General features: G+C 28.4%; 1 protein-coding gene across 2 annotated transcripts; it reads right to left on the bottom strand.

Moving 5' to 3' along the window:
* Window positions 1-24,000: 24,000 nt before the first annotated feature.
* Window positions 24,001-84,651, bottom strand: LOC135951923 (ras-related and estrogen-regulated growth inhibitor-like protein). 2 transcript variants are annotated; one of them, XM_065501671.1, is made up of 6 exons: window positions 83,974-84,651; window positions 71,716-71,762; window positions 51,743-51,829; window positions 37,175-37,350; window positions 34,212-34,367; window positions 24,001-26,040 (listed from the first exon to the last, which is right to left on the bottom strand). In XM_065501671.1, exons 3-6 carry the CDS (start codon window positions 51,816-51,818, stop codon window positions 25,726-25,728), a joined length of 723 nt encoding a protein of 240 aa, XP_065357743.1. In that variant the 5' UTR covers window positions 51,819-51,829; window positions 71,716-71,762; window positions 83,974-84,651; the 3' UTR covers window positions 24,001-25,725. The 2 variants fall into 2 exon arrangements, with proteins under 2 accessions (XP_065357743.1, XP_065357742.1); XM_065501670.1 differs by lacking the exon at window positions 71,716-71,762 and having other exon boundaries at window positions 83,974-84,649.
* Window positions 84,652-144,179: the final 59,528 nt, after the last annotated feature.

Raw genomic sequence — 144,179 nt, 5'->3', positions numbered from 1 at the left:
AACTTTTCGTACCAAATAGTCCGAGCACTGAGCTAACCGGGCTGCTTTCCTACCGGATGTGTTGGGAGCTCTTTTGAAAATGCGTTCTATTTTTTTGGCTTTAGAAACATCATGTGGACCATTCCTTCTACCTGAACCAGGTTTTCTATCAACTGACAAGTTCTCCCGGTACTGTTTAATAACATTGGAAACAGTTTGACGGCAGACCTTTGTATGCTTGGCCAACTTTTTGTAAGACCAAGTTGGGTTTTGTTGAAAATATTTAATAATTTCAGTACGCACTTTTTTCTGGTCACTCATTTTAATCAGATTAACAAAAAAATTAATATAATTGACATTACACATAATAACTGACATGTTTTTCAAAGGTAACTTGATCAAAAAAAAATTCAAATAATACTTGGGTTAAAAAATGTAATGAAAAACGTGTGTTAAGAATTTTTCGATCTCACTCCTTATGTTCCGAATTGCAATAAAATCGGTACAAACAAACAATCTTACAAATACATTTATAATATTCTCATATATATGAATTAATTATATATTTATGTTAAATATTTATTTTTATTTACTTAACTGTATTTTTGTTTTCAACAAAATTTCCAAATTTGAATTCTGACTGGACATAATTAGCCACAGAATTCTTTTTATTAAACCTAAATAATTTCATTGAACTTTATTTACAAAGCAAAAATATACGAATTTTGTAAAATAAAAATTTCGCAAAAGACCTGCCACAAAATTTAATTTAATTTGCTACACAACTATTTCCAATTATTTCATGTTAAATTGTATGAATTAACACAAATTTCTGTTTGAATTTCTGCCAGTCTTAAACACATTTAACTTTTAGACGGAAAATTTGTATTAACAGGAAAATAATTTGTTGGCAAATGACAGTTAATACGCAATAATAAGCATTTTGTCTGGAAACAAATTTTAATTTGTTGCACGTACAAACTGTTTTAGTTTCTTGTCATTAGTGCTTAACAATATAGCAAAACTTAATGAGTTTTTTCTATTTTTAAATTTATAGGAAAAGGGGTTTTTTAAGGAAATTTTCATAACTTGTGTCATTTTTCAAAAAAAAAATGGTTCAATGCAGTTATTAGACTTTGGAATTATTAAACAAACAAAAAAAGCCTTATTCATAATTTTTAAATTTAAACATAGAGTTGCAACGTTTTGAAATCAAGTATTTTTTGCTTTAATTTTGTTAAAAGTTTGGTAATAAATCTAAATCTTCTAAACTATTGGTCCGATTGCACAATGACCCTTCACAATAAATCAGGCTGTATTTCGGCAATAACGCTTCGTATATTCGCTTCCAAGTGGTGATCGTTTCTGGTTTATCTGCATAGTCCTGGGACATTACATATCCCCTGAAGAACTGCTACTTAAGTTCTGGAGTTGGCAACTTGTGGTCCACAGTTCGGTCTCTCTCCAACCCGACAATGATGGATGATAGGGTCGCGATTAAGTTTGCAGATACCACCATATCTGAACCTAAAGGGAGCGCGCGAGCTTTTTGCCGACAATTTATTGGGCACCCCAAGAGTGAGAAGAGGAGAAGAGTGGAGAAGACGTTGCAGAAGCCATCAACACAGCTAAGTCTTCAAAGGCAAAAGGACCTGACGGCATATCCATACTGATGCTAAAACACCTAGGCGAGCGGGAAGTCGAGTACCTGACATTTTTTTTAACCTGTCAGTAAGGAGCTTAACAATACCCGATGTCTGGAAAATGGGTCGAGTGATTTCATTGCTAAAAGCTGGGAAAATCGTACAGACCGATTTTCCTCCTGTCACCTGGAGCGAAGACACTCGAAGCTCTTCTCCTCGCCCAGTTGACCCGTCAACTACCAGCAGCTGGTCACCAGCATGGATTCTGTAAGATGCACAGTACCACCACAGCATTATCCGCCATAGTCACTCAGATCTCACAGGGATTAAATCTGCAGAAGCCTTGTGAACGGACTATCCTAGTGCCACGTGACTTGTCGAAAGCCTTCGACACAGTCAGTCACACTCTTCCAGGACATCCTGCAGTCCACAATGGCCAACAACACGAAAAGATGGATAGTGAAATATCTGAGTGGGAGGCAGTCGTTCGTGAAGTTTAGAGAAAATGCTCAAAACCCGTAGAGTTACACAGAGAGTCCCTCAGGGCGGGGTCCTGTCGTCGTTCCTGTTTAACTTCTACATCTATAAACTACTAGTGCCCCCACAGGACGTGGAGGTAATCTCATATGCGGACGACTGTAATATATTGGCAACAGGCCACAACGTTGATGAGTTTTGCGGTATGGTAAATGGTTATTTCAATGAAATCCACAATTTCTTCACAACCTTGTCGTCCTTAACTTATGCCCAGCATGTGGTAAGGGTCCTCATTACACCCTCCACATATTTAACTGTTCAGCCAACCATACTTTACTTATTCCTATGGTTTTATGGACGCATTCTGATGAAGTAGCACAATTTCTTGGACTTGGAAAAACATGCTGAACTTCCAGAACATCCAAATTGATTATTGTATTACATGTCCCCAGAGAAAATAATCTAATGGTGTCAAATCACATGAACGAGGTGGCCAGTTAACAGATCCATTTCTAGAAATTAATTGCTTTATTGTTTAATTGCACAGAGAAAAGACCAAAGCTTTCTTTTGAGGAAAAAAAATGTTTAAAAAAGGCCCATTTTGGAAAAAAAGTTAGACTTTGCAAACCAAAAAATTAAAAATTGTATGTCTTGAGTTACAAAATATTTATTTTGATAGATATCCCACTTGCATCCCACTAAGCAACCAAAAAGGTCTTCAAGGAAAAGACCGTAGTTTTTTTTGAGCAAAAAATTAAAAAAGTTTCCATTTTGAAAAAAAGTCAACAAAAATTTTATGTTTTGAGTTACAAAACATTTATTTTGATAGATATCCAATTCTCATCCCACTAAGCGACCAAATAGGTCTTCAAGGAAAATATCTAAGCTTTCTTAAAAAAAAGGAAAAAGGACCCATTATAAAAAAAAACTTCAAAAAAGTTTTTGATTTCGGAAAAAAATTTCAAACATTTTTTTTTCGAAAAATTGAAGAAATAGCTATCTAAACTATTTGGGACACATTTTGCTAAGAACAATAGGTAATAAGTTACATGGATGCGAAAAAAACCTGTATGGGCAAAATGTCAAATTTTGACCCCCCCTTGTTGGAAATTTAATATCCAAGACGTCTAACCTTGGTGCAAATTTCATGCCGATCGGAAAGTGAAAAGTTAGTTCACTTGACATGAAATTCCCCATATATAAAATTTAATAACGTTGAAACGTCGAACAGTGACGCCATTTGAGTTTTATCGTTGCAAAAATCATAACTTTTGAACCAAATGAGATAATCCAAAAATTTAAAAGGCATATGATAGATAATTGATCAGCCTATGAAATGGGTGTTTGAAAATGGTTCTACGCCTTTCAGGTGCCTACTGCTGGGTAGAGATGAGCGATCCCGTGATTTTTGAAGAACGTCGTTCTCAGTGAATGTGATTTATAAATCACTGTTCTTTTAAACAGTGACTGTGATCACGTTTTGTCTATGTTAAGCAAAATAACAATTATGTTAAGAAGAATACATTATGTATTATTTTCATTCTTAAATCTGTTCTTATGTTAACTAATATTTGCTGATTTAAAAACGTCTGTTAAAAAAAAAACAAGAAAATAACAGAATTAAGCAAATGCAACACAATTTTATGAGAACATTTTATTTTATACACTGTGTTGGGGATATATAAAATTATGCGCCTAAAAATATGCAGTAACTGTTGTTACAAGTGAATGTTACAAAAGAACGACATTTAACAGTTTGTAGAAATACGTAAAAGAACGACATTAAAAGTACCTGTTACTTTTGTTACCAGTGAATGTTGAATAATATAAAAGAACGACATTTAACAGTATGTTGAAAATGTGAAAGAACGATACTACAAGCAGTGTTTAAAAAGCTACGATAACTAACAAATTTTTAACTGTTGCTACAACTACTGCTTCAAAAAAGTGTATGTAGCGGTAGCGGTAGCGGTAGCAGTAGCATTTGTCTTTTTTCTTTTTCTCGTTTTTTTTAAAACTACTGCTACCTTCAAAATATAAAACTCTTAACAGAGCAGTAGTAATAAAACATGAATTGTAAATGGAGTAGTAGCATAAAAATACATATCATTGCTACTGCTCTATATCGAGTTTTAATTTTTAAGGTAGCAGTAAAGTAGCAGTTGATGCAGCAGTTAAGGTAGCAATAAAAGTAGTCAAAAAAGAAAATCTTCAGTCATAACACCAAAATTGTCAGAATTAAACACTGTGTGTTGTTTTTGTTTTGAGAGAGTTTGAAAGAATTATTCATTTTTATTCGTCTCAGATGTTCGTGTTACTAACAGAAAGATCGTGTGTATAACAAAAAAGCCGAACTTTTGTTTACAACACGACCAACTTACACAAATATACATTCACAACAACAACACATAATTTACTTTTTTGGCTGAAGATTTCTATTTATGACTTATTTTATTGCTACCTCAACTGCTACTTAACTGCTACTTCTTCTACTACCTCAACTGCTACTTCTATTACTACTAAATTTTAAAAGTAGCAGAATTAATTAAAAAATTATTGACTGCTACATCAAAACTTTTTCTTTTTTAAGGTAGCAATAGAAAATAAATTACTACTACAACTACTGCTACCAAAATGTGAAGGTAGCAGTAGTAGTAGTAATTATTGACTCCGAGTTTTTATTAATTTTTTAACTAGACTACTTGTGTTTTTTCATTGCTACTGCTACTTGTAGTCTAGTTTTTTAAACACTGACTACAAGTACCTGTTACTACAGTTGTTCCAGTGATTTTTAAAAACGTTACCCTTGAATGTTGAAAAATATGAAAGAACGACTTAAATATACCTGTTACTTGCTATATTCAGTAACTGTTGTTACCAATGATTTTTAAATCACAGTGATTAAATCACAGGTATGGAAATATCGCTCATCTCTACTGCTGGGTTAGCAAAGTTGAAATTTGTGGAAAAATAAATTTTATGGGAAATAAAATAAAATATTTTTTTAAAGTTTTTGATTTTTTATATTTCTTTTAAAAGGATTTTATGATTTAAAATTATTTCAGAAAAGATGGTGTTTTTTCATGGTTATATGTAATTTTTGGAACCATATCTTTTTTCAGCTGAGAATTTTTGCATTAGGTAAAGAAATAATCAAATAACTTATTTTGAAAATATGGCAAATATAGAAATTGATTGGTTTTTTTTATTTTCCATCAAAGTTGAGAAATATTTAAAAAATGGATATTTGGTAAATATCGATTTACCTGGACAAATATAAAGCAAACAGTAGGTACAATTTTTTTTATTATTTTCTTAATAAATATATCTATCAATAGAATCAAAAGTAATGACGATCCGTTATATAGTTTTCGATATACTGTAAAATAGGTGTATTAAATTTTTGGGCACATGAAATTTTAGATTTTAATAAACTTAATTATAAAGAACAAGTAAGAGAGCTATATTCGGCTGTGCCGAATCTTATATACCCTTCACCAAATTATACTTCAAAATACAAACTTTAAATATTTTTAGGTAAACAAAATTAAATTTTTTTCTAGTTTTTTTCATTTTTTGAAAAAAAATTTTGGAATTGTTATTTAAATTTTTTTTTTAAACTTTTTTAAATTAAAAAAAAAAAATTTTTGGTGAAAAAAAAATTCGGGTTAAAAAATATTTTTTCCGATTTTGACCCATTGTAGGTCCTACTATGGTCTTATATACGTCGTTGCAAAGGTCTTTGAAATATCTATCATTAGATTTCCATATTGTCTATATTAATGACTTAGTAATCCAGATGTATGTAGGTCAAAAATAAGTCAAAAATCGAGGTTGTCCAGGTTTTCTCCTTATATCTCAGCCATTTGTGGACCGATTTTGCTGATTTTAAATAGGAAACTTCTCGAAAACATGTCTGACAGAATTATTGAAGATTTGGATCCCAAAGATATCTGAGGTTTTCAGAAAATTGATTTCAACAGACTTAATCGCTTAATCGACTCCGCTATCTATAAGGATCCAGAATATATATACTTTATAGGGTCGAAAATTATATTGTGGAAATTACCAACGAAATGACAAACTTATATATACCCTTCCCACGAAGGTGAAGGGTATGAAACCAGATTTGGTGTACTATTAATTACTGTTACGTCTAGATTCCTTATTTTTTGTCAGAATATAATCACATATACTTCTTTTGAAAGGTTTTGAAATTATCTATTTTGTCTGTTTCACCAATTATTGTAAAAATTGGCCGAAAGGTGGTGGTAATGACATGTTTCTTAAAAATTTGAGAAAATACCTCTTATTTGGATTGTTTTCGGTGTTGATACATTCAGAAAAAATATTGACCTAATACTCCTGGATAACGTTGCGGAACATTGTCAAGCCAAGTTTTTTGTTTTAAGGGTCAAAAAGGCGATTTTCTGGGGTGACATAAAAATAGAGATATCTTTTAAAAAAAATGAGAAATAAAAAAGTCGTAGAACAAACGTTGTTTCTGTTACCGCATAGATTAATTTTCTACAAAAGTGGATTTTGAGATATTGCCAAATATATTTTCGAAATAACACTCTTTTTCCACTTACTGTACAAATATCAACAGCGCAATCAACTCATCATAGATATTAACTTGTCCTGTATAACAACTAGGTCTATTTTGACAATAGTCTCTCTCATTCATGATAAATATTAATAAGGCACAGCATTCAATAGAAATTGTTGTTAAAAACATAATTTAAAGTCTTCTTTTAATTCTTATTTTATTTGAAAAATATTTAAGACATTTCTTTTAAAATGACGACGTAAAATGTCCAAAAAGTCTATAGATTAAACCACTCAACCATACAATGTATTTTAGAGAACTCATATTTAATATTTTTCTTTTAAATAATATTATTTTGCTGCACAAAAAAAATATGTGTCTAATAACTGTAAGCCAAGGGAGTGAGTTGTTGTCAAAATATAAGCTTTATCTTTTAAATAACAACAACATTTTTATTTAGAATTTTAAGAAAATAAATGTTATTTTTTGTTGTTAATGTTCAAAACATATATTTTTCTTATCCTATACCTAGACATTGCGCAATTTCGCACCTCAGTGCGTATACTTACTCGTACTTGTCTTGTTAAAATTGTGGTTGTTAATATCATTCATACGTCATGTAGGTAAATTGATTTTTTCATTCATAAAACAGACAGTCTATTTATTATTTCCAGTATAAAAAATATGTTTTAAACTTTTAATAAAATAACATGTTGATTTAATAATATGCATAAATGCAAATTTCCATTTAATGTAACACCTACTTGATCGAGTGAATGCAAAAGTTTGTTTTTAATCAGAGTGTGTAAACAAATTAGGAAGAAAAAAATATAAAAAAAAAATTCTTTTAACACGTCACTTCCTTATGAATTATCATAAGTATTTAAGTAAATTCAGTTGTTTGTTTGTTTATTGATGGGAAAAAATGTTATTGTTTTTCAAAAATAATCACGTTTTTATGCAAAGTGTTGTTATTATTAAATTCATTATACTTAATTACCATTTACTTATTTATTTTTTCATTTATTTATTGGTTGTACTCTATTTATTTTTTAATTAAATTCGTTGGTTTTTTCCCCTGTTGCATTTAAGTATTAATACATTTTAATCATTAATATTAGATTTTTTTTGTTTGCTGATTGGTTTTATTTCGTTTTTTTCTCTCTCTCTTTAAATTTAATATTATTGAGCTTAAGTTTATGTATATTGTTGGTTGGTTGAAAAAGTTTTGGACGAAAGTGGTTTCAATGATGTTCCAAAATGAACACACCGTTTCCAATTCTTGGTCATCAAACTTTTTTTGCTGGACTGGGTGATCTTTGTCTTCCGTGCCAAAATCACCACTTATGAACCGAAAAACCCATCTCTCGCACTGAAACTGATGTAACACATTCACCATAAGCTTTGGTGAGAAATCGGTTGCTTCAGCTGCATTTTTTCAAATTAAAGAAGTAAAGCAAAACTTCCTGCATATGACGCTTCGTTGGCACAAAATTGGTCATTTTCGAGGCAGAAAAAACTTTGTTGTTTACAGTGTAATATTCAATAACTAAGTGAGAATAAATGACAGATATGTACCCTTCCAAATGACATATAATTTATTAAAAACAAAAATCGCGTTCAAAAAATGTGCCATCTATTGTAAATCCTGCATTTTTAAGACTAATACTATTATCAAAAAAGTATAATTTTTGAATAAAGTACAATTTTGAATAAAGTACCAATTTTTAATAAAGTACAATTTTGAATAGAGTACAGTTTTGAATAAGTGCAATTTTGAATAAAGTACCATTTTGAATAAAGTACCATTTTGAATAAAGTACCATTTTGAATAAAATACCATTTAGAATAAAGTACCATTTTGAATAAAGTACCATTTTGAATAAAGTACCATTTTGAATAAAATACGACTTTGAATAATGTATAATTTTCAATAAAGTACCATTTTGAATAAATTACCATTTTGAATAAAGTATCATTTTGAATAAAGTACCATTTTGAATAAATTACCATTTTGAATAAATAAATTTATAATAAAGTACTATTTTGAATAAAGTACAATTCTGAATATGGTACCATTTTAAATAAAGTACCATTTTGAAAAAAATACCATTTAGAATAAAGTACCATTTTGAATAAAGTACCATTTTGAATAAAGTTCCATTTTGAATAAAGTACCATTTTGAATAAAGTACCATTTTGAATAAAGTACCATTTTTAATAAAGTACCATTTTGAATAAAGTACCATTTTGAATAAAATACGACTTTGAATAATGTATAATTTTCAATAAAGTACCATTTTGAATAAATTACCATTTTGAATAAAGTATCATTTTGAATAAAGTACCATTTTGAATAAATTACCATTTTGAATAAATAAATTTATAATAAAGTACTATTTTGAATAAAGTACAATTCTGAATATGGTACCATTTTAAATAAAGTACCATTTTGAAAAAAATACCATTTAGAATAAAGTACCATTTTGAATAAAGTTCCATTTTGAATAAAGTACCATTTTGAATAAAGTACCATTTTGAATAAAGTACCATTTTGAATAAAGTTCCATTTTGAATAAAGTACCATTTTGAATAAAGTACCATTTTGAATAATGTACCATTTTGAATAAAGTACCATTTTGAATAAAGTACCAATTTTTAATAAAGTACAATTTTGAATAGAGTACCAATTTTTAATAAAGTACAATTTTGAATAGAGTACCATTTTGAATAAAGTTCCATTTTGAATAAAGTACCATTTTGAATAAAGTACCATTTTGAATAATGTACCATTTTGAATAATGTACCATTTTGAATAAAGTACCATTTTGAATAAAGTACCATTTTGAATAAAGTACCATTTTGAATAAAATACCATTTAGAATAAAGTACCATTTTGAATAAAGTACCATTTTGAATAAAGTACCATTTTGAATAAAGTACCATTTTGAATAAAGTACCATTTTGAATAAAGTACCATTTTGAATAAAGTACCATTTTGAATAAAGTACCAATTTTTAATAAAGTACAATTTTGAATAGAGTACCAATTTTTAATAAAGTACAATTTTGAATAGAGTACCATTTTGAATAAAGTTCCATTTTGAATAAAGTACCATTTTGAATAAAGTACCAATTTTTAATAAAGTACAATTTTGAATAGAGTACCAATTTTTAATAAAGTACAATTTTGAATAGAGTACCATTTTGAATAAAGTTCCATTTTGAATAAAGTACCATTTTGAATAAAGTACCATTTTGAATAATGTACCATTTTGAATAAAGTACCATTTTGAATAAAGTACCATTTTGAATAAAGTACCATTTTGAAAAAAATACCATTTAGAATAAAGTACCATTTTGAATAAAGTACCATTTTGAATAAATTACCATTTTGAATAAAGTTCCATTTTGAATAAAGTACCATTTTGACTAAAGTACCATTTTGAATAAAGTTCCATTTTGAATAAAGTACCATTTTGAATAAAGTACCATTTTGAATAAAGTACCAATTTTTAATAAAGTACAATTTTGAATAGAGTACCAATTTTTAATAAAGTACAATTTTGAATAGAGTACCATTTTGAATAAAGTTCCATTTTGAATAATGTACCATTTTGAATAAAGTACCATTTTGAATAATGTACCATTTTGAATAAAGTACCATTTTTAATAAAGTACCATTTTGAATAAAGTACCATTTTGAAAAAAAATACCATTTAGAATAAAGTACCATTTTGAATAAAGTACCATTTTGAATAAAGTATAATTTTGAATAAAGTGCCATTTTGAATAAAGTACCATTTTGAATTAAGTACCATTTTGAATAAAGTACCATTTTGAATAAAATACCTTTTAGAATAAAGTACCATTTTGAATAAAGTGCGATTTTGAATAAAGTACCATTTTGAATAAAGTACCATTTAGAATTAAGTACCATTTTGAATAAAATACCATTTAGAATAAAGTACCATTTTGAATAAAGTACCATTTTGAATAAAGTACCATTTTGAATAAAGTACCATTTTGAATAAAGTACCATTTTGAATAAAGTACCATTTTGAATAAAGTACCATTTTGAATAAAGTACCACTTTGAATAAAGTACCATTTTGAATAAAGTTCCATTTTGAATAAAGTACCATTTTGAATAAAGTACCATTTTGAATAAAGTACCAATTTTTAATAAAGTACAATTTTGAATAGAGTACCAATTTTTAATAAAGTACAATTTTGAATAGAGTACCATTTTGAATAAAATACCTTTTAGAATAAAGTACCATTTTGAATAAAGTGCGATTTTGAATAAAGTACCATTTTGAATAAAGTACCATTTAGAATTAAGTACCAATTTGAATAAAATACCATTTAGAATAAAGTACCATTTTGAATAAAGTACCATTTTGAATAAAGTACCATTTTGAATAAAGTACCATTTTGAATAAAGTACCATTTTGAATAAAGTACCATTTTGAATAAAGTACCATTTTGAATAAAGTACCATTTTGAATAAAATACGACTTTGAATAATGTATAATTTTCAATAAAGTACCATTTTGAATAAATTACCATTTTGAATAAAGTATCATTTTGAATAAAGTACCATTTTGAATAAATTACCATTTTGAATAAATAAATTTATAATAAAGTACTATTTTGAATAAAGTACAATTCTGAATATGGTACCATTTTAAATAAAGTACCATTTTGAAAAAAATACCATTTAGAATAAAGTACCATTTTGAATAAAGTACCATTTTGAATAAAGTTCCATTTTGAATAAAGTACCATTTTGAATAAAGTACCATTTTGAATAAAGTACCATTTTGAATAAAGTACCATTTTGAATAAAGTACCATTTTGAATAAAATACGACTTTGAATAATGTATAATTTTCAATAAAGTACCATTTTGAATAAATTACCATTTTGAATAAAGTATCATTTTGAATAAAGTACCATTTTGAATAAATTACCATTTTGAATAAATAAATTTATAATAAAGTACTATTTTGAATAAAGTACAATTCTGAATATGGTACCATTTTAAATAAAGTACCATTTTGAAAAAAATACCATTTAGAATAAAGTACCATTTTGAATAAAGTACCATTTTGAATAAAGTTCCATTTTGAATAAAGTACCATTTTGAATAAAGTACCATTTTGAATAAAGTACCATTTTGAATAAAGTTCCATTTTGAATAAAGTACCATTTTGAATAAAGTACCATTTTGAATAATGTACCATTTTGAATAAAGTACCATTTTGAATAAAGTACCAATTTTTAATAAAGTACAATTTTGAATAGAGTACCAATTTTTAATAAAGTACAATTTTGAATAGAGTACCATTTTGAATAAAGTTCCATTTTGAATAAAGTACCATTTTGAATAAAGTACCATTTTGAATAATGTACCATTTTGAATAATGTACCATTTTGAATAAAGTACCATTTTGAATAAAGTACCATTTTGAATAAAGTACCATTTTGAAAAAAATACCATTTAGAATAAAGTACCATTTTGAATAAAGTACCATTTTGAATAAAGTATAATTTTGAATAAAGTGCAATTTTGAATAAAGTACCATTTGGAATTAAGTACCATTTTGAATAAAGTACCATTTTGAATAAAATACCTTTTAGAATAAAGTACCATTTTGAATAAAGTGAGATTTTGAATAAAGTACCATTTTGAATAAAGTACCATTTAGAATTAAGTACCATTTTGAATAAAATACCATTTAGAATAAATTACCATTTTGAATAAAGTACCATTTTGAATAAAGTACCATTTTGAATAAAGTACCATTTTGAATAAAGTACCATTTTGAATAAAATACGACTTTGAATAATGTATAATTTTCAATAAAGTACCATTTTGAATAAATTACAATTTTGAATAAAGTATCATTTTGAATAAAGTACCATTTTGAATAAATTACCATTTTGAATAAATAAATTTGTAATAAAGTACTATTTTGAATAAAGTACAATTCTGAATATGGTACCATTTTAAATAAAGTACCATTTTGAATAGAGTACTTTTTTGAATAAAGTACCATTTTGAATAAAGTATCATTTTGAATAAAGTACTATTTTGAAAAAAGTACAATTTTGAAAAAAGTACCATTTTGAATAAAGTACTATTTTGAATAATGAAATATTTTGAATAAAGTACCATGTTAAATAAAGTACCATTTTGAATAATGAAACATTTTCAATAAAGTACCATTTTAAATAAAGTACCATTTTAAAAAGAGTACTATTTTGAATAGAGTACCATTATGAATAAAGTACAAGTTTAAATAAAACACTATTATAGTACAAATTTTAATAAAGTAGCATTTTGAATAAAGTACCATTTTGAATGAAGTACCTTTTTGAATAAAGTACCATTTTAAAAAGAGTACTATTTTGAAAAAAGTACCATTTTGAATAAATTACCATTTTGAATAATGTGCCATTTTGCATAAAGTACAATTTTGAATAAAGTACCATTTTGAATACAGTATCATTTTGAATAATGTACCATTTTGAAATGTGTACCACTGAAGTACCATTTTCAAGGACTATTTTGAATAATGTACCATGCTGCAAGTACGATCGGTGATAAAAATACAATCGGTGATAAAAATTTGTATCAAAATGTTAATCGCTGGTAAAAATTGGGATGGAAATTGTTATCGATGATAAAAATTGCGACAAATATTTTAAAAAATGTTATGAAAATTGTTATCGATTATTAAGAGAAGAAAATTTCTAGAGAAGTTCTTAGTGTTGACAAAAATTTGTGTAGAATTTATTAGCGATAACAAAAATGTCTATAATAATTGTTAGCGATGATAAGAATTTCTTTAGAAATTTTTAGCGTTAACATAAATTTCTATATAAATCGTTAACGATATTAAAGAATTCGTTAGAAATTGTAAGCGAAATTTAAAAATTCTATAGAAATTTTCATCGACGATTAAAAGAGGAAAATTTCTATAGAAATTCTTAGTGGTGACAAATTTTTTTAGAGAATTTATTAACGATTTCAAAAATTTCTATGAAAATTATAAGCGATGATAGAAATTCTATAGAAATTGTTAGCGATATTAAAAATTTCTAAAGAAATCCTTAGCGATATTAATGAATTCTTTAGATATTGTAAGCGATATTAAAAATTTCTATGGAAATTATTATCGATTATGACGTAAATATAACGAATTGTTCATTTAATTTACAGTTTTTACTGTTTTTTAAAAAAAATACTATTGGTTTTTCTCTCTCTCTCTTTTGTAATTAATTCCTTTAATCCGGTATTAGTCTCATGTTTAAACATTTTTTTCCATTCGTTCGTTTCGTTGATAACTATCACGTTTGGCAGTCGTTGGGAAAAACAAATGCAAGTTTTTAAGTACTTAATTTCCATTGTGGTGCAATTATGAAACATATCTTTCAGTACATTTACCAAGAAGTTCAAATAATAATGAAAATAAACATTTTACTGATGTACAAGTACGAGTGTTTATTGGCAAATAATTGAACAATTGGCAAAACCATTTTAAATCTATTGCTTGTGGGGGTTGATAAAAAGAGATAGAAATGCCATTTAAACATGACATTTGTAAAACAAACAATAGCGTAGGACATTTTGGTATTAATAATTTATTGTTTAAAGCTATTGTTTTTCTGAAATTGCTCCCCACAAGAAATGCATAAATTCCAAACTCAAATTATGTAATGATGGTGCATTGATGCGTGGTCACATTTTCAAATGTTGAGTCGTGCGAAATTGTTCATACAATTTGAAATTATAAGCCATGATATGATGTTCACGTTTTTTAAAAGTTTCTGGTTTTTTCTTTAGTTAATTCGCTAACATACTCGTATGTAGGTATGCAAATATACAAATTTATTGCAGAGAGATTTAAAAAATAATTGTTTTGTGTTGTATAATATTGTCAATATTTGCGAAACACTTTTACAATTTTCAGTTTCATGAAATGCATAAATCATTGGGAAAAATGCAACAAGTAGAAAAAATACTAAATGTAAATGACTACGATTAAAATTAAAAATAAATGGTTATAATTTTGTCAGTAAATGTTGTTTTAGATGGTAAATTTTTGCGTTACAAAATGTTTAAAATTGATAGTTGTGAAATGTTATGTTTTACATTAGGACAATAGGTAATCGTTCATAAGATTTTCTTTAGGCAATATTATCAATTATAATTGCATTTATCGATCTGAAGAGTCCACTGTGGGATATCGATTTGGACATTGAGCACACGGAACAAGCTATAGATAAGTACATAACCACGGGAAGCTCACTTGTGATATTAGCTTGCATTCAATTACTTTTGAATAAAAAGTACCATTTTGAATAAAGTACTATTTTGAATAAAGTACTATTTTGAGTAAAGTACCATTTTGAATAAAGTACCATTTTGAATAAACTACCATTTTGAATAAACTACCATTTTGAATAAAGTGCAATACTTAATAAAGAACCATTTTGAATAAACTACCATTTTGAATAAACTACTATTTTGAATAAAGTATCATTATGAATAAAGTACCATTTTTATTAAAGTACCATTTTGAGTAAAGTACCATTTCGACTAATGTTATATTTTGAATAAAGTGCAATTTTAAATAAACAACCATTTTGAATAGAGTACCATTTTGAATAAAGTATAGTTTTGAATTAAGTACCATTATGAATAAAGTACCATTTTGAATAAAGTACCATTTTGAATAAAGTACAGTTTTGAATTAAGTACCATTATGAATCAAGTACCATTTTGAATAATGTACCATTTTGAATAAAGTACCATTTTGAATAAACTACCATTTTGAATAAAGTACAGTTTTGAATTAAGTACCATTATGAATAAAGTACCATTTTGAATAAAGAACCATTTTGAATAAAGTTCCATTTTGAATAAAGTACCATTTTGAATAAAGTACCATTATGAATAAAGTACCATTTTGAATAAAGTACCATTTTGAATAAAGTAACATTTTGAATTAAGTACCATTATGAATAAAGTACCATTTTGAATAAAGTACCATTTTGAATTAAGTACAGTTTTGAATTAAGTACCATTATGAATAAAGTACTATTTTGAATAAAGTACCATTTTGAATTAAGCACCATTATGAATTAAGTACCATTTTGAATAATGTACCATTTTGAATTAAGTACAGTTTTGAATTAAGTACCATTATGAATAAAGTACCATTTTGAATAAAGTACCATTTTGAATAAAGTTCCATTTTGAATAAAGTACCATTTTGAATAAAGTACCATTTTGAATAAAGTACAATTTTAAATAAAGTACCATTTTGAATAAAGTACCATTTTGAATTAAGTACCATTTTGAATAAAATACCATTTTGAATTAAGCACAGTTTTGAATTAAGTACCATTATCAATAAAGTACCATTTTGAATAAAGTACCATTTTGAATAAAGTTCCATTTTGAATAAAGTACCATTTTGAATAAAGTATCATTTTGAATAAAGTACAATTTTAAATAAAGTACCATTTTGAATAATGTACCATTTTGAATTAAGTACCATTTTGAATAAAGTACCATTTTGAATAAAATACCATTTTGAATTAAGTACAGTTTTGAATTAAGTACCATTATCAATAAAGTACCATTTTGAATAAAGTACCATTTTGAATAAAGTTCCATTTTGAATAAAGTACCATTTTGAATAAAGTATCATTTTGAATAAAGTACAATTTTAAATAAAGTACCATTATGAATAAAGTACCATTTTGAATAAAGTACCATTTTGAATTAAGTACAGTTTTGAATTAAGTACCATTATGAATAAAGTACTATTTTGAATAAAGTACCATTTTGAATTAAGCACCATTATGAATTAAGTACCATTTTGAATAATGTACCATTTTGAATTAAGTACAGTTTTGAATTAAGTACCATTATGAATAAAGTACCATTTTGAATAAAGTACCATTTTGAATAAAGTTCCATTTTGAATAAAGTACCATTTTGAATAAAGTACCATTTTGAATAAAGTACAATTTTAAATAAAGTACCATTTTGAATAAAGTACCATTTTGAATTAAGTACCACTTTGAATAAAATACCATTTTGAATTAAGTACAGTTTTGAATTAAGTACCATTATCAATAAAGTACCATTTTGAATTAAGTACCACTTTGAATAAAATACCATTTTGAATTAAGTACAGTTTTGAATTAAGTACCATTATGAATAAAGTACCATTTTGAATAAAGTTCCATTTTGAATAAAGTACCATTATGAATAAAGTACCATTTTGAATAAAGTACCATTTTGAATAAAGTACAATTTTAAATAAAGTACCATTTTGAATAAAGTACCATGTTGAATTAAGTACCATTTTGAATAAAGTACCATTTTGAATAAAGTACTATTTTAAATAAAGTACCACTTTGAATTAAGTACCATTTTGAATAAAGTACCATTTTGAGTAAAGTATCATTTTGAATAAAGTATCACTTTGAATTATTTACCATTTTTAATAAAGGTCCATTTTGAATAATGGTACTTTATTTGAATAAGGTACCACTTTGGAAAAAGGTCCACTTTAAATAATGAACCATTTTGAATAGAGAATAGAGTGAAAAAAGTACCATTTTGAAAAAAATACTATTTTGAATAAAGTAACATTTCGAATAAACTAAAATTTTAAATAAAGTATCATTTCGAATAAAGTACCATTTTGAAAAAATACTATTTTGAATAAAGTACTACTCTAAATAAAGTACCATTTTGAATTTATGGCGCATAAATCAGTCTGACTTTAACCGATGGCATTGCTTTGAGAGCCGCTGTGGTTTGAGGCTTATTCGCATAGAGGTGCGACTTAAGAAAACCCCACAAGAAAAGTCTAACTGGGTCAAATCGCACGATATCGGTGGCCAATTCACATTACATCCACGTGAGATGACCATGCCCTCAAATCGCTATTGTAGAACGTCTAATGTTGGTTTCCACATCATCCAATTCAGGCCAAAAGAAGTTTTGTTTTCCGACGTAGCCATTCATCCAGAAATAGGCCTCACCATAGTTAGGCTAACAGGTAGCCGTCCAAAGATTTCCGTCTTATATACAGCTCACGTAGGTCCATTTGATTGTTCCCTTAGTGTTACCTGAAAATAGAGGAAAATAAAGAAGCGAAGAGAGCGAGAAGTAAAAGAAGAGGGAAGGCGATAAGTTAAATAAGAAGAGAATTTACATATATAATAAATTATAGGTAGAAGTTAAGGTTTCAGAGATACTAGATGAGATAATGAATTGGATGAGCGAAAACCATCATGCGACGGATTTAGGGCCACTCTGAGGTGCTATTTGCATGTTTGGTCTTAATTCATCCCAAGATAATTCGGAGAGGTTGCTAAGGGAGCGTTTCCCTAAAAACCTGGCACGCAGATCACCTAGTGCTGGACAATCACAAAAGAAGTGTAAAATGGTTTCTTCATTTTGGCAACTCCTACAGAAATTATAGTGAGGCAGCCCAAGTCTTGCAGCCAAAAGTGCAATGAAGAATACTACATCCATTTTAAAGCATATCTACATTAATTAAGATCTTTAAGACCAAAACTCCTGGAAATCTTTTTAAATTTATCTTTTATTTTATTACTTAAACATCATTTATTATAATTTAAATTGATTAGTGTTTACAAAATCAATAACAATCTTCCAAACTAATCTATGTATATTTTAATACAGAAAATAAACATTCATAATACTGCAGCAAACGAGTACATATTTACAAAACGCCATTAAAAACTATTTATAAATCATTTTTTCATTCAAAAACAAACTGCAAATAAACCATAAGCTAGAAAAAAAACGAATAATAAACAAAATAAGGGACAATAAAAATAGATGCTAAATTTAATAAATTCAAATTGTTTATTCAAATTATTATTTAAGCAAATGAAATGTATAAATAATGATAATAAAATCTTGTTTAAATTTAATTTAATTTTAAATTGTAAGCTAAACAAATCAATTTATGGTGGCTGCGTTGATAGCTGTTGAATAGTTTGTTATAAAATTTTGCAAAATGATCAATGCTTATCAAAATTAAGTACAAAACATCATATATTTTCTACAATTTGCAATATCCTGTCATCAAAATATATTTCAAAATCATAATCAATGGCATTAAGTGGATACAAATACGATTAGCCTATTACTGCAAAAGAGCAATTGGCTATTATCCAACATATGTGAAAGTCTACATAAATGAAGATTCCTAAGATTAACAACCAAATCATTTAAATGCAGCATAATTAAGAGATAGATCCTTTAGATACAACATGCAATACTGTAAAGGATCATTCAAATTGGAATACAAAGGAATACAAAAACCGACATTGAAAATTTTAAGTTTCGATACAATGATCAATACTTTGAAATGCTCTAGAAAGAAGTGATTCCAACAGATTATTTCTTCCCTGATCCACAACCGAAAGAGTCGTAGACACCTATCTCTATTTATATTTACTATTACAAATCAAATTTCTTATCTCCAGATATTCCAAAATTTCAGTCTTAATCTAGCGTTGAACAATCTTGAAAATTAAAAGAAGTGTAGTAAGAGGCAGTAAATTTCTCATAGACTATCCTTGATCAGTTTAGGGTATCGGAACAACCCTAGAGAGCTTCCAAGATGTTGGATAAACGGCTGTAAAACTGGATACAATAATCTCACAAATCTTAATGGGATTCCATCAATGCCAACCACATTAGATCTTAATTTATTAATAGCATCCAAAGTTAAAAGCCTCAGAAACTTTATCGAACAAGAAGCATGGTCCTTCAAACAAATAATTTCTGAACATCTTTTCTCTCACTGTCTCACAGTGGGATGGGAAACAAATGGCACGTGTTTAAAAATTGTACTTGTCGAAGGTACCCTACTTTGAGCCCCCATAGCGCCGCCCCTGGATTATTTGTAGGGCCCATTTTAATAACTTAAACTCGAATACTCCTTGGCTACACCCAACTCAAATTTTATCCCGATCGGAACAGCCGTTTAGAAATGCCAGATTTATTTCCAAAAAATTTCGATTCTGCCCCACTGTGTGTCTGACATTTGGGAATCTGGACGTACAATCCATTTTAAACAAATATTTATTGAAAAATCCTGTCTATCCAGAGGTCATTTAGGAAAGATCCACACCTTCATCAAAAGACACGAGGTATCAAAACGGAACTCATTATTTTGCAATGAAGAGAAAGACCATTACGGCCACAAAAACATTCGCCGAAATCAACCATTGCTGAATCAGCATATATATTGATTCCAATGGTTTCAAGGTGGAACCAAGGGCCACAACAAAGTTTATCCATTGTGATCTATACCGAGCTATCAGCTTCACTTCGGCCCAGGATTTTCCAGTTGAGTTTGTTTCAGTCTCGATTTGTCTCCTCCATGTGTTAGCGGGTTTGCATCTTCTTCTACTACCTTGGGCGTTCCATTCAATTGCCATCTTGGCTACGTTATCTTTGGTGCGTCTGAGAACATGGCCAATCCAACTCCATTTACGATTGATTATCTGGTTACGTATTGCTGTTTCACCTGCTGATTCTCTGTTTGAATCAGCATGGTTCCAATTAAAATCAAACCAAATCATTACGTCATCCTCAAATCTGTTCTTTATTATTCAGTGACTGATGTCAAATCACCATGACAAGTTATACGATTGTGCAGCACGTCCAAATGATAAATCTTTACTATCAGATTAAGTGTTCCTTTGTGCAAACGTCGTCATCTTTATCATTTAAACGAAGAGGCACATTTTTGAATGAATGAATATGTTAACAGGCTAAATTGCAATACATATGGAACTATGCCAACCTACACGATGTTCACCAACTGGCAATGTACTCACTAGTGATTGCATTCAATCGCATTATTTTAATCACGATTATCTTTTAATCGCAGTTATATTTTTCTCAAAAATAATTCATCGATTGTTTCAATCTTTTCAAAAATATACACTAATTAACAAACTAAAACATTGTAATTGTAATCCAGGCGAAATCTTATTTTCGTGCAAACGTTGCCCGCTATTTCTGATTTACAAATGTTTTGGCATCTAAGAGGAACATAAGTTCTTTGTTATGTACTTGTTTAACATTCAATGCAGGGTTCCTAATATTGAAGACTTTTCCCATTCCTAGGAGATAATCACCTCTATACGCAATAACATGTGAAATTTGAAATTTATGTTCCCATGAAATATCCATTTCCCTCGAAGGGGAAATTGCTATCGTGATATTCCCATTAACATTTCATTCACAATAGTTGCATTTGTTCGTAACAGCTGTTTATGGTTTGCAAAATACCAACTAAAACATGGGGAATTTTTTCAGGTGAACAAAGTTGATGAACGAAAAATGGAAAAAGGGAACATATTTCGTGTGAAATTCACGGGAATTCCGTGGATTTTTTTTTTTAAATTAAGCCCCGACAGTATGAGCTTCGAGTCGAATGTAGAGGTCATCACTTGAACTATGGCTTATTTTGAGGACCTTGACAAAACCTTTTTATTTAAAAGGAATACAAAGTACTAACTGTATTGAGTTAAAAGAAAAAATAAAACTCCTCAAATGACTTTTATTTTATGACGGAAAAATAAAACTCCTCAAATTAATTTTTTTAAGAGTTTCATGCAAACTTTTATTTTTATGTTGAAAATTAACTGTTTACTGTGGAGTTGAGACCACTGATTCTGAAAGAGCAAGTCAATACGAATCTATTGGTATAAGACAGTAGAGGTCTCCGTTGACTCTAACATAGAGAGTTTTTGAATTAAAACTTTCTTTATAACCGTTATTAACGGTCCCTGCGAAAATATCTAATTTTGTGGCAACAAATGCGCGAAGTTTTGCTTTACTTCTTTAATTTGAAAAAAAAGTGCCGCTGAAGCACACCGATTGATCACTGAAGCTTCTGGTGAATGTGTTCTACCAGTACCATATCGTGCGAAATGGTTTGTGCGGTTCAGAAGTGGTGATTTTGACACGGAAGACAAAGTTCGCCTAGGCCAGCCAAAAATGTTTGAAGACCAAGAATTGGAGACATAACTCCATGAAGATTGTTGTCAATCTCAACAAGAGCTTGCACAATCATTGGGAGCTACTCAATAAGCAATTTCAAAACGTTTTCCAGCAGCAGGATTCATCCAAAAGGGTACCATACGAACTGAAGCTGAGAGACCTTGAAAGACGATTTTATGCCTGAAATGCTGCTTGAACTGCTACAAAAGAAAATCATGTTTACACTGAATCATTAGTTGCGATGAAAAATGGCTCCATTGCGATAACCCGAAGCGTAAGAGATCGTATGCGAAGCCCTGACAACCAGGAGAATCGTAACCAAAGCCAAATATCCATGATGCTATGAACTGCTGAAATCTGATCAAACCATCACAGGGAACCTGTACCGAAAGCAACTAATTTGTTTGAAGCGAGCATTGACCGAAAAACTCCCAGAATATGTGGCCAGACATGACAAATATTTAAAAAGAAGTGGTTGGGAAGATTTGTCGCACCCGCACCCGTCCGACTACTATTTGTTTAGGTAGATTAAGAACGCTCTCTGTGGGATACTCTTCACTTTGAAACAGCTTATCCGATATTGGCCTGATTCGTTCTTGGCCTTAAAAGATGAGCAGTTCTTTTGGCTCGGAATCCATTTTTACCAGAAATATGTGAAAAGGTCATAGCTAACAATGGCCAATACTTTCAATAAATTTATATTGTACCAATGTTTCAAAATAGCAGCTAAAAATTTAAAAAAAAAATCCTGCCTTACACCCAAAATATCTTGAACTCCAATATTTCCAATAAAAACCTCGACGGAAAACTCGAAATTAACCCATATCCATGAACTATCTTATACAAAGACAGTCGATCAACTTCACAGCGAATAAATAAAACTGTTGTTGCAGTTATTTTCTTTAAGAAATAAAGATTTCTCACAATGAATATGAAACGATAATTAATAGCTATTAACCAGCAGAAAAAATCTGATCATAGGGTCGCTACCTTTAAATTCGGTGTCTCACCCCCCAGTAGGGATGAATGGGTTAGATCCGATCAACAGTTCGATGGGGCTACAGTTTTTACTGATGGATCCATGATGGACTCTGGTCTAGGGGCCGGGGTTTATATAGTCGACAACGATATTAAACAGCCATATAGACTTTCTGACGTGTGCAGCGTCTTACAGGCAGAAATCTTCGTGATCTGGAAAGCCACAGAGATGATAAAAGCACACGTCACTGAGGGGTATGCAGTGACTACGTGGACAGTCAGTCGGTACTTAAGGCTTTGACATGTCACTTAATACATTCTAGCTTAGTGGAAGACTGCCGGAGAGCTTTTGAAGAGTTATTAGTACACCACTCAATCAGATTGTGTTGGGTACCAGGGCACTGTAACATATAGGGAAATGAACTAGCAGATAAACTGGCCAGACATGGCTCTGATCTAGACCATGGTACTAGAAAACCACGATTTATCACTACTTCAGGCTAATATTTGAAAGATTCCGTGACTCCACCAGCCAATCCTGGAATAGTAGGACGGATTGTCAAGTGTCTAAGGCATTTTGGCAAAAAGTGGATGCAAATGTATCAGAATTCTAGTAGCAGTGATAAGCATTCACTGCTCAACTGAGGCCTTCATATGTAAATGGGATAATAGCACACAGGATTTTTGTAGGGTGTGTGGGAATGTACAGGAATTGGAGACAGCAGAGCACATTATGTGCAACTGCCCGAGACGACATAGAATTAAATGGCTAGATACTAGATTTCTTGATGAACTTGGGAGTGGCTGTAAATTGAGTAACATACTAGGTTTTATCCGGGGAATAGGTTGGCTATTTAAAGGATGTTCTACAGTGACTTCAAATCCGTAACCAATTTTTCGTCTTTATGCAGATTTGGATTTTTCTTTTTTTCTCCTTTTGCTATCTCTAAGACACTACCATTCTTCTTACACTTTCTTTTTATAGGACTCTTGAGGGGAATCACAGTGAATCAAAGTGCTGATCCAGGACAATTTTTTGGCGGGGGGGTTAAATTAAAATTTGTTCTACATTTTTTTTTCATTTTTATATGAAAACTTTTCGGTTTTTTTTGGGGGGGGGGTAATTCCTATTTCACCCCCTCTGGATCCGATCCTGATGAACCTTATGATCTTCAAGTGAAAGTGCACATAGTGTACACCCCTTCCAAACTAAACTAAAACCAGCAGAAAACAAGTGGCCCCCTTATTTTCATTCGATCTAAAATTCGTATGCTTGAAATAAAACAACATTGTTTACATTTATTCAAATAAAATTTCCATTAGAAATTTATTCAATATTTTTTTGTTTGGTTTATTTTAATATTTAGATTTTCTTTTCATAGTTATTGTCTAGATTTAAGAGTTTAATACAGTGGAAAAATTTTAACAAAATAAGCTTTAAATTGAAAAATAAAATTAAAGAAATTATAATAGAAAAGTTTAAATAAAATTTTAATTTCAAATATAAATGCTAATAATAAGAATTTGGTTTTCATTAGAGTTTTTTTTTTAGCAAACAGTAAAACTTTTTATTAAGTTTTCCTTTTAGTTGTTAGATAATGGAAAACTAAGTTACTGTTTTTTTATTGTTATAAAAATTTAACAAATTTTCGTTTTGAAAATATTTGAATTCTCAAAATTTAAGTATTTTTTGGGGGGAAGTAAATACTTGAATTGAAAATCAAATTCGAGGTTTTTAAGCATTTATATTTTTACAATTAATTGCAAAGAAATTAAAGAAACATAAAAATATAAATGAATTAAAAAGAAATTATACAAAAAATTTAAATAATAATTATAATGAAATAATTATTACAATTTCTCTTATAGATCTAAACAAATATTAAGGGGATTTGTTAGTCGTTTTTTTTAAATAATATTAGTTGCTTTGAATTTCTTTTTTTTTTTGGGTGGGTAGCAGGGAAATCGTTAGCAGGTTTTAAGGGTTAATTTAGATCCCTTAAATCCTACTTAATTTGTAATGCTGGGGCCTTAAAATATTTTACAATTTTTTTTTGGATTTTTTTTTTTTTAATTTTTGTTTTAAATTAAAACCTTTTGTATCACAGTTCTTTACATTTTGTATTTTTTGTTTTACAATAAAATTTGTTCTTTTATTTTTAACAAAAAATACAAAATTTCAGTTATTGAAAAAGCGAAAAATTTTCAATTTGTTTTCAAATGAAATTTCGAACTGTTAAAGGTTATTTGTGTTTAAAAAAAATGAGGGATTCTGGTCAAGCTGTTTGAAAGGATTTCAGGGGTTTTTGGGTATTTTTTTTAACATCTATTACATTTATAGCAGGAATGTGTTTTTATTATTTTGTTTAAGTTTTACAATTTTTACAAAAATACTTGTTTTTTAAAGATTTATTTTTAAGATATTTGGGTATTGTTTTCTTCATTCAAAATTCCATTTAAATACAAATTAATTATTTTTTTTAGCTTTTTGTTTTTTTTTTAGGTAAAAAAATATTCTCCAATTTTCTAATAAAAACTTAGAAAACAAAAACATTATCTTTTAATTTTTTCTTTAAGTTTAACTTAAACAAAATATCTTAAATATGAGTAGAGTAAAATCATTATTTGACTTTGCCTTAAATTTTAGGTAAAATTATTATGAAAATTTAAGCCAGTACCAAGTACTTATTAGTTAAATTCCATCCATTGTTTACAATTACAAAAATTTTCCTTAACTTCTCAATTCCTTAATTTGTTTTCATTACTTTTATAAAAATCTACAAAATATTTTTTAAATTTTCTTTATAACTTACTGCTAGGTAAATAATTTTAATTAATAATTTAAGCCATAATTACAAAATCAATTATGGCTTTATTTTTTCTTTGAAATAACATAAAAAATCTCTTGTTTTTTTTTTAAATATTTTTTGTATAACTTTTGTCCTTATTACTCTTTGGCTTAAGCGCTTTGGGTGTTTATTTTTAATTTACCAGCCGTCATTGGCTGCTGCTGGTCACAGACTTGTGGTGGCGGTAAAGCCCTGACGCCTTTTCAAAACTCTCGATTTGTGTAGCTCTCCTTTGTGGCAGGGCACTACAGTGCCTTGATTAATGGCCATGGTTTTCTGGTTATAGCTGTTGTTGCCTATTAAGGTGCCCAACATTTTACTAACCGAAAATTTACGATTTTGTTTTTGTGGTCTGGCTTTGGAATCGATTATCAGCTTTTCGAATGCTTTGTATAGGGTGGGTGTGTACTCGGCTACCGAAACTTCACAGAAGCCAATCGAATGGGCAGCCGCTAGAGCAGCACCTTCTTTTTCATTGACCTGTAAAGAGAAGAAAATGAGACAAAATTAGTTTAAGAAATATATTTTAAATAATAATAGAGAGTTGAAAAAAGGAGTAATTTTTTTTAATTTTTTTAATTTAAAATTCTTCAAGTTTTCTACTTAAAATACTTTAAAATCATATAAAAGTGCGCCAACCTTGGCAAATTATGAAGAATTATGTCTATGCAGCCCTTCAATGTGTCTCCACTGACGGGCCTACTTGTGTCTTAGCTAAATGTCTTCAACATAGCCAAACACACTTTCCTGTCAATGGAAAAAACTGTTAATCACAGATTTTTCTATAGACAAACTGTTATACGCAAATTTTTCTATAGAAAAAACTGTTATACATAAATTTTCTAAAGAAAAAAACAGTTATACCCAACATTTTTCTATAGAAAAAATTGTTGTACACAGATTTTTCTATAGACAAACTGTTATACACAAATTTTTCTATAGAAAAAAATGTTATACACACTTTTAACTATAGAAAAAACTGTTATACACAATTTTTTCTATAGAAAAAACTGTTATACACAAATTTTTCTATAGACAAACTGTTATACACAAATTTTTCTATAGACAAACTGTTATACGTAAATTTTTCTATAGAAAAAATTGTTATACACAGATTTTTCTATAGACAAACTGTTATACACAAATTTTTCTATAGAAAAAACTATTATACACAAATTTTTCTGTAGAAAAAACTGTTATACACAAATTTATCTGTAGAAAAAACTGTTATACACAAATTTTTCTATAGACAAACTGTTATACACAATTTTTCAATAGAAAAAACTGTTATACACAAATTGTTTCTATAGAGAAAGCTGTTATACAGACATTTTGCTATAAACAAACTGTTATACACAAATTTTTCTGTAGAAAAAACTGTTAAACACACATTTATCTATGAAAAACACAAATTTGTCTATGGAAGAAATTGTTATACACAATTTTTTCTATAGTAAAACTGTTATACACATATTTTTCTAAAGATAAACTGTTATACACAATTTTTTCAATAGAAAAAATTGTTATACACAAATTTCTCTATACAAAAAAATGTTTTACACACTTTTAACTATAGAAAAAACTGTTATACACTAATTTTTCTATAGAAAAACTGTTATACACACATTTATCTATAGAAAAAACTGTTATACAAAAATTTTTCTATAGACAAACTGTTATACGTAAATTTTTCTATAGAAAAAAACTGTTATACACAACTTTTTCTGTAGAAAAAAACTGTTATACACACATTTATCTATAGAAATAAACTGTTATACACAAATTTTTCTATAGATAAACTGTTATACACAATTTTTCTATAGAAAAAACTGTTATACACAAATTGTTTCTATAGAGAAAACTGTTATACACAAATTGTTTCTATAGAGAAAACTGTTATACACAAATGTTTCAATAGAAAAAAACTGTTATACACAAATTTTTCTGTTAAACACACATTTATCTATGGAAAAAACACAAATTTGTCTATGGACAAAATTGTTATACACAATTTTTTCTACAGCAAAACTGTTATACACATATTTTTCTAAAGACAAACTGTTATACACAAATTTTTCAATAGAAAAACTGTTATACACAAATTGTTTCTATAGAAAAAACTGTTATACACAAATTTTTCAATAGGAAAAACTGTTATACACAGATTTTTTTTATAGACAAACTATAACAAACTATAACAAACTATAACAAACTATAACAAATTTTCTATACACTGATTTTTCTATAGAAAAACTGTTATACACATATTTTTCTAAAGACAAACTGTTATACACAATTTTTTCAATAGAAAATCTGTTATACACAAATTGTTTCTATAGAAAAAACTGTTATGCACAAATTTTCTATACACTGATTTTTCTATAAGAAACTATTATACACAAATTTTTCATTAGAAAAAAACAGTTTCTATTGAAAAAAAAAAACTGTTATACACAAATTTTTTCTATAGAAAAAACTGTTATACAAAAATTTTTCTGTAGAAAAAAATGTTATATGGAAATTTTTCTATAGAAAAAACTTTTATACACCAAATCTGTTATAAAAAAACTGTTATACTCAAAAATGTCTATAGAAAAACTATTATAAACATATTTTTCTATAATGTTCGATAACTAAGTGAGAATTACATATAAGTTATTAAAAGCCAAAACCGCGTTCAAAAGATACGCCATCTATTGTAAATCCCGCATTTTTTATGTTATACATCCAATACTTGAGGGGTTTTACATTCATATTTGAAAGTGTTATACTGGGAACTTTAAACTAATTGATCTCTAGTGGTGTTTTGATTTTAAAATGTTATCCAATCTAAAATCTAAAGACTTTTGCATCCATGTACTAAATAATTCAAACAGTTTTTTCAGTTATTTTTTTCCACTTTTTTATATGAAGGTGTCTATTTTTAATCATGGCGACTTAATTCTTTATGAGCCAATAAAAAATGTGAAATATTTTCTATTTTTTTTATTATATATTTCCAATAGTGTGGGATTAATATAATATTTATAAGATTATTTATGATTTATTTCACATAAATATTTGTTTAGCTTTAAAGCTTATTAATTTGACAAATTCATAAAGAAATTTTTTTTACTTTCTTTCCGTTTGAACAAAAATTTAGGTCATTGAGATTTTCAATACAATAGATATTGACATACATACATACATTGTAGGTAGGTATTTAGTTTAAAAGTAGTTTCAATACTATATTCTTCACAAATAAATAATTTACCTCGCATATTAATTTAGGTGATGTTTGGTTATTGAAGCATTTCTCATTTGACCGCCATATTGGCAGGCATTTGTCATTTATGTATTTTGTTTCTAGCCAGACATTTACGAACTTGTACATACTTATGTATTTGCAGTTTTCATTAAAATTCAAATACAAAATTTTTGAAATTCTTTACAAAATTTCCAGTATAAAACAATTTGAATGTTAATTGTTTTAATACAATTGTTGGTAGTTGTATTGCTTTCATAATTTATTAGCCAAATTAATGTAAAGCAGCCACAAATTAAAAACTCAATGTCTTAAACATCAGCTGTATATGAAAATGAAAATATTTTTTACACACTTTTAAAAGCCAAAAGTCATTTTCAATAGCTCTATTAATTGAAATTTTGTTGGTGTTTTTTTTTTTTTTGTTTCACCGAACAAAAAATACCACGCGCCTCAAGTCTCAAGGAGGAAATAAGTGTTTTGAGTTTATCTGTTTATATAAAATGTATGAACAAAAAAAACTACAATACTTTGCAGTTGACCATTAAAAAATCAAAAAAATTAAACAAAAATATTTTATAAATTTTTTTTAAGAAAAAAAATAATAATCAGGGTAAATGGCGTTGTGTTTTTTTTTCACACAATAATTGGAGCGCAGCATTGAGTTCAACGACATTTTTCAATAATTTTTTGAAATATTTCAAAAATATTGTTATAATTTATGACAATTTTTGAATTTAAAAAGAAACACCCCCTTAAGGGAAATCCTTCAAAATACATAATTTACAAATATCTAACACACCTGAGCTTATCTTTTTTTAGTTATATATTTAAATATATAACTAATCTCAAGGTTATTATTAAGTAAAATTTAACATTTTTTGGATTTATTTATTTATTTAATTTTATGGCATTTTAATGCTTTTTTTCTTTTTTTTTGAGTGTAAAACAATCATTAATTGAAGGTTAATGTCTAATATTATTTGTTTGGATTGCAAAAGATTTTTACAGCAATTTACCAAAAAAAAAACAAAATAATTCTATCTAATATTTCAAAAGTTAATCCCCATATTTTACATTATTGTTACGGTTTGTTTACTTTGGGAAATTTTTGCTACTTTTTATTACTTTTTTTTTTTTTGAAAAAATTCAAGCACATTCTCATTTATTGTGTTTAGTTATTAGGAAAGACCACTAAGATTTTTCTAAAAAGTCATTAAAATGACTAATAATTAAATAAATAAACAAAATGTTTAAGCATTCCACTAATAAATTGAGTACAAAGAAAATTTCGAGGTTAATTTTGAAAAACAAAAAAATAGTAATTAAAAAGATTAGCAAATGATTTTACAATATATTAAAAAAATTGGGACAAAATATTAAATAAATAATTTCGCAATAAACCTAATATATGGAAAGCTTAAAGATGAATGTTAATGACGATAATAGATCACTTTGGAACAGAGTATTTTATTCACTTGATTCATTCTTGGCCTCAAAACTGTAACAAAACAGCTATTTCCCGCTGTTTGTGTGTGTGTAAATCAGGCTCACATAAAAAATACAAAACCGCTAGTATTAAAATTCAGGCAGAATATTCCTTATTGTCTTAAGAAGTTTGCTATTGAAAATCAGCAAAATCGAAGAAGTAAAAAAAAAGTTATCAACCTAAATATAAGGCAACCTTATAAAAATGTATAACAAAATTTTAAAAATTAATACAATTTACTATAAAACCCACAAAGTAAATATATATTACAGATTTTTATAAAACTAATCAGCTTTTTAACTTTGTTTGTGTGTGTAAATCAGATTTACGTGTAAAAAACAAAACCGCTAGTCTTAAATTTCATGCTGAATATTTATCATTGTTCTAAGTAGCTGGCTATTGAAAATCAGCAATATAGTTGGAGTATTAACAAATTTATCCAACAAAATGTAAGACAAACTTGGAAAAACTTAAAGTTTTACCAAATCAATATTACTACTTGTTATTGTAATGTGTATTAGCAAGCATACACAGAAATTAATGACACTGGTTACTTCACTAGCGAAAAGGGGTTAATAGTGACTTCATTATAATATATGACTTTCTTAGAAGGTGGCAATTTACCACTCATCATAGGCAACTTTCCAACATTCCTCAATTATGTAGTGGGAATATATATTAATAAAACATCTTGTAAACTGGCTACTTCCTACACTACCAAGGTACAGTAGAGTGAAGAAGACTATTTTTTAAATTCAACCTACTATAGAGGAATTTGGGTCAGTCATATGACCGTTCTCTGTTTTGAAATATGAATTCCATATACAAAATATATGTCAGTCTGACTTTCATCACCTGGTTTATGCTATTTACTATGTCAGTGTTAAATTTAATTCCAAAATCTCCTAAGTGAATCGCAATTGTTTTACTCATTTTTATTGAATCACAAGAATCTTTGATACGCATCAGCTTCATGTTAAAAAATCTGTCCCGTTTGATTTGTATATATTTCAATTGAAATAATTATATTCTTCCACGAACACTATTTATAAATTAAGTTTCTCATTTATTACAAACGTTAATGCATAATAGATATTAAGTGTTTGTTAACAGTTTATAACATTTTTTTAACTTGAATTTTATAATAAAAACAGGATTCTGCAAATGAGTTTTTTAAAACATAATCGCATTATTTAAGGAGCGATTAATTGCGATTACAATTATAAACGCTTAGCAATTCCTAATCGCTGGTGAATCTGATCTTATTTTCAAGAGAAACCGATCACTTTTAAACTGTTGAATTTCAGCACTTACTGGGTTTAAAAACAAACATTTATTTTTAAATAAGTTTTTGGATTAATTCCTCAAATATTTTGGATAGAAAATGACACGATCAGTTTTGAAAATTGATCTCCAGATGTTAAAAGTTTCCGCTGAATGCAATATTTGTTAAAAATTTTTGAATAATTTATACGATTCTGTTTACCAAAATTAAAACCTGTTCCCCACTTTGGACAAATGATCTACACGATCACTTTAAAAACTCCACCATATTGCATTCGCCAAAATGAATTTTCGTAATCGAACGTCAGAGTATTCTTTAGCACCCTTAGACGAGTACACAACCGAGTTAAGTTTGAATGCAATTAAAATCTATTGTGTCCCCCGATAAACTAGACGATAGTGCGCTGGACTATCAATATAAGGGTTGCGGGTTCGATTCCCACCACAGACAATCAAAACGCTTCGCAGTTTGTTTATGTAAAAATCATTAGAAAGGATTAATGTTTCGTCTTTGATTTTCTTTAATATTGTTACGTTTTAACCTTTTCAAATCGCTGGTTTATTTCCTTTAAATAAACCGGATACTTTTGATTGCAAATAAAAGCCGTTTAGTAGTTTAAAAATTGTAACAACTCTTTATTTATTCAAATGTACAACAACAACAGAATTAAATAGTCACTCAATGTTTTTTTATACACGTTTGTAAATTCGCAGAAATACAGACACAATTTATAATGTACACGAATTTACTTGATAAACACAACTTTAAGGCACTCAGTTGATGTTTATTCGAAAAGCGTCTCTGATCAACTCACTCACTACTGCAACCTCTGCCATCTGCACTCTAGATTGTTCTTTAACTGTCAAAATTCGAATATTCTAGATCTCACTAATACATACGCCATCTGTGGTGTACTTTCTACAATGTTCTTTAACTGAATATTCGAATTTGAATACAGCGTTGCCAACTTACGATCAATGGTCAACTGAAAGCTTTTATTCAATGTTAATAATGCCCACAGATATGTTACAGTTTGCTATTACAGCACTGTTATTTGAAATCATTATGCTACTTTTATCGTTATATTTGAATTCAAATACAATTTCGTAACAATATTTTCAATATTGTTAGTTTTTACGCCTTATTATTTTTACGTTTTCAATTTTTTTATTAAGTTTTTTGTCTCTTTTGTTAACTGATTTTTCATTCAATTAAGGTTTTGGGAAATCGTCCTTGATTTTCTTTAATATTTTCAACTTATTAGTTTTTACGCCTTATTATTTTCACGTTTTCAATATTTTTATTATATTTTTTGTTTCCTTTGTTAACAAAAATTCTGATTTTTAATTGAATTAAGGTTTTGGGAACAGCTTATGTAACTAAATCTGTTAATAAACAAAATAATAATAAAAGAAATATTGTTTTTAGGTCTCCTTAACACAAATAATTGCTAAATGTTGACAAAACACGTGATAATAGCTCATGTCTCAATTCAATAGAAAAACTTATGAAACCAAATAAATTGACAATTCTTTTAAACACAAAGATATTGCTAGAAACTAAAGTTTTAGTAAAAGTATAACATGAAAAAGAATAAGCTGTTTAGTATCAAAAAAGACAAGAAGTAAATGAATGAAAATTTTAAATTTTTTCTTTTTTCAATTTCAATTATGTAAAATATTTTAATTGTGAAAACTATTCAACAATACAAAATAGTTCTAACTAGTGATTTCACCTATCGTTAAAAGTGACAATTAGTAAGTTACCTTATTAAAGTGACTATTGACTTCACGCTAGATTACCTGGGATATATAAAGTAACCAATTGACTTCTATCTGCACTACAAAGAGCACATACTTGTCATATTACTTTCTAAAGTGTAGTACAAAATAAACCTTTAAAGTGACTACTCTATAGGTTACTAAGCGACACTAAAGTGACAATTGACTTCACGAAAAATTACCAGGGATATATAAAGTAACCAATTGATTTCTGACTGCTCTCTGCACTACAAAGAGCACATATGTATCATATGACTTTCTAAAGAGCAGTAAAAAATAAAAGTTTAAAGTGACTACTCTCTAGGTTACTTAGCGACACTAAAGTGTCAATTGACTTCTCTCTAGATTACCTGGGATATAAAAAGTAACCAATTAACTGCTATTAATTATTTGAATTGTTTTATTTAATTGCTTCCGTTTAATTGTGTAAAGCTTATAAATTTCTTGTTAATACCTTAAACTTTTTGACCCAAATTGCAGACAAATGCATTCCCATTAGTTGAAATTTCCTAACCCCAACAAAAAAACCAACATGAATTCTTTCATTGAATTCTTTAGCCGGCCATAAATCTAAACTGCAATTAAGATCAAATCCAAAATAAACCACATTAATCTAAAGGAATTATGGGTGAACTAATAACAGAAAACTCTGGACCTGACTAAACTAAAAAAAATACAATTTTCTCTTCAAATCTTTTAAACACTTGAGATTAATGACTTTTGAGTCAAACCAAAAAAAAAATAGAAAATACCCCAACAATAAAGGTGTTAAAGTGTTAATTAATATTCCCTAATTTAAAACGAAAAACAAGAAATTTATTTTGAAGCCCAAAATAGAATATATTCTCTTACCTTTCTCCTATGATCCAAATCGGCCTTATTTCCCACCAAATATGCTGTGGGTGCATTCTGTAGTGATTTGATTTTGGCCAAACATTCGGCCGCATATTCAAAACTGCTACGTTGTGTTATATTATAGACAATCATGCAGGCATCTGACCATAAAACCTGTTGAAAAACAAAAAGAGAAAATAAGAAAAATTAGATTTGATTTTTTCAGAATTAAACAAAACAACGTATGTATCTTTTTAAATAGACAAAATTGTAAAAGAAAATGTGGAAAAAATGTGTGCTTCTTTTTTTGATGGTTTTGAGGGGGAAAATTAAAACAAATAAATACAAATGTTTGTTGTTATTATAGTTTGTTTTTTGTGTAAAAATATTTTGAAATGTGTGTTATTTTACAACAAAAAAAAAAAGAAAGAATTGCAAGCAAAAGAAATTGAAAAAATAAGAAAATTTTTGACACAGTTTACAAGTTTTTAAAAACTCTGTACTTCGATTCAATAGAAAAGACTTTCTGTAGATTAATGAAAACTAAAAACATTGTTTGAGGTTAGGGAGAATTTTTTCTTGAATTCTTAAAAAATATTGAAAACATTTATTTGATTTTGAGAGTTTTCTGAATTATAACTCATAAAATTAGTTTCTCTTAAATAAAAATCATTTAATTTATAAAAAAATATTGAATTTTTCATCTTCAATATAAGAAAATTAAAAAAAAAAAATATATTTTTTGTGGTTAGGTAGAATTTTTTTTTAGAAACTTTAAAAATCTTGAAGAAATCTAATTTATAATAGCTAAAATTAGTTTATTAACAAAAAATCATTTAATTAAAAAAATATTTTTTTGAGGTTAGGTAGAGTTTTTGCTTGAAATGTTTAAATTTTAAAGGCTTTTTATCCGGTTTTCAATGAAAATTATTATAAATGTTAGTAATTTCTTAAATTTAATAAACAGATCTAAAGATTAAAGCAAATGAAAAATAATAAATTTTGAGGTTATGGAGAATTTTTTCCCATAATTTTCAAAATTTCTAAGTAAATTGGGTGATTTTGGCATGAATTGTTTAAGTTTATAAAGGTAATTAGCTGTTTTTCAATAAAAACTATAACAATTATTACACATTTTTTATGTTGAGTGTATAAATTCGTGGTTTTTAAAAGAAATTTAAAAAAATAATTTTGTGAGGTTATGTAAAATTTTTTTCAAAACTTTTAAAATTTTTAAGTAAATTGGGTGGTTTTTAGCTTGAACTGCTTAATTTTTTAAAGGTAATTAGCTGTTTGCAATGAAAACTATAGCAATTATTACTAATTTTTTAAATTAAATGAAAAATTTGTGGTTTTTAAAGAAATTTTAAAAAACAATTTTTAAGGTTAGGTAGAATTTTTTCTTGAAAAACTAAAAATATAAAAGAAATTTCATTGATTCTGCGAGAATTTCAAATTATAAGACCTAAAATTTGTTTATTATGTGAAAATCTCTTAATTTAGAAAAATATTTTTAGAGGTTAGGGAGAATTTTTGCTCTACAAATTAAGAAAAAATAAAAATTTTTGAGGTTATGTAGAATTTTTTCTTGAAATTATAGAAATCTGATAGAAATTTGGTTGATTCTAACATAACTTTAAATTATAATACCTAAACTTGGTTTATTAAGTGAAAATCTTTAAATTTTAAAAAATATGTTTTGAGGTTAGGGTGAAAATTTTCTTGTAATTTTTAAAATCTTGAAAAAATTTGTTGGATTTTCAAAGATTTATAAATAATAATACATAAAATTTGTTTCTTTAATGAAAATCTCTAAATTTAGAAAAATATTTTTTGAGGTTAGGGTGAAATTTTTCTTTGAACTTTTAAAATCTTGAAAAAATTTGTTGGATTTTCAAAGATTTATAAATAATAATACATAAAATTTGTTTATTAAATGAAAATCTCTTAATTTAGAAAAATATTTTTTGAGGTTAGGGTGAAATTTTTCTTTGATCTTTTAAAATCTTGATTTTTTTTTTGGATTTTAAGAGATTTCTAATTAATAATACTTAAAATTTGTTTATTAAGTGAAAATCTATTAATTTAGAAAAATTCTGTTTGAGATTTGAGAATTTTTGTTAGAATTATTTCAATTTGTTTGGCTTATGTGACAGTTTTTAAGGTTAGGGAGAATCTTTTCTTGTATCTTTTAAATTCTTTAACTATTTTAACAGATTTGGAGATTGCTTTGATTTATAAGACATAAAATATAGTTTTTCACTAAAAATAGCTTGATTTAAAAAAAATATTTTTGAGGTTATGGAGAATATTTACATGAAATCTTTAATTGTTTTAGAATTTACATTCTTTATATTTATATATATTTATATCAATTTAATGGGAAATCTAAAATTTCACTTAAATTGTGACCATAAATTGAATATTTTCAATAACAAATATTTTATATATTGCCTCCCTCCCCAAGACATCAAGCAAAAATTAAACATTTAAAATCAAACATGTGGTGAAATGTAATGTAAAATTGCAAAGAAAAATATAACACATTCAATACAAATTGCAAGTATTAGAAGTGTCAAGAAAACACCTACAAAATCTATATAAATATGCAAATATTTAATTGCAGTCAATTTACAACAATCTAGCAAATAAAACTGAAAGAAATGTTCAAATCAAACAGAAAGAAAAATAAGCACTCAAATCAAGGTTCAGTGAACTAAACGGAAAAATTCTTTAAAGTGAAAAGAAAACAAATATGATTTTTTTTAATAAATTAAGAAATATGTAAAAAAAAATAATATTCAATGTCAAAAACCTTTAAAAGAATTTCAAGTAAAGAATGTAAATATTTAAAAAAAAAATAACAAATAAGAGTGCTATATTCAACTGTGAAGAATATTAAATACCCTACACCAAGTTTAGTTTAAGATAAATATTAAAATAATAAGGGATTTTGATATAGTATTATTATATTGACTTACTTGTTCCATGGGAAATTCATTTTCATGCTCATCACCATCTACACTTCCGACATAAACATCAACAATTTCAACTTCCGTCAGTCCTGTCTCCAATGTTATTGTTTTGTTGTACAACAAATCTGTATTTGAGCGATATTCCCCTATAAAACGACCTGTCAGATAACGTACTGTAAGTGCTGAAATGAAAGGCATTTAAAAAAAATATTAAAAAAACATGTTTACAAGCTAAATAAATATTATTTAATAACAGTAATTAAATATGTAGTGTTTATGTAAATGTTTCATCATTTTTTTTAATTATTGGGAATTGAATCATATTGAAATTGTAAATTATTGAGAATTTCAGCATGTTGACTTGACATGTGACAAAGTAATTGTGTTTGAGTAATAATGAATTGAAATTTAAGCAAAAAGAATACAATATTTTTAAGGATTTGAATAAGAAAACATTTTTCTCTTGAAATATTGAAAATATTAAAAATTGTTGAAGGATTTCTAATAAATTTCTTTTTAGTTTTTATTTCTTTAAGCTATTTAATTGAAATTCATTATAAAACCAGTTAAATGTTAAAAATTCTTTAAATAAAATAAATAAAACTAAAGATTTAGAAAGTTTAAAAATATAAATTTTGAGGTTAGGGAGAATTTTTTCTCGAAACTTGAAAAATCTAGAAAAAATATAATTGATTTTGAGAGCTCTTTAAATTATAATATATAAATTATTGTTTTTCTTAACAAAAAGCTGGATTTATAAAAAAACATTTTGAGGTTAAGGAGAATTTTTGATGAAAATTTAATTTTGTCATGTTAATAGCTGATTTAAATATAAAAGTTTGTAATATTTTCTTGACATACAATTTATTTTAAGATAAGCGATTAATCGGTTAAAAAGTTAACCGAGTAATCGATTAAAATCTTCAAATTTTTTATTGAATTTTTATAATATTTAATAATTTTTCTCGGAAATATAGCAGAAGTATTTATTAGTATCCGAATAATCGGTTAATTAATCGAATAAAAGTTCGAATAATCGTTTACAATTATGAAAAAAGTAAAATTTTATTGATTATTATTAATCTGCTAACAAATTAACCGATTATTCGGATAATTATTCTAATAATCGGTTATATAATCGAATAGATTTTCGAATAATCGCTAAAATTTTTGTTAAGAATTGAAAAATATAAATGTTAGTTAATATTTTCTTGACATACAAACCATTTAAAGCCATAATTGCAAAAAATATGCGATTAATCGGTAAAATTTTTAAGTAATCGATTAAAATTTTGAAATTGAAATTTAATATAGCTAGAAGTATTAATTGTTATCCCAACAATATTTTAGTTTATCGAATAATCGGTTAATTAATTCGAGTAATCGATTAAAGTCTTCAAATTTTTTATTGGATTTTTATATTTCACGAAAATAAAGCCAGAAGTTTTAATTGTTATCCGAATAATAGTTTAGTTTATCGAATAATCGGTTAATTGATCGAATAAAAGTTCGAATAATCTTTTAAAATTTTGAACAAAATTTAATTTTATTGATTATTCTTAAATCAAATAATCGAATATTTCTAAGGATTAAATAACCGAATAATCGTTAAAAAATTAACGAATAATCGTTAAAAATTTTGAGAAATAAATAAAATAATGAAAGTTATTTATAATATTTTCATATAAAAATAATTTTGTGCATTAATCGCTAGAAATATTCGATTAATCGTTTAATTTGGTGAGTAATCGATTAAAATAATCAAATTGTTTATTGGATTTTTATAATATTTCTCGAAAATATAGCAAAAAGTGTTAAATATTATCCGAATAATCTTTTAGTTTATCGAATAATCGGTTAATTAATCGAATAAAAGTTCGAATAATCGTTTACAAATTGAAAAAAAATATTGATTATTATTAAACTGCTAACACATTACTTATTAATCGAATATTTCTAAGGATTAAGTAACCGAATAATCGTTTAAATTTTTGAGAAATAAATAAAATAATGTAAGTTATTTTATAATATTTTCACATAAAAATTATTTTGTGCATTAATCGCTAGAAATATTCGATTAATCGTTTAATTTGGTGAGTAATGGATTAAAATCTTCAAATTGTTTATTGGACTTTTATAAAATGTAATAATATTTCTTGGAAATATACCTAAAATTATTAATTGTTATCCGAATAATCGGTTAATTAATCGAATAAAAGTTCGAATAATCGTTTACAATTTTGAAAAAATTTAATTTTATTGATTATTATTAAACTGCTAAAAAATTAATCTATTAATGAAATATTTTTATGGATTTTGTAACCGAATAATCGTTAAATAATTTGCGAATAATCGTTAAACAATTTGGGAAATATATGAAATTATGAAAGTTATTTTACAACTGTTTCTAATAAGAATTATTTAGTGCATTAATCGTTAAAAATATTCGATTAATTGTTTAATTTGGTGAGTAATCGATTAAAATCTTAAAATTTTTATAATGTTTAATATTATTTCTCAGAAATATAGCTAGAAGTATTAATTTTTATCCGAATAATCGTTTAATTAATCGAATAAAAGTCTTACAATTTTGAAAAAAAAAATATTATATAAATCGAATATTTTTAAAGATTAAGTAACCGAATAATAATTAATTAATTTGCGAATAATCGATAAACATTTTGGGAAATATATGAAATTATGAAAGTTATTTTATAATATTTTTACATAAAAACTATTTTGTGCATTAATCGTTAAAAATATTCGATTAATCGTTTAATTTGGTGAGTAACCGATTAAAATATTTCAATTGTTTATGCGATTTTTATATATTCTATAAGATTAGTTGAAAATTATTCCAATAATCGTTTAATTATTCGATTAAATGTTCAAATAATCATTTAGATTGTTTTTAAAAATGGAAGAATCTGAAAATTATTTAATGTTTTTTCTTGATATACAAATTATTTTATGCAAACAAATTTGCGATTTCTGGTTTAATTTTTTAGGTAATAGATTGCTGCTGATTTAAATACTTAAATGTTTGTTATTATAACAAATTTCAAACAATTTTTTGTTTCAATCACACATGTTTTGGCTCCTGCAAAATAATCAAAATTTAACCACCTCTATTAATTAAACAAAAACTCTGTAAACTAAACATTTGAAATCATAATAATTATTACTATTTTTTTTAACAAATAATTTCATCTGGCCAACATTTTCATTAAAAACAATAAATTTATTATTTAATAAAAAAATCACATGAACATCAACAAAAAAAATTAAGTGGTGACCTGAATAGCACACCATCAGCAGCCAAAACACACACAATATTGTAATGATTTTGTATTGAATGTGAATGTAGAACTCTTAACACACTCTTTAAAAAAACATGAAAATTAAAAGAACCATCTAAGTTTTTTGTTCGAGAAAAAATTTTAATGAAGATGTAGTGTGTTGTAGTTTTTTTTTTGTGGGTTACAAGATCTTTTTCTTAAACAAAACGACCCAGTTCTTTTTTTTTAAATTGTTTCTTTAAGAAAATTAAAAAAAAGCATATTCATATTATACCATATTAATGATGTAAACAACATTCTTTTGATTTAAGTTTTTTTTAGTTTTTTGAAAACAGCCACCAAATTTATAATATTTAGACGCGTGCCCTTCCTCAATTTTGAAAACTAATTATTTAGTGGTATTTTTGGCAAGTACCCTACAGTCGTAGCAATGAATTTATGAATAGGTTTGTCTAAGCAATAAATTATTAATATATTTAAAGATCTTTTTTAGGTTATTATTTTGAGTGATCACTACTAAGCTGGTTGTGGGTTCAATTCCAGCTTAAGCTCTTTAACTGTTTCACAACTATCAAAAAATTTTCTACTCTACTTTGAAATGATTCTTTTTCATTTATTGTAGGGCATTCCTCAATTTCTCCTTCAACTGATTATTATAATCCATTTCGAATCTCCTAAATGAACAAATGTTGAGGTATTTTGTTGTATTTATAACATGTTCTCAAGTATATATGTTACACCTGCTGGGTATTTGTTGTGTACGAGTGTTGCAATTTCTATCTAGAACTTTTTTTTCCTTGAATGTCTAAGAGAATTTTGTACGAGTGTCTTTCAAACAGCATGCACATTTGTTTGGGAAAGTATAAATTTTCCTTTCATTTATCTAGCTTTCTTTCTATGCTGTTTGTTTATTTTTACTCAATGCGCTTTTTGCAAAATGTTTTATTGTTTGTTTTCAAACAAACGAAAAAATACTTTCTCTTTAAACATTTTGTTTAGAAACTAAGTATCGAGAAATTTATTACATTGAGGTGTTAAGAAATTTTAATTTATTAATGAGGCATTTTCAGAATAATAAAGACCTTGTTAACAATACAAATTTTAAAAGAAATTTTACAGGGAATTTAGAAAAACCAATTAAATCAAATTAAATTTGAATATAATTTAGTAGTAATTTGAATAAAACTAAAAAAATAATCTTTAAAATAAGTGAATAATCGTTTAATTAATCGAATAAGTTTTCGAATAATCGTTTGAATTTTTGGAAAATAGTTAATAAAAATAAAAGTTTTAATTTTTTTTCATACAAAAATTTTTTTATTAAATAATCGTTAAAAATATGGGATTAATCGATTAATTTCTTGAATAATTTTTTTAAAATCTTAAAATTATTAATTTACTTTTTATTAATTTAATAAAATTTGTAGAAAATTATAATTTTTATTCGAACAATGGGAGAGTTAATCGAATAATCGGTTAATTAATCGCTCATTAATTCGAATAATCGTTAATTTTTTTGGAAAAAATCGATAAATTTTAAAGTTATTTCATATTTTCTTGACATATAAAATATTTTATGCAAATATTGCAAAAATTGTGCGATTAATCGGTTAATTTTATAAGTAGTCGATTAAAATCTTAAACATTTTTTATTTGATTTTTATTTATATAATACTGTTAGTTAAAATTAGTAGAAAATTATAATTTTTATTCGAATAACGGAATATCTAATCGAATAATCGGTTCATTAGTCGCACATTAATTCGAATAATCGTTAAATTTTTTTGGAAAAAATGGTAACATTTGAAAGTTATTTCATATTTTATTGACATACAAATTATTTTATGCAATAAATGCAAAAATTAAGCGATTAATCGGTTAATTTTTCAAGTAGTCGATTAAAATCCTAAAATTTTTTTTTATTTATATAATAATATTAGTTAAAATTAGTACAAAATTATAATTTTTATTCGAATAATGGTAGAGTTAATCGAATAATCAATTAATTAATCGAACATTTATTCGAATAATCGTTAAATTTTTTTTGAAAAAAATTGGAAAGTTAAAGTTATTTTATATTTTCTTGACATCCAAATTATTTTATGCAAAAATTGAGCGATTAATCGGTTAATTTTTGAAATAGTCGATTAAAATCTTAAACATTTTTTATTTGTATGATAATAATAGTTAAAATTAGTAAAAAAATATAAATTTTATTCGAATAATGGGAGAGTCAATCGAATAATCGGATAATTAATCGAATAATCTTTATATTTTTTTTGGAAAAACTAGAAAATTTTGAATGTTCTTTAATATTTTCTGGATGTACAAATAATTTTATGCAATAATTGCGAAAATTGTGTGATTAATCGGTTAATTTTAAGTGTAATCGAATAAAATCTTAAAATTGTTTATTCTTTGTTTTTGTTTTCAATGAGTTTATTCGAAAATTTTAATTATTTTCCGAATAATCGGTAAATTAATCGATTATTTAATTAAATGTATTCGAATATTCGTTTAAATTTTGGGGATATAGATAAAAATATGAAAATTATTTTATTTCTTTTGTTCATACGAAAATCGTGTTATGAAATATTCGCCAAAAAGAAGCGATTAATCGGTTAATTTTTTGGGTAACTGATTAAAATCTTTAAATTTTTTATTAGTTGTTTTTGTATTCAATGATATTATTCAAAAATATTAATTATTTTCCGAATAATCGGTAAATTAATCGATTAATTGGAGAAAAGTATTCGAATAATCGTTAATATTTTTGCGATATAGATAATAATATGAACAATTTTTTATTTCTATTGGTCATATGAGAATCTTATTATGAAATAATCGCCTAAAAGTAGCGATTAATCGGTTAATTTTTTGAGTAATCGATTAAAATCTTAAAATTGTTTATCCGTTGTTTATATATTCAATAAGTTTATTCGAAAATATTAATTAATTTTGAATAATCGGTTAATTAATCGATTAATTATTTTAAGGTATTCTAATAATCGTTTAAATTTGTGGGATATAGATAAAAATATGAAAGTTATATTATTTCTTTTGTTCATATAAAAATCATGTTATGAAATAATAGACTAAAGGTAGCGATTAATCGGTTAATTTTTGAGTAATCGATTTAAATCCTTAAAGCCTTAACTATGTTAAACATTTTGATAAGTTACCCGGTCTTAATAATAAAAATATGTTATTTTTTTAACGTTTAATTCTTAATTATAATGGTCATTAACACTGAATCATTCCGATAACAGTGGGATAAATAACAGCTTTAAATTGAAAAATGTCTAGCCCATACATTTATTTAAACAGAAAGGCCTCTCACTTGAAGTCAAAATGAAATAAAAACTAATTACAATAAGTTAATAAAATATATGTGGGTACATAGACAATCCATTCAGCACTGTACTCCAATATAAAGGCTTTTGACCTGACCTCCTCCAAAAAGAAAATCGTGTTTTAACAAATTTCCGAAAAAATTCCACAATCGTCAACACAATGACCTCTCAGCCTAAATTAAAACAAATAAATCTTAACAATTGATTTGCAAATATTTCGAAAAATAAAAAAAAAAACAATTAAAATTAACATTCAAAAATGCCACTGAACTTTGGAAATTTTAAACAAAACACAAAAAAACTTTGCTAATAAAACAAACAAATCAATTCTCAAAATAGATAATAGAATAAAATAAATTGAATTAAATAAAATGAAAATATTGTGAATACTTCAGATTGATTATGTTGATTGTGTTAAAGTTTATTTTTTTTCGCAATAAATATTATATTGAACATAATTCAACCTTCATTATTACACACATTATACTTTAACAGAAGGCTGAATTTATTCTTCAATAAATTGGATAAATTATACATAATATTATGTTTGTTTTTTACTTTATTATGCTCTCATGAATATCTTCTTGTCTTTATTCCTTCAAATATATAATAGATTTTGCAATAACTAATCCTTATACATAATCCTTGTACTTGTTTCTTTTTTTCCTTTTTTTTGATTATATGATTTTGTTATATACTTTTGGCTCATAAATATCAGCTGTATATAGTTGTTATATGCGCACAATTTAATGTAATTTAATGTAAGTTATACCTGTTTAAATGTTTAAATAATTTACCGGAAGTGACACACTTTTTTTTTAAACACTTGGAGTGAATGATGATGTTGTGGTGTGGGTGGAAAAAGTTTTCCTTTTTGTTATGGTTTAAAATCTATTGCCATGACAAACAAATTTAGGGGAAATTGAGAAAGACAAACGCAATGAATAGAATTAAGGTGTTGAATCGTATTGACAGTGTAGTCAGTAGAACAAAATCACAAACTTAAAGGATCTTTATGTAATCAAAGTATCTTTAAGTATTACATTATTTTGTCATTGTTTCAATTTGTTTTGTATTAAAAGTTTTTTTTAGGTAATTGAGTTGGCAATTTTAAGAAAAAAGTTTTAGATTTATGGTTTTTCAGTAGAAAAATATTTGTATTCTAAAACAAAATGTCCTTTAATAGTCTGTAAGGTATTCAGAAGCTTCAAAAGGTAAAAAACCAAACAAAATTTTAAAAATTTTATATTTTCATTCAAATTACTAAAAAAAAATCGTAATAATTTGTCGAATAATCGTTTAATTAATCGAATAATCTTTAAAAAATATTCGAATAATTGTTAAAATTTTTGAAACTTTTATATATTCATTAATATAATCTTAATAATTTAACGAATAATCGTTTAATTAATCGAATAATCTTAAAACAATATTCGAATATTTGTTAAAATTTTTGAAACTTTTATATATTCATTAATATGAGTAAAAAAAATCTTAATAATTTAACGAATAATCGTTGAATTAATCGAATAATCTTTAAAAAATATTCGAATAATTTCATAACTTTTTTTAAAATTGTTAAAAATATGAAAAAATGTAATATAGAAAACATTAAATTTTTTTCATATAAAGTAATCGTTAAATTTTAACGATTAATTTTTAATTAATCGATTAATCGTTAAATAATATTCGAATAATTTTATAAATTTTTTGAATTTATACAAAAATGAAAAAATGTAATATAAAAAATTTTAAATATTTTTTCAAATAAAGTAATCGTTAAATTTGAACGATTAATCGCTTCAGTTTTCGAGTAGCCTTTTAAAATCTTCAAATTCTTCATACGGTTTTTATATATTCCTGAAAATTAGTAAAAAAATCTTAATAATTTAACGAATAATCGTTTAATTAATCGATTAATCGTTAACTAATTTTCGAATAATCATTGAAATTTTGTTGGAAAATATATAAAAACATGAAAACTATTTAATGTATCCCATATAAAAGTGATTTCATGAAATTTGTGAGAATAATCGTTAAAATTGGAAGAATAATCGATTCATATTTTCTAGTAATCGATTAAAATCTTAATATTGTTTATAGAATCGATAAGATTAGAGGAAAATATTAAATATTTTTGGAATAATTCATTAATTAGTCGGACAATCGTTTATTATTTTAATTTAACAAATATTCTATTCATTTTTTTTAATTGAAATTTTTTTTAAGAATTCAATAATAGTTTTATATAACACGTGACAATATTTTGCTTCAAAAAAAATCGTCAAAAAGTTCGATTAATCGTTTATTTTGTTGAGTAACTGTTTTAGAACTTTAAAATTTTCTTTTGATTTTTATAGTTTTTATAAGATTAGACAAAAATCTGAATTAAATTATGAATAATCGCTAAATTATTCGAATAATCTTTGAAAATATTAATTTTTTCAAATTTCTGATTATTTTTCTGTAAGATTATTCGTAAATATGAATTCAGACTCGAATAATCAGTCTTTTAATCGAATAATCGTAGAATAGTATTCGAATAAACTATTATTTTTTTTTTTTAATTTAATTTTTATTAAATAATTGTTGATTTTTTTTACGAAAGTATTGCCACGAGTTAATAATCGTGGCAATACTTTCGTAAAAAAAATCGTCAAGAATGGTCGATTAATCGTTGAAAATATTGAGTAACCGTTTTAGAACTTTAACATTTTATTTGGATTTTTATAGTTTCTGGGAGATTAGTCAAAAATATTAATTAAATTTCGAATAATCGCTAAATTATTCGAATAATTAATGTAAAGTATTCGAATAATCGATTAAATTTTTTGTGAGATGATACATTTTTTGTAAATTTCTGAATATTTGTCCATTAATAATTGTTTTAATCGTTAAAAAATATGATGATTCGCTTCAAGAATCGTGAAAAATTTCGATTATTCGTTTAATTTATTGAGTAACCGTTTAAGATCTTTACATTTTTCAATAGATTTTTACATATTTTATTACATGAGACGAAATTATGAATACATTTTTGTATAATCGGTTAATTAATCGAATAATCGTTGAGATATATTCGAATAATCGATTAATTTTTTTTGTAAAAAAATAATTTTTTAAATTAAATTTTGTTTAATTTGTTAAAAATCTATAAAAGAAAACAAAATTATGAAAAATATTTTTTGAATACCCGTTTAAATTTAAACGAATAATCGTTTAAATTTTTTTGGTAAAAAATAATTTAAAATTAAATTTAATTTCTTTAAAATCAATAAAATTTAACAATATTCTTCAACTAATTGTATTTGAATAACCGATTTATTAGTAACCTTTTAAATTTAAACGAATAATCGTTTAAATTTGTTCGGAAAAACTTTAGAAATGTGCGTTTAATTTGTCAATTGTATTCAAATAATCCTTTATTTGTTGGCGTAGTTTATAATGTTAAAAGTTCTTTTATACAAATTAAAGTTTTCCAATAATTCCGAATAATCTGTAGCTTAGATTTATTATTACAAAATATTACATACATTTCATAATTCTTTCATTGTTGTTGGCTCCTATTTTCTAGCTCTTTTGCTGTAATACTTTGCCCCATTGTGTTGCAAGACAAAAACACACTTTAGGATTATATTGACATTTTTAACATGTTGTTGCTTGTCAAGTCTTGTTGTTTGTTTATAATTTTCTAATCTATGTTATGTGTTTTTTTTTTATTCAAAATTTATAAATTTCCCAGAATAAATCTGTATTACATAATCAAATACATAACCATGACCAGAATAACTCTGGAAAAAGGGTTGAGAAAGTTTTTATTTTATTATTGTATGTTTTTTAATTGGAAATTGCTTTGATTACAGTATTGTTTGGTTTGATTATAACACTTTAGTCAATTGTTCAGAAATGCTATTTCAAATGTGTTTATTTATGTCATCATTTTTCATTCAACAGAGACTGGCATGCATGCAACAGGGTTGTTTGTTTGCAATTGGAAAAATTCCAGCTAAAAAATATTGCTTCCTTAGCTACCGGTAAAAACATGTGGGGATTTTCCAAATCGTAATTGTAGCTGTTCACATTTGCATTTTGAAAATGTTTTGAACGCACTTTGTTCATTAATTAATTAATTTCCCTGTAGAGGTTTTAATATTCTAACAAAAATAAACAAATAAGGCCGCAATTGTTTGTTTGTTTATGAACATTTGTATGGAAATGGAAATGTTTGTATTTAGTTGCTTGTTAATGCGTTTCTTAATTATGGTTTATTTGGAATTACAGGAAAATGTATTTGATTATTGAAATTAATATATCAGGTGTTGGCTGCTGCTGGGGGGAAAGTCTTTAGGGCAACAGGTGGTTTTTGTTTAACAAATGCGCACAATTTGTAAGAAATTTTCTAGGACAAGTCAAATAATATTGTGTAGAGAAATTTAATTTAATGAAATATTATTGTATTCATTCATTTCTATGAAGAGCATTCATTTAATTGTTTTAAAATTTTTATTTTAATTAATTTTATGGGTTTTTTGGGAAAAAGTTTAAAAGAAATTCTTAAGAAATTGCCTTAAATAAGCGGAAATATCTACGCAAATTAGTCATTTTGTTTCCCAAAAAAATAAGAAATTTGTTTTTAAAAAAATAATAATATTATTTATTACAAATAATAATAATAATATCAATAAGATGAGAAGGTGACAAATACAAGTGTGACGTATCCACAAAAGCCATAAACCAAATTTAAAAATAAAGAAAATTGTTTGTTTTAAAGAAGAAAATAAATACATAAAACGAAAACAATAAATAATAAGCTAATTAATAAACCAAAAAATAATAATAATACAAATAATACACTTAAAGAAAACAAACAGTTTTATGAATCAAATTAAATCTAACCTCACAAAAATGTGACATGACTAATGAAAACTAACCTCAAAATTAAAAAAATAGTTACCCAAGCGCACAATTTTTTAAATATTTTTGTAAAATTTCTAGTTTCTTTCCAAAAATGTTCTTAGTGTGAAGTTTATTAAACAAATAATTGCGCATTTAGCTGCATTAGCCGCAATTGACGCCATTTGTGTACATTATATACACTGTGAGAAATATTTTTGAAATTGCCACCAATCCCAGTCAACAATGTCAAGAATATGTCAAAATATTAAACAAAAATTTCTTAACTTTTCTTTGTTTCTATTTGGCTTTAAAAATAGCCTAAATTGTTTGATTTAATATCTATTATTAAATGTACAATGAATTTGTTTATACAAATTATTATCTCTGATTGATGGCACAATGTTTTGGTATTTTTTTATATTAGACTTTGTTTAGAAATAATGTTAATGAAAATTCATTTTAATACTCGACTCATACATTATTTATCACAGAGTTTATCAAGGCAATAAATAATAAATAAGCAAATGGAAAACTGTAACAAATCAATAATATAATAAAAATGCTAGACTAAATACAAAGTGCACATTTTTAGATAACTATAACTTTACTAACATGTAAACAATTTAGTAAAACTTAAATTCTTAATCGATTAATCGTTTAATTAAACGAATAATCTTTAAAAATATTCGAATAATTGATTAATTTTTTGAATAACCACTGAAAATATTGAAATTATTTATTAGATTTTGAAATTTAATAAAATTTAAAATTTTATTCGAATAAATATACGAATAATCGTTAAAAAATATTCGAATAATTGGTTAAAGTTTTAAAAAGATATTCAGAAATATGAAGATTCTTTGCTAACTAGTGAAATATACTCATTTAACTTTAATTCAATATCGAATAATCTCTAAATTAAACGAATAATCTCGAAAAATATATTCGAATAATCGATTAAATTTTTAAAAAGTCTAAAAAAATTATTGGATTTTTATAGATTTAATAAAATTTCTATAAAATTAAAATTTTTATTCGAATAATCGGTTAAATAAACGAATAATCAATTAAAATTATTCGAATAATCGATTAAAATTTTAGAAGGTATTCAGCAATATGAAGATTTGTTTGCTAGCTATTGAAAAATAATGATTAAACTTTAATTCAATATCGAATAATTGCTTAAATAACGAATAATCGCGAAAAAAAATATTCGAAAAATCGATTAAATTTTTAAAAAGTCTAAAAAAATTATGAGATTTAATAAAATTTCTATAAAATTTATATATTTATTCGAATAATCGGTTAAATAAACGAATAATCAATTAAAAATATTCGAATAATCGATTAAATTTTTAAAAAGTATTAAGAAAAATATGTAATAATAAACCTTTAATTCCATTTCGAATAATCGCTTAATTAAACGAATCATCGCGAAAAAATATTCGAATAATCGATAAAATTTTTAAAAGGTTTTAAGAAATATAAAGATTCTTTGTTAGGTATTGAAAAATAATAATATAACTTTAATTCAATATCGAATAATCGCGAATATTCCCGAAAAATATATTCGAATAATCGACTAAATTTTTAAAAAGTCTAAAAAAAATTATTAGATTTTTATAGATTTAATAAAATTTCTATAAAATGGCAATTTTTATTCGAATAATCGGTTAAATTAACGAATAATCGTTAAAAAATATTCGAATAATCGATTAAATTTTTAAAAAGTCTTAAAAAAATTATTAGATTTTTATAGATTTAATAAAATTTCTATAAAATGACAATTTTTATTCGAATAATCGGTTAAATTAACGAATAATCGTTAAAAAATAATCGAATAATCGAATAAATTTTTAAAAAGTATTAAGAAATATAATGATTATTTGTTAGGTATTGAAAAATAATAATAAAACTTTAATTCTATATCGAATAATTGCTTAATTAAACGAATAATCGTTAAAAAAAATATTTGAATAATCGATTAAATTTTTTAAAAGTTTACAAAATTTTAGATTTTTCATAAAATTCATAAATTTCTATTAAAATGTTTAAATTTTTTTATTAGTTTTGTATACATTTAACAAGAATTGTGGAAAATATGATTTTTTTTTAAACCTAACCGATTGGTTATGGAAAAGTAATAATTAAATTTTAATTGTACTTGCAATTATTAGTTAAATAAACGAATAATCGTTAAATAATATTCGATTATATTTTTAAAAAAGTAATCAGAAATACGAATATTATTTGTTAGCTTTTAAAAGATTATCATAAATCTTTAATTCAGTTTCGAATATTCTGTAAATTAATGAATAATCGTTTAAATTTATGCGAATAATCGGAACCGCAATGTAAGTAACCGTATCAAATATATTCCTGTTTTATTAAATTGTTATATATTCTATTAAATACGATGAAAATTTGTATTATTTTCCGAATAATTAATAATAAAATTAATCGAGTAATCGTTTAAAGTTATTCGAATAATTAAAAAAATCTACCACTTTTTTTTGGTGTAAACTATAATCGTAAAATTAATCCAATAATCATTTAAAGTTATTCGAATAATCGTAAAATTATTCGAATAATCGTTAAATTATTCGAATAATTGGGAAAATTGTATAAAAACTTATGTTATTTAATATTTATTTTATAAAAAATTTATTTATCCAATATTCGTTCTAATTAAGCGATTAATCGATTAAATTTTTGTTGGTAACCAATGAAAATGCTATAAATTTTAATCGATTTAAATAAGATATTCTTTATTTTTCTTTTAATGTTTAAAGAAATTCAAATAAAGATTAAAATTTTATAGAAATTTATTGTATTTTTAGCTAATTTCACTAAATTTATTTAAATTTCTATTTTCCGCTTTACTTGTTTCTTTGTCCCCACTTTTTAAAATATTATGGACAAATCGATTGCATTTGGTTTTGATGTAACCTGTCAATCACAGTTACTTTATATGTTAATAATAATAAAAAAAACTTATAGACAATTTAATGTTTATAACAACTTACCGGATTTGCCGACATCTGCATTGCCAATCACTGCGATGCGAACTCTGGGTATGACAGTTTTTTCTTCAGCCTTCATTTTGATTTTAACTAGAAAGAAACATAGAAAATAATACTCTTAATTTAAGTTTAATATTCAAAATAGTTATAGAATTATGCTGGCAACAACCTGAAGCAATAACAAAATCTTTAAGTAAGTTATCAACATAAGTTAATTCAAATAAAAAATAATAATCTTGATAAATGTGTGATAATAACCTTTTTGTTATTGTTTTAAATACGTAAAAAATTTATAATTGTTATGACTTTTTTTAAAAACAAATACTGAGATTTTATCTTATTAAAAAAATAAACAAAAAAAAAATTTAATAAATGAAAGACTAAAAAAAGTAGTAGAGAAAAATTAGTAGAGTAGTTCAAGAGCAAATATTTAAGATACTACAGTAATTTGAAAAAAATACTATTAACTACATCTCTTCTCTTTGTTTAAGTATTAATACAAATTTTTAAAATTATCCACACTTTTCTTGGGCACGTTTCTTGTCTTCTATTTGTCACTCAGCCATCCATCCATCCATCTATCTATCTACGAATAGTCTCTTTTCGTAAAAATATAAACAAATCATTTTCAAATCTTTTTAACAATTATTTTTTCTTATTTTTTTGTTATCTTTATCTTAAATTAGTCTAAAGATAACAAACATTTTCAAATATTTCGTTTAGAAAAAAAAAATATACAACAAAATTTTGCACGTTTATTTTCTTTTTATGAAGAATTTTAGCTTTATATGTGAATATTTTCTTAATTTTGAAATGTTTTCTTTTATTTTATTATTTTAAATACATATTATAAGTTTAATATAAGAAATTTATATACGTGTTTGTCTGTATATATGTATATTGTCATTTTTTCATTTACGTAGTTGCTTTGGTATGCCTGGAATTTTTTATCTAAATATTTATTTAAGTGTTTGAATTATACTTAATATAAATACCAAAAGAAATGCTATTTCAAATTGTAAACCCTTTATTAAGAATTGCCTTGCTAAAACTAAGTTAATCATAAGATATTTTTAAAACAATTACCTGGTTAATAATGAGAAAAGTGCAAAAGTTATAATTGTATAACTTTTTTATACTAAATAGTATAATTTTTATAATAATGAACTTGAATTGAACAACTGGCATAAGAAAATCTAACAAACTCTATATAAATAGTAACAAATAGAAAATATGTTAAATTAATCGAATAATCGTTAAAAATTTATTCGAATAAGCGATTATTTTTTGAAATAATATGTAAATATTTTAACGTTTACTAATCATAGTAAATATAAAAATCAGTTTTATAATTTAAGGAAGAATTGTTTAAATAGTTCGTATTATCTATAAGAGTTTATAACAGCGACTTAATTAGAAACAAAATCGAATAAATTATCGATTAAACATCAAATTAATCGAATAATAACACGAATAGAATTACAAAATCGATAAAAGTGATAAACAAAAATAGAAACATGCTGTATAATTGCTAAATTAATCGAATAATCCTTAAAAATTAATACGAATAATCGATAAATTTTTCAAATAATATTAAAAAATATGAAAATAATAAAATACTTTATCAAATTTGTATAAAATTAATGTTTATAATTAAACGAATAATTGTGAACATATTTCGAATAATCGGTTTTTTTATTTATTTTTTATATCCGCTGAAAATAATAAAATTTTCGATAAGAGTTTTATAAAAAAAAATTAAATAAATTTCCGATTAATCGAATAATCGTTTAAAAAAATATTCGATTAATTGTTTGGAATAATTATTGAAAAATATGATAATTAAAGAATAATTGTTAAAATTAACCAAAAAATTTTAATAATCGAATAAATTTCCGATTAATCGAATAATCGTTTAAAAATATTCGATTAATTTTTGGAATTAATCTTTAAAAGTATTGCAAAATATGATTATTAAAGAATAATTGTTAATATTTAGCGAATAATTAATAAAAAATTGCGAATAATCGATTATAAATTTCCGATTAAACCTCAAATTAATCGAATAATACGAATAGAATGACTAGAAAAACAAAAACTATGAAAATGATAAATAAAAATGAAATGCTAAATAAAAATTAAATGCTAAATTAATCGAATAATCGTTAAAAATTTATTCGAATAATCGATAAGTTTTTTCAAATAATTTTAAAAAATAATATAATAATGATTAAAACTATAAAATAAATTTTTTTAATTAACCGAATAATTCTGAACATATTTCGAATAATCGATTATTTTTTTGAATATTCGATGAAAATATTGAAATATTTTTTTCGAATAATCGTTTAAAAATATTCGATTAATTTTTGGAATTAATCTTTAAAAGTATTGCAAAAATTGATAATTAAAGAATAATTTTTAAAAATTTAACGAATAATTAACAAAAAATTGCGAATAATCGATTATAAATTTCCGATTAAACCTCAAATTAATCGAATAATAATACCAATAGAATGACTAGAAAAACAAAATCCATAAAAATGATAAATAAAAATTAAATCATGCTGTATAAATGCTAAATTAATCGAATAATCGTTAAAAATTTATTCGAATAATCGATAAGTTTTTTCAAATAATTTTAAAAAATAATATAATAATGATTAAAACTATAAAATAAATTTTTTTATTAACCGAATAATTCTGAACATATTTCGAATAATCGATTATTTTTTTGAATATTTGATGAAAATATTGAAAATTTGTATAAGAATTTTATGACATAGAAAAAATTTCTCAAAAAATCTAATAAATTTTCGATTATTCGGCAAATTAATCGAATAATCGTTTAAAATTATTCGATTAATTTTTTGGAATAATCTTTAAAATTATTGAAAAATATAATAATTAAAGTAAAGAATAATTGTTAAAATTTAGCGAATAATTAACAAAAAACGTGATAAACTCCTTCTTCTATTATGTGTTCTAAGTATTTTTCCCATAATTAATGCACTTGCTATAATATTCTCTTATTCTCCTATACAATTTAAAATTCCTGCTGCTTGTAATTTGTTTATAAATCCATTAATACCCATTTATCATGTATACAACAAAATCTATTGTTTAAAAATTATTTAAATTTCTCATTGTTCGAATACTAAGTTTTTTTTTGTGCTGCTTCAATTTTGTGGTTTCTTCTATATGAAAATTTTAAAACGAAATTAGAATTTTCTCATACATATTTGTTTAGTGCCAGGGAGATTTGATTTAAATGTGGTATTATTAAATAAAACTTATATTAAAATTTATTAGTACATGATTAGGTTGGCATTTAAATGATTTTAAAACACCCACAATATATGTATGGATGTATAATGAGAGAAGAAAATAGTTTTGAGTTTTAAAATCATAGCTACAGAAGAATGTTTTAAATGTTTCCATTACAAAACTATTTTAAAAGATATTTATTTGTCTTAATACAAATTTTAAAATTATTGAACAAATTACACCCACATCAAATTTTTTTATAAATTTGTTGTGACTTTTGTTATAATAATTTCGAGTTTCTTAATTCCATTAAAAAAGCCTAAATTATTTCGAATATTTTGTTCGAATAGTTATTAAAATTATTCGAATAATCATTTAATTTAAATAAATTTATATTTATAAATAGAGTCGAATGATATTCAGATATAAATCTGATTTTTTATTCGAATAAATTAAACAAAATATTCGGTTAACCGTTTAAATTATTCGAATAATCGTTTATATTGTATCCAATTTTTTAATCTTATTCATTTATTTAAATCGGTTACTTATTGAAATTATTCGAATAATTGTTTAGTTTTAATGAAAATTTGTTGAATTTTTTATACAAAGATTCAGATAATATTCAGGTTTTTGATTTTTTTTTTTAATCGAATCGATTAAAAAAAATATTTGTAAACCCGAATCGTTATTCGGTTACTTATTAAAATTATTCGAATAATTATTTAATTATAATTAATTTTTTTATACAAAGATTTGGATTATATTAGTTTTTTTTTAAATCGAATCGATTAAAAAAAATATTCGTTTACCCGATTAAATTATTCGATTTAAGAATTTTTAGAATTTATTAATTTATTAATTTAAGCGATTAGTAATTTATTTTGTTCACTGAATTTATTCGATTAATTTTAAAAATAATTGAATATCCCTATTAAATTATTCGAATACCTGAACCGTTATTCGGTTACTTATTAAAATTATTCGAATAATTGTTTAATTATACTTAAATTTTTAAAGATTCGGATAATATTCAGATTTTTTTTTATCCGAAAAGATTAAACAAAATATTCGTTTACCCGATTAAATTATTCGATTTAATTTTTGAATTTATTAATTTAAGCGATTAGTAAATTAATTTGTTCACTGAATTTATTCGATTAATTTTAAAAATAACTGATTAACAATATTAAATTATTCGAATAATCGCTTGATTTTAATTAAAAGTTTCGAATTAATGTTTAAATATATTCGAATTCTGTTTTTTTATTTGCATTAATTATGAAAATTATTCGATCAAACGATTAAATTATTCGATTAATCGATTAAAATATTCGATTAATTTTTATTTTATTTTTCGAATTTGTTAAATTTTTATATTCAGCTACCCGATTAAATTTATTCGATTGCTTGCTTAAATTATTCGAATAATCGTTGAATTTTTTAAACAAAATTTTATGTTATTCATAACTATATTCGAGTTATTCATTTTTAACTACTGTAACTGACAAATTTAATCGATTACTTTATTAAATTATTCGAATAATCGTTAAATAATTAAATTATTCGAAAATTCATTGAATTTGTATTAAATTTTTCATAATTATTTCTGAAATGATTCACACAATTAATTATTTCATTCACTTGCAAGAACATTTATTCGATTCTTTAAAGAAAATTATTCGAATAATCGTAATAAGTGCAGTTAAATATATTTCACGCCATAGCTTCTTTTTAAATATTATTTTTTTCTTAAATTCCATTGGATTTTTTTTTCATGTTCCTGCCTCACACACATGACCTTTACACAAACAACAACACCTTTAATTGAGTTTTATTTTTGCTACAGCAAGTAAATCAAATAAAACCCGGCAAAAGTTTTAAATTGAAAAATAACAATAAATATTTTTGTTTATCAACATATTTTTCTTACAAGATGCTGAAGAAAATCCATCATAAATACTGTTTATTTATCAATTCTTCTTATATTCGTATAGCTTTTGTAAATATTATAAATTTATGTATAAATATTATTGTACACATTATGTAAATTATTATATATTGAGGGAATTACCTGCCTACATTGTTATGATTTCATTAACAACTAGAAAAAAACCCCAATCATAAAATTTTCCTAGGAATTCCCGGTCAATGTACGTTTGCTGATATTTTACTTTATGTTTGTGTGTCATCCATCTCTTTATAAGGCTACAAATTATCATACAGATGAGTATTTGAGTTGATGGGGGTTTGGTTTACCACCCATTAATTGTGATGGATGTGGCATGATAGAAGCAAGAAATAGCAAAACAACTAACTGACTCACCTTTGGCTAGGAATCATCATCATAATCATCATATTCAAACACATGTAGGGATTTATGTAGATGAGGCACAGTGTTATGTAGTATATGAATGAATTCTATATTTGTTTATGTACCATGATGTAGTGCGTATGAGTACTTTTAATTTTTTTTTTTAATACAAATATTCATTACTCATACGCCTCTTTAAAATTGTCTATTTTTAAATATTAAGTTCTAAAAATACATTTGTTGTTGATTTAAATCAGCAATAAAAACCATATTATGTGCTTTTTATAAACTTATAAATTCAATGTGAATAATTGGCAAAACAAATTAAACAAAAAACATTAACATAATTGAAATTCCTTTAGAAAAAAGTTTCCAAGTTAATAGTATTTATATTTTTGAAGAAAATCCAGCAGGTGTTAAATTTGTTTATGTTTTTAGCTAAAGTTGTATGTTATAATATACATTTTGGTTTGAAATTATCGCTTATTTGAAAAATATATTCGAATAATATTTTATTCGAATAATAAAATAATTCAAATAATCATTCGAATAATCGTAAAAACCGATTAATCAATCAATATTTGATTATTCAGTAATTTTTTCCATAACCAATTTCATCGTTTTACATTATTTAGTTCAAAAACTAAACGGTTATTCGAATAATCGTTCATATTTTCGAATAACTAATCATTTCTGATTGTTTCTGTTGTTATTTTAGCAAATATTAAAAAAGGTCAATTAATTTTGATATTTGAATAATATATATTAAAAAATTCGAATAATCGATTAATTGTTCGAGTAAACAATTTTTAATATTTGTGAATAAATAGTAATTGTTTTATTGTTTCTGTTTTTATTTTAGCAATTATTTCAAATATTTAAATAAATTTTGAAATTATTCGAATAATCGCTAATATTTTTGAATCAATCTTATCTTACTAATCATTTTTGATTATGTCTGTTGTTATTTTAGATAATATTGAAAAATTTCAATTAATTTTGAAATTATTAATTATATATTAAACAATTCGAATAATCGAATAATCAATTTTTAATATTTTTGAATAACTAAGCAGTTTTTAATGTTTCTGATTTCATTTTAGCAATTACTTAAAATATTTAAATAAATTTTGATATTATTCGAATAATATATATTCGAATAATCGTTAATATTTTTTAATAACTATTAATTTTTGATTGTTTATGTTTTTATTTTAGCAATTATTTAAAAAAATTTAAGTAATTTTGAAATTATTTATTATTCGAATAATATGTTAAAAAATTCGAATAATCGATTAATTTTTCGAGTAAAAAATTTTTAATTTTTTTGTTAACAAACACTAAAAAAATATTGTTTTTGGTTTTCTTCAAATAACCGATTAAAAACAGTCGATCATTATTCGAATAATGTGTATCGGATACACGAATAAACGTAAGGTAAAAAATATTTAAATTATTTGCAATAAATTTTGCAAAACAAAAGAAATGTTTTTATTCTTATAGATTACTCGAATAATCGATAAAGATTATTCGAATAATCGATTAGGGTTTCGAATAATCTATTTTTTATTCGTGTTAAAAATATTTTAAAACTCGCAAAATTAATTAAGGTTTTACTATCTAAAAAAATGGATAATTCGAAAACTTAATCGATTATTCGAATAATATGTAATCGATTATACGAATATAAGTCATTATATCAATAGAATTATGTATTAAAATAAACAAAATAATAATTATTAGAAAAATTTTACCGATTATTCGAATATATTAAACGATTATTCGAATATTTTTTATACGTTATTCGAATAATCGATTATTAGAAAACTTCAAATAATTTAAAATTAAAATAAACAAAATAATAATTACATTTTAGAAAAACTTGATCGAATATTCGAATATATTTAACGATTATTCGAATATATTTTATATGGTATTCGAGTAATCAATTATTAGAAATAATTTACATTTAAAAATTGCTAAAAAAAAAAAATATTCGATTATTTTTATTCGAATAATCGATTACTTTTTCTCAATATGTTTTTTGTTCTAAATACTTATTTTAAATTTTAAAGATTATTCGAATAATCGATAAAAATATTCGATTATTTTTATTCGAATAATCGATTACTTTTTCTCAATATTTTTTTTTTGGTTTAAATACTTATTTTAAATTTTAAAGATTATTCGAATAATCGATAAAAATATTCGAATATTCTATAAATTTTTTTCTAGTAATTTGTTTACTTTAATAATTCATTTGCAATTTTATTCATAAATTCGATAAAAAATATTATACGAATAATCGATTAATTGATGAATTAATTTTAAAAATGTTAAAAAAAAAATTATTCCAAATTTATTCGAATATGTGAATCGATTAATCGATTATTCGAATAACCGATTATTTCCCATAAATACAAATTAAGCTTCAAATACTGGATTTAAGCCGGGTTTTATTCGATTAATCGTTTAAAAAATATTCGAATAACAAATATTCGATTAAACGCTTGATTTTGTTTATATTATTCTGAAATAAATTTTTAAAGCAAAAAATTATAGGTTACTCAGAAATATTAAGCGATTATTCGTTAAAACTATGTTTAGTATTTTCGATTAATCGTTGAAAATATTCGAATAATCGCTTGATTTTGTTTATATTCTTCTGAAAAAAATTTAAAAACAAAAAAAATTTATTACTCAGAAAAATTAAGTGATTATTCGAATATTAAGTCGAATAATCGATCGAATAACCGATTATTTATCATAAATACTAATTAAGCTTAATATACTGGATTTTAGCCTTTTTTTATACGATTAATCGTTAAAAATATTCGAATAATAAAGTCAATTTAATCTTTCTCATTTTGTTTTATAATCATAAAAATTTACGATTGAAGTAATTTAAATTGTCTCCCTCCCTTGTTAAAGTGTTGTCTCCTTGGAAATGATCTTGTGTTTTCATTGTCAGCCATAATAATTGTTTGTTTTTTCATTCTTTTCTTTTCTTAGCTTTAATTGAATTTTTTTACGACTACACTTGATGTATTATAAATAAAAACTGATTAAAATAAAAGTTCAATAGAGTCATAAAAAATCAATTAGCATTAAAAATCAGCTACTCTATATTGCACAATATATTTATAGATAAAGAAACTATAAACAAAAAGTTTTATAACTTAAGAATAGGAAAAGAAAAATATGTTTTCAATTAATTTAATAATTAAATGAAAGAAATAGTTTTAAAAAAACCACTGAAAGAGGCCATTTTTAAATAGGTTGTATTTAAAGGTTGGTGTCTGTGCTAAGATTAACTAAAATATTTCAAGTTCAAGATCTTTTAATGAAAACGACAAAATTTATTAAAATTTTTAAGTATTTTGATGCTTGAAAGTATGATCTAACATTTGTTAATATTTTGTATTTAGGTTGTATTTAAAGGTTGGTGTCTGTGCTAAGATTAAGTAAAATATTTCAAGTTCAAGATCTTTTAATGAAAAAGACAAAATTAAAATTTTTAAGTATTTTGATGCTTGAAAGTATGATCTAACATTTGTTAATATTTTGTTTAGGTTTCAACAAAATATATTTAAAAAATTTGGGTAATAAATCCAAAATAATTTTTGTTTGTGTTTGAAAAATATTTGAAATTTTTTTCCCAAATTTATATTCATTCATTAATTCTATGTCTAGTAATTTAATTTGTTTGCTTAATGTTTAAAAACATTTTATTTAATCATAAAATCGAAGAAATATTTCTGCAAAATTGTTTATAATTTGCTTCTTTTTTTTAACAAATGTTTGCTGGCCTCTTGTTTCATCACAACTTTTAAAATAACTGCTGAATAAGTTTAACAAATATTTGGTTTCATTTCAAATTGTTTAAATAAAAACCATACACGCGTTCTTTTTTATTGTTCAGCTTCTAAATCAAAACATAAATAATACATTAAAACAACAATTTGTTTATACTAAAATAAGCTAAGAAAATTAAATTAAACTAAAATTTAATAATAAAAACAGCTGTATGTTTTTATTGGAATACAATTTTTATGTTTTTAAAAACAAAATTAAGTTAAATATTTTAAAAATACATATATTTGTAATTGAAAGTGTGAGAGAGCTTGTTGATATTTAACAAAATCAAAGAATTTTTATGTTTTTTTTTTTTACAAAAATTTGTACATTTTTGCTGTAATTGTTTAAGAGATTTGTTTGATTTTCGAATAAAATGTAAGGTCAGTTCTGTTGTTTTTGTAATGAAATGTTATTGTAAATCTATAATAATGTAATTTTAATATAAATGTTTGTATTTCTTTTATATTCTGTGGCAATTTGATTTGTTAAATTACCAAACATTTGTAATAAAACGGTAAAATTACTGAAATTATGGAATATTTTGTAAAATTTTATTTGTAAATGGGGAAATTTTTGTTGAAATAATGTTTCATCTGGGAAAATCAAGAGATTTTATGGCAAATTTTCCATTCTCTATGAATTTTAATAACTTATTATACTTTATAATGACTACTAGCTACCGCTTGCATTACTTAGAGGTAGTTTAGTAATGTTTGGCCTATAATTTGATATATAAAGAATTAATATGATTTAGCTGGAAGTAATAAAGGCTCAATATTAAAGCCATTACTTGGTAATCAAAGTTATTGCTGGAATAATATAAAGAAAACTAGGATTTCATAACCCTAAATTAAATTTAACACCTTTGGCTGATCACTGTTTGACTTTATTAAACAGTTTTCTATAATTTTTTATTTCAGCTGTTTAAAGCAATTTCTTTTCCATAGCTCCCCTCATTTCCGGTTGAGTTCAAAAAACAAACTAGCAATTTTTTGTGTACTTTTAATTGCGTCACCTTAACCATTAGACCAAAAAGAAAATGTTTTTCTACTTTTTGTTTTCCTCTCCAACATAATAGTATTATTTAAACATATTGCGTCTGCAAGTTAAACTACAATGTTTTATGTCATCAAACAATATATTTGTGTCTGAAACAGGAAAAAAAAAATAAAACAAAACTTGACAAAGTTTTTTTAAAATGAAATTAATTGACCCTGAAAATATGTTTTCTTTTGAAACTATACAAAAATAAACAAATTTTTACGTCTTATGTTTGTTTATTTTTCATTAATTAAAAACCATACATCATATTTTAATAATTGAAAACTATATAACATTTTTGTTTAAAAAATTTCGAAACACTTATAAACATTTTTTATAGTTTTTAAAAGAAATAATATTTAAATGAAATGAATGGTAAAATCTATGTAAATCTGTGTTTAAAATTTAATTAAAATTGCTCTCAGAATTAATATTTTAAAGAGAAAAGCCAAGATCATATTTAAAACCTGCTTTAGCCTAGACACCAACCATTCACGTGAGACAACTCCGGCAGTTTGTGTAAAACACTCTCACGTGCTAAGTACGACTTTGTAATAAAATATTTTTTATTTATAAAATTTGTCATTCATCTAAGTAGCTAGGTAATGAAAATCAGCAAAATCAATGCAGTAGAAGAAAAGTTATAAAACAAAATGTGAGACAACCTCGAAAATATTTTATATTTCCATTAACTAAATAAATTTTTCTATATAACCGCTTAAATTATTCGAATAAGCTTTTCAATTTAACAAAATTATTAAGCAATTTTTAAATTCAATTACTCGATTAAGATATTCGATAACTTATTAAATGAAATTCGGCTCAAAAGAAATAAAGTTACAAACCAAAATGTGAGAAGACCTCAAAAAATTATGTAAACAAACTAAATATTCGGTTACTTGATTAAATTATTCGAATAATAAAGTAAAGTTTTTATTTTTAATATACATTTTAATAATTTTCTACAAATTAATTGACTGATTTTTAAATTTGGATACTCGATTAATTTATTCGATTACTGAATAAAAGACAAGTATTTTTTCTTCATTATAAAATTAAATATTCCTAAACAAATTTAGAATTTTTTTTTTATTTTATTCGAATAAAAAATTATTCGGTTACTCGATTAAATTATTCGAATAATTTTTTTTAGTTTTTATAAAACTGTTCAAAAATATTAATAAATGTATTCACTTAATTGGTATAATAAATATTATAATACGGTTACACGCTTAAGTTATTCGATTAAAATATGACCACATTTTGCAATTGTTATTTCTTTAATTTATTTAAATATTCCCCAAAAAAAATCATAAAATTTTTTATATTTTAATCGATTAAAAAAAATTATTCGGTTACCCGATTAAATTATTCGAATAATTATTTAGTTTTTTTATGAAATTGTTCAAAAATATTAATAAATGTATTCACTTAATTGATATAATAAATCTTATAATATGGTTAATCGCTTAAGTTATTCGATTACATATTCATTACAACATGACCACATTTGGCAATTATTGTTTTTTCTTTATTTCTTTAATTTATTTAATTATTCTTAAAAAAAAAATTATTGTATTTAATCGAATAAAAAAAATTATTCGTTTACCCGATTAAATTATTCGAATAATTTTTTTAGTTTTTATAAAATCGTTAAAAAATATAAATGTATTCATCTAATTGATATAATATAGTTTATAATTCGGTTACTCGATTAAGTTATTCGATTAAAACATAATCACATTTTGCAATTGTTATTTTTTCTTTTAATATTCCTAAAAGAATTACAAAACATTTTTTTTTATTTTATTCGAATAAAAAAATATTCGGTTAACCGATTAAATTATTCGAATATTTTTTTTTAAATTTTCAAAATAAATCAATCAATGAAAGAAATTATTGGGCTCCACGATAAAATTATTCGAATAATAATATGTAATTTGGTTACTCGATTAAATTATTCGAATAATTTTTTTTTAAATTTTTAAAATTAAATCAATTAACAAAATCATTCGGTTACCAGATAAAATTATTCGAATAATCTGTAGTCTTTAGAAAATTGTTCAAATATATGTATGTATTTGCCTAAGCAATTTTTAAAATCGAATACTGATATAATTTATTCGATTATAGTTGAATGGTTAAATAAACTATTCGGTTACTCGATTAAATTATTCGAATAATTGATTCATATAATCGTTTGGTTTTTCAAAATTATTCGAATAATTATTAAAAATTTATTTTAAATCAAATAAAAAAAATTATTCGAATAATAATTATTCGGTTACTCGATTAAATTATTCGAATATTTTTTTTTGTTTAATTTTCAAAATTAAATCAATTAACAAAATTATTCGGTTACCCCACAGAATTATTCGAATCTTTATTCTTTAGAAAATTTATCAAATTCTTTAGAAAATTTGTCAAATAAATTTGCTTAAGCAATTTTAAAAATTGATTACTGATATAATTTATTCGTTTATATTAGAATGGTTAAATAATCGGTTACTCGATTAAATTATTCGAATATTTTTTTTTATAATTTTCATAATTTATTTATAAATGTAGTATATAATTAAACAATTTTTAATTCATTTAATCTAAACCTTATTAAATTACTGATTATACTCTTTACTGCATTACACATTTAACTACAACTCCTTGTCCTGTTGCTTGTATTGCTATTAATAACTATTAATAGCAGTAAACATGTTTTTAGCATTTGTTATTAAATTATGAACTGTCTAATCATTATTTGTAACATTTTATTAAGACTTGTTAATTTCTTCTTTTAAATTCACGTCTTTCAAATCTCATAGAGAATTTGACCCTTCTTTACAGAGTTAACCTTTTAAATACTTTTAATTATACAACTTAACTTGCTAGTCTGCCTACCGTTTCTCTTAAATGCCAAATGTCTCTAACAACAAACAATAAATTGAATAATTAATAAATCCCAGCAACAATTATAATACAACACCTACGCATTTGTTTTTATTTTTTAAGTTTAGTTTAGAAGGGGGTGTGTAAAGTACACCTCCATTCAGATACCCATGGGATTTATTGTAAAACGCATTTGTTACCTTAAAAAGGTTACAAAAATATGTAGGCTAGAAAAAAACAAGTTTCTTTTGAATTTTCTTTTTTATTAACCATAACAAGCTGACTTGTTTAAAAAGTATTTCGTAATATTAAGATTTTTCTAGAGTGGAAACTTTTTGGTGCAAAAAATTAAAACTGATTCCCTGGTTAATAATTGTCATAATTGTGTGAAATAAACTTTTGCATTGTGTTTTTTTTTTCATAATTTCTAGGAAAATTCAAACTTATGTTTCCACAAATACATGGTATTCTTAGAAAAGGATTGGCCGAGTATTACCCTATGCAGTTATTGCTTAGTTGCTGCTTTATGACGTATGATTGTGGGATATTTAAAATTTCCTATTATATAAGTTTGTCGTTTGGTATGTAACATTTAGAAATGTTGAACAAAGTCCTCTAATAGTATGTATGAATTTATAAGATTCTTATGTAATTTTTAGTGTGTGTAAAACGCTCTAATGTTTTTAATAGAAGACCAAAATAATTGTAAATCTCTTAAAGTGTTTATCATTGTCCTAGACTGTTTGCTATTGAAAATCAGCAAAATCGAACCAGCAGAAAATAAATTATAAACGAAAATATGAGACGCTCGTTATACTCTGATTACACTGTGTGTAAATTTTGAGTCATGGAAATATAACCATATACGGACACCACTACGTGATAAAAGACAAAAATAGACCCTTGTCTCCCAGTTTTGCCCAAAGTCATGCACTTTTTTTATGGGCCCCCAAAGATTTATTTCTAAATTTATTTCGAATTTTTTAAAGTTTTTTGCGATTTTGATCTTGAAGATGAAGTTTTTTTGATTTTATATGTTTTTATGACAAGGGCTACAACTTTGCCTTAGAGAGTAAATCAAAATTCCGAACTTTTTGCAAGATATGAGCTTGAGAAAATTTTCAAAAATGACCCAGAGGCCCCAAATCTTTGGGGGCCCATAAAAAAAAGTGCATGACGTTGGGCAAAACTGGGAGACACGGTCTTTTTTTTTGGTCTTTTATCACGTAGTGGTGTCCGAATATGGTTATTTTTTCGTGTTGCGGAGGTAATGTGTTATGGAGGTAATGTGTGAAAGTGCCATCAGTGTTGAAACGAGTTGTGATTTTATGTAATTTTAGTTGCTGGGTGTTCGAAATTCCCCCTTAACTATATTCTAGCATATTATTTTGTTTTTTATTGTTAAATGCAAAAACTTTTTTAACAATTTATTAATAATACTGCTGCTTATTATTATGTAGTTTAAAAGCAAAACTTGGTATCAAGTAAATGAAAGTTTTTGTTGCTGTTCACCAAACCTGTTTATGAAATATTATGAAAATATGGCGTATATTTCTTTTACTATTACGGTAATAATTATTTTATAATAATAATAATGTTGATGATTTAAGTACATATCACAGGTTGTGCAAACTATTAGCTTAATTTAGCTTATAAAGGGTGGCTGGCAAATAAATTATTATTAAAACATAAAGTTGTTAAAAGGATTTAAAAAATTACGTCTTAGCTAAAACCAAACTTATAAGAATAAATATGTATAAAACTGATTACACTCTGGATTACTTAGGGACGCTAAAGTGGCAATAGACTCTTTAATAGATTATTTCGGTTGATTAGAATAAAAACTTGCTTAGTAAAGGGAAAAACAAGTAAGAGAGCTAAATTCTGCTGAATCTTATATACCCTTCACCAAATTATACTTAAAAATATTTTTATTGTTTTTTTTTTCAATGTTTTTTAAAAAAGTTTTTTCCAAATTTTTTTAATTTTTAAAATTTTTTTTTTTTGGAAAAAGAATTTGAGACGAAAAAAAAATTTTTTGATGAAAAAAAAGTTCGGGTTAAAAATTTGTTGACCCATTGTAGCTCCAACTTATTATATATAGTCTTATATACATCGTTGCTATGGACATTGTAATATCTATCATTAGATATCCATATTGTCTATATTAATGACTTAGTAATCCAGATATAAATCAAAAATAGGGCAAAAATCGAGGTTGTCGCGGTTTTTTTCCTTATATCTCAGCCATTTGCGGGCCGATTTTGTCGATTTTAAATAGCAACCGAACCGGAAGAATTCCCGATTGATGTATGAATCATATATGTAAGTTATTTGGGGGCAACGGAAAGTTGTTTTCAACATACTGACGGACATATATAGACTTCGCTATCTATAACGATCCAGAATATATATACTTTATGGGGTCGCAAATGAAAAATGTAGAAATTGCAAACGTATTGACACTCATGGCGATGTGTATAATAATACATTTAGGATAGGGAGATTAAGTTAAGGACTCTAATGTTTTGGTTGACTCTCCGCTAGACTACCGGGGATGTATAAAGTAGACAATTGCAGTAAAATTATTAAATCATAAAGTAAAATGTGGAAAACAGTTTAAGCTGTACTATACTGAAAATTACTTAAGGACACTACAATAAATATGTATTGACTCTTCAATAGTTTACCTAGGATATGTAAAGTAACCAATTGTCTAATATTTGTGTTTCAAAGAACTAAGGGCCAAGAAAGTAAAATATGGAAAACTGTTTAACATGTACTATACCGTAGATTTCTTAGGGACACTACAATAAATATGTATTGACTCTTCAATAGTTTACCTAGGATGTGTAAAGTAAACAATTGTCTAATATTTGTGTTGCAAATAACTAAGAACCAAGAAAGTAAAATGTGGAAAACAGTTTAAACTGTACTGATCTGTTGATTACTTAGGTTCACTAAAGTAAATATGTATTGACTCTAAGCTAGTTTACCTAGGATATGTAAAGTAACCAATTGTCTAATATTTGTGTTGCAAAGAACTAAGAGCCAAGAAGGTAAAATGTAGAAAACTGTTTAAACTGTACTATATTGAAGTTTACTTAGGGACAATAGAATAAATATATATTGACTCTACAATAGTTTACCTAGGATATGTAAAGTAACCATTTGTCTAATATTTGTGTTGCAAAGAACTAAGGGCCCAGAAAGTAAAATGTGGAAAACTGTTTAACATGTACTATACCGTAGATTTCTTAGGGACACTACAATAAATATGTATTGACTCTTCAATAGTTTACCTAGGATGTGTAAAGTAAACAATTGTCTAATATTTGTGTTGCAAATAACTAAGAACCAAGAAAGTAAAATGTGGAAAACAGTTTAAACTGTACTGATCTGTTGATTACTTAGGTTCACTAAAGTAAATATGTATTGACTCTAAGCTAGTTTACCTAGGATATGTAAAGTAACCAATTGTCTAATATTTGTGTTGCAAAGAACTAAGAGCCAAGAAGGTAAAATGTAGAAAACTGTTTAAACTGTACTATATTGAAGTTTACTTAGGGACAATAGAATAAATATATATTGACTCTACAATAGTTTACCTAGGATATGTAAAGTAACCATTTGTCTAATATTTGTGTTGCAAAGAACTAAGGGCCCAGAAAGTAAAATGTGGAAAACAGTTTAAGCTGTACTATACCGTAGAATTCTTAGGGACACTAGGTAAATATGTATTGACTCTTCAATAGATTACCTAGGATGTGTAAAGTAAACAATTGTCTAATATTTGTGTTGCAAATAACTTAGAACCATGAAATTAAAATGTGGAAAACAGTTTAAACTGTACTATACTGTATATTACTTAGGGGCACTAAAGTAAATATTTATTGACTCTACGCTAGTTTAACTAGGATGTGTAAAGTAACCAATTGTCTAATATTTGTGTTACAAAGAACTAAGACACAAGAAAGTAAAATGTGAAAAACAGTTTAAACTGTACTATACTGAAGATTACTTAAGGACACTACAATAAATATGTATTGACTCTTCAATAGATTACCTCGGATGTGCAAAGTAAACAATTGTCTAATATTTGTGTTGCAAAGAACTAAGAGCCAAGAAAGTAAAATGTAGAAAACTGTTTAACCTGTACTATACCGTAGATTTCTTAGGGACATTAAAGTAAATATGAATTGACTCTTCAATAGTTTACCTAGGATATGTAAAGTAACCAATTGTCTAATATTTGTGTTACAAACAACCAAGAATGTAAAATGTGGAAAACAGTTAACTGTACTGTAGATTACTTAGGGACACTAAAGTAAATATGTATGTATTGACTCTTACCTAGTTTACCTGGGATGTGTAAAGTAAACAATTGTTTAATATTTGTGTTACAAAGAACTAAGAGCCAATTGGCCAATATTTATCAAGAAATTAAAGCATTGGAAACGAATAAATAAGTATTTATTTAACAGATTATGAAGGAGTTATTACTAAACTACTTCCAAGTAATGTATAAGGTAAGCAGTAGCTATTACAAACTAGGTCAAGAAATTAAAGCATTGAAAAGTATTAGATAAGTATTTATATTTTATATTATGAACCAGTTATTACTAAACTACTTCTAAGTAATTTATAAAGTAAGTAGTAGCTAAAACAAATTATGTTAATTGCAAGTTATTAAACAAATTTTTTAATTATTGATTTTTTATTTATTATTTATTTACATTTCCATAAATTCATCTCATATCACTTTATAAATTAAAGAAAATAATTGTTTCCTATTTTCTTTTTTCTTTTGCAGTTCAATCAACATATTTTTCAAAATTTAATGCTGAAGATTTCATTTTTGGAATTTCAAATATTTGACACAATTATTTCATAAGCTTCAACCTAAATACATCACATGAACATTGTGATGTGCTCTAGAAATGGAAAATAGATCCCTTACAGAAAAAAAATATAAAAAGAAACAGACAATTTTCTTCAAGCACATGCTGCAATATTATGATTTTTTTTGCTCTCAATATTCAAACAAAAATTTTGGCCAACTACAATGGATCAGTTTTTTTGTTTGGTGTAAGATTTTCCAACTTAAGATCATTTTACTTAACATATTGACCTCTTTAAAATGAAAATACAAGAAGATATCTGTTTTTCTTTAAAAAAAAATAACACATGTAAGTAATGCAAATATTTTTTTGTTATAAAACATATTTATGAGAAATGCCTTAATTTATTTTTAAAATGTTGTAATTTTATTTTCACAAATTACATATTTCTTTATTAAAGTCTTAGGTATCTTGTCGCCAAATTCTTTTTATATTTAAGTTTTTTCAAGATCTTTCTTTCATTCTTTTCCATTTTGTAATAAGCCATCACATTCCTTATATGTTTATTTAGCCATTTCCACAGCTGATAATGAAGTTGTATGTTTGTTCCAAGTGTTTTTTTTGTATTGAAACAAATCCATTCTGAAATTCCACAGCTATTTTTGTAAGTTTTTAGGAAAAACAAGCAAAAGAATTAAATTAATCGGCGGTCATTGTGGCGCCCATATTTCGCATAAAAGTGGAGAGCATTTTTTAATACAAAAGATATTTTTGTTGTTTTTGATTTTTTTATCGTTTAAATTGTTTGGCTAAAGAACAATAAACGAGGGGTGCTGCAAAAGACTAGGAAAAGTTAGAGAAACAAGCTGTTTTTTAAAAGTTGGATAAATTGGATTCGAAGGACCATTTTTTGGAATATGTTTACATGTACAAATCTTGCTTTATTTAGAGTAAAGAACCTCAGTATTATATAACTGAGTTAAATCTTGAAATATTTAAATGTTTTTAAGTTAAGAAGAAAGAAAAATTATTATATATGGCTGGAAGGACCAAGAGTAAAACTCAAAATTTATGAATATCTAAACATTTCAGATCACTTTAAATTTATTTTAACATGATTCATAATAATTTCCATAAATCAACCCTCGTTGTCTTGCTCACATTCTCTGTTTATTTTCATTTTACAGCATGCGTCAGTTTCAAAATTTTCTTTTTGTATTCTATTCGATTCGATTCTCTGTGTTTCGTTTTGTGTCAACACTTTAATATTTATTTTTCGTGACAATTTTTTTTTTGGATTTTCTTTTAGATTTTTTTAAAACGTACCCCAAAAAAATATGTTTATTTTTCTTTCTTTTTGAAAAACGTAAGCAAAAACAAAATTTAAACAAAAAAATTGCGCATTATATGCTGCTATTTTTATTATTAAAGATATTTAAAAAAATAAATAATTTGGAATCTACATAATATTCCCCTACAATCCCAATAAATTTTATTGTTAAAAAAAAACATAATTTATGTTTAGGGAAAATATTTCGGTCACGCTTTGAACGCATGTGGGGTTAATTAAAAATGGCAACAAAAAAAGCAAATAGTAACTAAATTTATATTAAATAATAAAAAAAGAACTAGTTATTAAAAAATTAAAAAAAAATATAGTTTCTAATAATTTAATTAGAAAATATTTAGATTTTTGTATTTTATTTTTAGTAAATTTAACATAACATGCTTTAACATTTAACAGATTTTTGCTTAAAAGTCGTTATACCTACATTTTTATTTTACCAATTTCAATAGATTTTCATGTAATTTGAAATATCTAAAAAAAAGAAATTGAAAATTAGAAAAATTTCATAAAAAATTAGATTTTATAACAATTTTACTATTAAATACAATTAGAATAGTAGAAATGGTCCTTCGAACTGAAATAAGAAATTTAATTTTAAACTTAAAGTAACATAAATGCCTATTAATATGTTTTATTATATTTTAAAGCTGTTATTGACATTTCTAATAATTCAGTTTTTGTATGGTCCTACGAACCAATCGTAAACATACATTAGCATTATCTTTTTAGCTTCTCTAATTAAATTCTACAAAATTTGCAGTAGCAAAATGACTAGTTTCGGTTCGAAGGACCAATTATTTAGTTGAGTAAATCTTAGTTTGTGCAGTAAGATCAAGAAAAACGGAAATCTTGATGAAGTGACTATAGAATTTTTATTATTTTTAGATCTCACTTTTATTTACTATTGGACTTTGTAAAGGTCCAACTTTAAACCTTTAATTCGAAAGTAAATTCTGTTGCAGTATTTTACATTGTCTTGATGTATTTGTTTAATTAAATTCGACAAAATTGCTTACTTCTATATCATACTCAAATAAATGGTCCTTCGAACTGAATTTATGTGTTTTTGCTTTAAAACTTTCAACAAATGTTCGAAGCACCATTTATTTGAGTATGATTACTTAGGTAAATCTTACATTGTTTTGAAAGATTATTTAGAACTTAAAATAATTGTAAAACGGTTTTTTAAGTTTAAAACCTGGAGATGCTTTTTTCCTTTATTGCGAAGAAATTCCAACTTTAAGACCTGTAAAACTGAAGGAAATTTTACATTCTTCAAATAAAGTCTACAAAATTCTTTACTTTCTGGAATATTATAAAAAAGACGTTGAAATTCGGTTCGAAGGACCATTAGTTTTTGTATTTTGCTTGGGTAAATCTTAAAAATCTTGAGAAGCTATGGAAAAATTTTAAATTACCTCTCTTTTATTACATTTTCAAAGAAAGTCCAACACCTTGTCTACAAAATAAAATTGTTCTTTATTTTTAAAAGTTTTTGGGACAAAAATTATAAAAAATAAGGTCCAAAAGTAAAGATTTATTAGAACTTAAAAAAAATCTTGAGAATCTGAAGAAAATGGTTAAAATATGTAGATAATTATTCCTTTTGGCTCTCTTTTATACCATTTTTTAGTAAAGACCAACTTTAAGGCCTTGACAGTACTGTCTTGATTTGGGTCTTCAATTTTGATCTACAAAAATACACTTTTTCTTTATTTTTAAAAGTTGTGGTGACAAAAGTTGGTTCGAAGGACCAACTAATTAATCTGTGGTAAAGATTTATTAGAACTAAGGACAATTGTTTAAATTTTGAGGAAATTTTTTATTTTATTTTTGTTTCTCTTTTAGTCCAACTTTAAGGACTTGATTTGTAATTTTAATTTAAATCTACAAAATTTATTTTATCTTTATTTTTAAAAGTTGTTGGGACAAAAAAAATTATAAAATTCGGTTCGAAGGACCATTTATGTATGTATGTTTACTTAAGCACTAAAGCCCTAAAATTTCAAACATTTTATTGGAATGCAAATATAAGTTTATATATGTTTTAAACTTGAAAAATATTTGAAAAAATTAAATATATTTCAAACAAATAACATGAGAATTGAATTTATGTTTAATTTTTTACTGGCTAATGCAATTGATATAAAGTGTAATTCAACTATATTTCAATTGCTTGACACTGGACTCAAGGCTTGAATTACACTTGTTTTCAACTTGAATTCCAGCTAAAATGCTTATTGGGATTATTTAATAGGTACAGAACTGAGGTAAATTGGGTTCAAATTATTAAAAGTTGTAGATAAGAATTTGTTTTATTTTGGACTCGAAGGACCATGTATTCAATTTATTTTGTAAATTCACTTTTGCTTTGTATTAAAATTTGATTTTATTTTCAATAACTGTATTTTTTGATACCATTCATTAATTTCCCAAAATAGTACTTTTTCCACAAAAAATAAAACAAATTTCTATAATTAATTTTGTCAAAGTACTTTTGTACAAATGTAAATGTTTAAATGATTTTCGTTTCAAAAAGTATTATATTTATCAAAAGTACTTTTTTTTATCAAAAGTACTTTTTTTTTATCAAAAGTACTTTTTTTATCAAAAGTACTTTTCTTAAAAAAGTACTTTTTTTCTCAAAAATACTTAAAAAAATAAAGTGTATTGCATCACAAATAAAGTGTATTCAAATTCTAATTTAATTTCAATAACATTATTTTTTGATATTATTCATTAATTTCCAAAAATAGTACTATTTTTCCAAAAATAAAACAAATTTATATAATCAATCGGTTATTAAAGTAATTTTGTCAAAGTACTTTTGTACAAATATAAATGTTTAAATGATTTTCGTTTCAAAAAGTATTATTTTTATCAAAAGTACTTTTTTTATCAAAAGTACTTTTTTATCAAAAGTACTTTTCATAAAAAAAGTACTTTTTTTTCTCAAAAATACTTAAAAAAAAGACTTTTGCTCCACAATTAAAGTGTATTAAAATTTGAATTTAATTTCAATAACAGTATTTTTTGATATTATTCATAAATTTTCAAAAATAGTGCTATTTTTCCAAAAATAAAACAAATTTATATAATCAATCGGTTATTAAAGTAATTTTGTCAAAGTATTTTTGCAGAAATGCAAATTTCTACAAAAGATTTCAAAAGGAAAAAGTAATTTTCCTTTAAAAAAGGAAGAAAAAGTACTTTTCCTTAAAAAAGTACTTTTTTCTCAAAATATTTTTTTCTCTCGTTTTAAAAAGTGTAATTTTCCTTTAAAAAAAGTGTAATTTCCTTTAAAAAAATTATTACTTTTTTCAAAAGTACTTTTCTTTAAAAAAGTACTTTTTTTTCAAAAGTACTTTTTTTCAAAAAAATTCTGTTTGTAAATACATATAATAATTAAGTTCCAAAATGTTTTTTTTATCAAAAAAAATAATATTTTTTGCAATTTCAAAAGGTCAATTATTCATAATTCATTAATTTATTAAACTGTGATTTATTACCTGGACAAAAATTCCTGTGAAAATGTAATTACCTAGACCATGCTGCCTATTTATTAAATAAAACCACTTAAATGATTAATTGGTTTATTAAAGCAAAATTTTATTTAATCCTCAAAAAATTGGAAATATTCCAGCAAACTCGATATGGCTTTCATATAAAATATAACAAATTGTCATATTAATTAAGTAACCTAACACATATGTGCTTCCTTTTTAATATGAATTTCAGTTTTTAACTCTCTTATTATTTTCATTCATTAATTTATTACTTGCCATAAATTTCATTAATTTCCTGCCATAAGTTTTTTTCTCATTTTGCTATTAAAACAAACTTAACTTTACTGCAATATTAGCAGCACGTGCGTGTGTTTTTTCACATAAAATTAAATCAAAAATGTATAGCAACAGGATGGCGAGGCGAAACAAAAAACAAACTCAGCAGGAAAACATTATTATTAACTAAGAAAACAGGATAAAAAAAAAATTCATAAAACTATAGGAAAAACTGCACTAATTTCGAGCACGTGAAAGTCAACAAGGATAATGTTTTTTATTATACAGAGTCTAGCACAGTTTACTCGGGGGAGCTAAAATATATTCATTCATATCTTTATTCATTGATACATACACCATTCATACAGATACTTTGTTTTAACCCACACAATTGATGGGAGACACGCTATTAACACCAACGCAACTTGGCAACAAGTTTAAGAGAAAAAAAATCACGTTCTTGATGGTAATTTTTCAGCCCCATTGAGGCAAAAAAGAAACAAGTCCTTATTTCTTAAAATAATCAAAATCCTTAAACTGAAACTTATTTTCCATTATATATTTTCTATAAAAAAACATTGACTTTAAAATTAATTTAAATCAGCAATTTTTCCAGAATAGGGCTGCTCTTAATATTTGTTAAGTGCTTGGTAGCTGTAGTGTCTTAGTTACTAAGTTCATTTGCTTTACTCCTTTCACTGTTCAAACCCATCACCCTCCATCTCTTGGCAAATCTTGACACTTGACAAATATGTCTGTATGTTATACATAAGATCAACTGTCAACTATAAAAGTTGGCTAATAACAAGCTACTTGCAGAATTATATCTTGATTGATAAAAGCGTAAAACTTTTTTTTCATATTGCTTAAACTTGACATCGTTAGTTTTAAATTGTTTTTTTTTTTTTGTTGTTAGACTTTTTTTATTAAAACAAAGCGGAAGTTGTAAGAAGAAACTAGCTTATTTTAAAACATGATTTCAATGGAATTTCCTAACAAGTGTTTTATAAAAAATAAAATAAAAAAAAAACATTTGTTTTCTATTAAAACGTGCTCTTGTATTGATTGTCTAAATAAAACAATAATGGAGAAAATTTAATAACAATAATAATGATTAAGAAAACAAATTAAAGTTTATTTAAGTTTAATCAACAAGCTGGGTTTAATGCCTTGAGGTATTCAAAAGAGTTTCAAGGAATATTTAACCCATTAGGGGAGGCTGTAATAAACTGAAGCTAAGTCCGCTTTTACAATGCAGAAATTGAAAGGCAGACATTTTTCTCATTCTCTTTTGAACTAACTTAAACCTGTGTAAAACACACTCTACCTCTTCAACTCCTCGCCCACAAACTTCGTCTGTCTGCCTTTCAATTTCTGCATTGTAAAAGGGGACTAAGCTAGAATTTAAAAAATGTAAAAAATCTATAAATTGTACTAAAAAGTACTTTTTACTTTCTACAAAAAAGTACTTTTTTACTTTGTACAAAAAGTACTTTTTACTTTCTACAAAAAAGTACTTTTTACTTTCTACAAAAAGTACTTTTTACTCTATACAAAAAAAGTACTTTTTAGTCTCTATAAAAAAAAAAATACTTTTTATTTTCTACAAAAAAGTACAGTAATTTTTACCTTAAAAATCTTTACAATTTGGGAAATTTATCAAAAATAATATAATGGTACTATTTGTGGAATTACTTTTTATGGAAGAGCTTTTGTACTTCAAATTTTGTAAATAAAAATGTACAAAACCGCAAAAATGGTACTTTTTTAAAAAAGTACTTTTATATAATAGTACTTTTTTACATTTTATAAAAGTATTTTTGGGCTCCAATTGTTTAAATTATTTAAAAAAAATAAAAAAAAAAATCAAAAAGTACTTTCTAAAAAAGTACTTTAATACTCTAAAATAATATAATAGTACTATTTGTAGAATTACTTTTTATGGAAGAACTTTTGTGCTATAAATTTTATAAATAAAAATATACAAAATCGCAAAAATGGTACTTTTTTAAAAAAGTACTTTTATCTAATAGTACTTTTTTACTTTTTATAAAAGTATTCTTTGGCTCCACTTGTTTAAATTTCTAAGTATATTAAACAATAAATAAAATTTCAAAAAGTACTTTCTAAAAAAGTACTTTTATACTCCAAATATACAAAACTGAGTAAATGGTACCTTTTTAAAAAGTACTTTCATCTAATAGTGAAACTTTTGTTAAAGTACTCTTACAATTAGTATATAAAAAGTTGTACTTGAGGAATTAACAAAATTTCCAAAAAAAACTACTTTTGTAAAGAAAGTACTCTTTTCAAAAAACAATAAATTAGCATTAATAAATTTATAATTTCCATTAATATTGTGTCAGCATATTTTTTCCAAAACAATTATTTGATAAAGGTTATTTATGTAAAAATAAATTTTTGAATTCAAAATGTAAATTTCCAAATAAAATTATATTAAACATGTCGTTTAATTAATTTTCCTAAAAAGTACTATTTCAAAATAGTACTTTTGTATTAAAAATTTAAAAGTTTCTTTAAATTTAAAAATAATATTAATAAAAAAATGCTTTATTTCATAAGATAAAAAAAATTGGTACTATTTTAAGAAAGTACCTTTTTCCAAAAAAAAGTACTTTTTGTCCAAATGTATAAATTTATCAAACAATAAAATTACGACTGTACAAAAAATTACTTTTTTCAAAAGTTCTAAAATATAGTACCTTTTGGTACTTTTTGTACAAAAATGTTTAAAATTGTTGAAACATTGAAACCAGAAATTTAGGGAAAAGATGCTTTGTTTGGAAATTTTACAAAAATTAAGCTTTTTCAGAAGACATTTCTTTCAAAGTTTTTAAAAATAGTACTTTTTTAAGAAAGTACCTTTTTTGAAAAAGTACTTTCTGTCAAAATACTTTCAACCAAACAATAAAATCATACCTTTACAAAAAAGGTACTTTTTCAAAAGTTTAAAAAATAGTACCTTTTCACAAAAGTACTTTTTGTAACAAAATTTTTTTTAACTTTACAACAGAATTATAAAGAAATATTTTACTTCAAACTTAGAAAAAATAGTACTTTTTTAACAAAATTTTTAAAATTTTTACTTAAAAGTACTTTTTTCTAAAATTTTAAAAAATAGTACATTTTCTTAAAAGTACTTTTTGTATCAAAATGTTTAAACTTTTTCAAACATTACAACAGAATTATGAAGAAATTTATATATTACTTCAAAACTTGGAAAAATAGTACTTTTTCAAGATAGTACTTTTTTATCAAAGTACGTTTTTAGCAAAATTTACACATGTTTCAAACATTAAAATCAGAACGAAAGAAAGGAATAAATATTTTATTTCAATAAAGGACTTTCATTTCAAACGTTTACAAAATTAGTATAAAAGGTATTTGTTTCAAAGTTTACAAAATAGTACCTTTTCAAAAAAGTACGTTTTTATCAATAATTTTCAATGTTTCATATATTAAAAACAGAATTGTAAAAAATTAAATATTTTATTAAAAAAAAGTAGTTTATTTAAAAAGTTTACATAAATAGTACTTTTTCAAAAAAGTACTTTTTCTGAAAAGTACTTTTTCTGAAAAGTACTTTTTTAAGTTTTCAAACTCTAAAACCTGAATTATAAACAAATATTTATTTTATTTCAAAATTATGCAAAAATATTGCCTTTTCAGGAAAGTACTTTTTGTCAAATTACTTTTTCCAGAAATTAAACAAGCAATCATAAACTTGTAATTTGTTTTCTTTTCCTTTGATACCATAATTTTCCCTTTAACAATAAATGTATGTATATTGTAGTGATTTTACCAACATTTTATTTGAAACTGCCATTTCTCTACAATAAATAAATTGATTTGATTGAAAAATTACTTTCCTAACAAGCTATTCTCTCAAACTCATTGCAATAAGTTGATTTTCTGCAGAAAGCACCTTATTTATTTTTTACCCATAAATACTCATATTCATTGCAATATACATATTTGTAATACAATTAGCTGCTGTTATTAAATATGAAAACAAATAAAAAATAAAAAATACATTTTACAATTTGTATTTAATAAAAATAACATTTATATTTTAAAGACTTTCATTATGTTTTTAAGTTATAGGCAGTTGGGTGCAAGGCAGGCAGACATACAAAGTCAGACAGATTTCAAATTAAGGGAATTATTGGCTCAATATTTGTTGAATTCTATTTGCGGCTGAAAGTTGGGATGTACTACTGTGTAGGCTTTGTGAAATAAAATGAAACAAGCCAAACATTTTGTTAAGACTAAAGGACTTATAAAGGGCTTCATAAAAATATATGTAAATAATTTTAATTTTGTATTCATAATAACAGTTATTTGCATAACAAAATAACAACAATGTGGTAATATTTAGAGGATTGGCATAATCATTGTGTTATAACAATCATTATTTAGCAATTATTGTAATGTTTGTCCATATAGTTGAATGAACTTGCGAAAAATCTGTAGCCGCAAGGTGATTTTAAATTCATATTTAACAAGTTTTTAATTCAGAGTTATTTTTGAAGGTTATCATAATAGTAAAGTTCATGAACCAAAGTTGAGCAATACAAATATTAGCCATCCTATTAAACAGGAGGCTGTTCAATTACAAGGACATTTGTTGAAACATTCAAGTTCTCGGTAAAGCTCTTGTTTACTGTTAATAAATATTAATTTTATTGGATTTATTTTACAAACAAGTTGGAATTTAGTTATGAGAATGGAAAATTACATTGTTTTATATTTTACTTTTCAATTTTAGAATTTCTCCAAAATATTGTGATTTTCTTAAAAAGTACTATTTTTTTTAAAGTACCAAATTACTTTTGTACCAAAATATCTAAGTTTTGACCATAAATGTTATGAAAATATTGTCTTCTTCAAAACTGTTTACAAAATTCTATAGTTTTATAAACAGTACCATTGTATTTTTGTACCAAAGTTGGTACTTTTTATTGAAAAATATTTTAAAATCTATTAAATTTTAGAAGTTCTTAAAAATATTACCTAAATGCAAGTGATTTTCTAAAAAAGTACTATTTTTTAAAAAAGTACCAAATTACTTTTGTACCAAAGTAGCTAAGTTTTGTCTATAAATGTTATAAAAACCTTGTGTTTTTCAAAACTGTTTACAAAATTCTAGAGTTTTATAAAAAGTACCTTTTTAAAAAAGTACCATTGTATTTTTGTACCAAATTTGGTACTTTTTGAGGAAAAACATTTTAAATTTTAGAGTTCTTAAAAATATAACCAATATGAAAGTCTTTTTCGAAAAAAGTACTATTTTTTCAAAAAGTACCATTGTTCTTTTGTACCAATGTAGAGAGTCCATAAATATTACGAAAATGGTGTTTTTAAAAAATATTACTGAAATGGAAGTGTTTTGTAAATATTACCTTTTTTCAAAAAGTACCATTGTATTTTTGTACCAAAGTTGGTACTTTTTATTGAAAAATATTTAAAAAATTGTTAAATTTTATAAGTTCTTAAAAGTATTACCAAAATGAAAGAGTTTTTCTAAAAAGGTACTATTTTTCAAAAAGTACCATTGTTATTTTGTACCAAAGTAGTTTCTCTTTGTTCATAAATGTTATGAAAATCTTGTAATTCTTCGTGTTCTTGAAAAATATTACCCAAATGGGAGTATTTTGCAAAAAAAAAGTACGTCTTTTGCAAAAAGTACCATTGTATTTTGGTACCAAATTTGGTACTTTTTGTTGAGAATATTTAAAAAAAATGGTAAATTTTAAAAGTTCATAAAAATTTTACCAAAATGAAACTGTTTTTCTAAAAAGGTACTATATGTCAAAAAGTACCATTGCTCTTTTTTACAAAAGTAACCTTTCTTTGTTCATAAATGTTATGAAAATATTGAACCAAAATGGGAGTATTTTGTATAAGTACTTTTTTTCAAAAAGTACCATTGTATTTTTGTACCAATTTGGTACTTTTTGTCATTAACATTGTTAAATTTTATAAGTTCTTTAAAATATTACCATAATGAAATTGTTTTTCTATAAAGGTACTATTTTTCAAAAAGCACCATTGCTCTTCTGTACCAAAGTAACCTGTCTTTGTCCATAAATGTTATGAAAATCTTGTGATTTTGTGTATTTGAAAAATATTACCAAAATGGGAGTATTTTTTTTTTAAAAAAGTAACTTTTTTAAAAAAAGTACCATTGTACCAAAATAAGTACTTTTTATCAAGTTCTTGAAAATTGTTTTCAAAATTATGTTGTATTGAACTTTTTGTTGAAATTTTTTCCTAAACAATTTTACAAAAGTACTTTTCTAAAAAAGTACTATTTTGCAAAAAGTACCAAACTAGCTAATTTAAAAAAAAAACTATTTACAAAATGCTCGATGATTTCTAGAATCTTGAGTTTTTTTTTGGAAAAAGTAGTTTTTTAAAAAAGTACCATTGTACCGAAAGAGGTACTTTTTGTCAAAAAATTTTTAATTCTTCAATTTCTTGAAAAATATTTACTAAACTATTGGTTTGTTTAATTAAAATTGGTGTTTTCAAAAGTACAATATTTCCAAAATATACTTTAGATATACTTTTGTACCAAAGTAGATATATTTTGCTGAAAAATATGTTCAATTCTTAAAGTTCTTAAAAACATTACCAAAATGAGGATGTTTTTCTAACAAATTAAAATTTTTGAAAAAGTACTTTTGTAGCGAAGTAGGTACTTTTTTTTAAAAATTTGGAAGTTTAACTGGAAAATTTTAAACTACTGAAAAATGTTTACAAAATTATTGTGTTTTGTTAAAAAGTACTAATTTTAAAAAAAGTACCATTATACTTTTGCACCAAATTGGATGTTTTGTAGAAAATTGATTCAAAATATGTTCAATTCTTGAAGTTTTTAAAAATACCACCAAAATAGAATGTTTTTCCAAAAAAGGTACTATTTTTGAAAAAGTACTTTTGTAGCAAAGTAGGTACTTTTTGTTAAAATTTCAAAATTTTTGAAATTTGCTTTTAAGATCTGGAAACTACTGAAAAATGTTTACAAAATTATTATGTTTTGTTAAAAAGTACTAATTTTAAAAAAAGTACCATTATACATTTTTTGCGTATTTTTAGTAGAAAAATGTTTTAAAATGTGTTCAATTCTTGTAGTTTTTAAAAATATTACCAAAATGAGAGTGTTGTTTTAAAACAAGTACTATTTTTGATAAAGTACTTTTGTTAAAATTTCAAAATTTTTTAAATTTGCTTTTAGATCTGGAAACTACTGAAAAATCTTTTCAAAATTATTGTATTTTGTTAAAAAGTACCATTTTTCAAAAAGTACCATTACACTTTTGGACCAAAGTGGGTATGTTTTGTAGAAAAATGTTTTAAAATATGTTCAATTCTTACCCCCATTTTCTCAATTTCAATTTCTGGTTATTTTTTATTGTGACGATAAACTGACAGTTCTCATACAAAAAACAATGTTAATTGGAGGTTTAACGATAACCAGATATTGAGAAAATGGTGGTTAAAGTTTTTAAAAATATTACCAAAATGAGGTTATTTTTCTAAAAAAAGTACTATTTTTGAAAAAGTACCAGAGTAATTTTGTACCAAAGTAGCTATCTATTGTTTAAATCACAACATTTTTTTACTTTTAGATATGGCAAAAAGATAGCAAAAAGTATCAAATTTTCATATTCTTAAAAAAACATTTGCGTAAATGTTCAGAAATAGTGAAAAGTACTTCTTAAGTATTTAAAACTTTTGAATTAAATTAAGTTAAAATTTGCTAAAAATTGTACCATAATCCTTTTTAGAATAAATTCTTTCAATTTAAATTCATTAATTTATCTATTTGCAACTATCAAGAGGTAAACAAGTAAAATTAATAAAAAAAAGTACTTTTCAAAGCACTAAAGTACTTTTGAAAAATAACATAAAATAATAGTCAATCTACATGTTTTTAAAGAATGTATGTTAAAAAATCTACAAATTTGTTAAAGAGTGCAAAAGTACATTTTTGTAAAAACAGCAATTAATTTAATTTCACAAAAAAAAGTAAAAGGTACTTTTTACAACAATAGTAGAAATTTGAAGAAATTATTTCAAGAAAATTTTACTTATAACAATAACAAATCTCCAATTTTTAAATAAAATTCTCAAATATTTTCAAATTAGTAGCAAAGTACTTTTTAAAGAAAAAAATTACAAAAGCAGATTTTTTAAAAAATTTTTAAATAAGCAACAATAGTACCCACACGTACTTTATTCAAAAAAAGCTACTAAAACCCTTAATATCGAAAATTTATAAAAAAGTATTTTTTTCGTCAAAACTGTAGCTAAGTCTTTTTTAACGGAATTATTGTAAAAAGCAATTTATTAAATTGTTTCCAAATCTTGGAAAATTAACGAATTTTCCTAATTGTTACTAAAGTCATTTTTTTACAAAAATTAAAAATAGAACAATTCTTTAAATTGTTTTCAAATATGAAAATTAGTTTTTCAAATTCCCAATAAGCACCAAAGACCCAAAAATTCAAACACTTGAATATTTTATTGGAATTTGTCTTGAATGCTAATATAATTATGTTTTAAACTTGAAAAATATTTGAAAAAATTAAATATGTTTCAAACTAAAAACATGTTCCTTTCTACAGGAGAATGCTATTGCTATAAAGTCTAATACAACTATTAATTCAATTGCTTGACTATAATTCAAGGCTTGAATTACACTTGCTTTCAACTTGAATTCCAGTAAAAATGCTTATTGAGTTGATATTTTTTCAAATTTCCTTTTTTAAAATGAAAATTTTAAATTTCTTTTAAGACTTTGTTCTAAAGAAAATATTGTTCTTGATACCTATATTAATTAATACAATATAATTATTTTACAACTCACTCACCTCTTAACTGATATTCCAATTTTGAAATGAAACAACTAAGAGTCGTTGCAGACTTGTATTGCAATTTAGCAGCCAATTTGTCTAATAAAATGTTGAAATATTTGTTTGTTTGTTTTGGTATTTTTTTTTTTTTTTTTTGGTTTTGTTTTACAAAAAGCACCACTTCACTTTAGTACCAAATAATGGACACTTAAAATAGTTTTGTTTTTTTATTTTTATTTTCAATAATCTACACTTCCTGGTAGAAACACAATTTGAAATGTTTTTCAAAGATTATTTTGTAGTTAGAGTTAAAATAATGTTTTTATTTTCTTAGTTAAAAGGTTTTAATTTAGTTTTATCGGCGTTTTTTTATTTTGTTGTAAATTTGTTTAATTCAAAATTTTAATGGTTTAACACTTTCATTTAGGATTTTTGTTTCCTTAAATTTTATAGAAAATGCCATAAAATTATATACAACACATTTGCAAATACTTTTTTTTTTATACAAAATATCCGTGCGTTCGTTTTTATTCCTTAAATTTAATTTTTTAATTAAAATTTCAGTTTGGAATAAAAACTGAATAAGCTTATTTTGCAAACGAAACGCTGTTTTAAATTTTCAATATTTTCAATTCAAACTTCTTTTAACCGTTACTGGATTTTTATTTATATTTATTTATTAATATCTTTTTTTAAAAAATTGTTGTTTTCTTTATGATTTTATTTAAATTATTATTGTTTCCGTTTTAACAAATCTTATTCCGACGATATCTCATATAAAACTGTTTGGTATTTTCCTCTGATTATTGTTAATATAGTCAAGATAAAATATGTTTTATCCTCCTTCTTATGGCTCTGTGTATTTTATTTCTGAATGTGGGTTTTATAGCGAGGGAAATTTTTTTAGATTCTATTATTTGCTCAAGAGATTTACATTCCACTTATTTACAATCCACATTAAGAATCTGTAGCTTTTTTAATATAAAACACTTGACCATACTCAAACTTTGTGTTTTTGATCATTTTTTGTTTTCGTAAATTTGTCAAATTGTTTAAATATACAGTGAGTAATAAAAGAGATTACAGATTAATTTTATTTACCCACTGTCTTAAGCAAACAATTTTAATATGATTCAACATTTTAAGAGAATATTTTAATTTGAAATCGATAAAAAATATAAAAAGTACCAAAATTTACAATAGCCAGTTTATTCCCCTGACAAAGCCTAATTAATATATTGCCTAGTTTCTAGCTATATTCCCTAGTTCAAATTGATCGTTTATCACTCCTATTAAAGACCTGAAAATTATCCTATCCAACCCAATTAGTAATCTGGCCACTTCATCTGCTACCCTCATTTAAAATAGTATTAAACGACTCTTTTTCAAAATAGTACCAAAATACTTTTTTATAAAATACTCAGTACTTTTATATAAAATTTAACCAAAAGATTTTTTACAAAATAATACCAAAGTACTTTTTCTAAAACAAGTACCAAAGTATTCGTTTTTTTAATATTGTAAAGGTACTACTTTTTAAAATAGTACTAAATAACGTTTTTATAAAAAGGTATTAAACTACATATTCCCAATTAAATTAAAGGTTTCTAAAAACTTTGTATACAAAAATAGTACCTTTTTAAAAAAATTTCAAAAAAGTACTTTCGATAAAAGATTTTATTATGGAATTTTTTAAAATGTTTAGCCCTTATTTTGAATCACTAGCACAATATAAATTTATTTAAAGTATAAAAAGTATAAATATCAAATAAAGTATAAAATTTTCTGAAAATAAGCGAATTCACTTAATTGTGAATAGATTCGAAAAGAATCAATCGATTTTTATGATCGATATCTCATTTTGTTCCTATTACATGTGGCTTTGCGATAAAGCAATAAACCCGAACAATTTCTGTCGTTTTCGATTTTTCATGAGTTTTTTAAAACAAAAAAATTTGATATTTTCACATAAAAAATATATTTTTTTGCATCAATTTGTTATTATAACTCCGAAACTACTGAGCCGATTGAAACACAATATATATATGAAAATTTGTACATATCTTGGGGAAAATATTTTCAAAATTCAATCAATCGAAAAAAGAACATTAACTACTCAATTTTATGTATATCCAACAAAAAAAGTAAAATTTTGTGAAAATGAGCGAATTCACTTAATTGTGAATAAATTCTAAAATAATCCATAGATTTTTATGATCGATATCTCATTTTGTTGCTATTATATGTGGCTTTGCGATAAAGCAATAATTCTACACAATTTCTGCGGTTTTTGATTTTTCATGATTTTTTTAAAACAAAAAAATTTGCTATTTTCACGTAAAAAATATATTTTTTTGCTTCAATTTGTTATTATAACTCCCAAACTATTGAGCCGATTGAAATGCATTATATATGTGAAAATTTGTACATAGCATGGGGAAAATGTTTTCAAAATTCAATCAATCGAAAGAAGAACATTAACTACTCAATTTAATGTATATAAAATAGAAAAGTAAAATTTTGTGAAAATGAGCGAATTCACTTAATTGTGAATTGATTTTTATGGTCGATATCTCATTTTGTTGGTATTATATGTGGGTTTGCGATAAAGCAATAAATCTAAACAATTTCTGTCGTTTTCGATTTTTCATGATTTTTTTAAAACAAAAAAAATTGCTATTTTCACATAAAAAATATATTTTTTTGCTTCAATTTGTTATTATAACTCCGAAACTACTGAGCCTATTGAAACACAATATATATATGAACATTTGTACATAGCATGGGGAAAATGTTTTCAAAATTCAATCAATCGAAAGTAGAACATTAACTACTCAATTTTATGGATATCAAACAAAAAAGTAAAATTTTGTGAAAATGAGCGAATTCACTTAATTGAGAATAAATTCGAAAATAGTCCATTGATTTTTATGATCGATATCTCATTATGTTCCTATTACATGTGGCTTTGCGATAAAGCAATAAACCTGAACAATTTCTGCCGCAATAGATTTTTCATGATTTTTTTAAAACAAAAAAATTTGCTATTTTCACGTAAAAAATATATTTTTTTGCTTCAATTTGTTTTTATAACTCCCAAACTATTGAGTCGATTGAAAAGCATTATATAAACGGATTAAAGGTTATGTAAATCTAAACTTTTCTAAATTTATTTTAATAATATCGGACTAACCGTTTTTGAGTTATCATAAATTATGTGGAGAAACGTCTAAAAAAATTCACAATTTTAGAAAAAAAACTTTTACATTGAATTTAAAATTTGGACCATATTTGTACTACTGGAACCACAATACATCAAAATTGTATAGTGGTTTAAAAAGCCTCTAAAATTTGTTTCGATTTTGGTGCCCTTTGTAAAGATTTTTGCTCCCACCAAATACAGAGCATTACCTTAGCGCCATAGATATTTGGCTTTGTTGTCAATTCGGCTGATTCGGGTTATTGTCATGGATCTATTTTTCATCGCAAGTAATGATTCGGTGCAAAAATTATTTTCTTTTATAGCGCTCAAGCAACATTTCGGACATACAACATCGTCTTTCAAGACTTCTCGGCTTCAATTCGTAAGGTACTAAATTTTCCTACTTTTGGATGAATCCCGCAGCTCGCAAACGTTTTGAAATTGATTAGCTCCCAATGTTTTTCTAAGCTCTTGTTGAGTTTGAAAAAAAATTTCAATTTCCAATTTTTCGTCTTCAAAATTGTGGGAACTGCAGTTCAGTTCCTTTGGACTAATCGGCATGGTGCTATTTGTTATAGATTTGTCTTGACAGTGCGTGATCGTACCGAACATATATGTATGTAAATAACGTTTAAAATTATGCGATCGATTCAATTTTAATTTTGGACATTTCGGCCTCCTTTAAGCGATTGATGTTTAGTTTCATTGGTTTCATTTTGTCAGATATTCATGAGTTACAAACACTTTAATAAACTCATCATACCCACATTTACTAAAATAAATACCCAAAAGGGAAAAGTCTAATGGCATCTGCGCATTAGCCGGAAATCCACATTCTCTCAATTTGCCTACAACACAAAATTTCCCTTTCTCTCAACAAAAAAATAAAAACAAAACAAAACACTCACATTTGGCCAAAACATAAAATCAGCTGTTTTCATTCATGTGTATGGGAGTCTTATAATAATAATACGTGTGTGTGTTTGTTTGTTTGTGTATTCACAGGTAAGTGATTGTGAGTGGCGAATTCTGTGAATCAATTCATAAGACATTTTGCATTCCTCAGCCATATGAATTCATACACAGACATTTATCTGTTATGAATGTGTATTTTTGTTGTTGTTCTTGTTCTTCTTCTTTTTCAATGTGAGATATTATTGCACAATGGGGCAATATGATAGCCCAATATATTTGCGGTAAAGTATCTTTCCGCAGTGTTCCTCCATCATAGCCTCTTTAATTGTATTTGGATTCATCCAAAAAGAGAACAGTAGTAATCCAATTCTGTTTTGACCAGTTTAAATGATCTTTCGTAAATTGTACACGAGCAAATTTAAAAAAAAAACAATTCGAAAACAATTTTTTTTTCCTAAAAATGAAAAAAAAACTACTTTGAAAAAAAAATAAATTTTGTTGACCTAAAAATATTTTTATTTTGAAGTATAATTTGTTGAAGGGTATATAAGATTCGGCATAGCCGAATATAGCTCTCTTATTTGTTTAATAAATAAGAGGTTTTTTCGCAGGGCGATAGCAACCAACCTCATTTGCCCTGCGGCAAACAGTTCGAGAACTAATTTACAATTTTAGATTATTGATAACCTCTTGGGGAGTAATTTTTGGAAATTTCTTAAATTATCGTGTCTTGCAGCAGTTTTATTGAGTTTCTACAGTACTTGTCTCACGAAATTGGTTGAATTTTTTTTACAGGCGGAGAACTTTAAACTGCAGCACAGTTTTCTGTGACAGCTGATTTGACAGTTCTACGTTGTTTTGAGGTTAGTTTGGTTTAGTAATTTATCATGAATAGACTCATGCCAGAGCAAAGTTTGCAAATGTTTCAAATTTATTTAGAAAATCATTATTCAATTCGAAAAACTCATCGGGCATAAAAAAGTGCTATATTTTTGAAGGACGGAGTTTTAAAGTGTCATATTTTTGAATCAAATTGAGATATTGAATTAATTCTTTTTTTAAGACCAAAAATTAACTTATCTAAACAAAAAAAAAATTGTTCGGAATAAATGTGGATCAAATTATTCCTAAAATTTCCAATCCTATTAAAATTTTGATACAAATTTTAATTTTAGAAACTCAATAAATATGTAATCTATCTTCTATATAAATAAAAATCAAATGTCTTTCGTTGGTAATTGCATCAGTTGAGAACGGCCGGACCGATTTAGACAATTTTTTTTTTAAATGTTGGCCATAGTCCAACTTAGGTTTTTACAGAATGAAAAATTGACCACGCCCACTTTTTTTGGTTTATCGAAAATCTGAAAACGGCTGCACCGATTTGGTTAATTTTTTGTTAAATGTTCATAGTAATCCAATATCCAAAATCACAGGACGCCTGGACCGATTTGGAATTTTTTTTTTAATTTAGTTTTTTACAGAAATAAAATTTGTCCACATCAGACCAAAATTCGATTACCTATATAAAATCACAATATCTTAAATCATTAATAATTGGCCAATAAGCGTTTAATCCAGAAAAAGAGCTTGATCTGTGATCACTCATATTTCTGACAAACAATTTGTTTTTTATTTAAAAAGTCAAAATATCTAAAATCGCTAATAACTTGGCCAATAAGAAAAGGAGCACGATCTGTGATAACTCATATTTCTCAAAATATCTAAATTCGACAATAACTTGGCCAATAAGCTCGATCTGTGATCACTCATATTTCTGAACAAAAATCGTTTTTTTATATAAAAACTAAAAATATCTAAAATCGTTAGTAACTTGGCCAATAAGCGTTAAATCAAGAAATGGAGCTCGATCTGTGATCACTCATATTTCTGTCCAAAAATCGATGTTTTTATATAAAAACTCAAAATATCTAAATTCGCTAATAACTTCACCAATAAGCGTTTAGTCAAGAAAAGGATCTCGATCTGTGATCATTCATATTTCTGAACAAAAAACGATTTTTTTATATAAAAACTCAAAATATCTAAATTCTGTAATAACTTGACCAATAAGCGTTTAGTCAAGAAAAGGATCTCGATCTGTGATCACTCATATTTCTGGCCAAAAATCAATTTTTTTTTATATAAAAACTCACAATATCTAAAATCGTTACTATCTTGACCAATAAACGTTTTTTTCTAATTTGACAGGACATGTCTGTCGGGCCAGCTAGTATGTAATAAAATTTTTATTTATTAACAAAACTCAATGAAATTTTCAACGATTTTTAAATTTGTCATTCTAAATAACAAAGTGTAAAAAAACTTGTCAAAAAGTCAAAGGCAATCTCGCAATTCCTAAAAATTTTAGCAAAAATCCCTAAAATGTTTTTTTTTAAATTTTGCTCATAGGTTCCACACTTCCTTCGGGGCTGGGAAAATACTTTGTGGATAAATAGGAAATACATCAAGGTTTCCAAAGATGCTTTCCGTTTTCTGATCCCAGCTTTGGAATTTTAGAACAAAGTTGAAATTTTGATAAAAATTTGTTAAAATTCCGAAGGGTGTAGGGTTCAATTATTCAAAAAATAGGACATGTTTTTTATTGTATATTATTTTTAATTTAGTTGTCCTAGTAACAAAAACAAATTAGAGTCCATTCGGTCCCAAAGTACGTGCTATATTTTTAAAAAAGCGGACCAAGTTATGGAAAAATTTTTAAATTTCAATTTTCAAATGCCCATAACTCAGAAATTAAAAGAGATAAATGAATTCATGACCTAGCCGAGCGCTTTCCAAAAATATAAAAATCTTTGAAATCGGATGGGAAACCAAAAAATGGTACGTATTTAAAAATGTTATATGTCAAAGGTACTCTACTTTGAACCCCATAGCGCCGCTCCTGGAGCATTTGTTGGTCCCATTTTAATAACTTAAGCTCGAATACTCCTTGACTACGTTTACGTCAAATGTTATCCATATTGGACTAGCCGTTTAGAAATGCTGGCATATTCCGACCCACTGTAATCTATACTTACCAACATTTCGTACAATATACCAATTCGTCCCATTGTGTATTGTCTACAGCTGTTATATGTATAAAATTTGTACAAATACTCTTCGTAAGAAAGCGGGTACAGGCGTATAGTATGTTATAATATGTATCTTCTTCATTGACATATTGTTACTACATGCCAACACACTCTAGCCCCAACCACCCAGCGGGAAAAATTGTAAGGACTTTACTTTGTAGGCCTTCTAATGGTTTAAACATTCTATAAAATCAGATACTCATTCCACTCTGTCTCATTCCGCTGTAAAGGAATTGGGGCTCTGTCCGTGGACAATTTTGCGAAAAGATGCACCGTTCTTTCGCCGATTGGGCTCTAGAGCAGTTGGAAACTGACCGATATTTTGTCGCAAAATTATGTTCAGCAATGAGGCTCATAAAAAAAATTGCCGCATATAAAGTGAGACCAATTCACAACAGACACTACTCCATTATGTCCAGATAAATGCACCGTTTGGTGCGGTTTACATGCTGGTAACCTAATTTCTTCCAAATTAAAGCCGGAGCTGGCGTTACGATCAATGGAGATCGTTACCGCACCACAATCAATGATTTTTTGTTTGAAATATAGATGACATTGATCCGGGCGAGATGTGGTTATAAAAGGATGACGCTACGTGCAATCGGCCTCCAAGGTCATGCGATTTGACACCTCTCTATTATTTCCTGTTTGGCCACGTGAAGTCACTGTTTTATGCTGAATTTATTTAAACTATTTTCCCCAATAACCCTCTTTAAAGGCTTGATTCAGCAGACCTTCAATTAGGCATTAATTTTTAGGCATTTTAATATAATTTCCTATGTAGACTTTCTTTGGGGCATTAAGCAGCGGGCCTCCTTACAGGTCTTCAACGGAAGATCTTCTAATATGCCTTCTAATAGGCTTTCTATCAGCGATCTAACAGAAGCGAGTATGTAAGGCCTTGGCTTTCAATAAATGTCCTTCTGTCTGCAAAATAAGGCCTTTAGGGAAGGCCTCTTTACTGCACATTTTCCCGCTTGGAAAATTCTTATGAACGAAATACACAGAAAACTAAACTCATTCATGAAAATTCATAATTCTAGAGATGTTATAGATACATACACACAAGATTTAAACAAAATCGTATGCAAAAAAAAGAAAAGAAAAACAAAATTATATAAACAAATATCGATAAATTATTATAAAATTTGTATTACTTATTATAGTATACCTGTTGAATCATTTTCATTTAGTTATTCTATTATTTTGGGATGTTGTTTATTTTTGTTATTGCTAATATTATATGCTAAATTACTATGACTACTACTATTGCTACCAAGAGTATCAACAGACATTTATTTAAGTGTATGTTTGGCTGAAATTATTGCAAATACCAAATTCAATGATAATTTGTTTATTATAAAATCTAAAATAATTGACCTTTAATTCATTTACAATTAAACAGATTTTAAGTTACAAAAATATCATGTTTACTATGTAGTCTATTTTTAAATTCTAATTTAACAATAATATTTGTAAATAATTGCAATAATATGTGTCATTATCAGATAAACATGTTCGCAAACATTTTATTTTAAAAAAGTCCCTGATGCCGGGATTTACCTTGACGGTAAAGTAACTAAAGAGGGTTTTTATAGAGGAGGACAACTTTAAATTGAAATAAAATAGAGAAAAATATTTTTAATATTCATCCAATTGGCTTTATTGTGAGGGCGAGTCAATAAATTCAACATAGTCTCCTTTGAGCTGTATACAATTTGTTCAACGTTTCTCCAATTTTTTTTATGCCTTCCAAAAAATAAGATTTGTCGAGATCATTAAAATATGTATTTGTTTGTGAGATGATTTCATCGTTGGAGTTAAATCTCTTTCCGCCCAGCCATTTCTTCAGGTTTGGAAACAAGAAATAGTCAGTAGGGGCTATTCGTAGCCTAATTCATGAATTTCTGACATGGAAACTGCACATGAGTGCACCGTTTTGGGTACCCGATTGTGAGCAAACTCATCGGCACTCATCTTGCGGAAGCGCTTTCCCATACCCAACTGATCATTCAATATTGAAACCACTGAGCCATGTGTGATGCATATGGCTTCGACAACCTCTCGCATTTTCAATCTCCGATCGCCACTTTTAAAACTCAGTTCTTCAAAAAAAATTTTACTTTTTCATATTTTAGTATAAAATATGACTAAATCAGAACCATGGACTTGATTTTGAATAAAATATTAAGAAAATTTATAAAAAAAAAATCTGAAAATGTGCAATATTTTTGAAAGACTGAGTTTTAAAAGTGGCATATTTTTTAATATAATTGAGATATTGACTTTTTGTAGGACCAATAATTAACTTATTTAAACTAAAAAATTAGTTCGGAAAAAAGGTGGATCAAATTGGTCCTAATATTTGGAATCCTATTAAAATTTTGATAGAAATTTTAGTTTTAGAAACTCAATAAATTAAACTTCAACGATTTTTAAATTTGTCATTCTAAATAACAAAGTGTAAAAAAACTTGTCAAAAGGTCAAAAGGAATCCAGCAATTCCTAAAAATTGGAGCGAAAATCCCAATGACGGTATTTTTTACAATTTTGCCCATAGCATCCACAATACCTTCGGCGCTGGGAAAATACTTTGGCGATAAATAGGGAACACATCAGGGTTTCAAAAGCTGCTTTTCGTTTTCTGATCCCAGCTTTGGGATTTTAGAATATGTGGCCCAAAGTTGAAATTTTGATAAAAAAAATAGGTCAGATTCCGAAGGGTGTAGAGTCGACATATTCGAAAAATGAGACATGTTTTTTATACCAGAATGTTCTCCTTAAAGATATCTTACAGAAAAATATAAAATTGTTATATATTCTTAAAGAAAGTTTATTATTTATTCGGCCAAAAAACAGCAAAAATTTATTATTTTTTGAATATATAAATTGAAAATCGTTTATTTTTGGATCCATAATTGCTCTGAAATCTTTTGTATGTTATTCGTAATTTAGTTGTCTAACTAACAAAAAAAATCGAAGTATGACCTATATTTTTAAAAAAGCGGACCAAGGTTTGGCAAAATTTTAAAATTTAAATTTTGAAATACTTATAACTCGGAAATTATATCACACGCAAGCATATTTTTTCAAGACCTACCCGAGCGCTTTCCAAAAAAATTTAACGTGTTTAAAAATTTTACATGTCGAAGGTACTCTACTTTCAGCCCCCATATCGACGCCCCTGGAGCATTTGTAGGGCCCATTTTATAAACTTGAATACTCCTTGGCTACGCTCAAGTCAAATTTTATCCCGCCAGTTTTATTTTTAAAAAATTTTTATTCTGCCCCACTGTGCAATGGCTGTCAAACACAAAATTAATCACGCAGCTGGTTCAAAATTTGAGAGGAGTGATGTCTGTTGATATTAGAAGAAGAAGGTTGGGTTGTGCTTTTAATGAAATGATACAAAAGCTTGTGAAAATCCCTGTAGTAGGGAGTCAAGAGTTTTTCTCAAGCATTTCGGAGAGTCAATAGTAGTAGAAATGGGTCAAGGGGCCCAAGTCACACGTTAGACTGCTACCAATGGCTGTCAAACACAAAGTAAATGACGCAGATGGTTCAAAATTTAACAGGAGTTATGCCAGATGCCTGTTGACAGGAGAAGTATTGCCCTTTCAGTTAAGAGGGTTGGGTTGTTCTTTTGAATGAAATGAGCCAAAAGCTTATGAAAATCCCTGTAGTAGGGAGTCAAGAGTTTTCCTCAAGCATTTCGGAGAGTCAATAGTAGTAGAAATGGGGCAAGGGGCCGTCAAGCAAAAGCTTGTGAAAACTCCTGTAGTAGATAGTCAAGAGTTCTCCTCAAGCATTTCAGATAGTCAATAGGAGTAGCTTCTAGCTATCTGGTCTTCTATCAGTTTACTCCGAGGACGATCGTAGCCTAATACCTCTTCGGCAACAGTAGTGCGAATTGAGTACGTCAAATGTTCGCCTATAGTATAGAATCGTACGTATTCGTCAAGCATTTTAAAGAGTCGAGAGGAGCAGCTGTGACAGTCAGCATGGACAGTTTTTGTTCGGCCTATTACGCTCCGTATGGTCCGCACTAGGGTTCTATAAAACGACTTTCGAACAAACATTTTCTTTTTTCACCCCCCCGTATCCGCGCATGAGATTCATGGCTTCTCGTGCACTGATCTGGGGACAGCTAGATAGCTAATTGGTGCTGAAATCTAGTAATCATTGTTCTTAGCCGCAGTGAAGTCAATTATTCTCGTCCGCGCTATTGCGGGATTAGATGGCATTAAACCTGTTGCTACATCCTGACCTCAGTTGTGTTCTTCATGTAGTTATCGTCTTGACATCTGCAACCGCTGAATTGTTGGTGTCTTCAGGAAATTTTTTTTAATATGTCAAGTACGAGCTGTGAGCAAATGGATCCTGCTCAAGTTCTCCTTGTAGCTGCTGTTAGACATGACTAGAAAGAGCCTCTAACAGTATGATGTCGAAGTTTCAATGACATCCCCAAACTGGAACTATTGTTACAATATGACGTTTTATTCCCTAACCGGTATAGAAAGATTCCTACTGAAGATGACGATCACTAACGTGTGTCTTCGTTTTAATAGCCTGAAATATATCTCTATTGGGTATCAGTCAACAAAAGTGTCATCATAAGAGCAGCACATTTGATCACATGCCAACCAATTGTTCTGCAAGTCTTTTTTTTTTGTTTCTTTCCCGTTATTGAATTCTTTCAGAATATTGTGAAACTGAAGGTTTAAGCCCTGTGTTAAACTTCATCTTGTGTAATACATAATAGTAACTACCTGGTCTGGTACTCTCCTTGTAGTTCGCCAAGGTATCTTAACATCATCATAGATATTTGATCGTGACCAATAGTCGTTGAAGCATTGGTTGCGTTGACATCTTCTGCTATATGAAGTTATGGTGTGTCCTAGACTGATGCAGTTTATCTCCATAACGTCTTTTCTTCTTATCAATCTCGGCGAACGATAAATATTTATGTTCGGATATGGAGATTCCTATAATATCGACACAGTCAATTTAATTGAACCCAACATTTCAATAACATTTCGGGAAGTACAATTTGTAAAGCTCTACTAAATAGTTCACAGTTTTCAAGGAGATTTTCTCATTCGCTATTAACCAAGCACTAAAAGGGGTTCTGAACATTAAAAGAAAATGGATTTTGGAAATGCTGTCATCGATGGTTATTAAGTTGGACTTAGGAGGATCATCGAGAACCATACTAGCAGTTTGGGGATGTCCACAAGGTGGCGTATTATCACCTCTATTGTGAACTACTGGAAGAACTTAACAATTTAGGATTCCGTACTTATGGTTACGCCTACGACTTAGTAATTTCTGTTACTGGGTGGGATGAAGTTACGATATCGAATAGGATGCAGATTGCTTTGAATATAACACCAAGTGGAGCTTGGAAAGAGGGTTGACCATCAACCGAGCCAAGACAATTCTTGCACCATTTACCAAACGGAGTGTTATTAGACTAATAGAGTGTACATTGAATGGCTCATCTATAGGGTTTTCTAAAGAGATACAATATCTTTGGGTTAAAACATCAGGCGGAGATTTACGACATTCTTATATGCGCTAATGAATGTTTAAGAAGGAGATTAAGGAATACTAGGATATTTGTTATGTCGGATAGCCAGGCTGCTTATCATATGAAGTTATATCTGGTATTGTTATGGACTGCTGGACATCCTTGAATGAACTCGGTGCGAACAATGAACTCACCTTGTGCTGGGTACCTGGTCATGAAGGACACGCTGGGGCGCCCGACGCTCGTTCATAGGTCCTGAACCGTTCTTTGGCATCTAACGTGATACACTATGGAACGTATTCGTTCTTGGGTAGAATCGATATTTGCCCGATTTTGGAGTAATTTACCAGGTTTTATTTTAGGTATTGTTGAGAATGTTTTGTGAACTTATAATAATAATGGGTCATGTTTCTGTTCTCAGAAAACTTTCATATCCATGTTCATAAGGTGCATGCAACCAAACAAATTTTAACTTATTTATTGTGTTATCTTCAGTAACTGCGTCATTCAGACGATCTAGATCGTCGTCATATTATCATCATTGTCTTATTCAATCGGCCTATTGAGCACTCTTTCTTATTTGTTCAAATACTGGACATAAGCTAAGATAATGTCACAGTTTCTCGTACTACTGTTCTAGTGCCCATCAGAGATTAGCCTACCATAGTCCCATATTCGAAATAAATATGGGAATATCTAAATAAATAACATTCAACATGTTAAAAATTACTCAATTGTAAATGACTTGAGGTCACTATCTTCATTTTCAAATTTCAACGTTTTCAATTTGATAAAATTTCTTATTAATTTCTTGTAAATGAAATGTCCTTTAAAAATCCTTCCTCCTTGAACTAAAAAAATTTCTTGTAAATGCTATAGCTGATATCCCATAAATTTTTCCACGAAACCAAAGACCTGCTAACGTCATTAAAAAAGTATGTTTCAAAAGTACTCGGAAAATTATTTCGTTGAACACATTAAGTTGTTAATAAAAATAGTGTAAACATGTTTTCTACTTTAAGAAGAAATTACAAACAAGTAACAAAAAGTAAAGAAAATGAACTGTCAGTTAATGACCTGAAATTGAAATGAAGCCCATTGTTAACTCGCCTAACGAATGCAAAAACATGATTGTTTAAAGGTCAAAAAACCACAATCTTCTTGTATATTCCAGAACGTAATGCTTTCTTGTCCTGTCATTTTAACACTTTATGCTGGTTTGCTTAGCAGCAGCAGCTCCAAATGAAGGCATCGTCATTGACTGCTGTCATTTTGACCCATTCGCCATGACATGAACATTCCCACAATGTTTACCTTAAGACTTCCTGACAAAAATATTTGCCACACCAACCACCAAAGGCGTGTGAACTGTTAAGAAAACACAAAGTGTAAAAGTGATGGAGAAATATTTTGTAAAATCAACACAAGACATAAGAAAATGTAGCGAAAAAACCAATAACCTTTGGTGGAAAAATATACAAAATTAAAAAATAATATTGACAGAAATCCACCAACTCACACAAGTACTGGATACGATAAATGCTTTAACTGATTTTTCATGTTGTGTCTGTTGATTTGTCAAGCGCATTTTTTTCTTTATCATTTAATCACAGGTTAAACAACGAACGACTTTAAGGATCACAAAGAATAGACTTTTATTTAGAATGCATTTATAATGTTACAATTGAAGTTGAAAAATGAATTAAATTGCAACGTTTTTGTCAGTTAAATTGTGAGTGTAGGCGGTTGGACTTTAGACTATGTGCGTTTCCTTAAAAATATACAAATGAGATTGTAATTGAGTGTACTTAACTACTGTCGTACAGTGGGGTCTATTGTAAAAAAGTGATAATCTGAATCTTCTAAACTACTGGTCCAATTGCAAAATGATGTCTGAATGAATCATTTTTTTTTTGGGAATAATTCGGTATCTCGGGAACTATTGGAGATATTGTTACGAAATTTCTCAATGTTGGAGCTGAGATGTTTTCCAAATGATATATGAACAAATTTTAAACCGTTATATTTTAAATTTTAGCTCATTCGGATCATAAAGTGATCATAAATTTTGAGTGGCCACTAACTGGCTCCTAATCTTCGTAACGATATCTCTAATAGTTCCCGAGATACCAAATTATTTACAAAAAAAAACTAAATTGTCAAATTCGACCATCTCTCTGGTTAGGAAAACTGATTTCTATAAACTGTAAAGCAACTACAAAGCAAGTGATAAGATAATGAAAATCTTTCACTAAATTATCGCTTATAGCTAAAAGAATTTTTTTGTCCATTACCCCTCTTGGGAGCATTTGGCTTCCACAAAGAATCTCCATTTTATACGATTAGTTATTTTTTCGCATAATTCCTATGTAAGATTGCACTCCTAGTTATTGGAGTATCGTGCTTCTCCATGCACGATGTTGCCATTAGATCCAGTGTTATTGTTATTTTGTATCAGTTTCGTTAATCGGTTGTTGTTCCAGCTAAGTATTGATGATTGGTCTGCTGTAGAGGGTCCTGCGATACATGGATCTTATAGCTCGATGTTGCTATAAGATCCAGTCTGTTGTTATTTTTGCCTTGTATCAGTTTCGTTAATCGGTTATTGTTCCATCTAATTAGATAATTGGTATGCTGTAGCTGGTCTAGGATAATAGGGCTGTCATCTGTAGTTGCCTAGAAACAACGCCCTCTGTGTATTTCGTGTAGTGGTGGGGAACCTTGCTAATCTTTGACTCCTACCTTTTTTCCTATGGGGTGTTATCCTCTTTTCCAGGGGGAGTTTGTTATGGGGCTTCTTGGATGGATTGTTTAAAAACTCGAAAACCATGATGAACATTTTTCGTCCTCTGCCAGGAATCGCACCTGGTGGTGTAGACAAGCACTTTAACCACTACACCGCCACTAAGTTTAAAAGATACTTTGGTTGAAATTTTCGTTTTTTTCTGAATAAATGCCCAAATATATTCTAAATATATCTTATGACCTCTTCCCAACTTTCTGGCAACATATGGATTCCGAGCCAAAAGAACTGCTCATCTTTAGAGGCCAAGAACTAATTAAGCCAATATCGGATACTCTGTTCCAAAGTGAAGCGAATCCCAGAGAGAGCGTTCTGCATCGATCGAAGCAAATAGTAGTTTGTAGTAGTCCAGGATGTGGCACGGTCTGGACTGCAAAGCGGCTGAGGCAAAACTTCCCAATCACTTCATTCTTAATAGTTTTTAACAGGTGTTGCAACATTTGGCCAAGCGCTTTCATAATGGAATATTACGGTTTGGCCGCATATCATGTACGTTTTTCGGCCAATGCTCGCTCCAAACGACTCAATTGGGTTCAGTACAGGTTCCCTATGACGGTCAGCAGCACATAATATGACCTTTTACTCCCAAAAAATACAGAGCATTACTTTAGCGCCATTGATATTTGGCTTTGGTGTCGATTCTGCTGGTTGGTCGGGCTTCACATACGATCTCCTACGTTTCGGTATATCGTAATGGATTCATTTTTCATCGCAAATAATGATTCAGTACAAAAATGATTTTCTTTTACAGCGTTCAAGCAGCATTTCAGACACATAAAATCGTCTTTCAAGATCTCTTGGCTTCAATTCGTATGGTAACCAATTTCCCTGCTTTTGGATGAATCCTGCTGCTACACGCAGAGAAAAAATATAGTTGGACATGGTTACTGTAACCATTTAAATAGTGTTACAAGATTTTTAACCATATTATAGTCACAGTAACCATTTACATGATTGTGGTAACCATAATATGGTTAATTTACGATTCACATGATTGTAATAACCATTTTATGGTTACCACAATCATGTAAATGGTTACTGTGACTATAATATGGTTAAACAATCTTGTAACACTATTTAAATGGTTACAGTAACCACGCCCAACTATATTTTTTCTCTGCGTGTAGCTAACTTTTTAAGCTTGAGTAGCTTCCATTGATTGTGCAAGCTTTTGTTGAGTTTTACAACAATCTGCATCCGATCATCTTCATCTCTAAGCTTTGGTGAGCAATTGGTCTTCTTCAGCGGCACCAAATTCGACATTTTCGAAGCAAAAAAACTTTGTTTTTTTCTCATTAATTATACCCTTCACCTTCGTGAGAAGGGTTATCGTCCCCTTAGTAAAATAATAGTGTATAATTTGTTTGCCATTTCGAAATAATTGAGTTTAAAATTTTTGTGTAAGTAGACAGCTAGAACAAAAGTAATATTTCAATTTATCTTTTGACCCACTTTGTGGAAGTAGAATTTCACCAAAAAATTTCACCATATATAGAATCAGTTATGTAGATTCTTATTATGTAATAAATAAATAATGGTGTATATGCTTATACACTATTGTTTTATTGAGGGGACGATATATAAGTTTGTCATTCCGTTTGTATTTTCCACAATATAATTTTCCGACGCTATAAAGTATATATATTCTAGAGCCTTATAGATAGCGGAGTCGATTAAGCCATGTCCGTCTGTCTTTTAAAATCAACTTTCCGAAGCCCCTAAATAACTTACATACACGATTCATACCTACAATGGGTCAAAATCGGAAAAATATTTTTTAACCCGAATTTTTTTTTCACCAAAAGTTTTTCTCGCTAAATATAAAAAAAATTTTAAAATTAAAAAAAAAAAAATTAAAAAACTATTCGACAAATTTTTTTTCCAAACAATTAAAAAAAATACTTTGGAAAAACAAAAATAATTTTTTTTACCCCCTGGTTATACCTGATAAATTTGTATCATGATAAACTTCAAAATGGTTGTCTAAATAAAAAATTATCAGGTATAGTCTCCATTTATTAGTATTATTGATTCGTTATGATAAAATTGTTAGTGCTTTGTCTTGACAACAAATGTCATTTATTGTATGATGAATATTTGTCACGCATAGACTGGGGGTTACCTAAAAATATTTAAAAAAATATTTTGCTGGCTCTCCACCAACTTGGAGCGTGATGAAAGCGAAATTTGAAACATAAACGAAACAAAAACAATAAGTATTTCCGAACTCTATGGTGTCGAATACAACAGAATTACTATATGAAAACCCCTACATATTTTTGGTGTAGCCCAGTTTTATCAGTGCTACAAATATGGAAATTCTAGTTGTTGACAAATGAAATTCAAATGAAGGGTGTGTGAAAATTGGACCTACATGTTACGTTATATAAGCGATAGCCGCGGCAAAAAATACTTTTTGAAGCTACTTTTCATGGATTTTTGTTCGCTGATTCTTGGATGCAGTGCTGAGTTTTATAATACTTTCTTCTAAAAAACAATTAAAAAGCATGAAATGTTTTTCCTAAGATTTGAAAATTCTATTTATAACTATTCTTAGATCATAAAATAATTAAGTTAATGCAAAACTAAATAAAAATATTATTTTTTTTGCAATTTATACCAAAAAAATTTAACAATATTCATTGTTGTTTAGTTATTGTTGCATTATTATTATTTTGCATAATAACAATTTGCATTTATTAATTTCCAATTAATTTTATTTTTTTTAATTATTCATAGAATTTGTTCTTTCTTTTGTCAAAAGGATACGTGGTGCATATTCCAATTGTTCTTATATTGCTCGGTTGTGCAGAAATTTGGAATATGTAATGTTGAAAAATAAAACTTATAAACTACAATAGAACATTTAAACTGTGATAAATATTTGTATTTGTTTAAAATTATCAAGAAAATACTTCGCTTTTCATTCAATGTAAACTATACTTTTCAGTGAATTTTCCCATATAAATAATAAATAATACATTCTCTCATAATTGATGGTAGTTATTACAAATTAATAGAAAAAATAATTGGACTACAACAATTACTAATAAAGGCTCTTGCATTAAGCTCTTCTTAGCTTTAAATTTAAATAAAACATAGAGTGTGTGAGATGTCATCGAAATTTTTTATTCGTTTGAAAGGCCTATTGTTTGTAAGGCCTATATAACATAGTGCAAATGTCCGCCTGGTCAGCCCAAAATCCACACCAATCAGTGACTTTTTCGAGATGCAATGGCTGAGTAAACAAAATTCTACAATTTTGTTTGCTCAGCGTCATCGCTTGAGATGATTTTTTGATGGAAATTATTGTTCAAACTAAACACTCATTTCGAGAAAAGCATTTGAACATATTTTTGTACCCTATATCCATCCATGCTGAATTGGTAAACCCCATTGGAAGACCCTTTAAGTATAAAATATTGTACAAATTTAATTGTAATGATAATTCAAATTGAGCATTTGTTGTAGATATCAAGTTGAGGGAGGTATGCCCAGCATCATCTCCAAACTAGCCTGAGGAGTGAAACTCATGGAATCAGTTATGAAAGACATGCTAGTCCCTGTACCTTGTACAGAATGAAGATGTGTATTTTGGTTCTCTCCCCCCTCCACCACACAAGTGTGTCGTTAGGCCAAAATAGATCTTATGACCGCTGTGGTAGAACAATGGGCCTATTCCTATGTGATGTCACGCCAACTAAATTTTCTCTTCGCTGAGGCTCTGTTGGTCAACTAGTGAATCCAGATATCTGGAAATTTCCCATATATAACTCCCATTTGGAAACCAGTCAACTCCGCTACTCTTGGATAATCATACTGCAGTATTTCTCTGTTTTCACCTGTAGCTAATGCTTTGGAATCCCTAGTATCCCTATGATTACTGAAAGCTTCAGGATAACCAACAGCCTCCATCAGCAACCTCCGCGTCAACACACAATTGTTGCTGCTTTGGAATTTCCTAAAGCCTTTCACACGATCGATAAATCCATATCGAACTCTCTACTCTTACCAGCAATCTCATACGATGGATTTAACAACTACGAGGGCGGATCAATAAATCCGAGACTTTTTGAATAAAACACAGGTTTTTGGATGAATTTGTAAAACGTTTCTCCAATTTTTTGTTATCCCTTCCAAAAAATAAGATTTGTCGAGGTCATCAAAATATGTATTTTTTGGGAGATAATTTCATCGTTGGAGTCAAATTACTTTCCGCCGAGCTACTTATTAAGGTTTGGAAACAGGAAATAGACACTAGCGGCTAATTCCGGAGAATAGTGAGGATGATGGCGCTATTTGTAGCCTAAATAATGGATTCTGCCATGGCAACTGCACGACTGCGTTTGTGGTTGATTTTAGCACACGCACCACCCATCTTGCAGAAAGCTTTCTCATTCAAAATTGAAACCACTGAACCATGTTAGATACCTATGTCTTCCACAATCTCTCGCACTTTCAATCTCCGATCGGCCAATACCATATCGTGAATTTTTTCAATTGTTTCGGGTGTATGGACCTCAACTGGGCGTTCAGAACGTTCGACATCTTTCGTGCTTGAACGGCCACAACGAAATTCAGTAAACCAATTTTTTACCATTGAAAGTGATGGTTCTCATAGTATTTATAAAGCTTATCCTTGGTTTGAGTGATGGGTTTGCTTAATGTGCACACAAGCTTCACTTTTTCCATGTCCTCCTCAAGTCACGCGGTAGTCTGCTATCAATGGCTGTCAAACACTAGCTAAATGACGCAGCTTGTTAAAATTTTAGACAGGATTCAACTGACAGATGGCTGTTGACAGAAGCAGTGTTGCATTTTCAGTTAAAAAGCGGGATATTCTAAAAGTCACGGACTTATGGACCCGCCCTTGTAATTATCTCGTTTGTTGATTTTAAACACCTGAAATTCAATTATAACAAGATAAAAATGAGCGTTTCACTGTTATATCGGTACTGCAATCGAATGTGTTCTGATGAAATTAGGAAACTTGTTCCTGATACCCGCAGATTTTTACGTAATACACGTTTTTGATCAAGAACACACCCCTTTGTGGTCGATTGGCCAGTGGACCGCATAACGCACTACAGGGAAAATTTGTTCCTTAGCCGTTATGTCCGTATGTGGAACAAACTTCCCGCTGAAGTCTCTCCTGTCACTTTCAATGTTGGAAAGTTTCAATCGAATGTCCGCAAACACTACTCCCTCTTTCCTTCCTCCCATAACCTATTTTGCTAGTTCCAAAACTTGGCTTGTAAGGTTCATCCTCTGAGTGCTGGTCCAAGAAGAAAAAAAAGTGACAAGATCACTAGTAACGTAGATTGTGGTTAAAACTTTAAAATCGAAACGTTAATGGTTTGATCAACTTTATATTTCAATTTTTCATTCATATTTCATAAATTTCAAAATGTTTCGTTTCATAAAACTAGGCTCTAGGGTATTTCAAATGGTATTCAAGCTGGCGAATTGTTGCCAAAATATAACATTTCTTAACCACTAGAAATAGTTGGTCAATTCACAATTCATGTCATATTGTCATAATGACCTAATATTTCACGACTCGGCGGCTCGGCTTAACCGACTCTTGGGCGTTCGGCCCAGGTCTCTAATGGTTGGTTACGATAACACAATAAACATAACATACAGAGAGAGTATTATTATTTTAGGAAATTTTTTGCTTGAAAGGCAATAATAACAACGCTTTTAAACCACTGGGAAATATTAGGACAATATGACACGATAAGAGACCTTGTGAATTGACCAAGTATATTACAGTTCTTGTTTTTACTAAATTTTATTTAGCAATCGAAAATTTTTAGTTTTTAAATATTAGATTTTAAGAAATTTGACAAAAATTACAATATTTTAATTAAGAATTATGCATAAATGGGTCCCTTGGCCTCTGTTGTCAACACTTTTCTTTGGGGAACGCATATTTTAACAACTGAAATCTCAATTTTACAGTCATTAATACAAATTTGAAGTAAATAGTTGTCTGATATTTGAAAACAATGATAACAGCTGTCATTAAAATTCCACAAATGTTCTTCACATGAGAAATTTACCTTTAGGTACAATTTTAAACAGACTGGTACTCATACATTTAAAAGCTAGTTAAGTCATTTATAAATATTTTTGTAGCAATTTGTTTTTTTTTTTTCTTTGAAGAAAATCTGTAAAAGTACAATTCTTTAAGAACCCCTTGTAAATTTATTACGTTTTCTCGTCAAAAAAGCATTAAAGCGGCAAACGTATGTCTGTCTTCGTATTTATTTATGAGTCTTAACAAGTGTTTTTGTATTTGGTGGGAAATTTTTAAATTTTTAAAGAAAAAAATCATAAAAACATTCGTAGAATAAAATTGAAATACTCAACATTTGTATACATTTAGTTCAAGTCTTTTTTGTTTTGTCTGTCTATTTGAATTTGTTTAATGATAAAAAAACGTTTCATTTCATTTGTTGTTATTTTCTTATGATTTGCACATTTAATTTCTTGTTTATATGGAATTTTATTTAACAAAATTTAATAATTTTGCGTCTATTTATTTATCTATATATCTATCTAACCAGGTACAAGTAATTATGAAATGCAAAATATTAAGAAAACTACATTTTTTTTTATTTCTTTTGAATTTTATGTGAAATTTTTAAATTCATGTATTTGCTTTGTTGAGGGGGATTGTGTTGCAGCATTTTGTTGTGTTGTTTGTGTAGTTCTTTGGGGTCTTAAGTACTTTATTGGACCATGTTCTTTTTATCTTTTTTTAATTCTTGTATTTATGGTATTTATTTAAGTTTTGAATGTTTATGCAAAAATACGGAAATCATTTGTTATTCATGGGAAATGAATATAAATATGAGTATTTTGAAGTTAATGGAAGGCTTAGTGAATACCCTATAACTTTGGCCGGTTGACCCCCAGTGAAGATTCCAGATGATCAATTATTGTTCATGAAAATTTCCTTAAATAAGGATCACAACGTCATCAGCAACCGCCCCTGAGTTTGAAAAGAATTTTATTCACAACAAGTATGAGAGCTATATTTGACTGTGCCGAATCTTTTAGGTAAACAAAATTTATTTTTTAATTTTTTATAAAATTTTTTAAATTTAAATTTTTTTTTGGTGAACAAAAAAATTGGGGTTAAAAATATTTTTTCCGAATTTGACCAATTGTAGGTCCAACTTTCTATGGTCTTATATACGTCTTATATCCATATTGTCTATATTAATGACTTAGTAATCCAGACATAGGTAAAAAATCGAGGTTGTCCTGGAGTTTTCCTCATATTTCAGCCATTTTGCTGATTTTAAATAGGAAACTTCTCGAAAGCATGTCTGACAGAATTATTGAAGATTTGGATCCCGAAGATATCTGGGGTCTTAAAAAAATTTACGGACATGGCTTAATCGACTCCGCTATCTATAAGGATCCAGAATAAATATACTTTATAGGGTCGGAAAATTATATTGTGGAAATTACAAACGGAATGACAAACTTATATATACCCTTCTCACGAAGGCGAAGGGTATAACAAGGTTCCACAAAAGTAGATGTTTAACTCCTTTTTCTGGCCTGCCACTAGTCACAACATTCCTCGTTCTACACATAATCAAACTTTTGGTTGTATGACTTTTGGGATTTACAATAGATGGCGTATATTTTGAACTCGGTTTTTGTTATTAATAACTTATATGTCATTTTGAAGGGTACATATCATTTATTTTCGCTTAGTTATTGAACATTTTAGTGTAAACAACAAAGTTTTGCTTCGAAAATGTCGAATTTTGCACCAACAAACCGTCATATGCTGGAAGTTAGGCTTTACTTCTTTAATTTGAACAAAAATGCCGCTAAAGCACACCGAATGCTCGCCAAAGCTTATGGTGAATGTGTTCCATAATTTTCAACGTGCGTAAAATGGTTTGTGCGATTCAGAAGTGGTGATTTTGACACGGAATACAAAGAATTAGAGAATATGAAGATTGTTGAAGTCGAAAGACCTTGAAAGACGATTTTGCATGACCGAAAGGATGCTGGAACACTATAAAAGAAAATTATTTTTGCACCGAATCAATACTTGCGATGAAAAACCCGAAGCGTAAGAGGTCGTATGTGAAGCTCGGCCAACCAGCCGAATCTACACAAAAGCCAAATATCCGTGGCGCTATGGTAATGGTCTGTATTTGGTGGAAGAAAAAGGGTCATATCTATTATGATCTGCTGAAATCTGACTGATTAGTTTTAAAGCGAGCATTGACCCAAAAACGGCCAGAATATGCGGCCAGACTTGAACAAGTATTTAGAATGAAGTGGTTGGGAAGTTTTGCTTCACCCGATTTTGTGTCCGACTACTATTTGTTTCGATCGATGCAAAACGCTCTTTCTGAAGAAAAAACTTGGTGCAATAAGTTTGAAATATCTTACAAAACTTCTTGGTCTCTCGTTTCTCCAACTAGTAATTCCCCATTCTTATAAGACTAATCACTAATGCTGAAACTCGACATTAAAATCTATACTCTTCCAAACGGTTTCAAATGCTCTATTGCCAACTATCCCAGTGGCAGAGGAAAAGTACTCCCGCCAATGCTCTACACAGACTTTTTGTAGGAACTTAAATTGAGAAAAACAACATCGAAATCTACGGTTTCGTTTTTCACCTCGTGAACCATGAACGAAGGATGAACGAATTGTAATAATGCTGGAAATCCCGAATATTAAAAAGGCTGAGCTGTGGTTCTTACTGTGTGTAATTTCATTAGAAATGAATGAATATATCATGTCTTGCTAGACCAAAAGAGATATAGGATTAATAACTAAGAGAAGGAAGAGAATGTTTCTGAGCCCTACTCATGCACTCTCAGTAAAGTTGAGAATATTATCTCTAAATCGAGGCCCTAGAAAACTCTTGATTCTAACGAAAATACTTGGTGCAATAGGTTTGGAATACCATACACAATTGCTTGGTCTCAAGTTTCTCCAACTACTGATTTCCGATATCTATAAGATCAATCACTCATGCTGAAACTCGACATCAAAATCTATACTCTTCCAAATGATGTCAAACGCTGTATTGCCAACTATCTCAGTGACAAAGGAGAAGTACTCTCGCCAATGCTCGCAAATTGAAATCCATGGTGTCCTATTTTACCTCTTGGACCATGGAAAGTAAGGATGTGCTTTATTGTTCCCACTTTGGCAATAAATAACACTGTAACCAGTCTCCTGATTTCGGCCTGATATCGATCATTGCAATTTTGGTTTTGTGTTTTGGCCTTGAAAACCGAACACGAAACTCTAATTGGAATAACGCTGGGAATATGCCATGCGGTCTTGGATATTAAAAAGGCTTAAAAGATGTCATTGCCCACACAATTTTCTCTTCGCTGAGCTAAGGAAATTAATATATCATCTGGCCATTTAGAACCTTAGCAAAAAAGCTGTAGTATAGGGAACTAAAAGACCTGAACTCTCAGTGAAGTTGAGAATATTATCTCCAACATGCTACTTTTCTTGACAAAAAACTTGGTGTTTGGAATATCTTACGCAACTTCTTGGTCTCACGTTTCTCCAACTAGTGATACCCAGTGGCAGAGTAGAAGTACTCTCGTCAATGCTCTACACAGATGATTGCAGCATTTTCTTAGCCAGTGCAAACATCAACGAGAACATCTGTCCAGGAAAGTAAATTGAGGAAAACAACATCGAAATCCATGATATCGGTTTTCACCTCTTGTACCATGAATCGTAAGGATGGCACTGAACAGCTCGGTCAAAGTTAGAAACCAAAACAAGGTCCTAAATGCTTTCGCTGGCACTTATTGGGACAATTATAGTGCCACAACATATAATCGGAAGCGGAGACAACGAATGCGGACTATCAAAATGGGGAGACCAGTATGTAAAATAATGTGTCGTTTATCAAACAGTTCCTGTTGGCTTATTCACCCCAACCATAGAATTCAGAATCCCCTTTTACCTCACATGGATTGTCGATGCTATCGTAATAACATCCAGGACGTCATCATATCCGATTTCGACCATCATTTCATACGACTTTCCAGAATTAACTTAGTCGGACCTTTTATATCCTTTAATATAAGTGTTATTGAATTTTGAGCGATAATTTGAAATAGTTCACTGGTTTTTGGAATTTCCAGGAATTTATTTATTTTTCCCGAGAACGGAAAAAGTCTGAGAAATTAGGAACCCTAGTTCTAGAGCTTAGTTTATTCTCCATTACAGAAGTCATGATTTATACAAGCTTCCACTTGGTAGCACGTTCGTGCCTGCTTTCTTCTATTAAAACCAGAGATCGAAAATAACTCGTCCACATACCAAAAAACCCAAATTGTGATTTATATTTTTGTGATAAAAATAAATCACTGAAAATAACAGTTATAAAATGATTTTTATTTAAATGGTTTGTTATGACCAGGGCAACCAAAAATATGCAATATCATATTTTTTGCTGTGCGTCGTATAAACATAGAGTTAGTTTTATATCCGTTTCAGACAATTTTAAGAATTTTGGCATCGATTTGTTAGTGCATATTTTTGCATATTTTGCTCTTTACTGCATATTTTAACATATTTTGCGTTTTATAGCATATTTTTGCATATTTAACTCATAATTGCATATTTTTGTTGCATATTTTCTTTTATTTTTCATTATTTTATTTTCCTGATATAATTTTATTGTTTGTTTTGTAATTTTTCATTTCTATATTTTACTATTTTGTTGAGGTCCAATGATAATTGGTCTAAGCTACTTAAATACAAAAATAAAGTACCCATAATCGACTATCTTCATAGAATTTTCGTTGACTTAAGGGTGCTTAGTTTCCATATATTTCAATTAAATTAAAAATATACACACACAAATATTAAAATTTAACAAATAGTAAAAATACGTAAAAAATTAAAAGAAAATTACAAAATTGTATGTTATTATGGGCAACTTCATAACAAATTTTTGGATACATTTTAAAGAAGGAATTTAAGGCAGCTTGAGACAGTTATGGTTGAGCATTAATAGTTTACCACTAATGTAAAATTGAATAAATATTCAACAGATGTTCAGAATATTAAGATCCATCGAAAATTTCGCGTTCAAAACCCATTGATATATATATTTACATAACTTGTAAAAAAAAGTTATTAAGAAATCATTAAAAATCAATATACGTGGATATCGATAGACGATACAATTGATAAGAAAGGAAGAAACATGGGAATTTCGAGTCCCAATGATAATACTTGAATAAAAAGTTTTTTTTATATTTTTTTAATTGCAGTCATTCCACTATTGTAAGGCTTTTTTATAATTCTATTTAAATTTTAGAAGCCGTATTCAGATATTAATCTAGATACATGATGAATGCTCCAAAATCCATTGCAATTTTACCATAAAATGACACAGGCTATTCATAGAGTTTTTGAAACATTATTTAAATGGTAAAAAAGTTTTTAAAGCTTCATATAGAATAGAAACATTTCGAGAAATTGATTGGGTACATCCTCAGTAGGCATCCTATAAACATTGGGACACATGGATTGAGAAAGTAAAATATTATGCCACTAATTACAAAAAAAAAGTTTAAAAGATGAGACAAATCAATTGATTAAGATTGTCTAAGAAACTCGGAAATCTAAAACAAAGATTTAGTTTAAAAATTTTAAAACTTAAGTAAACAGTAAAACAAATGAATTGAATCATGATACAACCATTAGAAGGTAGAATCACCAGGGAGAGAGTTTAAAATGCTATGCCTTGTTACGTCAAATAATAGTAAAATAAAAAACAGAAATCCAAAAATACCAATAATAACAAATGAAAATTGAGAAATATTTTGTTTATATTTGAAATACAGTTCAATATAATCGGAGTCATTGAAAGGATGCATGCAAAACCGTGAGTGTTTCTTCAGCTCAACACCGCAGGCTGCACTCCATTCTTTAATTTTATTTTCAGGACATTTTATAAATCTTACGACATTTTGTTCAAATAAACATTTAAATTGAATTTAAAATATTTTTCAATTTAGTAAATTTTTGATGTTTTTTATTTTTACTTACTTTTATTTTTTATTTTATATTAGTCTGACAATTCAAGGCATGTAGAATTGAGAACATATTTTGTAGTGATTCTACCTTTTATTGTTATATTATGGAATTGAATCAAACTATTTTCATGTAGTGCCAAATTCACTAAAATCGAAATTTTAATTTATGAGCTCAATATTTTATTTACTTCATATATATTTTTTTAATGAAATTTTGAAATCAAACAATAACCAACTATTTTTAAGTGCATATTTTTTTATATTTTAATAGCATATTTTTCGTTTTTAAGTGCATATTTTATGCGCATAAAACACTTTTTTTAGAGCATATTTTTGGTTGCCCTGGTTATGACCTTTATTAGTTTTTGTTGTTTTTTAATGGTTTGGTGTGAGATAAACAATTCATTTGTTCTTGTTCTTAATGACTGCTACATTCTCTTTTATTTACATACAATAACATATTATGATAAGTATGAAGTAATGAAGTCTGATTAACAGAAATGAGAATTTTTTTAATTCTTATTAATCTTTTGATAGGTTTTATATATTTAAGCGTTGATTTCCATCAAATGCATTTTTGAGATTTATTTTTCATGTTTGCAAATAAAAGTCACAAGCTGACCTTTAAAAAATCACTCATCCAGAATTTGTGTTTGTTTCTTTTCTGTTTCTCTCAACCCCAAACCTAAAATGTTCTCGAATAAATCACTCTCTCAGTGATATATCACAAAAAATTATTTTTAATTGGCTGCGAAAGTGAACCAGTTATTTTCGGTCTCTGATTAAAACCATTACTTTTGTTTACTTTCTTTCAATTGAAAGATATAAATTACTATTGAAACATATTGTTCATCTAACTTTACTTACCGAAAGTAGTATCCAAACTTCAAAAGAAAAATTGCCACCGTAAAGTTTATTGTTTTTATTTGCTTACAAACCAACACAATTTAAGTACCATTGCTTTCTTTAACATTAAATTGATGTAAATTATTTAAACAAATTAAATGCGTTTATACGCATTATTACATATTTTTTATACCCACCATCAAAAAAGATTGATTTCGTCATTCCATTTGTAACACATCTAAATATTTATCGCAGAACCACATTAGTATATATATTCTGGGTCCTTATAAGATCCGTCTGTCCGTTTCTCAGTGGGGCAGAATCAAAATTTTCTAAACGGCGGTATAAAATTTGGAGTGGGCATAGACAATATTAAGTTATTAAAATGGACCCTACAAATGCTTCAGGGGCGGCGCTATGGGGGCTCAAAGTAGGCACAGTGAGGAGTATGTTGAAAACACAATAGGGCCCAAACGAAAGGAGCTAGCTGGCTGCAAAATACTCTTTGCTGTTATAGTTTGTTTGGTATTGAAAATGTGCAATACCGGTCCATGATTTCACCTAGCCCCCATGCAAATGTCCCCCCGGAATAAAATTTGAGCAGCCATAAATATGTAGATTATGTGGTAATTCTGATAAAATTTGGCACAAATTAGTTCTATATACTCATAAATTATACAGTAAAGTATGGCGAAAATCAGGCAACATTTGTCTCAAGTCCCCCTCAGAAAATGGCTTGAACATTCATATTTTTTTTATAATTATTAATATTATTAATGAACCTAAATCTTTCTTCCAATTTTTGTGAGGATCGGTTCATAATTGAAAGTTTTTAATGTAAAGTTTTAAGAAATTAATCACTCTATCAAATTCTGCACATTTCAAATCATAACTGATTCAAGTCCCCATAGCAGGCCAAAACTACATATTGATGGTGGGTATACAAAATTCGGCACAGCCGAATACAATACTCTTACTTGTTTTCTTTTCATTTTCTTGGTACTTTTCATTATTTGATAAAATATTCAATGAATGGCAAATCATTTAAATCATTCACATATGTTAAGTAAAGAGTTATTATTTTCTAAAGAATTATTATTATTTTTAACACTTTAATGCGTTGTAAAAAAAAGAATATCAAAAAGAAATTTAAATTTTTTTTGGAATTTTGTCTATACAAAGAGTTCATTATTCTTTAAAGGAATTAAATAAACAACTGACTAAAATACAATAATAAATTCAAGTATAATTGTTTTAACATTCTTCGCCTTTCATCAAAAATAAATTTTAAATGAATTCCGGCGGATGTTTATTATTTTTAGCAATTATTTTAAACTCAATATTTCGCAATTGTTACAATTATGTTTGAGTTTCAAATAAGATATACCAAATTATTTTGTTTGGTTTTCTCTCTTACAAATAAGCAAAATTTTTTGATAGGTTAACTCTCATTTAGTCCAGTTATTTGTTATTTTTCGTTAGGCATTCATTAGTAACCTGATGTTTCGAAAAATTTCATGTATACGCAAATCTTATTACGATCGCTTCATAATTGATAATGGCTCCGATATAAGTCCCACTTTAAAATAGGCCCTAGATTTATTACATTGCTTAATCTATGTATGGGCCCGTAATAGGAATAATTATATGAATTAGTGATAGTTAGAGCCGTAACTATTACTAATTCTTATAAAGTGTTGTATTTTTCTAGAAAATGTATAATAAAGAAAATATACAGCTTAATTTAAAGGGCATATACTGATTATTTTCTGAATTTATTTCCACATAATTTTAGTTTTGCATTTAAAATAACGTTTGTTTTATTAAGTATTTAAAAAATAACCTATTAATTTATATTGAAATCACCCTGTTGAATACATCCGTTCGATCATTCTAGTGTCGATAATAGTGTAACCACTGAAACACACTATTATCATAGTTCGAAAATATTTGTTTTAGCAAAGACATCAACCAAATCGTTTTGCATTTGAAGGTAAATTGTTTTTGGATTTAAAATGATCTTAACCAACACTGTAAAATTTTAAGATTTTTTACTAGATTTGTACTACAGTTTCATCTTCATATCAGATATTTGCATGAGTAGCTTTTTCGCCATATTTTTAATTCAACATAATTCGCCAATTCCAAAACTTTAACATGGATTTGGTAAAGATTCTATATTAAGAATAATTCATAAGAACAGGAAAAACTGCACATGATTATGGGCATACGCCTGAAGACGTTTCAAATCCTTCCAAATCCAAAGATTAAAACATTAGTTGGTTTGTTAGTATCCAACGGAGAGGAAAAAGTCAACTGTAAAATCAAAATTTCAAGCTATTAAAAATTATCTTAATTAAACTTTTATACAATTATTAAAGGGGGAATTTATGACCATTAAATATGTTTCCAAAGAGTTCAGAAAGTTAATAAAAATTTAAAGACTGAGAGGATAACCGAAATGGGCAAAAAGGGGTTAGAAAAATTGCTGAATAATCAACCAAACATTACAGCATAATCAGGTGGAACTCTGTATTAAAGGCATTAAAACCTATGTACGCCCAGTTAAAGCTTAAAGTCTGAAACATTCAAAAATTTAAAAATGACTTTGATGTCATTGGAGGCGAGTTATTAACACAAACTATTAAAAATTGCGACTTAAATAAGTCATTACCATCCAAAAGCATGGAAATTGAAGCTGAGAGACCTTGAATGACGACTTTGAATGTTGAAATTGATGCTTGAACGCTATAAAAGAAAATCATTTTTGCGATGAATAATGGATCCGTAACAATAACCCGAAGCGTAGGAGATCCTATGTCGATCTCCTACGTAGCCGAATCTACTATATTTATTGGGAGCAAAAGGGTCCTACATACTGATTAGTTTGAAGCGATTAGTTTAGCATGAAATATTCCATCATAACAACAATCCACCACAATATCCAATACCTGTTAATAACTATTTTGAATGAAGTGGTATGAAGTTTTTCCTCACCCGCCTTGTAGTCAAGAACTTGCCTCGTCTGAATAGTATTTGTTTCGATCGATGCAGAACGCTCTCTCTAGGAAACGCTTCACCTTAGAACATAGTATCCGAAATTGGCTTGATTCGTTCTTGGCCTCAAAATATGCGCAGTTCTTTTGGCTCGGAATCTATATGTTGCCAGAAAGATAAGAAAAGATCATAGCTAACTTTGAATAAATTTATACTGTACAAATGTTTCAAAATAAAGGTTAAATATTTGAAAAAAATCCCGATAAGATAATATTGATCCAACGCCATCATGTCCAAACTGGAGAGAAGGCAGGATGGGATACCGTCACCCTTAAAAATGACAAAACCTTCCTAAAGTTTAAGCATAAACTAAAGGAATGAAATATGAATGAATATTTCAAAAACTAGCAGAACTCCACAGTTGACAGTATGAGCGACATCGTATAGGGAAACCCAAACCTAAAGATAAATGAAATTCTCAACCTAAATAGTCCAACACTCAGAAGACTATTTAATGTGTAAACTGGAAATATAGAGTTAAAGCAAAGAATACTAATCCTGATTTATATTCTTTGATTAATAAATAGTAGAAAGATACATTAGCATCGGTAATAGTGATATATATATAAGTTCCCGTCGTTCCTACAAGGTGCATAGGGCCTCACAAGGTTTCTTTAATCATTAATTTTCAGATAAGCAGATGATTAGCCTACTGTATCCTATTCTGATGATGGGGCTGTCATCTTAGCCATCAGACTGAGCGAACCACTAATATAAGAACAGACATTCGCTCGCAGCCGCTTCAACTAGGAGAACAGACGCTACAGTCGCCTCTCGCAACTCGCCGATGCTTGACGGCTGTCAAGAACATCGTCCAGGGACCACCAGTAGGAGGTTTGTGAGTCGAATGTATAAGGATCGCCCTGGATTCACCAAGTAGAACCGATCAGAAGCTTTGCCTTATCATTACGACCCCCGCGCTCACCAATAGTGTTACCAGGATTGAAAGGATCGATGTCAGGAATATAGAAACAATATCCCTGACGAAGGATATTGTGTGACGAAGGCATTTATCAGTCTGATGTATATGCCAGTCACATTCGTCAGGTCGTGCAAAAAGAGCCAACATAACATAACGAATCTCAGATCGGCTAGTGCCGGACAGTGACAGAGAAGATGCTCAATCGTTTCCTCCTCTTCTTTGTTATAATAATATCAACAGAAATCAAGAAATCGCAGATTCAATCTCCTGTCAAGTAATCCGAACAAGCAGTGACCAATGACCATTACTACTAGATACCGCAGCTGAATTCGAGGAATGTTCGTCATATCAATTGATTGGCGACAATTATATACAGGTCATACTGCCCTTTCCAATCTATTTTGTCTATGCATAATCGCAGAGTCTCGTCATGATCATACGCTTACACCATGGTAGCGATACTTTGACAAGTTGATAAATTTACGTTTCCAAGAGCAGATCATTTGGTATACGATTACCTGATACATCCTTGTCTTTCAGTTATCCAATAGAGTTAAAGTGTGGAATGTCTCGCCATATTGTTAAGAGATTCCCGGCATTTCATCACCAAGTTGGATGTTGAATAGACACTCAGAATAGATTTCGGGGTAGCTTGGCCATCAGTATATATTTAAATGTCAACCAGGTATATCGAATAAAACTTTAACCAATTCACAGTCATTTTAATGGCCGAAATTTCAAGTGCAAAACACTACATTACTCCAGAGGTCTGAAAGACACAATCGTCCTTGTTCGTGCAATATAAAAGTCAACACCCACATACTTCCTAACCTTTGAAAAGTCAGTGATGACTCCAAATGACCTCTCATGTTTCGAATGTCCCATATCATTTTATTCATTCGCGATCAGTACCGAAAACTCTCTGTTGTAGAAAGGTTTGGGAGTGAAGTAATAATGTTGCTTTTTTTAGTGACGCACTCCTTAGTAACCTGTTTTTTCTCTCTGAAGAAATCCACAATTTGAATTGTACTTTCGTTTCTGTAACATGGTGATAACCTTAAATCGATCGCAACTAATCGATCTATCATGGATATAGTTAATATCGGTAAATTTTGAAGCAAAATTAGACTAAAAGTCAAGGCATTCATTAAAAAAACTAGTAAGCTTTTCAGGTTACCGAGAATTAAGTTCATGTAAAGTTTGGAAAGTTTCAATTCTAGCTAACGATCGCTAAACATGAACATGAACTTTTTCAATGCACATTAAATTATATTACAAACAATGTGGTTTTGTATTATTGTGTAAAATTGTTTATTTCTAATTGTACATTTATTTAGAGCTGATAAGATAAGACCGAAAAACAAAAAAAAATAACAAATTGTTTGTAAAGTGCATTATTATTATATGTAATGAGGTCTGCAATCTTGTTGCTGCTTCTAAATAAATATGGAACGTGATGTTTGAAAATAAAAACAAATAATTTGTAACTTATTACTCGTTGTACATAAATAACTTTGGTGGTTATTTTCCACCACTTTATAGAAAATTGAATATAAATCCGCTTTATCGCTGTGAATATTATTATGGCTCTTCAAAACACAACACATGTTGTGTGACTTAGAGACAATTGTTTCATATAAATAAATTATTTTTATACAAATTGTTATACATTGTCGTATGTAAAGAATGGAAGTGTGCTATGTAGAAAAATCGCACTTAAATATGGAAGTATAAATTTATCATGTAATAAAATACCAGAATAGTAACGAACTAAGGCAAAAAATAATCAAGATAGTCTAGAGTTTTCACCAACAACCTAGTAACACAATTATGTATCAGGGATTAAGTGTGATAAATAAATATACGAGGGTAAATAGATAAGCTGCGAGAAATAGTTGGTACGGTTCTGAAGTAGTGATTTTGATACGAAAAACAAAGATCGCCCAGGCCAGCCAAAAAAGTTTGAAGACCAGGAATTTGAGGCATTGCTCCATGAAGATTATTTTCAAACTCAACAAGAGCTTGCAAAATCTTTGGGAGCTACTCGAGCAGCAATTTCAAAACGTTTGCGAGCAGCTCTCTGTTGTAGAAAGGGAAATTGCGAACTATACGAATTGAAGCTGAGACTCCTTGAAAGATTTTGCATGTGCGAAATGATGCTTGAACGCTAAAAAAGAAAATAATTTTTGCACCGAATCATTACTTGTGATGAAAAATGGATCTATTACAATACCCGAGGCGTAAGAGATCGTATGTGAAGACCGGTCAACCAGTGGAATCGACACCAAAGGCAAATATCCATGGCCCTAAGGCAATTATCTGTATCTATTCAGAGCTGCTATTCAGACCAGACCATCACAGGAAACCTGTACCGAACGCAACTGATTCGTTTGAAGCGACCGACATGAAACCGAAATATTCCATCATGACAACGCTCGGACACATGTTGCAATACCTGCTAAAAACTATTTAGAAATAAGTGGTTGGGAAGTTTTGCCTCACCCGCCTTATAGTCCAGACCTTGCCACACCCTCCTACTATTTGTTTCGATCGATACAGAACGCTCTCTCTCTGGGATACGCTTCACTTCAGAACAGAGTATCTGAAATTGTTTTGATTCGTTTTTGACCTCAAAAGACGAGAAAATTTAAGCAGAACTTTCATATATCGCAAAATGGGGGATAAACATGCGACAATGCTCGGTCTACCTTAAAATGATCCTAGGAAAGAGGAGATAGTCTGTCATATTCTCTTCGTATTTACGGCCCAATTTGAAGTAGAATTGTTGTATTGTGCGTCCAATCTGAGATATCGGAAACTGGTCTGAGTAACTTTATTAGAACCCAAAACACAGTTAGTTTCTAGTATTCGTCACTAGTACCGGGCTCTAACAATATAATTTCTGAATAGAAGTGTTGATTTTCCAAATAACACCATATCCAATCAAAAGCTGTTCATTGTTTATTAAAGATGGAAAAGAACCACGATTGATGCTGTTTCTAGACTAGAAAAAGAACCTCTATTGCAGCTGTTCCTGGAGTAATAAAATACCCACGATTGAAGCAGTTCCTGGACTGGTAAAAAAACCTCTATTGAAGCTGTTCCTGGAGTAGTAAAAGACCGATGATTGCAGCTGTTCCTGGAATAGTAAAAGAACCTCTATTTCAGGTGTTCCTGGATTAGTAAAGGACCCACGATTTAAGCTGTTCCTGGACTAGTAAATGTACTTCAATGTATTTAAAAATTATAGAGGAGGGTGCCTTCACAAAATTGAACTTTTAATCATTGTATTGCAATACCTAGTAAACTACAGGGTAACCAACTCTGTATTTGATAGTGGAGTGTGGAACAGGATTTTGCCGGGATCCCCCAACATTTATCCTTCGCATTGATTTGAAGTCAACGAATCAGAAGTATCAGTTAATTCCTTTCCTTTTTTCGTTAATGAACGATAATAGAAATACATATTCTTGTGTTTTGAAACCCTCTGCCAAATATAGAACGATATCGCTCTTTTTTTATCTCATACATTGATCCCTTGAAAATGTTTATGAACTTTGGTAACCTTCAAATTTGTTTAATTTATGGCAACGTTTTGTTTTTCTGTTTTATTAGAATTAATGATTTTTGTGTCTTTTTGTGGCTGCAATAAATGCTTAAAAACATGTTTGTTTAACATTGTTAATGATGACATTATTATAACATCAAATTGAAAGTTAAAGTAAGGTGACCAGTTGTTTTAATTCTGTGACAAAGGTTGGAAAATACTTAATTTAAAATTTGTCTGCATTCTTTTTTACAAATCTCTTTAACGTTTTTGGATACAATTTTCAATATGCTAATGTTTGCGGTTTTATTTACACAAATCAAATCAACATATAAATTTCGCGCCAAAAGAACTGCTCATCTTTTGAGGCCAAGAATTAATAAAGCCCATTTCGGATAACCTGTTCTCATGAGAAGAGTATCCCAGAGAGATCGTTCTTCATCGATCGAAACAAATAGTAGTAGGACTGGGCTAAGTCTGGCAAAACTTCTCAACCACATCATTCTAAATACTTTTTTTTAACAAGTATTGAAACACGTGACCGTTATAATGCAATATTACGGTTTCATGTTCGGCCGCATATTCTTGTCGTTTTTCGGCCAATGCTAGCTTCAAACGAATCAGTTGCGTTCGGTACAGGTTTCCTGTGATAATCTGATCAGATTTGAGCAGCTCGTAATAGATAGTACCCGTTTGCTCCCACCTAATACAGAGAATTACCTTAGCTCTATGGATGTTTGGCTTTGGTGTCGATTCGGCTGGTTGGACGGGCTTCCCATACGATCTCTTACGCTTCGAGATAATTTCGAGATGTAATCTTTATTCTCAAGTTAATAATGGACAATCTTGCATGCTCGATATCCGTTTCTATACTACCTAATATAAACCAGACTAGAGTGATTATTCGTGTATTAAATCTTTTAAAAGATCCTGCGAACTTGTCTGGAGTGAACAATTAAATGACGTTCCCAAGTCAACTCGGTATTATCAGAAAGTGAAAGGTGAACAAACTATCCAGAATGAGATCATGTATGGTTCCAAAAGTTTAAAAATTAACCTTTATAAGGGGCAATAAATGAACATGACAGACATATCTCTACAATCGCCTCAACGACCGACTTTATATGCAAAAATCCAATATCTCAAATAACGAATTAATAAATCAATTGAAATTTCATTTATTCTGACATTTAAATCTGAGTTCACTTCCCTATAAGTATTATATTGTATTTTATTTTAAACCAAACCTGGTCACCAATTATAAAAGAGCACATGTGATGTGTGTCTCTGAGCAGCCTGGCAAAACAAACGTTTGGCGTTAAATAATCATCGATTGTTTTTTTGTTTTTCAAACAGCCACCACAACAATTGGAGATAAACAAGTTCACATTTATCGGCCAGAATTTTAACCTTGTTTTTAGCACTTTAGGGGTGTAATCCAATATGCCTGCAACTGGTTAATAAATTATTTTTAGACAAAAAACATTAACTAAAGCAACTAAATAATTAGAACATGTAATAGGTGCCGGAGTAGAGATTTAATTGTAGACAACTAAAGGAATTATCAAACATTTAAAAAGTTGCACAAAAATAATACAAGAGACATGCAATATTTGAACGATAAATATGCCACAATACTCGGGTTAGCTTTAAATGACCCTAGGAAAGAGGAGATAGTCTGCTATATGCTCTTAGAATGTGCGGCCCATTATGATATCATATACATATGTTTATATTCTTGGGCAAATGTATATTGCACGACCAATCAGAGACATCGGAAACTGGTCTGAAGGGCCTTATTAGATACCTCAATACACAGGTTGTTTCTAGTATTCGTCACTAGTACCGGGCTCTGGCAATATTATTTCTGAATAGAAGTGTTGTTTTACCAAATAACACCATATCCAACCAGAATCTGTTACTTGTCTATTAAAATCCCCATGATTCAAGCTATTCCTGAACTAGGAATAGAACCACGATTGATGCTGTTCCTTGTTTATTAAAAGGCTCATGATTCAAGCGATTGATGCTGTTCCTGGACTCGTTTATTAAAAGACTCATGATTCAAGCTATTCCTGGACTAGGAATAGAACCTCGATTGATGCTGTTCTTGGACTCGTTTATTAAAAGACTCACAATTCAAGCTGTCCCTGGACTAAGAAAAGAACCACGTTTGATTCTGTTCCTGGACTAGGAAAAGAACCACGATTCAAGCTGTCCCTGGACTAAGAAAAGAACCACGTTTGATGCTGTTCCTGGACTAGGAAAAGAACCACGATTGATGCTGTTCTTGGACTAGGAAAAGAACCACGACTGATGCTGTTCCTGGACTAGGAAAAGAACCACGATTGATGCTATTCCTGGACTAGGAAAGAATCACGACTGATGATTTTCCTGAACTAGGAAAAGAACCACGATTGATTCTGTTCCTGGCCTAGGAAAAGAACCACAGTTCATGTTGTTCCTGGACTAGGAATAGAACCACGATTGATGCTGTTCCTGGACTAGTAATATATCCTTCTTGTTTATTAAAAGACTCATGATTCAAGCTGTCCCTGGACTAGAAAAAGAACCACGATTGATGCAGTTTCTGATTCAAGTTGTTCCTGGACTAGGAAAAGAACCACTATTCTAGCTGTTCCTGGAGTAGTAAAACACTTACGATTGCAGCTGTACCTTATCTAGAAAAGGCCCACGATTAAAACAGTTCGTTGACTAATAAAACACCTCATGTTCCTTGGCGAATAAAATAACCATGATTGTTTGAAGATGAATATTTTTAAGACATTATTGAAGACAAATATTTAAATTTATTTTTCTTTTAATATTTTTTTTAGTTATTGAAACTTCTTTTTTTTATTTTCTTATTTATTCTTATGCATAACATTGAAAACACCAAAACTTTCCATTCAATTCCAACTATTTATGCAGTAATCCCGTCTGCATTATGGCACTCTGGTTTGGAAAATTTTCCAATTACTTTTTATTAAAGAGATTTAAATATCATTGTTTGTCTCTCACTAAATGACTGCTCATTGTATCATTGGTCAATTTGTCATAAATGATACTTTCTTTTTATCAATTAAGTAACAAACAAATTGAAACACACCATTTTTTATTTACCCTACAGTCCGCTTTAAGTTTATTCATAATAAAAGTACTTTTCAACGTACTATTGCTACTAAAAATTGGAACATTAAAAGAAAAATAGTTGAACTTTTGCTCAAATTATTAAAAGGAAAAAACGAAAAAGTCAAAAAACAGCCTCAATGGTGGGCCTTTTATGAGGCAGGAAACAAACCTCACTGTGAGTTTTTTAGTTGTCTAAGAACACCTTCAATCGTGGGCCATTTGCAAATCAAGGATAAATCCTAACCAGTTACAAATCAGGAACAATCTCAATCGTAGGTTGTTACTAAGAACAGCATAACACTCCTAACCGTGAGTCACATAACAGTCTAAGAACTGCATCAATCGTGGAGTAGCCTAGGGTCTGAGTAGCCTAGAAATAGCTACAAGCACGGGCCGTTCACTAGTGAGAAAACAATCTTAACCGTGAGTCTTTTAACAGCTTCAATCGTGGATATTTCACAAGTCAAGGAACAATGCCAACCGTGAGTCTTAGTAGCCTAGGAATAACTTGGATCGTGAGTCTTTTACTGGTTCAGGGACAGTCCTAACCATGAGTCTTTCAGTAGTCTAAGAATAGCTTCAATCGTGAAGCATTTGTAGGAACAATCCTAAAAGTTTTTTAGCAGCCTAGGTATAGCTTCAATCGTGGATTGTTACGAGTCAAGGAACAGCGTCCATTGAATGTCTTTTAACAAACAAGTAACAAGAAGGTTCTTTTACTAGTCCTGGAACAGCATCAATCGTGGTTCTTTTCCTAGTCCTGGGACAGCTCGAATCGTGGATCTTTTAATAAACAAGGAACAAGGAGGTTATTTTACTAGTCCAGGAACAGCATCAATAATCATAGTCAAGATTATTCTGTTTTATAAAAATCCTTCTAGATTTACGATTTTAATATAACCATAATAAATAATTTAGGGTACTTCCTGAATTCTATATTGCCTCCCAAACTAAACAATATCTTTAACATTGCGTGTGACATTTGCACTAAAGTTAAGGAAATAATAAAATACTTGAAATAAAAACAAAATATAGTTCGTTTTCATTTTTGATGGTCTTTTCTAGTTCACTTGAAATTATCAATTTCGATTAAAAGTAATTGTATAATTTAATTTTGATGACTTTGTTGCCCATTTCACACACAACACAATATAATAATCAAAAAAAAAACAACCACAAATTGAATTTGAATGATATGATTTTGATTGTGATTGTTTGACAATTGAGGCCAAATTGGGTGTTAAATGTTAAACAGAAATATTTTCTAATTTAACATAATAAATACCTAACTTTAAAGTAAATTATCTTTTTAAGTGAATTTAATCACGCCACCATCAGCACCACCACCATTATCGTTACCATCAACACGTACAGCAAACACTTTTCTTGAACATTTCCATCACACTGTGAATGACACTTTAGAAAAGTGTCATACCAACATGTCAGATTAGTGTACATACATATATGTATGTTAAAAATATTAATACATAAATAATTTATGATTAGTTGCCAACAAACTATTACGTCGCTTCTAATTATTAAATTGGCTTGATAAACTAAAACTATTAAGACTCGTGGTAACAATTTCAAGTACTTTTTTTCTTAAAAAATTTCATTTGCGTTTAAGCTTAAGATTATTTGTGGCCCAAATAATGATAAGAATTAGTTAAAGGCCTATAAATTGTTAACAAAAATGTTTGAACGTTTGATTTGAAGTGGAATTAATAAATTTTCTTTACGTTGACATTTCAAAGAGCTGTATGTGTGACAAGCAAGGATAGTAAAAAATATGCTTTATCAATTAAACGTTAATCGTAAAATAAAAGGCCAAATTTTTGTTGGTATATAAAAACTGTACAGTATTTTCCATAGAGAAAAATAAGGAGAATACATATTCTTTTACTCTTCTTTTACTAGTAACAGAGCCACGAATTAAGCTATTTCATGGCTAGTAAAATACTAACTATTGACAGTTCCTTAACTAGTAAAATACCCAAGATTGAAGTTATTCCTTGACTAGCTCCTTGAATATTAAAAGACTCTCGATTGAAGTTGTTTCTTCACTAGTAAATGCCCACGATTGGAGCTGTTAATTGACTTGTAAAAGGCCCACAATTTAAGCTGTTTCTTAACTAGTAAACGGGCCACGATTGAAAATACCTCTTGACTTGTAAAATACCCAAAATTGAAGCTGTTCCTTGAGTAGTAAAAGTTTCACGCTTGAAGCACTTCCTTGGTTACCCAAGATTGAAGCTTCTCCTTGACTAGAAAAAGACCCACGATTGGAACGGTCCCTGGACTAGTAAAATACCCAGTATTGAAGCTATTCCTTGACTAGTTCCTTTTATGTGAATATACTCTCGATTGAAGCTGGTCCTTGACTAGAAATATATCCACGATTAAAGCTATTTCTTAACTAGTTCCTTGAATATTAAATGACCCACGATTAACGCTGTTCCTTCACTACTAAAAATTCCCACGATTGAAGATGTCCGTTGACAAAGAGCCACGATTGAAGCTGTTTCCTGACTAGTAAAGTACCCAAAATTGAAGCTGTTTCCTGACTAGTAAAATTCCCAAAATTTAAGCTCTTCCTGGACTAGTAAAACATTCAAGATTCAAGCTGTTCTTTTACAAGTAACAACCCATGATTTAAGCTGCCCTTGGGTAGTAAACGATTGATGCTGTTCCTTGGGCAGTAAAAGAACCACGATTGATGCTGTTCCTTGACTAGTAAAATACCCAAGATTGAAGCTGTTGACAAGTAAAAGACCCACGATTGATGCTGTTCCTTGGGTTGTAAAAGACCCACGATTGATGCTGTTCCTTGGGTAGTAAAATACCCACGATTGAAGCAGTTCCTTGACTAGTAAAAACCCACGATTGAAGCAGGTCCTTGACTAGTAAAAACCCACGATTGAAGCTGTTCCTTGATAAGTAAAAACCCGCGATTGATGATGTTACTTGGGTAGTAAAATACCCACTATTGATGCTGTTCCTTGGGTAGTAAAAGACCCACGATTCATGCTGTTCCTTGACTAGTAAAAACCCACGATTTAAGATGCCCTCGGATAGTAAACGACCCACGATTGATGCTGTTTCCTGACTAGTAAAACATACACGATTGAAGCTGTTCCTTGACTAGTAAAATACCCACGATTGAAACTGTTCTTTGACAAATAAAAATCCACGATCTAATCTTCCCTTAGGTAGTAAACGACCTACGATTGATGCTGTTCCTTGGGTAGTAAAAGACCCATGATTTAAGCTGTTCCTTCAATATTAAATGTCTCACGATTTAAGCTGTTCCTTCACTTGTAAAATTCCCAAGATTGAAGCTGTCCCATGATATGATCGAAGCACTTCTTTGACTAGTAAAATACCCAAGTATTAAGCTTTTCCTGGGCAAATAAAATACCAATGATTGATACTGTCCTTGATTAGTAAAGACTTACGATTAAAGCTTTTTCTTGACTTGTAAAATACGCAAGTTTGAAGCTGTTTCTTGACTAATAAAAAAACCACGATTGAAGCGGTTCCTTGTCTAGTAAAATTAACACAATTAAAGCTATTGCTTGACTAGTTAAAAACCTGCGGTTGAAGATGTTCCTTGATTAGTAAAAGCCGCATGCTTGATGCTGTTCCTTGACTAGTAAAGGATCCCAGATTGAGCCTGTTCCTAGACTTCTAAAATAGTCACTATTGAGCTTGTTACTGTAATACTAATATTGCAATGATTGAGCATCATGTTGAACTTTTAATATAGCTATGATTGAACACCTTCCTTCGCTATTAATTGACTGATGAACAAATTTTTCCTGTGTTATTAAGAGATCAACGATTGAGATTGTTCCTAGACCACTAAAAGACCCTAGACTTTTAAAGTATCCTCAATTGTGCTTATTCCGGGACCACCAAAGAGCCACGACTCAGGTTGTCCCTAGACTACTAAATGGCCATGATTGAAAGTTCCTAGATTTTTTAAATACACCATTGAGCATGATCATTGATTGTAAAGAAACCTTCGATTGAGTTAGTTCCTAGACTTAAAATTCAGTTAATTTGTAAAGGAATTATTGCTTTATTTATTAAATCGTTAAGACAAATATATACTTTCTTATGAAACCAACTGTATTTTATTTCCACTAATCATCATCTTCCCAATTGCTGCCAATTATCTCTTGATTTGATCAATACACAAGTATTTCTCCCCAAAAAAAAATAATAAACAGATGATAAGATTTTCTTTTATTTTTTGTTTCACTATGGTTCTTCATGAATTTAATCCACGTGCTTTGCTTTCAATGACCCATATTTCAAAAAGTGAATTTCAGGAAAATTGGGTACCAAAACATTGTAATTAACTACATGCATCATAAGCGTGTCATTCTACATACAAATAAACATTTGTGGCAAATGCAAGTATTAAAAGTAAAAATATAAAAAAACGAGAATGAGCAAAACAAATTTAAAACAAAACCAAAAGTCTTCTGTGGTACCAGTTGTGTTTATTTTGAGCAGCAGCGCATTTATTGCGTCAACATTTGCATGCACTTATGCGTTGCTAGAGCAATGGAACAAAGTCCATTTATTCAACTTTCTTGTTTGCCACGAAACGGAAAAGAAAAAGATAAAAAATAATAATAAACTTAACAAAAAATATATAAAAAAACATGTATAATAGTAGATACATATTTACATATATTGAAATGTTTTTAAGTGCATCGCATGCAACTCATGGGGGAATTTCTGTTGTAAATATGTATCTATGAATATTTACTATATAGGAATGCCTGTGTGCTAAATTGTTGTATGTAGTCGAATGTATAAGCTAATGCAACAGGCTCCAGTCTTGATTGTTTAAAAATTTTAATTTTGTATCACTCTTTCTGAAATAGGTATATATTTTCTGTCGTTTTAATAAGATTGCAGCCTCCTGAAATAAAAAAAGCATTTAATAATGTGAAATCTAATGCCATTGTCAGGAATGTAACTCTATTGTAACCATAATTGTGACTAGTAAAAGACTCTGAACTGAAGGTGTTCATTGACTAGAAAAATACTCACTACTGAAGCTGTTCAATGAATAGTAAAATATTCACGCCTGAAGCAGTGTCTTGAAAAGTAATATATCGAAGGTTGAAACTGTTTCTTGGCTAGTAATTTACAGCCGATTGAAAATGTGCCTTGACTAATAAAAGACACATAATTGCAAATGTTCGGCGACTAAATGTCCCACGATTAAAACTGTTCCATGAAGAGGAAAGACTCACTATTGAAGCTATTCCTTGAATCTTAAAAGACTCAAAGCTGACTTGAAGCTGTTCCTTGACTAATAAACGACCCACGATTGAAGCTGTTCCTTGAAGACTAAAGACTCACGATTAATGCTGTTCCTTGACTAGTAAAAGTCCCACAATTGGAGCTGTTCCTTGTCATGTTTGAATTTGTTTCTTGACTAGTAAACGAACCACGATTGAAACTGTTTCTTGAAGAGCATAGACTCACGATTGAAGCTATTTCTTGACTAGTTCCTTGAATCTTAAAAGACTCTAAGCTGTTAAAGCTGACTTAAAGCTGTTCCTTGACTTCTAAACGACCCACGATTGAATCTGTTCCTTGAAGACTAAAGGCTCATGATTAAAGCTGTTCCTTGACTATTAAAATTCCCACACAGAGAAAACAGATTCGTGATAGCAACCGAATTTGTTGCCAATCGAATGATTCTATCTTAGTGACCGAATTTTACAGTTGCGACTACAATATTTTGTAAGGGATAACTAAAGTTAGGTTTCCTCAACTGAAATTCTTCTTTATCAACTGACTTTCTGTTGTTAGAACTGAAAAATTCTATGTGTGCAACCGAATCATTCGATTGGCAACAAATTCGGTTGCTATCACGAATCTGTTTTCTCTGTGCACAATTGGTGCTGTTCCTTGACATGCCTGAAGTTGTTTCTTGACTAGTAAACGACCCACGATTGAAACTGTTCCATGAAGAGTAAAGACTCACTATTGAAGGTGTTCCTTGACTAGTAGAAGTCCCACAATTGAAGCTGTCCCTTGACATGTTTGAAGATGTTTCTTGACTAGTAAACGAGCCATGCTTGAAACTGTTCCTGGACTAGTAAACGACTCACAATTGAAGATATTCCATGACTAGTTAAAGATCTAGGATTACTGCTATTCATCGACTAGTAAAACGCTCACGATTGAAGCTGTTCCTTGAAGAGTAATGATCCGCTATTGAAGTTGTTTCTTAAAGATTAAAGACCGACGATTGAAGTTATTCCTTGACTATTAAAATACCCATGGTTAACGCTATTCCTTGACAAATAAAAGCCCCACGATTGATGCCGTTGCGTGAAGAATAAAGACCCAGTTTTGAAGCTGTTCCTTGACTATAGAAGAACCGCGATTGAAGCTGTTTCTTGAAGAATAAAGACCCACGATTGAAACTGTTTCTTTACTAGTAAACGACCCATGATTTAAGCTATTCCTTGACTAGTAAAATACTCACAGTTGTAGCTGTTGCTAGACTATTCACTATTCGTTGTTGTAGTGTTGGATATTAACACAGCAAGTGAAGGGTGCTCTCCTTTTCCTCAACAAACAGTCGAAATGTCTAAGTTTAATTGGTCATCTAATAACATTTTCATACATCCTCAATTCAGGTTTGCCTACTATTCGCTTCAATGTTTCGTCTCTCAGATACTTATTCCACAATGTGTCTGCATTGTCTTGTATAGAAAGTTAATTCGGGGGAGTATGACCCACAACCGATGTCTCTATTATGATTCGTTCCGGCTTGTTCTAATTCATTCGTAATACTAATGTGACCTCGTAATCAGCACAGTTGCAATTTGTTCTGACCGTTGTATAATGCCGCAGCAGTTTCCCATTTTCTTTCTTTGAACTATCGGTTAATAATTCAATAAATTCAATGTTATGATTCATGGACCCCTGGAGTTCATGGAGTTATATTTTGGTGATCTTTTTGTCCGAATTGACTTCAGATCAGTAATCGTTTTTTGTATTCTCTATATGATATTTGCATATCAAAGATGAGCGTTCGTATCTTTAAATATTATATTAATCACTCTGAAGTGTTACATATCCAGTATTTTACACGTTTAATTTGTAGCTCTAAACCTTCGAGCTTGTATCGGTAACCATTCATTTGATCCATAATCCACGATTGACCTAATTATGGCCTTATATATTCATTAAATTATACATAGCTTCAATCCCAACGTTTTCCTATTACTGACCAATAGGAATACATATGCTCTTTAAACTCTTTCCTTTAGATTAGGAGTCCATTTGAGTTTTACAATTAAAAATCACACCTGGAAACTTTGCATTGTTTGACAACACGTTAGGGACCCTGAATTTCGGTATTTTTACCCTTGAGAATATAAGTCCAAGGACTGAATTGTTTGAGAGCACATTCTATTACGCCTGTGAGTATCCGGAAATTTGCCTTAAACTTATAAAACGACATCATCAGAACATGTTACCACTCCAAGTGGTGCGTCATGATTCATTCAGCATGATATTGCCGTTGTGACAGTACTTTGTTCGTTGTTACCTAAACCGAATTTTGATAGAACTTTTAAGACCAGAATACCGACAAGGGATGATTGGGCCGCGAACTCTGTCCTAAGGGATGACGTGACCTCAATCTACACTGATGGTTCAAAGACAGAAAGAGGCACGGGCTCGGGAATCTTCTCAGATGAGCTGGACCTTTTGATGTCTATTCGATTACCCGATACCTGCACGGTTTTCCAGGCAGAGATTTATGCCATCGATACAGCCGCGAGAAGAATCCGGGAACTGAATCTCGAAAATTCGACTATAAATATCTACTTGGACAGCCTTGCATCAATCAAGGCTCTTAACTCCAATGTGATCAGGTCGAAATGTCTTCTCAATTGTATCAAATCACTGGCACAACTGACACAACATCACGTCGAGTTGATATGGGTTCCAGGACACGAGGGCATCCGGGAAAATGAAGTATCTGATGAGTGCGCAACCAACGGGTCGTCCCTGGACGTATCTCTAGCGCAAAGGGATATTCACACTCCCCTAGTGACAGTATCGAGATTGATAGATGAATGGGCTTTGAGCGAGACGGAACTCAGGTGGTCAAATATCATCACTTGTAGAATATCCAGAATGCTCTGGCCCAATCTGACAGAGGATAGAACTAGGACTCTTTTGTCTCTTAGCAGGAATTCGATCAGGCTTCTTACGGGTATAATTACTGGGCACTGTATGATTGGACATATGTCGGAACGTATGGATTACCCACGTTATAGCTACTGTAGAAGTTGTTTAGATGAAGAGGAGGAGGAATCGGTACAGCACCTTCTATGTGAATGCCCAGCCTTACAAGAGCATAGACTACTACATCTTGGTAGAGCTCTTTTCCATGATCTGGACTGTCTCAGAGATGTGTCACTAGTAAATATGATCAGATTTATTAGAAGTACAGGTCGGTCCCCACGGGGACCACAGGAATCACATAGTCAACGAAATTAGGGAGGGAAACTATTCTCACTTTATGTACGAATTTTTAGCATAAGCGAATAGTATTTCTAAGGGTATCACAATGGGCCACAAGGCCTCCGAGTGAACTCGCTAAATTGCGAGCAACCCACGTAACCTAACCTAAACTAACCTGGATTGACTCCCAAACTCTTGGCCACATTCTCATCATTACAGATCATACAACTACTGGAACTGTGAGTGAGATCTAGTCTCACGAACTCTTTTCACCTTTTTAACCCAGTAGGGTAGCAACACTTCGACTTATTAGCAACTACATATTTTAGTCGTTTTAAATATGTATCACTCCTTGAATGGCATTGATCCCTCTGTTAACCTGAGTGTGTAAATATACCAAAGAAAGTATTTCTATTATGAGGAAACCATTGCATTTACGCATTAATTAATAAATAAATAACAAATGTATAAGCAAGTTTTTTTTTATTATTTTTATTGTACAATAGTGTTTCTTAAGCTTTATGCAATAAAGCTTCCGTTGCAACTGCATTTTTGTTGCTGCTGTTGTTATTGTAGTTTAGTTTATTTTTGTAACTTGAGTTTTACTTTTATGGCATTCTTATCAAATCGTAGCACCACTCACTTTTTACAAGGGGCTAACTGAAAAGTCTTTTAAAAACTAAGCTGGTTTTCAGCATGTAAATATTGAATTGTTTGGAGGACATAATGTGAACAAGATTGATATTTTACTCACTACTTTACTGTCTCTTAGTAGACAGTTTATTATAAAATTTGTATTGTTAAGGACAGCTAATTTTACTCATCGATCCCGCTGTGTTCAGTCTTGTGTTTCCACAGCATAAGTTAACTACTCAGAACCGACTATACTACTGTCTGTTTGTAGCTGGTATACTGCCTAGTAGTAGTCAATTAGCTTCCTCCTAGGTTACAGACATGTAAATATAACTAATAAAAAGGCTAGTCATGTAACCAATTTAAGAGCTCGAGAGGTAACTGAGTCATTACATTGTGACTACTTGGAACTAACTAAAAGACTGTGTCTATGTAACTAATGTAGGGTCAATTAACTTCATTGTAGGATATTTATGAATTTCAACAACATAATTCATATACATACATAAATTCAAACGATTTTCTTTTCAATTACAAGTCAAATCTAAGAAAACGGATCGTCAGCTGAGAAAAAAATAAAGAGACTTATCCGTTCGTCCTCGTATTCTTGTTGTTGTTGTCGCTAAAAATTATACACAGACTATTAATAAAGTAATAAAAATAAAAACTGGTATTTGTGGTTTATTTACAAAAAAAGAAAAAAACAATTACCCAGCAAAAAACAGAAAAAACTGCAACACAATTGCAATGATTTCATGGATTTAAACAACTGCTACAACAAAAACAATGAAAAAAAACAAAAACTGCAATTGTTGTTTTTAAACATACAAAACAAACAGCCTTAAAATAAACAACAACGCACCAAAAACAGGTTTGTGCATGCCATTGTAACAAACGCAACAACACACAGTGGGGCCGGGCCGATCAAAACAAAGTGGTAATAAATATGAATCTTCTAAACTACTGATCAGATTGAACAAATATGTTTGAACGATGCAAGAAAAGATATACAGTCAGCGTCTAAAGAAAGTGTACAACTTGTTTTTACATTTAAAATATTTTATTTACATATTAAAAAACTATTTGTTCTCCAGTTCTAGTATATTTAACAAAACATTTAATTGTTCTCTTGCAATATATAAACAAAAAACTAAACTAGTTCAACTGCAACAAAAACAGTAACAACAAAACCAAAAATACTCCATTTTTAACGCGTCAAAAGAAAGTGTACAGTTTAGGGAAATTAGAAGAAAAAACGTGTTTAGTATTTTATTTGACATCTTTTGGGTTTTAAAACAGTTTCAAGCCTCCTTGGCATTGTTTCTACCAATTTTGATGTCACCGATGTTGGGATGTTGAACCACTCTTCCTGCAGGATTTCGTGTAGAGAGTCTGCTGGTAATATTTAATTTTCTGATCTGTCTGTCCAAATGCTACCACAGATGTTCAATGGGATTAATGTTCGGTGACTGTGGGGGTTGTTCCAGTTGTTTCGGTGTATGATACAACAACCATTCTTTAACAAGTTAAGAAATATGCTTCGGATAGTTGTCCTGTTGGAAGATCCAGGTTCGGTCTAGATTTAATTTTCTAATGATGGGTTGTACACTTTCATTTGACGCTGACTGTAGTTAGAAATTGGAGGAAGAGGAGGAGGGAAGAATTCAAATAGCGCAGACCATCATTCGACAGTTGCTGGGTCACTATGAGGTGCAATTTGCATGCTCGGTTCTATCAACCACATACTTTCCCTTATAAAGTCGTCTATAAATCCTTCCCAGATAACCCGAAGAGATTACTAAAGGATCGCTCGCCTAAAAGCCTGGCACGCAGATCACCCAGTGCCGAACAATTACAAAAGAAGTGTAATATAGTCTCTTCCTCCTCCTCATTCTGACAACTCCTGCAGAATTCGTGGTGCGGCAGCCCAAGTCTTATAACGTGAGTACCGAAAGTGCAATACCCGGTGATCATCGCCACCATATTGCTAAGTCGTATTCGTTGTAACCGAAATAGATACGACGTGTGTTTACAGTTCAACTCAGGCCATATCACCCTTGTAATGACATAAGTGGATTCATTACCCCACCTTGTTTGGGCAAATTCATAATATTTATTATTTATCCGCTGCTTAAAAGTCGACAGCGGAATGCCGCATTTCATCTTCCGACATCGAGGCTCCTATTCCAGCCAAGTTATCAGCAATACAAATGCCTTCGTTATCACTGTGCCCACATACCCAAGTGCGTACAACTGTTGAATGTCTCTCTATCTTATTTAAGGATGCCCGGCATTCCTGGACTGTAGTTGATGTTTTATAACCAACTATCAGGGATTTGATTGCGGCTTTACTGTCAGTATATATACGAATTTCACTACCAGATATCCTATAATATCTGAGCCAGTTGAACGCTCTCCTAATGACGTCTTGGAAGTCTAAAGGACATTCTTATCCCAAATTTAGGAATGTAGACACCGCCGCCCACTCGATCGCTTTTTTTGGACCCATCCGTATAGATGAATAGCCCCATTGAACCAAGGGAGGGACCATCAACTATACTGGATGGTTTTCAGAAACCGAAGCTCTTAAGGAAGAAGGGTTTGGGTGTGCAATAATCAATATGATCAAGAAGATTTTGAATACTTCTTATTATACAAGCATGTCCATAGGATCTTTAATTCCATAAGTTACAAGCCTAAAGGCCGTGTTCAAAGCCAGCCTTCTAGCAGTTAGATCTACTGGTAGCAATGCCCCTGTTTTTGCCTTCCACCAGACAGAGGCCCCATAGAATAATATCGCTTTAGTAACCGTATAAATTAGACAGTTCACGTTCCAGGGTCTAATACCCCATATCGTGCCTATGGCCTATTTGTAGACATACATAGCCGTCATGACCTTAGATGCCCTTGCCTCAGTGTTGAGTTTCCAGTACTTTGCGTTATCCGATTCCACTCAGTCGGGCGAACGCAAAGTTAGCAATCTTAATCTTCAATGAGAACAGTGCAAGTTCAGTTTTGCTGGGATTTTGACTCAAACCACTATCGATAGTTCGTCGATATAATATTTCGAGTGCCGTCTCTAGTCTTTTCGAAAATAGTAACAGATCTGAAGGTTCATCGTCACACTGTTTCAAAAGCCATTAAACAGTATAAGGAAGACTTGAACATTGAAAGGGAACCTGGAAACCAGGAAGACCAGGATTGGTAAGGCATAATAAGTCGAAGAGCACCGACCGCTTCTATTAGAAGAGCAGCGTATAAAGTTCAGTAAGTTCCTATTCGCAATGCGGTAAAGAAAATTTAGGCCAAATTTTATTTAAAAAATACACCTGTTGTATGATGAAACTTATATTCTCGTAGACTTTTCCATGTCAACATTTTTATGTGGCTGATGGACGAGGTAATGCTCAAGATTAATACCGGACAAAAAAACAAACAAAATTCCCCACGAAGTTTCTTGTGTGGCAAGCCATTTGTAGTTGTGTCAAAAGAAGCTAATCATTTGTAACATCAGGCACGATAAACACAGAAATATATAGTTCGGAGTGTTTAAAAAAACGGTTTTTACCTTTCTTAAAAAAGCACAGAGTGCCTTCATATTTCTGACCTGGAAAAATTTCCAAACAATAATGTAAATTTTGTACCACGGGAGGTAAATCCACCAAACTGTCCAGTACTACGACCTGTGGAAAGGTATTGGGCTCTTGTAAAAACAGAACTAAGGAACACAGGAAATGTATCCCATCGAAGGAAATGTGCAATTTTAAGCGTACGTGGAACACTTCGTTGAAAAAGGCAACGGGAGCAACTGTAAAATATTTAATGGGTGGATTTGCGGAAAAAAAATATGCCTATGCCCTCCTCTACAATTCCTTCATACATCATTTTACAATCTTACAAGTAGTTTAGAAGATTAAGATTTATTACCTCTTTTTTTGCTATCTACCCCACTGTGCAACAGCCAATCGTGGTTTATCAGCTGTTTTCTACTTTCAAAAGTAGTTCAAGTTTTTATTTTGACGTGGTTGCTTAAAAATTTCTTGTTTTTGTTTATTTATTTTTTTGTTGTCGTTGTTGTTTTGTTTTCAAACCAGACGGCCTATTTTACGTCTAGTAGTTTTGTTTTGTTTGGGTTTTTTTTGTTGTTGTTTATCGTTAAGCTTTACTACAACTACATGTAATAATGCTAGAAACTATAGTTATGTAAAGGTCAAAGTTCTGTTTGAAGTCACTCAACTCTCGTTTTGTAATTTTTGTATTTTTTTTTGTTGCTGCTATTATCTCTCATCTGTTGGTTATTGAGTTGCATAAAGTTTTTAAGTGCAGCTAATGTGGTTCTGTTGCTGCAGTTGTTAATGGTTGTAAAGTTGCTGTTAGGTTTAACATTGTGTTTTTATGTTACTAACAGTTTTAATATTGCATTAAGGATATATAACAGAATCAGCCCTGTTTTATTAGACATTAATTTACAGTGTAATGCAGGAACCAAATAGATAAAAAAAATTCCATTTGTAATTCACACTTTCTGGATGTTAGAACAAATGGGCTAAGTTTGGAAATCCTAGTTTTGCTTTACTTCTTTAATTTGAAAAAAAGTTAATTTGATAAAAAGCACACCGATTGTTCACCAAGCATACGGAGAATGTGTTTCATAAGTTTCAACGTGCGGGAGTCAGTTTCCGCGGTAAAAAAAAGTGGGAATTTTGACACGTAAGATCGTCCAAACCAACCAAAAAAGTTTGAAGACCTTGAATAGGCATTACTCCATGAAGATTGTTGCTAAATCATTGGGAGCTACTCAAGCAAAACGATTCACCCAAAACCAGGAAAATTGGGTACCATACGAAATGATGCTTGAACGCTATACCGGCCAACCAGCCGATACCAAAGCCAAATATACTTGGCGCTAAGGTAATTATCTGTATTTGGTGGGAGCAAAAGACTCCAATCTATTATGAGCTGAAATCTGACCAGACCATAACATATATATTTCAGAATATTTTGACTCTGCCCCACTGTGTAATTGTAAATGATGAATACAATTTGGGGATTTCTTACACGCGACTGTATAATTTGAAATCTTTAGATTTAAGATTAAATTGCGTCGTTTTGGTATTGCTTTTATTACCACATCCAAAGTTTGTAATAAATTGTCATAACTTGGGATATAGTAATTTAACTTTGTTGTTGTCGAAAAGTTTTTATTTTATTTTTTATTAAATTCAGGTATTTTACCAACCATGTACTAATCGATAAGTTGGCTTAAAATATTACAAAAAAGCAATCCGAATTTCTTTACATTTAAAATAATTTGTCATAATCAATATACTTATACATATATATGTTTCTTTCACTCCTCGAGGGATCATTTGGCCATAATAGGATAATCTCGATCGTCTGATCGATGCTTGACTTCGTTCCACTTCATCCAATGACAAGATACAGAAACAGTTTTCCATTCTCCGTTAATTGCTAATACGCTATCGAGAAGGTCATAGAAAGATTCCTTAGTGGAGTCCTCAGAGGATTCCGTAGGGGCGGAAATATTACAAACGTAATATTTCGGGCTTTGCCACCCACTCTGGTAGTAATGATTCGACGGAGGGCACGTTTTACCGGTTTTGATAGAACGAATCCGACGCCACACAGTGGTATGAGAATAAAAAAAGAGGGAAATAAATCTGTAACTTCTAAACCCTTACGCCGATTTGAATGAAATTTCACATGCGCAAAGAGGAAGTGTAGTCGAGTTGAATTTGTATCTCATGACCCCACCAGGAACGGGACCAGGGGTTCCCAAAGTAGGACACCGGGTATGTTCAATTTTTAAAATGATTATATTTCTTCGTTTGTGTTCCGATTAAAAAAAAAATACACATGCTGAATCTCCTCGTAGCTATCAATTATCTCTTATAGCTTAGGAGATATTCGCATTTGAAAATTAAATTTTCAACATTTTTACCTTACACCAGTTTTTTGGTGACCGCGGTTCCAAATATTCTCCGTTTTTATCCAGTTTTCTTTTATAGGATTAACAATAGATCTATATATCAAATAAAGAAAGAAGTGTTTAAAAATCATGACTGAATCCAAAGTTACATGCATTTGAATATAAAAAAATTAAAAAAAGGCGATTTTTCGCAATTTTTTTGGGAAAAAAGTACTTTTATTCTTTTTAAGTTATCTAAACATTTTCTAAGAGGATGTATAATGAATTTGTACTTTTTGAAAAGCTAACTTTACGCCAAATATTTTAAATGAAAAAAACATTTATAATTTTTGATACCGACGGAATCAGATCCATTCAAAAAATGTCTATTTTTTATGTAAAATTGAACTTTAGGGCAAAAATTCTCAAATCGCATACACGATATCAAAATATAGTAACCTATTTTAGATGCCCCAATAAGTTCTTAATTATCTTGTAAAGGGTTCCGATAACCCCGCCCCTATTATGGATATTATAGCCAAAAAAACGAAAAAATCCCATTTTTGGGATTTTTCAAGATTTTTTTTGGAATTGCGTGATACTTGATAACAAATTTCAAAATTTGTTTTTATTTTTCCATTTTTAATAGAAAAATCTACATAACTGTGAAATTTCATTAAAAAATATTCATAAATAAAAATTTTATTTCAATTTGAAAAATTTGTATCTATGCAAAATTCAATAAAAAGCATTTTTTGTCATATTTTTCAAAAAAGTATTCCATGAATTTTTTAATTGTCAAAAGTTATATGTATACAATTTTGAAAAGTAGACAACATGTCGTCTACCTTATGTTTTTTATGTGTCAAATAAATTAGGGAAAACTAAACAACTCGCTGAGAATTTACCTAACATAGAAATTCATAAAAAAGCATGTTGCCTACATAATAACATTTTTATGAATGTAAATAACAGTGCTAGGTAAATTCTCAGCGAGTAGTTTAGTTTTCATGTTCCTATTCTAGTCCTAGATTTCACGCCAAATTCCTTCAACGTTTTATCGGGTTTATTAGTTTTAATCTTGTTCTGGTTTCATTATTAAGGTTTATATTTAAGACGTACGGTTTATTAGACCATAGCGTCCGATCCTGGTGTTGGGGCTCCCAACATCGCCACCAGACGTGCTGAAGTCAGAGCAAACTAATAAATATTTAAAAGTCATCCACAAGCAATATTCTTCATGATAAAGTCTTTTATGCATTTACCTATAATTCCTATAATTCCAAACATCCAAATTCCAAACATCCAAATTCCAAACATCCAAAATGCAACTTTTCCAATCGGCTTCATAACTAAATGAAATAAATACTATGAATCGTATAATCTTCCTACTAAACCTCCCACTGTCCTTACACTGTTATTTAACATTCCCACTTAATACCCAGCAATTTGTCTAACACTGTCACTACTGTTAACCAAATAAAAGCTTTAAACATTTTACTGCACTTGCTAAAATGTTACCTAACAGAAAGCTGTTAGTTAACATAAACATATGATAAACATGCGCTGTCGTTAATGAGAGTAAAAGAGACGAGAGACATGACCAAACAAAACCAAACAACAAACACAAAAAATACAACGCCACAACATTTCTGTACACTAGTTGTATGTTTAACACAAACATAATTTTTTGGAACCAAATAAACAACAACACCAAAAAAAATGCAAACCAGATAAACAATTTTATTCTTATAAGAATTTTTAAGAAATAAAAAAAAAACCAAAACATTTTCTTAAATAAACACAAATTAATTGAATGATAAATGGGACAACGATATTTGCTAATAAGGGAAAAATACCAAATAATAACAAATATTTATGTAAATTATATTTATATTCATAAGTTTGTAAGTGCTACTGATAACAAACAAATATTTTTACATTACAAATACTACGTACTTTACTTCTCACATTATTTTACTCTTATCAACATTTACATGTTTTGCATATACAGCAAAAGACATAAAAACATCCAATACGGAATAACTTTTGAAAATACGTTTGAAATATTGCAAACGTACGATGACAAATTTATAACAGAACGGAAAACTCTTAATTTTTGTATATTAAACTAGCTGACCCGGTGCGCTTCGCCACCCCAATTAGATGAAAAAAAAAAGTACTATTAAGTCTCACTTTGTGAATCTAATTGTAAATGTCTAATTTCATATTTCTGGGTCCATTATTATAGAAAATGCAAAAGAAAGTTAACACTAAAGTCACCTTTTGTGAATTCAAATTCATTCAGAATCATGTGTGCGTAATTTTAAATTTTTAGGTTTATTATTATAAAATATTCAAAAAGTACCATTGCAATAAGGAAATAGTACCATTGATTATCACTTTTAAATTCGCATTCACTAAATCATAACCCGTCAAGTTTGAATTTTAGATTTGTATATCATTTCCTATCTTATCAACTAATTTTGTTTCTATAACACTTACCCCCAGTAACACGAAGTCTGGTTATGTGTTAACTAATAGTTATACTGACAGTTTTCATACAAAAATAATTTTAAACGACAGTATAACTATTAGTTAGCACCTAACCAGACTTCGTGTTAATGGGGGTTAATATTTAATAAATTATCACAAAACCGAAACCGATCGATTTTTTGGAAACTCTAGGTCCATTATTATAGGAAATTCAAAAAAGTACCCATGATAATAAAGAAAAAGTACCACGAAATATGCCCTTGAATTTTCACTAACCTAATTTCATATTTCTATGTCCATTATTACAAAAAATTAGAAAAGTACCATTAGAATATATAAAAAGTACCAAAAAGCCCCCACTTGTGGTTTAACATTCACTCGGGTTCATATAAGCATAATTTCATGGCTTTAGGTTCATTGGTGAAGAAATTACAAAAAGTACCATTCGAATAAAGAAAAAGTACCAAAAATTCTACCCCTATAATTCTCACTTAGGACCATATATGCTTAATTTCATGTACCATTTCTGTAACGTGGTGGGAGCTCATAATAAAATATTCGTAGTCTATGTCAAATTATAGAAAAACATATTTTATGAAAAAGTACCAAAAATAAACACAATTTTTATCCCTTAAGAATTCGAAATTCCAAAAAGTTCCAAAGTTATATTTTTTATTTTTTGATAAGTAAAGAATACGATTTAAAATTTGTTTCTATGTTTATTGGTTTAAAAGATAGGGTGCCAAAAAAGTACCAAAATACAGTTTTTACCCGTTTTCTCCCTTAAAAGTTTCGAATTTCGAAAAAGTACGAAACACCTGTCAGCTTATTATTTGAATGGAGTAACATGCAATTCTAAGTTTTTTTGTATCTTTATTAGTTTTGAAGATATAAGGTTACCGAATTTACCCTTTTACCCCCTATAGCCAATATCGGATACTCTGTTCTGAAGTGCAGCGTATTCCAGAGAGAGCGTTCTGCATCGATCTAAACAAATAGTAGTCGGACGGGGCAAGGTCTGTACTATAAGGCGGGTGAGGCAAAACATCCCAACCACTTCATTCATTTTAACAGGTATTGATGGTAACATATGGCCTAGCATTGTCATGCCTGGTCACATATTCTGGACGTTTTTCGGCCAATGCTCTCTTGGATCAGTTGCGTTCGGTACAGATTCCCTGTGACGGTCAGATTTCAGCATCTCATAATGGATAGGACCCTTTTGCTCCCACCAAATACAATGAATAACCTCAGCACCATGGATATTTGGCTTTGGTGTCGATTCAGCTGGTTGGACGGGCTTCACATACGATCTCTTATGCTTCGGATTATCGTAATGGATCCATTTTTAATCGCAAGTAATTATTCGGTTAAAAAATGTTTTTTTCTTTTATCGCAAAATCGTCTTTCAAGGTCTCACGGCTTCCCTGCTTTCCCTGCTTTTGGATGAATCCTGCTGCTTGTAGACGGCTGGTTGGCCAGGCTTCACATACGATCTCTTTCGTTTCGGCTTATCGCAATGTATACATTTTTCATCGCAAGTGATAATGCAAAAATTATTTTCTTTTATAACGTTCAAGCATTTCGGACATTCAAAATCGTGTTTCAAGGACTCTTGGCTTCAATTCTTATGGAACCCAATTTTCCAGTTTTTGGATGAATCCTGCTGTTCGCAAATGTTTTGAAATTGCTGATTTAGTAGCTCCCAATGTTTTTGCAAGCTCTTGTTGAGTGTGACAACAATCTCCATCGAGTTATGACTCTAATTCTTGGTCATTTTTGGATGGCCTGAGCGATCATTGTCTACCGTGTCAAAATCACCACTTCTGAGAGCGGCATATGCGGGAAGTTTAGCTTTACTTATTTAATTTGAAAAAAAGTGGCACTGAATCACACAGATTGCTCATCAAAGCATATGTTGAATGTGTTCATCGGTTTGATTTTGTTGATTTTGACACGGAAGACAAAGATCACGCAGGCCATCCATACAAATTTTAAGACTAAGAATTGGAAGCATTACCTCATGAAGTTTGTTGTGAAACTCAACAAGAGCTTGTAAAATCATTTAAAGATACTCTACCACCAATTTCAAAACATTTGCGAGCAGCAGGAGCCATCCAAAAGCAGGGGAAATTGGAAAATTATTTTTTGTACCAAATTATTACAATAACCCGAAGCGTAAGAGATCGTATTTGAAGACCGGACAACTAGCCGAATCGACACCAAAGCCACATATCCATGGAGCTAAGGTAATGCTCTATATTAGTGGGAGCAAATGGGTCCTATCTATTACGAGTTGCTGAAATCTGACCAGAACATCACCGGGAACCTGTACTGATCGCAACAGATTCGTTGCTGCTTGAGTAGCTTCCAATAATTTTATAAGGTCTTGTTGAGTTTTACAACAATCTTCATGGAGTAATGCCTCTAATCTTAGTCTTAAATTGCTTTTGATAGATTGGTTGATATTTTTCTTCCGTGTCAAAATCACCACTTCTGGATCGCACAAACCATTACTCACATGTTGAAACCGATTGGTTTGAAAACGCCCAGAAAATGCTACCAGACATGAAACCGTAATATTCCATCATGACAACACTTGGTCACATGCTGCAATACCTGTTAAAAACTATTTATAATGAAGTGGATGGGAAGTTTTGCCTCACCCGATTTATAGTCCAGACCGTGCCTCGTCCGATACTATTTGTTTCGATCGATGCAGAACGTTCTCTCTGTGATACGCTTTACTTCAGAATAGAGTATCCAAAATTGGCTTGATTCGCTCTTGGCCTCAAAAGATGAGCAGTTCTTTCGGAATCCATAGGTTGCCAGAAAGATGGAAAAAGGTCATAGCTAACAATGGCCAATACTTTGCACAAAGTTATATTGTACAAATGTTTTAAAATAGAAGCTAAAAATTTTAATCCTGTAATAATATTCAATCCTTAATCACAAAAAACTGAATTTTGTAAAAACTTGTGAAAAATCTCCCAAATGTCTTCTTATTTAATACTTCAGAGCAAATAGGTCACGTTTTAGCAATAACCAATCTCCTACTTACATGTAATAGGCAAAATTATTACCTTGAACTATTTTTTGTCGTTAGCTGTAAAATTCTCAAAACAACAACAATATACTCAATTAAAATGTTAATAACATTTTCGTGCTTGCATTTAAGTAAAATGTTAAAAACAAAACTGCATTAATACTCATTGATATCACAGATTCTCACAGTTTCTCTCTTTCGCTCTTGCACTCTCCCGTGTGGCAATATTATCTGAGCAAGTGCGTGCTTTAGTTTTTGTTGGTTTCGATGAGTGAGTGAGTGTATATGTGTTATCATATCACTGCTACACTCATACACATTAGCAGAGCCATACAATTGTTGTTGTTTCGATTAACTCATTGACTGTTGTCGTCTCTAGCATTTACTGAGGCAGTGGGTATGTCTGTCTGTCTGACTGACTGCAGTAGAAGTAGAAGTACTATAAAAAGTGCTGCGCCAGCCAGCCTCTGCTGCCATTAAATTGTATTCGTA

This window comes from Calliphora vicina, chromosome 2 (genome assembly GCF_958450345.1).
Source record: "Calliphora vicina chromosome 2, idCalVici1.1, whole genome shotgun sequence".
Taxonomy (NCBI): Eukaryota; Metazoa; Arthropoda; class Insecta; order Diptera; family Calliphoridae; genus Calliphora; species Calliphora vicina.
Note: the sequence above shows the minus strand (reverse complement) of the source record. Positions and strands in the feature narration are given on the sequence as shown.

Bases quoted from the DNA above. Each gene is read 5' to 3' on its own strand.
- LOC135951923 (XM_065501671.1), bottom strand. From the start codon at position 51,818: ATGAAGGCTGAAGAAAAAACTGTCATACCCAGAGTTCGCATCGCAGTG. The intron at 37,351-51,742 runs GTAAGTTGTTAT...CTTTCATTTCAG, and splicing joins TGCAGATGTCGGCAAATCCG to CACTTACAGTACGTTATCTG. The intron at 34,368-37,174 runs GTAAGTCAATAT...GTTTTTCAACAG, and splicing joins ATGAATTTCCCATGGAACAA to GTTTTATGGTCAGATGCCTG.